The sequence below is a fragment of the Magnolia sinica genome, chromosome 16 (genome assembly GCF_029962835.1).
Source record: "Magnolia sinica isolate HGM2019 chromosome 16, MsV1, whole genome shotgun sequence".
Classification (NCBI taxonomy): Eukaryota; Viridiplantae; Streptophyta; class Magnoliopsida; order Magnoliales; family Magnoliaceae; genus Magnolia; species Magnolia sinica.
In genome coordinates, this window is record NC_080588.1 from 65287874 (window position 1) to 65403219 (window position 115346).

The window sequence follows — 115346 nt, forward strand, 5'->3', positions numbered from 1 at the left end:
GGATTTTTCTTTTTCCAGGAATCCCATCCACAATTCAGAAAATAAGATGGACGCTCCTGATGACCGGACCATCGCCGCAGCTCTGCATCAGGACACTATCCCTCTCTGATGCATTAGAACCTCACAACTCCCGTCTACATACCGAACGGAATCGTCTTCTACGGCTGTTTCACGCATTGTGGAAAAACATCCTGTGGGGGCCACCATGTTGTGCATTTGAAATCCACTCCGTCCATCAGGTGCTCTTCTTGATGCTAGGCTCTTGGGCCAAAAATCAGTCATAACCATACACTCATGTGGACGGCACCACAGGGAGCAATGGGATGCGATGCCAACCATTGGTTTGTGTGTGGGTCCATCATTGCGTGTATATTTCATCAAAACCGTTCATCAGGTACGACTCACTTGATCGGGCCGACGATACGGATGGACCGAGTGGATATAACACAAACATCGAGGCGAGCCCTAGAGAGCTTCGGGTTAAAGGGTCGCTGCTTCGGTGGATCTTCGGATCCATCAAGGTTGGTGAATCCCTGACTGTGAAGCCTACCGTGATGTATTTGACTTAAATCCACTCCGTCCATCAGTTTTGAAAACTCATGATAAGTCATGATCGAAAAAATGAAGCATATTGAAATCCCAAGTGAACCACAGCAGAGGAAATAATGGTGATTGACCGTTAAAAACGTCTTGTGGGCCACGAAAGTTTTTGATCAAGCTGTTATTTGTTTGGCCCTTCACTCAATTCTTTGTGACCTTATCAACAGCTAGAATGGCAAATAAACGTTCCGGTGGCCCCAATAAGTTTTAAATGGCGGGCATTCAATCACTATTGTTTATGTAGTGTGGTCCACCTGATATTTGAATATGCTTATTTTTGGGATCATACCCTAAAATGAGATATCAAAACGGATGACGGAGTGGATCTAAGGCACATAAATCACGGTGGGCCCACAGTCTTGGTGCATCCGGGGCAAAGGGTTTAAGGGGCGGATTGATTAGGTGAGGCACGAGGCCCTCACCGTGGGTCCAACCTGTTGATAAGGTCACAAAGACCTGGATGAAGGGATCACACAAATATCAGCTTGATCCCAAACTTTTGTGGCTCATAAGTAGTTTTTAATGATAATCACCATTGTTTCCTGTGGTGTGGATCACCTGAGATTTGGATCTTCTTAATTTTTGGGTTTCTGATTTAAAATAATCTTTTAAAACGGATAGACGGCGTAGATGTAAAGAAAATACATCAAAGTGGCTCCAAAGTCAGGGATCGACAGATCCACGGAAGCCTCGCCCGTTACACGCAAGTCTGCGTTGGACTCGGATTCGGCGGTGATGCCTCCATCACTCAAATTGGTACTGGAAAAATTCCGTAGGTCTTAATACGTTGTATATGTTTTATCCACACTGTCCATCCATTTTTTCAGCTCATTTTATAACGTGAGGAAAAAAACGAGGAAGATACAAATCTCAATTGGACCACACAAATAGTAAACAATGGTGATTGCACGTCCGCTCTTTCCTCTGGTATGGTCCGTCTTAGATTTGAAGTTGTCTCGGTTTTGAAAACATACCCTAAAATGAGTTGGAAAAATGTATGAACGGCGTGGATAAAACATGTACACCATGGTGGGGCCCGCATATCACCGACTGTATGGGTTACTAGTTGCTACTGGAGTGAGTTGCATGTTGCACCCACTACAGGGGCTACCTCTGTGCGGCCGTTGTGACTTATTTGTTTTATCCACGCCATACATTCATTTTTCCAGATCATTTTAGGGTATTATGTAAAAAATTATGCAGATCCAATGATAAAGTGGACCACACCACAGAAAACAATGGAGTTTGAACGCCACTGATGAAAGCTTCTTGGGGCCACTGAAAGTTTTGGATGAAGCTTATATTTAATTTTCTCCTTCATCCAGGTCTGTTCTGACCTTATGAACAGGTTGGATGGCAAATAAAACATAACAGTAGCCCTACGAAAATTTCAACGGTGGGCGTTCAATCCAAACTATTTTCTGTGGTGTGGTCCACCTGAACTTTGGATATGCGTAATTTTATTTTTTCCCACTAAAAATATATGGAAAAACTAATGGATGGAATGGATAAAACAAATACATCGCAGTGGGCCCCACAGAGCTTGGCCCACGTTATGCCACAGACATCCCCGTGGCGCTGTGCAAGAGGCAATCCGCTTCCGGTCACTACCGAAGACGAGTTCCCTACTTAAGACTCTCTCTCTCTCATCTTGTAGAAAAAACGCCCGAGTCCCTCCAAGCTCCTCTATCTCTCTCTCTCCTTCTTTCTCTTCTCCTCCTCCTCAAAGCTTCTCTATCTCTCTCTCTCCCCTTCTTTCTCTTCTCCTCCTCCTCAAAGCTTCTCTATCTGTCTCTCTCCTCTTCTTTCTCTTCTTCTTCTTCTTCTCTCTCTCCTTCCGCAGTAAAAAGATGCAGATATTCGTGAAAACCCTAACGGGGAAAACCATAACTCTCGAAGTCGAGAGCAGCGACACCATCGACAACGTCAAGGCTAAAATCCAGGTTCCTCTCTCTCTTTCTCTTTCCTCTTCTTCCTCTTCTCCTTCTTCTTCTTCTCTCATTGATATTCTGCAGGACAAGGAAGGAATCCCACCAGATCAGCAGAGGTTGATTTTTGCTGGGAAGCAACTGGAAGATGGCCGAACCCTCGCAGATTACAACATCCAGAAGGAGTCTACTCTTCACCTTGTCTTGAGGCTTAGGGGTGGAACGATGATCAAGGTTAAGACTCTCACTGGGAAGGAGATCGAAATTGACATCGAGCCTACTGACACCATCGATCGGATTAAGGAGCGCGTTGAGGAGAAGGAAGGGATCCCTCCTGTGCAGCAAAGGCATGCCTTTTCTCACACTTGTTGTCGTTTCATGATTCACAATATCGAGTCCTCTCTGATGGATTTTGCTGTCCCTTTCTTGTTTTTCTTTTCCATCCTTATTCGTTGGGCTTGCACAATCGTAGTGACAATTCTCGTTCTTGGCATGGGAATTTCTCATCTGGTTTTCGGATTATGATGTTTTTCTCATGGTAATTATTTTATCGGGAAAATCTCACCGAGAATAAAAGATTAGAAAAGAGGATTAATTTAAATTTAGTAAGTTGTAAAATTTAAGATATAGGTAAAAATGGATTAGTTTAAACTTCTATCTATTTCTTTTGTTGAGACCTTGGTAATTTCTTGCTAAAATCAGGAAAATTAAAATCTGCCTAGATTTTGAGAATCTTGTGATACTATCTTTTGATGAATTTTCTGTGCAAATACAGAGGGATTTTCAATATCTCAGTGACATTGCTCACATGTTCTGAAAATCGAATTGGATCATAAAATTGTAAGAGGGTCTGAATCATAAAACTTAAAATCATAAGATATATGCAATTTTCCATAAAATCATAGAAAAATGTAAATAAATATGCAAGAATTATAAAAAATTGAAAATGATTAAATCTACACTTTTTTTTGATTGTAGGGTGAATTAACTCTTTCCCCTGTGTTCATACGCATAAATTTTTTTATACCATCCCATGTGCGTAGATAAAGTTTGCTATTGCTAGTCTTCTTGATCGCATTGGCTTCAACTTCCCTCTTTATTTTTCCAAATGTTCTAGTATCAAATTGATGTAGTCTGCCATGCATGAGGCCTAAACGTTGCTTTTCTCCTTTCTATTAATAATCTGTTGATCTTCACGTAGGAGCTCATGTTATCTGTGATCGCCTGTATACCATTCTCTTCTCCAACTTAAATTACAACTAAATCTAACATTAACAAAAATTGTCGGCATTCTTAACAATTACCTGATTTGTCAATGCTTGTTAAAAATACTGTGCTACAGTGCTAGATTGACTACTTACTAGAAAATTAGTAATTTAACGGTTCTTTTCATCAATCCAACCATCAAACTCAATGGTGCGTCCCTCCTACCTGTTCTTCTCTAACTGTTTCTATATTTTCAAGTATCTGCTAAAAATTTTGCACCTCTCCATCTTCAAAAAAGTATTTCTTATCTCATGGTAAGACATTAACTTTAGTGCTTGACCAAACGCCACATTCGATTAGCATGCTGGTGCAAGAAAGGTCTTCTTACAAAATTGAAAGGGAGAACATCTGCATGAAAGAATTTTGCAATGTCCAAGCATAATTTTTCTGTACTTCCATCCAGACAACATTTAATGTTGCTTGCTTCCCATCTTGACAATATTTCATCGTATGCTCATCTATGTGGCCCTTTTCCTTTGATTGGCGCTTCTCTCTATTCTCCTCATCCTCTTCTACTAGGGCCTTGTCATGAACCACCACCCACTTTATATAGAGAGCTTCATTCTTTCCCTTTTTGCATCAACTATTCATCTCGAAATAGTTAGAAATTTGACTTGGATTTTGTGTGTTCTGCATGCATGTTGCAACATTTATTCTTGTTCGAGCGAGGTTGTTCTTCATATGGAAGACACCATCATGGTATTGCTGCAATAGATACATTGCAAATGTTGCTTATAATTTGGGTTCACAGTTGTACGATATTCCCATGTTTCATCCTCATCATTGCTTTTACCAGCGCGGTGGTTTAGTTCTACACATTCACTGTCATCACAGACGAAAGCCATCCATCACTCACCAATCACCATTCACCAAATTAATTAACCATCCAGAAAAAAAGTTCACCAGTCACCAACAAATTCAATAAACTCATTCACAATAAAGAAATCCCATCCACTATGTAATCCATCCCATCCACATCCACCATAAAGAAATCATATCCACCATTTAATCCATCCATCCACCATAAGACCACCCATCTACCATAGAAAATTAGAAATACACACATTTCATCACATAGCAACAATGCAAAGAAGAAGAAATGAAATCAATACACATATCAAAGCAATAAAATAAAATACATTAGCTTGGGAGGAAAGGATGTTTTATAGAAACACTCCAGAAAAAAAACAGAAATTGATTTGGATTAGTCATTGAAAAGTGTTGGGGGGGGGGGGGGGTGGGGGTGGTTTGCTGAAAATGGGAGGGCTTACACACAAAAATACATGGGAGGGGTTTTCTTTTCAAAAAATAAAATAAAAAAAAGAAGGAAAAAAAAAAAGAAAAGAAAAAAAAGAAGGAAAAGTAAAGAAGAATTGAATAAAAAAGAAAAAACCACCAGAAGCACTTGCTGTATAAGGGTTTTATTACCATCCAATAGGATCGTAAAATTATGATTTTGTTCACATAATTCAATCCCCAATGCTATTCATTAAGTGATTTTAATTGTTTTTCATATGATTCAAGTCCTGAATTGTATGATTTTAACAACATTGGGCATGTGGTACATGGGATTCTTCTGTATCTAATTTTGACATGCTTCTTTTGTACTATTATTTTCTTTTTGACATTTTTCGTACTCGCAATCATGATTTATATGCTATGGGCTAGTTGAGATTTCTGTGAAAAGCGCCACTTCACTTCCTCTTGTTGAGATACAATAATAGATGATCCTTGTTCTTTATATTTTTGTTGCAATTGATTGGCTTTTTTATGAGGCTATATATATATATCGTCATAGCCTCATAAAAAAAAGAAAAGATAAATACTTTTTTTTAGTGTCTATGAGAACTTATTCATCTATACATACTGTTGCCTAGACGTATAAATACTGGTTTTGCTTTTTTTTGTAAGTCATTGTTGGAACATATTCACCCATACTAACGTTTGAGAGCTGCACTTTTCTTTCGGATAATTTTGATTAGAACTTGTCTATCCATTATGATGTTTACTGTCATATCTTTACTTGTGTAAAGCATTCTTCCATCGGTTTCTGTTAGAGCTGCTTGATTGTCATCTCCTTCTATGTCTTTAAGGAAAAGAACTAAAATGTTTGGATGAGAAAAAAAGAGTTGCAAGAAAATGAAAAATCTCTCTAGTGTATGGAGTAAAATGCTATAAATTAACAAGGCTGTAGGTTTTTCCTCTAGGAGTTAAAAATCAGCAAAATGCACAAAAAAAAAAAAAAAAAAAAAAACCACTTAATGCTTTCCTTGTGGTTGCTATAGGAACATGCATACAAAGATTAGGTGTTTTTGGCTTCTTCTTCTTCTTCTTCTTCTTCTTTTTTAATGAATAGGAACAAAGCAATTTATTTTTCTTTTTATTTTATAAGAGGAGGAATACAAAGTTGCTGAAAATAAAATTAGAAAAAACAGCCCTTGGCAAAATTGTCAGTGTGATTGCCCACCAAACGCCTCCAACTCAAAGACTTCAATGACATCTTCCAAAGAATTTCACCCACTGGGCCCCCGTCTCCTACCTTCCACTTAGTGCAGAGCCCTGAAACCGATGATGGGATCACCCACTAGATTTTTATTTTTTTGAAGGTTAACTGGTATTTCATTAATAAGCGAATACAATCCTAAATTTACATCCCAAAAAGGAACTTGAGCTTACAAGCATCCACTGTTTGTAGACCGGAAGCTCATTCTGCCACTTCCCTCTTGAAAACAACACCTATTCCTCTCCCCCCGTATCTTGCTCTCTCCTCCTTTCTTATCCTTTCTCTGTGCCATGCCCATAGTAGTTCTTTAACGGTCTTTGTCATCACCCAACTGATATTAAAAGTCCTTAGGGATTCCTCCCATACCTTTACAGTGAATAAGAAGATGATTGACCATTCCTTCATCTTTCATGCACATAGCACAGTTATTCGATATAATCCTAGATCTCTTTTGGAGGTTATCTATGGTGAGGATTTTCTCTCTTCCTGCCATCCATAAGAAAACCACTGTCTTGGGAGGAGCCTAATACTGCCAAAATAAATAAGCATGCTCCAAGCCTGTCTCTGATAGTGATTGTCGAATCCTGGAGTAGGAAGACTGCACCAAAAAAATGTCCTGGTGGGTGGACATTCCATACCATTGAGTTTTTTTTTTTTTGTAACACACGCACACTCCCTCACGCCGTAGTGGGATTTCACCACCTATGGATACTCGAACCCTTGACCGGGTGTTGAAACTCCTGAGAGTCTACCACCGCAGCAGGAGTAAGGATCCATTGAGTCTTGTGTTAGACTAGGTGGTAATGCTGCAAATGCTCTAGTAATCTGGTGATGTCATCTACTTCCTCCTCTAGTAAGGCCTTGTGACAAGGACACCATGCTCAACCATCTCCACATTGCGAATAACGGCAAGCCACTGTTATGTTCTTGTCCATAGCCAACCATGCCGCTCTCAATGGTCCATCCATGCACCACACATCCTCCCTGAATCTAATGCGATTTCCATCCCCAAGCTAAAATGATACCCCCTCCTTAAACTTAGGAGCTAAGGAGATTTGCGTTCCACATTCCTGATGCCCTATAACTGACACAATAATCCCCCAACTGTGATAGTCTTGGAAACTCCGCTCTCAATGGTCCATCCCTGCATCATACATCCTCCCTGAATCTAATGCGATTTCCATCCCCAAGCCAAAATTACACCTCCTTAAACTTGGGAACTGAGGAGATGATTGCCTTCCACATACTTGATGCCCTGAGATTTGCGTTCCACATTCCTGATGCCCTATAACTGACACAATAACCCCCCCAACTGTGATAGTCTTGGAAACTCCGCTCTCAATGGTCCATCCCTGCATCATACATCCTCCCTGAATCTAATGCGATTTCCATCCCCAAGTCAAAATTACACCCCACCCCCCCCCCCCCCCCCAAATACGTCCTCCCACTTCAGTAGGTGAAACTAGTGCCTATTCTCAGCTCCTCTCCGTAAGAAATCTTGCCTCAACTTCTCCAATTTATCCAAAACAGATTTCGGACATCCCATATTTTCACAGTGAATGAAGAGGCGAGCAACGTCTTTTGCAGCTACTTGCACATGAAACATCTGTTTGAGATCATCAACCACCTCTGGTACAAGATCCACCATTGAAATATCATGTAAACAAACCAGACAATGAAAGGTTTTTACCTTCATTGGAGCATCATTGTCCCAGATCACCGTAGCCCACCCAATGCAATTTCCAGTACAAAGTTGTCCAAGCCTTCTGAAGTTTTTGGTTGTGAATAAGCCATCCGCCTCAGGAACATAGATGCTACAGTTACCTGTGTGAGCAATGTAGCTCACAAACTGGGGATCTCGTCTTTCAAATTATGTCCAAAGGTTGGAGCCCAAACATCATCCCTACTTGATCTTCGAACGAATCGATCAACCGTACCATCTACGCATGGAGCAATCCGAAACAGTGGCTGAAACATGAACTGGAGAGGGATTTCTGATCACCAAACATCTTTCCAAAAATGAGTCATTGCCCCAGTCCCAGCCCTACATCTGGCATTCTTCCAGAAAACCTGGAAAATGTTAGAGATGGCTTTCTACTGCCCCCTATCCTTGTAGCCTGCCCTGACATCCCGCCCATTTTTATTTATTTTTACTAGGCTATGTTTACATTCCAGGATAACTTTCACCATGGAAGGGTCCCTGCAACTGAACCTCCACCATTTTGCTGGGAGGGCCATGTTAAGATCCCGTGTCGAAATTATCCCTGAACCCCCAAGTTCGATCGGCTTGCAGGCCCTGACGAAGCCACCAAAAGGAATTTGTGATTTCCCCTCCATTTATCATAGGAATCTCCTTTGGATAGCTTCCAACTTGGCTACAACTTTCTGTGAGCATGTAAACAGGGACAGCATGTACACCAGGTGTTATTGGACTTGTAGTCCTCGGTGAATTCAAGCTTTGTTTTCTTTTGGTCAAACAATTTGAACAACATGCCCCTTATTTAGGAATTCATATCCAGGGGTTTTCAGTTGGTTTATCCTTTTCATTATGAGTATTTTTCCAAAGATTAAAAAAAGCCAAGTACATTCTCATTATAAATCTTTCAGTGTGTCTGGATGGATCCCAAACTGCAAGCATTTTGCATAACCCACTCACAACCTCACTTGCATTAAAGATGTGTACCATTAATTCCAGCCATTTGGATAACCCACTCATGACACCACTTGCACAAACTAGCGCATCAGGACAGGTGTTTTGATGCATTAGGTCCTTATAATTTATCAGAATTAGGGTGGAAAAGAAGGTGAATTATTTTTCACAGGATTCAAACTCTTAGATATTTTGCTGCTGCCACTCATGTGGACCAATAATGTTCGATAGCAATGGATAGTTAAATAATTATTTTAACCATTGATTTTTAAGTTATGTTCTCCTGACCATCTGAATTTTAGGCCACCCCATATTACACAAGTATTAGAAGCTCTAGGAAGAATATTATAAATACTGAAAACTAAACTGAAGATTATTATATTTTGGGTTGTTTCAATAGATTTAACTTTGTAATGTTCCAAATGATCAATGATATCAAGATGTTATTCAATATTTTTACGTAAAATTTAAGTCATTATACTGATGCGATGCTTTAAAATTATTGATGTTTATAATTAAATGTATAAAAACGCTATGTTTCCCTTGTATTTGCTTTTTTATAATCAAATTTATAAAAAATTTCGTTACTTCTGAATTTCTGATGCAGAGTCTGCTTTCTCAGCAGATTCTCCTATCCTTTTCCTGTAATTTCTCTTTCATTTAATACAAATTTTGTTACTTCTGAAAAAAAAAAAAGATTTATAAAAAAATTATATTCCTCACACACACACACACACACACACACACACACAAAAGAAGTAAAAAAGAAAAAAGAAGACCAGAAATAAAATTTTAATGGGGTATGCAAATGGGCCCATCTTTATGGGTGCTTGAGCAGATGTCTCCAAATCTTTTAAATGGCACATGGAAAGTCTAATCACCAAACCAGACAGATTCCTTCATAGCATTGGGGGCAAGCCATGGTGAAAAATCATGCCGTTCAGATAATAATAACCCTTTGAATGTGGGCTATTTTGTTACAACTGTATGTTTTGAAAATTTATTTTATTATTAATTTTTGGGCCATAGGTTGGATGGTTAGGATCATAGGCAATCCATGCTCAGGGCTATAGAATAGATGTTTCAATATGATGATTGGACCTCCACTTGATGTTTACTGCTCATTTTTCATGCTATTGATGGGTTTGATTTTTTCACCAGGGCTTGCTATAGAATAGATAGTGGCTTTTATTTCACTTGCGTAAACATCTAAGTTAACCTTCTCTCACCGAGGGTGCGTCATTACCGACTTCTGTCTTTTATGTCGACATATATGCCACTGTTTATAGGGTTAGGACTGTTTAAGCCTTGTCATTTTTGCAGTATGGTCCATTCACATTTTGACCTATCAAATGAATGGTTTCTATCGAGTCCATGCCTGCGGCATGAAGCAATGACATGGAGGCAGGACACCTCCCATGCAATCTAGAGCAAGCTGGATCCAGTCTCGAATGTATATATCTTCGAGGCTGGATCATATTTGCATGGTGTTTGACATTGTTATTTTGCCACTTCCACAGGCTCATTTACGCAGGCAAGCAGCTCGCCGATGACAAAACTGCTCGTGACTACAACATTGAGGGTGGTTCCGTTCTTCATCTTGTCCTTGCACTGAGGGGTGGTTGTTAGTGAAAGGTTCTTTTGTCTGAACTGTCTGGTGTGCAGGAGGCTCCCAGTTCTGGTGAAGTTTCTTGTGCACTTCACATATATAGGAGATAAAAAAGACATGCACATAATATCATTACTTTATTGAATGGTGGAGCTTGCCAACATTGACCAGTGATTGGAAAACACGTTCTGATGACACTCGTTTTAATTTTATCCGGTGTCTTACCATATGCTTTCATCCCTCGTTTCTGTTGTGAGCAGTAGTATGTTTGTGCCAATATGACACAGGTGCAAGATCTGAGCTTTTCATCACATGGGCCATATTAGAAGAGGAGGAGAGTAAAAAAAGAAGAAAGATGAAAAAATAGCGAATAAAGTGAATACATGTATTTGCTCATGTTGACATCGTACACTATGGCCTACCTGATGGAAAGCTTGGCATCTAAAGTTGGATATTGCACAAGTGTTGATAGGTGAAGAAAGAAAGAAACAAACAGCGAATAAAGTAGGTGCACTTGTGCTTACTGTATTTGCACATGCTGTTTTTGTACACTATAGCCCGCCTGATGGAAAGCTTGGATCTAATCAGAGTCGTTCGCCTGATGGACAGCTTGGATCTTGCACAAGTGTGCCATATCTGCGCATGTGCTTGTGTATGGATGGCAGCAAACCTCGTGTTCTCATTGGATGTTTTTAGATTCTGAAAATGCCTCCTCTACTTTCCTACGATAAATGCTAGGCCATTCACACCAGGGTGGATTGATGAGACAGTTTTTTGACACCAAGATGATGGGCCCTTTTGCGGCCCATGTGCAGGATCTGGGCCAGTCATCTGGTGGAGGCCTATGGTCAGCATGCACTGGCCCAGAAAACAGGCTGGTTCACTAATCTGGTGTTGCCTGACATGACGCTGAATATAGAATTGTTCTTCTTTTCCGTGACCATCCGTTGGGCTCATGTCTCTGTTGCCCACTCGATGAGTGGATTAGACTCTTTTTTTAAAATTTTTTTTCCCTTGTTGACCAGGGTGTGTTCAAGTGCCCCCCTCGCCTGATGACTGGTTCAGATCTTACTGTGTCCTGCCCAGTTAGTCAAACTGGATGTGGTTGTGACTTCGCCTTTAAAAAATGCTGAGTTGGTTACTTTGTAGTTGGCCTGGTATTTTAATTGAACTCGTCGTTTGGTTGCATTATTGGATTGATTTCCAAATATTTTTCTGAGAAAGCGGAATTGCAAATGCTTTAAATACCTCTGTTAGCATCTGCATTCCTATTGAGAGAATAGGCCCCGGATGTTGGAAAGAATGCAATTGCAATTTGAGGGTTAGATCCTTGTCTTTGCACCAGTCCCAAAACCCAGAAACTCCACTAGACTGACTCTGTATCTAGAGAGGTTGGTTCTAATTGGCCCGTCTCACGCTTGATGGAGCATGCCCTAAAAGACCATTGCTTTGGAATACCCAACTGTAGGCCCCACTGGTCGGAATTGAATCCTCTCCTGCCAAGGCTCAACGTTTGAAAATTAAGTTTCGTGGGGTGGGGAGTGAATCCACCGAAATTGATTTCATTTTAGATAGGTTTTTAATGTTCTCAAACAATATCTTCTTCTGGGCACACGCGTGAAGGCTCAACTACACGCAACAGGAAATAACGCTGGATTCGTAAGAGGTGTTTATGTTTCGATGGCCTTATTTCTAGATTACCACCACATAATCACCTGGGACACTCCTGTTGAGTGCTTGGACAACACAAGCCAAGCATGCGCGTGTGAGATTTTAATATCTAAAAAGGTTGCGGATACGTGGAGCGCCCAGCTACACCGCCGCCGCTAAAAAGTTACACTATCAGCACGTTGATTGCTCCGGATAAGCATTTGGGCTGGGTCATACTACCTATATGGACAAATCAAAGTGCGTATAGGCTTCCTAAGGGGAGTGGACTAGTTGAGACCCCGGACTCACCCAAGACGGTGCGGCCCTTACCGTGGGGCTCACCTTGATGATGTATTCTATATCCATCCGTTTTTCTCCGGATCATTTTAGGGCATTATCCCCAAAATGAAGCAGATCCAATTATTAGTTCTATACCCACGCAGTCCATCCGTTTTTCCAGATCATTTTAGGGCAATATCCCAAAAATGAAGCAGATCCAATTATCAGGTGGACCATACCATAATACGATAGGAAACAGTGGTGATTATTAATGGGTTACAAAAGTTTTGGATCAAGCTGATATTTGGTTTTTCCCTTCATACAGGCTCATGTGATCTTATCAAGAGATTCGATGGAAAAAATGGATGGACGACATGGATACAGAATACATACATCAAAGTGGCCCCACGATCAGGGCCCCACCATCTCATGAACTTGGAACCACCAATGTCGGTGAGACCGTGACCGCAGCGGCCACCTTAGACTTGGATCTGCCTAATTTTTTGGAACCCGTCCTAAAATGGGATGGATAAACAGGATAAACGGATAGATGGCATAGATATATACAAGGCATCAACAAGGTGGGGCCTACGGAAAGGGTAACACCCACCAAGGTGTTACCCGGGCAACAGCCAATCCGCGCTCTGATGTGAGGGCTCCCATTGGTCCAACGGTTCAAATCAGAACAACTTGCCCATCTCGGTCGGCCACATGTGGCCAAATCAAATCTCACCAAGTCAGGCCTAACGGAACTTTGGTGTTTCCTGGCATCACCGAATCTGTGGAGGAACCGGATTCAGTGAGGCTGAGGAAATACCCAATTCGTCTAGGCCTAAGGGGATTTGATTGGTCCAGCCTAGCGTGTGAGTTAATTGGATTGACTGTGTCGCGCAAGGATGTGGCCATAAGTGAAGCAAGGTAGGGCCCACCATGACATTTGTGAGAAATCCACTCTGTCCATCCATTTTGCCAGCTCATGTTAGGACTTGGGACCAAAAATGAGTAGCATCCAAAACTCAAGTGGGCCACACGAGTGCAAAAAGTGGGGAAAGAAAAGCTTACCATTAAAACCTTCTTGAGTCCACCTTGACGTTTATATGCCATCCAAACCCTTCATAAAGTTACACCCACTAGGATGAGCAGAAAACACAAAAAATTAGCCTGATGCAAAACTTCTGTGGCCCCATGAATGCTGGGCTCGGCACAACAAGCTCTAAGATGCTTATCAAAACAAGATGTTGAATGTGCTGGGCTTTTTGAACATCTGAACCATCCATCATATGTACGCCCCACCCTGTTGATGTAACCTGGCCCAAAAATAAGGCCAGTATATTCATCAGTTCCTAACATCTGTGCAATAGTTTGATGGCCATGATAGCTTCAATTCTTTTCCCCCTCCATTTGTTTTTCTTTAAACCATGGTCCACCATAAGAATAGACCAGCTTGATTCTTGGGCCAGCAGCACTTACAGTCCAGCCCCAAGTGATGTACATATAACTTGGATGGTCAACACGTACCAGCTTGCACCTGAGGGGATGCCTGAAGAGTACAAAGGCAACTTGAATCACAAGCAATAATTGATTAGTTTTGCATATTTTGCATGGCTTGAGTTGGAGCAGGTGCAATATCATCAACATCATATAAGTCTAATTTGAACTAATTGGCATTGGCTACACAATTCCAGTTCTGCCATTCCATTCTAACAAGGACCCAATACTTAATCAACACGTCTTTCAATTCATTCTACCTTCTCCCACTGCTTTTGGGACTTCTTGTCCCTCAAGGTTGCAGCAAGGGCAAAGTTCATAAGTTCACATGCTTTTCTTCACCTTTATTTTCCCCTTCGCTCTCTGCCAGTGGATGCAAATTGAGCATCCAATCTTCATGGGGTACTCTGTTCCATGGACTCCCACCCATCTTTTGAATGCTGTAACTCCACCGAGGGATTTGCAGCAGCAGCACCATCATCAACTAAGCCTTATCCCAAATAATTAGGGTTGGCAACATGAATCCTGTTTCACCATTCCACTCTATCCAGCGCCATACCTTCAGTTAGACATGGAGATTTGCACAGAGGGATTTGCAGCAACATCCCTAAGCCTAATCTTCCGCCAAAAGTATAATTTAATTAAAACTGCTTGAGCCATCAGTAGTATATCAATACAGAACTTTGTAGACCTTTGCCTTTCCTAGCTTTTGAGGGACAATTTCCTGCATATCATGTATGTTAGACTTAGACTTGATGATGAAGATATCCAAGTATTTAAGGCCCTTCAATTGCCGTTATACAGGGCATTGTCTCGTCAAGCATATCTTTCCCATCTTGATCATCCTTGTTTCTATTTGAGAAACCATTCTCCGAATCCAATTCACAGTATGTAACCCCTTTTCCACATTCCACGTCTTCGGCTTGTTGGATTGAATTCCCATTTCTTGATTGATCTACTTGTTGTAGAGCATCAGACAGCTGATTCTCTTCAGATGTCAAGACATAAAGCATCACTGGGAGGTCAGGTTTTTGGGGTGGTTCTTTATCAAGGGAAATTGGAGCCTTACCTGGCCTGTCCCCCGCCAAGTCAGCCACCCTTACCTGGTTCAGTTGTGTAATGTTTTATTAGAGATGCAACGGCTTAACTTTTTCATGCCATCAAATTGAAATAGAGGGCATGCTATGTCACTACCTGTAATGGCTTCATAACCACATAATCTTGCTCTTCAGCTCTATTCATTGAATCTTTGGCCTGAAGCTCCATGGATTCTCTTACAAGCTGGCTCAAGAAATTTACATCGTCGGACATGACACCCAGCCCTTTCAAAAGCTTCGAGCCAAGCTGTAAACTAGTCTGCATTTACACCACGATGACAACAACAACCAAGCAACAATAACAACAACATAAGAGTAATGTGACAATGTAGTATGCTCAGAAATTCCACAAGAAAGAAAGTTTAAGGAAATAGAGAATGACAGACAAAGTTAAAATGACATTTTCGGTTCACATATACAGGGGGAGCCATCATTTCTGTGACTCAGATAGTTAGTCCCATGAGCCCATCATGAACATGAGCCCATCATGAACAGAACATGCCCCAAATGTATCTTCCATAGAAAAATATTTCCCATCTGTTCATATATATATATATATATATATATATATATATATATATATATATATATATATATATCCATTTAATGGCATCCTTGGCTGAACCATCCACTCACAGTTGACTGACTGCATAGTTAACATTGTCCCATGCCAGTGTTTTTTGGCATGGCCCGTCCATAATGAGGCTCGTCATATGACCGGAATGGACCACAGAAGGGTGGGCCCCACACAATTAATGGGCCAAAAAAGTATATCTGTTTGGTTTGGTCAAGCACAACATAATTCCTCAGAGATTTGCCAACAATGAGAAGCAAAAGAAAAAAGGGAAGCCTTTTCCAACGTACCTCTGCATTTTCGAGTATAGCGTCCGTTGCCCCTGCTTTCTTCAGCTCCAAAAGATGCACAATGTCCTGAGCTCTGGCATATATGGGGATCTGCCAAACAGGTTTTGATTCGGCATTTTGGTTGATCAATTGTTCAATAGAAATTCTACAACATCAAAGTGCAATTTGATTGTGTGTTAACGTAAAGCTTACAGCCCACAAATTTGATGTCCACAATACATTGCAGGCTAATTCCTTCAATACCAATCCCATCTGCAGTTCTTTTTACTAAGGCTATTCCAATAGTCTTTTCTGTTCGCGAAATTCATTCAGATGGGACATGGTTAAGATTTATTTGCCATGATCTATATGAACACCACATAGAAGGTGTTTGGTCATCACATGCTTGTACCTGTTAGATGAGGTCCTATGTTGACAGGTCCTCCCTTGGAGTCATCCTGTTTTGTTAAGAAGCTTGACCATCTAGTTCACAAGACTGAAGTTCTACTGATAATCATCATGTCACAGACTTCTAGATTCTGTTCGTGTTTGAAGTTTGGATTTGCATTGGGTATTGTTTTCGCACTACTCTCCTCCATGTTCAATTTTTCGAACTTAAAAAAAGAGAAGTTCACAAAAATGCAATCCTAATTTGTATAGGTAACTCCTGGGATTCTTGAACAGCATCATGAGGAACTCATTGCACCAAAAAAATGGCAAAGCTGTAGCATTAAACTGACTTCAGTTAGGAAGTGTTTGGATTCAAAGAATCCAAACTGCAGATGTGGAAAGCCCCCTAGAAATCCAACAAAGTGAAAAACATTGGAAATGTTGAGAGTTCAATGGTCAATATATGTTATTTGTTTTGCATGGTTGATTTCCATGGAAATGTTGAAAAGTCAATCTTCAATGGTGAAAGGTGTTTCTTGTTACCGTGGAAATGCCCATGGATTAGCAGTTTGGAAGAAATCAATTAACTCATTTTTTGAGGAAAAGTGTAATGATGATAGTCAATTTCCACAATTACTTATTTGATGTAGGTCATGACCTACCTAGGCCCATTGTATGGCCTAAGAAGACATAGGCCATAGCCCATGGTAGGGCCAACATGTGCTAATTTTTGGACGGTTTATTTACAGATTTTTTTATTTTTATTTATTTATTTTTTTGGGAAGGATTAAATCAAAGATTGTAATTTACTATTTTTGGGAGATAAGTGGGGCTGATTTAAAGATGCGATTGAAGATACGAAGGAGATGTGATTGATATGATTGAAGATATGTGGCTGATTTAGAGATATAATTACTTTCTATGTTTGCTTTTTCTTATTAGGCTTTTATCATATTAAGGAAAATTAGATTAGTTTAAAATAAATTATAATTGATTTAAAATCAATATCTTAGTTCGGGGGATTTTAATTAAAAGATTCATTTATTTGGATTTATAAAAGGGGCTGGTGGTGTAGGAGTAACTCAATTTAATATTTTTCCAAGTGTGTGAGTTTTTATTTTTTTAAATTTATTTTTAATTAAATTTTTTGTAAGAGAAGAAGGTTGATATCAATAAAGTTCTTTCCCTCTCTATTCCATTGTTCTTGTGGGTATGCTTTTTTTTTTTTTTTTTTTTCTTTTGCAATTTGGGTATTGAGATCTCATTGACTCAATAATCGGGTTGTGCCGTTATTACAATACAAACGAAAAAAAAAAAACATCATAACTATGGAAATCGGTGTAATTTCCAACCATTTCCAGCTTCCCAAACAGGTTCTTCCCGTAGTTTTATGCAAGGAAGAGAAGGAAGAAAAAGTGGGAGAACAGAGGAGCGGGAGAATGGAAGAGAAGAGATTGGCGTTGGGCATCCCCGCCTCTTTGCTTTATATACTTTTTTAACAAAGCCAAAAAATGACAAAATTGCCAATCACTTAATTACAATGAGACATGTACACATTGAGAGCATACCACATAAGACTAAGGGCTACATAATCAAGGAGGGCTAGGTTGGCGGTACAACTGAGCAACCCTCATCACAAACATTCTAGGTCACAGTCCACATTCATCACCATCAACACTTTCAACTGGGCAGGTGAGGGTCCTGCCCCACCAAACATAGTCGTGAATTTCATAAACTTTGGTTGGCTTGCAATACTTTGCTACCTTTCTAAATTGATTCACTTTCATCTACTTGAGTTTTTTTTTTTTTTTTTTTTTTTTTTTAAACTTTTCTTTTGTTATTTATTTATTGGCAGTCAGAATTATTATTAAATTAAAAAGGGAAAATGGAAGTATTACAGGCACAGGCTCACTGCAAGAGCCAAAAACACACTGAAACCAGCCAAGGCAGCAAAGGAAATGCCAAGGAGACGCAATGGAAATGACAGCTTTCTCACACATTCTGCTCCTTTTGGTGTGTGGCTTTGTTATGTGGCCTCCAAGAAATGAGGTTAGAAAGAACCAAAACAAATACAGTAGCAGAACAATTCACATGAGCGCTATTACCGCAGGGAATGCAAGCCGAATCCTTTGAACTGCCTCGGTTGTCCTTTCTTTCCCTGCATACATGACCATGACAGCTTTTGGAGAAGAAATGCCAGCAGATTGCAGAACGGCTGGACGTGAACCATCTCCATAGAGGATTGGAAAGCCCAGTTTCCGAGCTGCCTGATTCAGTCATGGAAAGCTGATTATGCAGAAAGTCTTGAAACCACCAGCTAAAAGCAAAAAAACTTTTTGACTGCTCATGCTGCATACAAAACGATTCTAAAAATTTGAAGGGCCAATTTGGAAGCTGCCAAGTATGAATTGAGCAGAATCCTACATTGGGTTTTGTGGCAGCATGGAAGATGGTAACTACAAAAGTAGCATCAGCTTTCCTGCTTTTTCCACCTCCCAATTGAGATTTGGGATGGAGTGGTTGCAATTTGCTGCTGAAAGAGGAACTTCCAAACACACCATATGGCTGAGTTGCAGGAAAAAAATTCACTCACCTTTACAACCCCTGGATCAAGATCAAAAGCTGCGTAAGGCCACCCAGCAAAGTCACCATCTAGTCCAGAGGCCAATGGAGTTGATAGGAAATTGGCTAGGACCTGTAACTAGGAACACTTAAACACCTCGAACATATAGATAACTCAATCAAAACTGATATCAAGATTATCACGAGCTAATACCCCACCTGACCCATTTGTCCGAATCCAAGAATGACAACTGGATCAGTTGCATCGAAATTCACAGTATCAGCAACTTTCTGCAAAGACGTCTTAGGATCCACCTACATGCCGTTTTATGTAAATGAAGAGCGGTAAACAACTCAATACTTGTTAACTAATAGATGTAGAGTATAGATACATACGTCCTTCCCCTCAAACTTCTCATCAATGATCTCGGCAGCTTTCCTTCCAACTTCATTGAGGAATGGGGTCAATGCCATTGACAACACAACAACGATTATAAGCAGCTTGTTCAGCTCAAGTGGCAGTACTCCAAGCCTGCGTACAAAAGAGAATCGTGACACAGTATATTTGGAAATGATCAATAACCAGGTACACTGTCATGGAGATATATGGTGACTGACCTGTTTGCTAGTGAAAATACTACAAAACCAAACTCGCCTCCTTGTGATAGAAGTAGTCCAATTCGTACACTTTCTTGAAATGTTAATCCAACACGGGGACCTATCGCAGTTATTATAAGTGTCTTGATGACAATTAGACCTGCCAAGAGCGAAAGTACATTTGGCCATTCTCGGAGAAGGAGCTGCATAGCAAAGAGCATAAGTTGTATAGAGAAAGCCTTGGGAGCAAATTGTAGCAAAATTTCTGCTACACACACATAAAAAGCACTTGATGCTATGCTCGTTATGCTACAAAATGCAAATTTCATTGTTCTTATATAGTATTTCTCCCTATGTGAAAAACATCAATTTTAGAAGCAGGAAGAATCTATCGAGTTGGCTTAATCTTCAGTAAAAATTATTGTTCATTTGGTGGTGACGTCTTACAAAATAAATAAAAATGTAGAGAATGATACCTGAACATGCCTTTTATCTAAACAATCTTTACATGCATCCACAGACTGGTGAACTCTAGAAGCATATGGCTACAAGATCATGCTATATTGACATTCTACTTTCAAGTAGTGTATCATGTACATTTAAATATGCATATTGGCATGCAAACACATACCTATTTACACAAAATGGGGCTGTTCTAAAATGTACCTATATTTGCTTATTTGTACAGTATAAAATATTTGTAATACTGCTTGATTGCAAGAATTAACCATATTAACGATAGAAGAAATTAACTATATTGGCTTTCCAATAAATAACAATATTAGGCGATATTTATTATTGATTTTGCCAAGAGTATTCTATGAAAAAATGTTTAACTTCCGCTTAAAGGTTAGAGGTACTTGCTAAATGCTGGTAGATAGTGGACATCAAGATCATTGAATCACCCATCTAAACCAAATGCTCCAAAATCCCAGACTAACAAATCTTCATGATCAAATTGGTGCAATTGACCCATGATACATTAGAGACTGGAAAAAGTGACCGCACACATGAAAGCATGTACCACGTTCACATTGGAACTCACACATGCAGTTGATGATAGATGCCTATGAGAATAATGTATCATATAACAAGAAAATTGTGAAATATTTTGACCTAGCTTTCCTTTGAAATAGTGGTTTAAATGATCCTAAGATGGCCTGCATTCAGGTGTTCATGATACAGATAGTTAAATTCTGGCTCCTTTGTAGTGCTATCAACAGGTGGTGTTCAAGACTGAGAGTTGGATGCTATCATACCCATAAATGAATCTAAGGAAATTGATTCAGATCCTGTAGGATTCCGTATGGAAAATGTACATGAGGTACCGGATCTGAATCCAATTGACCCTAGATCCAACCTGATTGGTAATGGGCCTGATATCTGGACCCTGATCCAATTAAATTGGACCAGATACTTCGTTATCCACAGAATAGGGTACCCATTGACAGCCCTGCTCCTCTGACTGCAACATTTGAATAGAACAAAAATATGATCACATGCCCATGCATATTTAAAGTCAAATGCATGCAAGGACAGCCTAAAAGGTAGCTTAAATCCAAAATATAGGAATTCGAGTGCAAGCAAACGGTGGAGTGCATGATTAAATTTGTAATATAACCCATGATCTGGAATACAAGAAAAAAGTTTCAGAACTTCTACATATATTGCCCAGTAAGAGTAAAAGCAGCATCTCACATAATAAGAATTGTGAAACTACATTCTTAAAATACCTGCATGTCGATGGATGTTCCTGTAGTTACAAAAAATAACCCAAGAAGCAAGCCTCGAAAGGGCCTTATGTCGGCTTCAATCTGTGTCCGGAAATTGGTTTCTGCTAGAAGTGCCCCAGCCAGAAATGCACCAAGCTATGCAACAATAACAGATTCATTAAATACATTAACTAGGAAAACTCAGGATTTTAGCCGGTTTACAACTTTCAGACAAATTATCAAACCGTGTCACTGAAGCCCAAGTATTGGGTCATAAGTGAAGTCCCTGCAACTGTAAGCAAACAGAGAGCAACAAAAGCTTCTGAGCTCCTTGATTCTGCAACAACCTGCATTTTAATGTAATTGGCCTCAAAAAATCTCTTTTCTCAGGCACCATGAAAACAATAAATATGACAGATGGAGATTTGAGTTATTATTAGGAATCTGATACCAACTTCAAAGATACGCCTGAGTAGGTATTTTCCTCCAAGGGAAAGCAGGCCAAGTCCACCTAGAGCCTTCAAACTTTCTGTAGCTAGCATTGGCCAAATGCTTTCCTCCACTAGGTTCTGCAAGAAGGGACCAAATAAATTATAACCAGATTTGGTTTGAACTGATTGATGGATGCACTTGACAGGCTGAAACATGCACTGTATATAAAGTTATAGTGCCAAACAATATGAACCCCTGTGGAGAGGTCTTGAAAGTTTTTTCCGCAGTAACACAAAAATGGAGTTTGATTAGAAACCTCATGGATGGTATCATCATAATGCAAAATGGACGAAGCTGGATATAGGAGGTTTAGACTTCAAGAAGCATGCTGAATTACTAAACAATTTCATTAAAAAAATGTGCAGAAATTGTCAATGGTAGCAAGGAAACATCAGAGCATCTGAACTAAAGAACACAGGTTTCTTTTATGCCATGGGATTTCAAATTCCGACATGGATTTGAGGAAATGGGATGGATGAATGATGAAAAGCTGTAACAGCAACTAAACTGGATTTCTTGTACAGATCAATTATTGCATAGTTTGCATGTGTGAAAGCTGATAAGATCACAGTAGAAGAAATGAGAAAACAACCAAACTATATCACCAGTTTATGAATGAAGGACATGGACAAAGCTAGTGGGACTGAAAACAGGCCAAAGCACACAGCTGTATGGAAAATCAAAGCTGGGCTACACATACAACATTGTAATTTCATTTCGATGATGAAGTGATTAACCCCAGGTCCTCCGTCTTTATGTTGGACAAGAAAAAGGCATAACCAAACTGTGGAGTACTTTAAGGCGGAAAAAACAAGTTAAATAATATAGACAGGGGAGCCACTATTTGCGCTGATACACTTGCTCTTTTTTATAGATACAACTTTGTACTATTGTATTATCAAGAGAGGCAAAAGGGTGTGTTCAGGCTGAATTGGGCTGGGTTCGGGCTCAGGCCTACTTAGCATCTTGTGTTGGCTGGGCTTAGGCCCCCTTCTCCTGTAACAGGCTGGAGATAGGTCCTTTCATTATAGCCAGTGGCAGGCTTGGGCTGGAGTTAGGCCTATTGTCCTAGTCTTTCAGGCTGGACATGGACAAGCCCTGGCATGGCCCATACTGGCTCAATTAACAAGAGGGGATTTTATTTTTTTTTCCAAAATTAACATCAGAGAAAAGAAGCAAATAACTCCACTTATGTACATCCTAACTGAATGCATGACCTCATTGCAGTAGCCCAAGCATCATGCAATGATAACCAAAACAACCTGTTGCGATTGCATAAGAATGACAACAACTAAATTGGGGAGAACTAAGGTCCCATTTGGTGAGTGGCATGTTGCAACATGGTAGCTCCCTAGGAAGGACTTACCACGGGAAACAAGCGCAAGTTGAAGGAAAAAACACTACTGAGTGCAATGCAGGGGTATTTTCACACCAGGCTTGGGTGGGGTTGCTTGTGGGATGCAAGGGCACACTCGGGGTGGACGGCCCGTGTGAGGTGGGTGGCTCGTGTGAGACGGGCCCCACCCGTGTGAGGCGGTGGCTCGTGTGAGGCGGTACCCATGTGATTTGGGGACCACAAGGGGGTTCGGCCGAGGTCCTAACCCAGGAGATGTGGGGCCTGGGCTATAAGATAAAGGGATTGATTCGCCATGCTCTATCAGTTTGAGCTTTTAGAGCAAGTGGTTAATTGTCCTGCATTAGAAACAATGATGTAATGGTATCGACGCATCCCATTATGCGTGATTAATGCAGGGGCATTTTCACACCGAGCTTGAGTGGGGTTGCTTGTGGGATGCAGGGGCACACTCGGGGTGGACGGCCCGTGCGAGGTGGTACCCATGTGATTTGGGGGCCACAAGGGGGGTTTGGCCGAGGTCCTAATCCATGAGATGTGGGGCCCGGGTTATGAAATAAAGGGATTGATTCGCCATGCTCTATCAATTTGAGCTTTTAGAGCAAGTGGTTAATTATCCTGCATCAGAGTGAAGTTGACAGTGGTAGAAATTAGAGGGTAAAAGTCGAGATGTCCCAAAAGACCATCTCAAGGGAATTCAAATTCACATTGGTTCCCATGCAACACCAGCAGAGCAACAAACAACATCCTTAAACCTAGAGATCCAATCATGTATACATAGAAAAACATGAAAAGTGACAGCATAAGGATATAATTCATGTGACCACACAAGTAATTGAAGTCTGTCTGATTTCCCAACCAAAAATTTCCAAATGGAACAAATATACTTTGCAAAATCAATTTCAAGGCTAGGAAGTACCACAGATGCAATGCAGTATTTCTTCTATGGTAAATTCAGTTGGACAATTTCAGTGCTAGTATACATGTAAACTTTTTGCATACCTGACTCTCTAGCACTGGAAGTATGACTAAGAGGGGGACGACAGCTATGTCCTGCAAATATCAACCAGTGGGGATCAAAGTAGTTATCGACTTGATATTTTTTGTTGTGCATTGTGCATGACTGCACTAATCCAAAATCAAAAGCACAAAATGGAGGCAACAGAGTTGCATCATTCGTAACTGTATAGAAAATAGACAAAGAAATAAAGTGCAAAAAAAATGGTGAGAACCTGTAGCAGAAGAATCCCCAGAGTTGCTGAACCCAATCTTGTCGGGAGCTCTCCCTTCTCTGCAAGAAGCTACAAAGTACACTTGGTAAGCTCTCAATTAGCATATCAGATACTATCATCATTACTTCATATTCCAATGCAGGGGTAGCTGTAATTCATGTACACATTACATCAACCAAAGGATAATGGTCAGTCAGAAGCATACTTGTTTCAGACTTGGATCATCTTTAATGTTAAATAATGAACAAGATTAAAATTACATCCATTTAGATCTATTCCAAGTTTAACCAGGATAGTGGTCAGTCAGAAGCAAGGACCATGGAATTCCACTTCCACCAAAATTTTAGATGAAAACTGTTGAAATATATTGAGCTAGTTGTCCTTAATCCAAAAATTTGGAGGAGCAATGCTGCCCATCTTGTGCCAAAACACAAGGGAAAACAATCAAACCCTTACAGTGCAGGACTATCCATATTGAAGCTTTATATCAAAACTGATGCAAGTAATGCACCACCAAAAATAAAAAGAACACTATTGAATGTAATAAAAAGAAAAATAAAAATACCGATCTATTGTTCACACGATGATAGTTTTAGCAGCATCCCAACTGCATACAAAGCATCACATCTTTGTATGACCATAGCATCATACTATTCTTCTATTGAGCACATACCCAATGGGTTTGGAGGAATCAGTCCATAAAGCAAGAGAACATCTCCACGCATAAAAACTTCAATTCTTCATTTCACTACTCATGAAAAGGGTCTTTGCATGTTCATACACTTTTAGCAAAGCAAAAGAAACCCTATGATAATGCTGATCAATAATAATCCATTACTAGTAATCCCAAACATCTGTTAATAAAAAAACAAACAATGACGACAATATCCCTAAACCCCATCACAAGCATAGAAGCCTTCTGTGGGTATGTACTCACTCACTTCACATTAGAATCACATGATCTTTGGCTTGTATGAATGCTAATTCAAAGGATTTTGAACAGGACCAATTTTATCCATTCAGACAGGTGCCCAAAAGTGGTCTGCAAATAAGTGTTGGAAGTACCTAACTTGAACCTGAAGTAACTAAATTGGGTAGAACTGGATGTTATTTACGAATTAAGACTACCAACTAAGAAACCTCTGAGTAATGTGGACCCACAAAATGATCGGTCAGATTGTGAACCCACAAACTATCAAACAATCTGATCATCAGGTCACCTTGTTCAACAGATAGATTATGGAATGATTTCATGTGTTGAATGGACAGATGATGGGACCTCCTCATCATCGCTGGTTCACCTTTGGATATGCATCACCTTATCATTTAGGAAAAATGCCCCCAAAAGCATGTGTATGCCAAGTGGCTTGACAACTGAGAAGCCCTTTCATGATGACATCCGATTCTTAGATGGGACAAAGGGACCACCAAAAACAATTTCTAAACACAGTAGAATGGTGAATCTACGAACTTTCCAAAATCCAAATAACCAAAACACACTAGCAGAGACCTTAGCATATCTTCCACACAATATGCCCCTACAAGACCAAGGAGAACAACTTAGCCACACGCACTTTGTGCAGGGTTATTTGTTCCATATGAAAGACAGAACTAACAAACAAATCCAGATAGACATTAAATAGAATATCATATAAGTGATGCACCTTATCTGCCTGTGGATATGGATGAAAATATGCATATGCAAAACTATTTATTTTTAATTCATTATAAAATGTGTAAGAAGATATCCCTTTTACTTTTTTCATTTAAGCGAACATATCACCAGTGAAAAATTAATCTTCTGCAGTGAACCATTTATTGGCTAATATCCTTGATGAGGGCTTTGAATCACACATATGAGCCATTAGGAAAAGAAAAGAAAAGCATATCAGTGTAAGGGTTCTCTATTAGATTTCTGGTCGAGTTTCCAATGAAGAATACACAGGAAATCAGATTTATCACATGTGGAGGAAGATTCAAGGGCAGAAAAGTTCAAGAGATGCAGGGTCTGTAAAATGGAGAAAGTATCAGAGACAGGCTTTCTAGTTTGACATTTAGATGTTGAAGATTCTAGGACTTTTAGAAAGCTCATAAAAAAGGAAAAACTCAAGAAAGCGCAAGATAATGATATTCATAAAATTGCTAGCATTTTGGGGGACGTCTCACCATCATTGCAACCCAAAAGGGAAGAGTATACACCTCGTTCACCTATACACCATGTATAATTCTTTTGAAATGCAGAAAGCAAAGTGACAACGCTAAGATCAGATCACTAGATGCTAGGATCCAAATGGAACCTTAATGACATTATCCAAAACCTTCCATGAATAGAAGACAAGCTGGAAGAGTCGAAGTAGGTGGCTGATATTTTGGTTCAGGGTGTTTATAGAGTGTCTCTTTCTATTGAGGATTCTCCCTCTTCCTTGATGTAGCTCACTTAAAAAAAAAAAAAATAAATAAATAAAAAATCTTCAAATAAGAGAAGAAAAAAGAAAGAAACAAAGAAAATAAAACAACAACAACAACAGCAAGAAGCTTTGCCAGCCAAAGAAAGACACTCACTCCTCAAGCTATCAGTACCGTCAACATAGATAGTTGTCTTAGTAGAGTAATGCCAAACTCTCACACACTCTACTTTGACTGCCTTCTCATCCTAGCAACCATCTTCCAACACTTAAACAACCATCTTCCACAAACTTAGACCACCATTTTTCCAATATTTGATCTTTCACACCATAATTGCCAATTTACCATTAGAAGCTCCAACACTTGTGTTAGTTTGGAAAAGATAAATAGGTATATATTTATGGCAATATGCAAGGTTGAGATATTCCAGTTAACAGAGTTTTACATCCAACCACTCGAATAAAAAGAGGGCTTAGGTCCTCTTCATTAGTAAACCTACAACTTGCTGGCAAACAGGACTCCCAGCATGAGAGGCTCGTATCTTGGTGTTCCAAACCATTGATTTGATGGCTAACACTATTGATGAAGGTTGACCGAGAAGCCTCCTAGATTGGATGATCCTAAACCTTCTATTGGTTGTGGACAAATAGATAGTTAAGAGAGTACAGAAATGGTCAACATTCCAAGGAGAAAGGTACCGAAGGGTGGTCATCCAATCTGGGAGATTTCCAAGGCATCTCTCAACCAGAGCGAGGGCCATCGATCAACAGTTGAATCACTAAAACATAGGCCCCATATTCAGGGAACCCTGTGTGTGGGAAACTGTTTGCTGCCGAGTGAGATCCTATGATTCCTCATGAAGAAAACCTTTTCGCAAATTCCAGAATCTAGAACATGACTGCTCAAAATGCCATCCACATCAGTCTTGTTTCCCTTTCACATGTGCACTGTTGAGAAATAAGTTTATAAGGGCCTCTTTGTAATAAAATGAATGAGGGCTTATTTGTAATTTCATTATAAGCTTTTTTTTTATAAAAGAATGAGAATAGGGCAGCCAGCCCTAACTTCTTTCTCGTTTCATTCTTCTTCTCTCTTCTCTCTTCCTCTCTTCTTCCTTCCCTCTTCCAATCTATCAGTCCTATCACTGACCCTCATCTTCTACTTGGTATCAGAGCAAGTCCTTTGGGTGGGACCCATTGCTAACGTCATCACTCCATGCGGGAAGCATCAACAGTGTATCTTTGGTTAGGTCCCTTGATGGAGAACTGTATGGCATTCAAAAGATGGTGGTTTTAGAAGATTTTGGTAATTTTTTCAACATTTATCGGATTATTTTGTGGGAAGATGTCTGTTTCTGAAGACTCAAGTTCCATTTCTACAATAGGTATCTATTGTGACAAACCCAATGAGCCAATCACAACTGTGAAGTTGGATGGTACGAATTTCTTGAATGGTCTTAATCTGTCAAGATGTGTATTGGCAGGTGAGGGAAACTAGGGTATGTGAATAGTCAGATTAGAGAACCAGTTATGGACAATTCCTCATATTACTAAAGGTTTTTTGTTCCAACAGACAACCAAAGAAATATGGAGATAAAGTTAGCAAAACTTCAAGTGACAAAATATTGCTCATGTCTATCAATCGTGTCGGCAGATTGCCACTATCCATTAGGGGGAGAAAAGTTTTGCTACATATTACTCCACTCTACAGGGTCTGTAGGAAGAGTTTGATTATTATCATTTATTACAATGTTATACTAATGTTGATAAGGAGAAACAAACAAACAAGTCGAACATAACCGTATATTTGATTTTTTGGCTGGGTTGAATTTTAAATACGAGTTTATCCATGTGCAAATTTTGGGGAGAGATGGACTTTTGTTATTAGACCAAGTTTATTCTTTAGTACAAAATGAAGAAAGCAGGAAGAAGGCCATGCAACCAATTCCTTCTAACAGTAACCACTTGGCCGTTTGAAACTCTTCCAGTCCCCTTAGAGGTGGAAAATGACTCAATTGGGAGCTCAATGAGAGGAAAGAGAGACATCTTCCTTTAGTTTGTCCTCTTCTTGTTCCTGACCCCGTTCCTTGCAGTTCGTTAACTGATGTCCCAGTTAATCTAGGGCATACTACCACTAATACTGGTACTGATATAGCGAAGGAACTACGAGTATATTCGAGACACTAGAAAGGGATGATCATTGAGACACATCCACTCATTGATTCTAATTCCTTGGAACCAGGTATTGTTTTTCTTTTGTTAGTGTTGTCAGAAGCCTTCAATTTGACTTTGGGTCTCTCAACCGGTCGAGTGAGCCGCTCGACTCAAAGTCCAGCATGCTGTTATTTTTGGTGTTCGGGCTGCTCGACTAGTCGAGGGGGTTCCTCGAGCAGTCGAGGTAACGCAAATCCTGCGCGGACTGCGTAAATTTGAGGCGGTTTCCGGACTTTTCCGGACTAGGTGCATAAGTGGAGTTTCCTAAACTATAAATAGGGGTCCCTAGGGCTATTCTAATGTATTCTAAAGCTTTCTAAAAGTTTTTCAAGGGTTCTTAAAGGGTTCTAGGGTTATCAAAGGGTGTAGCAAGGGTGAGATTCGAGATTGTTCGAATCGGGTAAGTCTTCTCTCTTGTAATTTCTTTTCATAGTGGATTTCTGTCGCTTTGTGCCGTGGTTGTTTCCAGTAAGGGTTTTCCACGCTAAATCTTTGTGTTCTCTTGTGATTGCTTGTTGCTCTTAGATTGCTATCCTAGATCTAGATCTGTGTGATTCCGCACCACATATCCCCAACAAGTGGTATCAGAGCAATCGTTGAGGCACAGATTTGAATCTGCAGGATTAGTAATAATGGGAAACGGCAAGTTTGATATTGAGAAGTACTCAGGCAAAAATAATTTTGAGTTATGAAAGGTTAAGATGATTAGCCTGTTAACCAAGCAATGCGAGATTAAGGCTCTTGAGGAGCGGAAATCTACCATGAAAGATGATGAATGGGAAAACCTTGATAGTAATGCTTTAGCCTCTATCCGTTTATGTCTCATGGATGAGGTTCTCTATAATGTTTTGTGAGAAAAAACTGCGGCTAGTTTGTGGGCAAAGTTAGAGAACATCTATGCAAAGAAGTCCTCCGAAAATCGCCTACACTTGAAGCTACAGTGTTATACCTTCAAGATGGCAGAGGGTGGAGATCTAGAAGCCCATATTAGCAACTTTAATAAATTGATGTGCAAATTGTTGGATATGGAGGAAGTGGTCAAAGATGAGGAATAGGCATGTATATTGTTGAATTCTTTTTCTGCATCATATGAGTCTTTCAGGGACATGATGTGCACCACAAATAAAACCCTAAGTATTGACACCGTTATCTTAGCCCTTCAAAGGAAGGCTATGAGAAAGCTAAACGATGACATGGGGGCATCTTCCGATGCACTGATTACGAGGGGCAGAGATTCTGATTGAGGTACAGGATCTTCTAGACCTAAATCGAAATCCAAGGACAAGGGCAAAGGAAAATTAAAGTGTTGGAATTGTAGTTGTCTGGACACATGAAGAAAGATTGTAGAAATCCTAAAACGAAGAAAGAAAATTTAGCGACTTCTTCCAAGGAGGCCAATGTGGTCACATCTGATGAAGAATCAAGTCCTGGTGATGTTCTGTCTGTTTCCATGATTGGCCACTTACTCGATAATCATAAAGACGAGTGGATACTTGACACAGGAGCATCTTATCACATGATTCATCATCGGAATTGGTTTACCAGTTACAAGGAATGTGATGGTGGATAGGTTTTTATGAGCAATGACAATGCCTGTAATGTTGTGGCTATTGGTACGGTGAGCATCAAGATGTTTGATTGGATGGAGCGTACCTTGACTGACGTCAGGCACGTTCCTGATATGAAGAAAAGTCTGATTTCTCTCAATGCACTCGAGGCTATAGGGTGCAAGTTCACCGGTATTAATGGTGTCCTTAAAGTTTCAAAAGGGGCACTCGTGGTTATGAGAGCGCAAAGGCACGGAAACCTTTACAGGTTGATTGGGAGCACTTCAACAGGTGGAGCGGCAGCAGCTATTGCAGACTCCACGTCTCTATATATGTGGCATGCTCGTCTGTGCCATATGAGCAAGCGAGGCATGGAGGTACTTTCTGATCGATGTTTGATTTTAACTTTTAAAAATTCTGATTTAGATATATGCGAGCATTGTATATATGGTAAACAATCTAGATTGTCTTTTAAATCTAGAAAACATGTTTGTAAGGGAGTGCTTGATTATGTGCACTCTGACATATGGGGGTCATCGCCAGAAGTTTCCATTAGGGGGTCATCATGGTTTGTTTCATTCATTGACGACTACTCCAAGAAAGTTTGGATTTACTTCATGAAACGTAAATCCGAAGTTTTCACCATATTTAAGTAATGGAAGGCAATGGTGGAAAAACAGTCAGGGCGAAAAATAAAGGTTTTGAGGACTGACGATGGTGGAGAATTTACTTCCACTGAATTTAATGATTATTGCAAGGATGAAGGGATCATCAGGTACAAAATAGTGCGCCACACGCCCGAGCAAAACAGTGTGGCTGAGCGAATGAATTAGACTCTCCTGGAGAAGGCCAGATGCATGTTAAGTAATGCTGCGTTGGGTAAGGACTTATGGACTGAGGCCGTTAACATGACTTGTTATTTGATGAACCGGTCTCCTTCAACGGCAATTGAATGTAAAATCCCAGAGGAAGTATGGAGTAGTCAGAAAATTGACTACTCGGATTTACGCATATTTGGTCGTGAGGCTTACTCTCATATACCGTCAGTTGAAAGAGATAAGCTAGACCATAGGGCCAAAAAGTATATCTTTGTTGGCTATGACATTGGTGTGAAAGGTTACAGGTTATTCGACAAGGTCACACGAAGGTCATCACTAGCCGTGACGTTAGATTCGATGAAAGCTCCCTATTTCGCAAGAATGATCAAAAGGAGTAAGAGGAACTACAAAAGGTGATCGTAGACGTCCAGATTGACACAGATAATACTCAGGCAGAGACAGATGCGAAGACAGAGGTACAGGATCAGGTGGAGTATCCACCTGTGAGAACGAATCCACCGCGTGATCGTAGGTTACTGACAAGATACAGGGACGATTCTTATATTGCATATACCCTCATTACAGATGAGGGGGACCCATCTACTATTCAAGAGGCTCTTGATGAGCCTGATGCAGAAAAGTGGAAGGCGGCTATGGACGATGAGATGGACTCGTTGCACAAAAATCACACATGGGAGCTGGTGAAGCTTCCCATGGGCCGGAAAGCAATCGGATGCAAGTGGTTATTCAAAAGGAAACAGGATAGATATAAAGCAAGGTTGGTAATGAAGGGTTATGCTTAGAGAGAAGGAATTGACTTCACAGAGATATTCGCGCCGGTGGTTAAGCAGGTATCTATCAGATTCGTGTTGGCGCTGGTTGCCCAATACGATCTCGAGCTGGAACAGATGGATGTGAAGACTGCATTTCTGCATGGAGAATTGGAAGAGCAGATCTACATGAAGCAACCAGAGGGCTACGACGTTAAACGGGCAGAGAAAAAGGTTTGCAGGTTAATAAGGTCATTGTACGGCTTGAAACAATCACCTAGGCAGTGATATAAAAAATTTGATTCTTTCATAGTGAGTCAGAAATTTACTCGGAGTGAATACGATCACTGTGTTTATTACAAGACACTGAGTGATGGAAAATTCATCATCTTAGTACTGTATGTTAATGATATGTCTGAAATCAACGTACTGAAGACTCAGTTATCAGGGACATTTGAGATGAAAGATCTGGGGGCTGCAAAGAGGGTTCTCGGCACAGATATTCATAGAGACAGGAAGAGGAACAGGTTCTGGTTATCACAGGCAGAATACCTTGAAAAGGTATTGATCAAGTATGGGATGGATCAGGCAAAGCCAATGAGCGTTCCCCAAGCGGCTCACTTTAAGCTTTTCTCAGAACAATGTCCTAAATCCAATGAGGAAAAGCAGGTTATATCTCATGTGCCCTATTCGAATGCGGTTGGCAGTTTAATGTATGTCATGGTCTGTACGAGACCGGATATTTCACAGGCAGTCGGTGTTGTGAGCAGATACATGTCAAACCCTGGTAAGTAACATTGGGAAGCGATGAAATGGCTACTTCGATACATTCGAGTTACGAAAGACTACGTCTTAACTTTTGAAAAGACAGGAACAAAGTTGGTAAGGTATGTGGATTCTAACTACGCAGGCAGTATAGATTCCAGGAAGTCTACTTCAGGATACTCGTTTGTACTAGCGGGTGGAGCAATTAGTTGGATGTCGAAGCTTCAGTCCGTAGTGGTTCTTTCCATGACCAAAGCAGAATATATGGCAATGACGGAAACGTTTAAAGAAGGTGTTTGGCTTGGAGGCATGATAAATCAGTTAGGACTTTAGCAGGAGACCGTGCTGGTTAACTGTGATAGCGAGAGCGTTATCAAGTTGGCTAAAATTTCTGTTTATCACTCACGTACTAAACACATTGATGTTCATCACCACTTTATCCGACAAGTGCTTGAGGAAGGAGGTGTCACACTGGAAAAGATTCACACTAGCATGAATCCAGCAGACATGCTCACCAAGGTCGTTCCTACAGAGAAGTTCAAGTTCTGTGCAACTTCTCTGGGCTTGGCAGTTGTCAGAAGGTTGAAGCTATGATGTAATGCACGAGTGTGCACGAGAAGCATTGATTGAAGCTATGATGTAATGCAGAGATAAGAGAGGAGGTCAAGCAGCTACGCAGTTGAAGGTTGAAGACTTGGTGGAGATTGTTGTCAGAAGCCTTCAATCTGACTTTGGGTCTCTCGACTGGTCGAGGGCCTGGCTCGACCGATCGAGTGAGCCGCTCGACTAGTTGAGCACTGCTCGACTCAAAGTCCAGCGTGCTGTTATTTTTGGTGTCCGGGCTGCTCAACCAGTCGAGGGGATGGCTCGACCGGTCGAGGGGGTTCCTCGACCAGTCTAGGTTACGCAGATCCTGTGTGGACTACGTAAATTTGAGGCAGTTTCCGAAGTTTTCCGGGCTAGGTGCGTAAGTGGAGTTTCCTAAACTATAAATAAGGGTCCCTAGGGTTATTTTAATGTATTGTAAAGCTTTCTAAAAGTTTTCCAAGGGTTCCTAAAGGGTTCTAGGGTTATCAAAGGGTGTAGCAAGGGTGAGATTCGAGATTGTTCGAATCGGGTAAGTCCTCTCTCTTGTAATTTCTTTTTATAGTGGATTTTTGTTGCTTTGTGCCGTGGTTTTTTTTCCCGCAAGGGTTTTCCACGTTAAATCTTTGTGTTCTCTTGTGATTGCTTGTTGCTCTTGGATTGCTATCCTAGATCTAGATCTGTGTGATTCCGCAGCACAAATCCCCAACAGTTAGTTCATAATTTTTTTCTAAAGATAATCCTCCCTTTGCTATACAAAAAGGGAAGCGTCAGTGTACTTCACATCCTATATCTAAGTTTGTCTTATATGACCTTGTCCCCTTCCTATCATACTTTCTTTTCTTTAGCTTCCTTTTGTGTCTTTACCTTCAAGATTTCAAGAGGCAATGATGCAGGACAATTAATCACTTGCTCTAAAAGCTCGAACTGTTAGAGTATGGCGAATTAATCCCTTTATCTCATAGCTTAGGCCCCACATCTCATGGGTAAGGACCTCGGTCGAACCCCCCTCATGGGCCCCAAATCACACGGGCCGCCCACCTCGAGTCCCATAGGCTACCCCACTCGAGCTCGGTGTGAAATGCGCATTAATCACCCCCGATGAGGAGTCTCGAACAAGAGACCTCCCCCGTGGGCCCTGCCCACCCCGAGTGTGCTCCTGCATCCCACAAGCGACCCCTCGAGCCCGGTGTGAAAATGCCCCTGCATTAATCACCCCTGGTGAGGAGTCTCAAACACGAGACCTCCCGCTCTGATACCAATTTGATGGAGGACAATTAACCACTTACTCTAAAAGCTCGAACTGTTAGAGTATGACGAATTAATCCCTTTTATCACATAGCCCAGGCCTCACATCTCATGGGTTAGGACCTCGGCCGAACCCCCTCGTGGGCCCCAAATGACATGGGTCACCTACCCCGAGTGTCCCCGCATCCCACAGGCTACCCCACTCGAGCTGTGTGTGAAATGCGCATTAATCACACCCGGTGAGGAGTCTCGAACACATGGGTCACCCACCCTGAGTGTGTCCTCGCATCCCACAGGCTACCCCACTTGAGCTCGGTGTGAAAAAAAGGCATGTTGAAACTGATAGACTTGCCTAAAGGAGCCAGTAGGTTACAAATGGGTCTTCACCGTGAAAGACAAGGAAGATGAATCCATTGAAAAGTACAAAACTAGACTTGTTGCTAAGGGGTACACTCAAACATAATGGAATTGACTACAAGGAAACATTTGTGCCTATAGTCAAGATGAACTCCATACGGTTCTAGTTGTCACCTGCAACGAATTTTTCTTAGCTATTGTATCAGCTAGATGTATAGAATGCGTTTCTCCATGGAGACTTAAAGGAGAAAGTGTATGTGGCTCTGCCACCTGGTTTCAGGTTCCCCAACAATGAAGGAAATGTTTGCCGGTTAAGGAAGCCTATTTATGGTCTCAAACAATCTCCCAGGCTCAGTTAGAGAGGTTCAACCAGGCAGTGTTCGAATTATCTCCAATATTATCTTTATCTCTAGCTCAACGATACCGATAACACTGGTAGCGATACCGATAACGTTGGTAATATAAAAAATTCCAAGTATTAGCAATGTATCGCTAAGTATCGCTAATGTATCAATATCACTAATATAATCGCCAATATTTTCAACTATGTAAATTCTAGGTGTCACTTGTATTGCCAATGCATCAATATCAACAATGTATTGCCCATATTTTCGACTATGTAAATTTTAGGTAATGCTTGTATCATAAGTGTATTAGATGATATTTCAATAATATCGCCAACGTATTGATATCATCAAAATTTTGTTTATTAGAAAAAAATATATATATTTCAATTTTTTTCATGGGCACATGGTTGTATCGTGTTCAATTTGTCATTGATAATATCTCGATCTTATTGATATCGCAGCATGTGTGATGTTGAGACCACAATCTTTCATTTTCTTTCCAATTGTTGATGGATTTCTTGGTGAAATATCATGTGTTGTTGATATTTTGCAATATCGATGCATGTTTAGATGGAAGGTTGGATGGTTAAATAGGTAGGATGGGATGGTTGGACTGATTTCTTACAAGTGCGCATGCTTTTAAGGCCCCATTAAATGGAAACTTGTTATGAATGTGTTCTTTTTGCAATTTTTTTTAATTTCTAATTATACAAATATGTACATTTTAACATCTCCTGACGTTTCACTGAAAATTCCACCGTTTTCCCCACGTTTTCCTGCATTTCCAGTTATTAGTGATATTATCGGCGATATCAATATTGTTTCTGTATCCTTGGCCAGCGAAACTTGTAGCGATACCGATATTTTGAACACTGCAACCAGGTAGTGAAGAGGATTGTTATTCCCAGAGTCACACCAATTATACTCTCTTTGTAAAGCGACGAGGACTTTGGGAAGAGATATATCAGAGATTGGTTGGCTGATTACTCCATCTATCTATCACTCAACCTAATATAACATATGTAGTAAGTGTGGTAAGTCAGTTTATGTAGGCACCACAAGTTCCTCACTTGGAAGCTATTGAAAGAATCCCAAGGTATTTGAAGACATCACCTGGGAAGGACCTCTTATTTGTGATCATGGTCATCTCGACATAGAAGCCTATATTGATGCAAATTAGGCCATTGATGTAGATGGCCAAAAGTCAACTACAAGATAGTGTACTCTTGTGAGAGGAAACTTGGTTATGTGGATAAGCAAGAAACAAATTGTAGTGGCTAAGTCTAGTGCAAAAGCAGAGACTAGGGCTATATGGCTTATGGTGTAGCAGAGTTACTTTGGTTGAAAATTCTGTTACGTGATTTGAGAATCATCGCATATTCTCCCATGAAGTTGTTTTGTGATAGCAAGGCAACCATCAGCATTGCACAAAACCCAGTTAAGCACGACCGTACCAAGCACATTGAAATTGACAGGAACTTCATTAGTGAGCAAGTTATCTATTAAGAACTTTTCTTACCTTTTGAAACGACTGAGAATTAGCTTATTGTTAAGACAAAGTTAGAATCTATTCTTAGCAAGCGTGGCATGATAGACAATTATGCCTAGCTTGAGAGGGAATGTTGAGATATAAAGTTTATAAGGGCCTCTTTGTAATAAAAGGAATGTGAGGGCCTTATTTGTAAGTTTGTTATAAGCTTTTTATAGAAAAAAAAAAAAATGAGAATAGGAAAGCAGGCCCTAACTTCTATACCCATTTTTCATTCTTCTTCTCTCGTCTTTCTTTTCCTCTCTTGTTCCTTTCCCTCTTTGAATCTTTCAATCCTAGCACCTACCCTCATCTTCCACTTGCACCATATGACAGAATAAGCAAGCATGATAAGTTGATATCATTTATGGTAAACTGTAAATGAGACTAATCAAAATAGCCCCAAAAAGATTGAATTCTTTATATATTTTGCAGAATGCTCTTTCTGTCCCTTCAATTTCATATTTCTGCATGTTATAAGGGCATTATCATGTACCACAAATTGAATTAATGACCTCTTACATATGATGGTTATAAACTTTTGCATCAATGTGGCAGAAAAGCACTTCTGAAACAAAATGTTCTTCAAGTATACGCAGCAACCAAGACATTCAGATTAAGCATATGGCTGGTAATCCACAATGATTATTTCAGTGCGACATTAATTTGTTAGTGTGCAGAACTTTAACGAGTTTATCATATGAATGTATTTCCAAATGCCCATTCTGGTCCACAAGAAAACAACTTCAGTTACTTAAAAATCATTTTTTAATCAAGAATTGTTCAATAAATCATCAATCTCAGTACGCAATATGTGCATACCTGTAAAACAAAAGCTGAAGATGACAATGACAGAGCAGCACCAATCACTACAGCCTCATCAATACTTCTAATGTTGACCTGCATTTCACTTAAACCAGATAGCATTAAAAATACTATAGACAATGTCCAAAAATATGGAAATGGAATTATTAGTTAAATGAATACAAGTAATTTCAAAGTAAAATACATACAAATTAATTTCAAATGTCATAGACAACTTCGAACAACTCACATAAATATAATCTCAGAGAATGGAGGACTTCAAAACAATCCTGTATTGCATTTCAGAAAGAAAAAAGAAAAGAAAAGAAAAGAAAAGAAAAGAATAATCTTTTCACGTGAACACGTGAAATAGGAAACATCAAACACCCCAGACCATAAACATTTAAGCAGGACAAACTGGTTCCTAATCAGATCAGAGCATGGTGGCTCCAAGACAATCCTGCATTGCATTTCATAAGGAAGCAGCAAACAAAAGAAGAAGAAAAAGGAAGCAAACAAAATCCAGACATGACCGTAAAATGAAAGCCTCCAACTTTGATGTCAATAAAGTTAGATTAGTATAGTTCTTACCAGATCAGGCCTTGAGTGGAAAAGGAACTCCAAAATCTTTGTTCCAACGGCCCCATTTGGTGGAAGCTCAAATGCCGTAAAAGCAAGGGTAGACAGAACAACCTTCAAGAATAATAATAAATTAAAAAAACTTAATGAATTCCTCACCCATCTAGCATGCACGGAATAACTAACTACTGTACTAGAAACAGCATAGCAAAACTAGTCATCATAGAACAACTAGCAGCACAGGCTTAAACATGTAAGATCACAATGGAAACATGTTTCAAAATCAAATTTTAAATCCATTCCCCCAGAACTCCTCCAGATGATATCCCTTGCAAGGCCCTTTGTAAAAGGACCACCAAATTTTCTTTTAACTGGACAAAATTAATATTCACTAATCACTACTCCATCTCTGAGTAGCTGTCTAATGTAACTATGCCTCAAACTCATGCGTCTGGGTTTCCCACTTTAAGTTTGGTTATAAGATAGTGACAATGTTTGCCCACTATCATAATGTAAAGATATAACAAGCATTAGCTTTCGATCATAAAGGAATCTCTAATAACAACTCCATTAGCCATTCTGCTTCTTTGCCAGCTGCAATCAATGCAATTAACTTTAATTCCATTGTGGAATGAGTTATGCATTTTAATTCTTGGATGCCCAAGACACAATGGCTCCATCAAGTGTAAAGACCCACCCATCGACTTGTTATAATCTGTTATCCAGCTTGCATTGGTGTACCGCTTCAAGTAAAGTTGGATATCTTGGAAGTCTAATCCATAATCCATCGTCTTTTTTAATTATCTAAAAATCCTACATACAACATTTCAGTGTATATGACTATGATTATTTGTAAACCTACTTAGTACTTCCATAGCAAAGGCTGCATCAGGTCCAGACGTCCAGTACATTGCAACTACCAATCACAGTAGCATATTGTAGTTGAGATATGCATCTATCTTCATTTTTTTTTCTATATTTTATGCTAGAATCTAAAGGTGTAGTGCAGATTTAGATTCTTTACACCCGAAAATTGTGATTATCTTTTCTATATGGTGAGATTAAGTTCAGGTTATACTTAGTCTATCATAAACTTCATTCTTGAGATTACATTTGCACCACTCCTGTCTTTCATATCAAAACATGTTGATAATAACTTCTTTGCTTTTAATACAAATATTAACATATTATTGACTTACAAACATATTATAATACCTCTGGTTTTTGATAATTTTAAGTATACACACTTGCCAACCTTATTTACTCTAAAGCCATGAGAAATTATAACCTGATCACATTTCTCATGCCACTGTTTAGGTTGTTGTTTTAAATCACAGTGATTTAATGAGTCTATAATAAACCCTGTGCTCTTGATTATGCATATAAAACCTTCGGGTTGCACCATGAATTTTTTCTCATTTAAATTAGCATTTAAGATATATATATATTTTTCATTTGACAAATGACAAATCTATGAATAATGCTAGAGCTATTAGTATTATGATTGTTGTTATTTTAGCTACAAGGGCATATGTGTCAAAGTAGCCTACGCCTTTCTTTTGCCTAAATGCTTGGGCTACATGCCTAGCATGAAGCTTTTCTACGAATAGATCTACTTATAGTTTCCTTTTGAATATCAATTTACATCCAATTGGCTTACACCCAAGGGGTAAGTCTCCTAGTTTCCACATGTTATTAGCCCATGATGGAAGGCAAAAGATTATGATAAAAGCACACGTGTCTCTTCAAGACAAAAAGGTGCCTTGGAAAGGCAGTCCCACTTCATAAATAGAAGGTTTGGATCCGTAAAACCCATCCCATACATTCTAGAGACCATCTCCCTCATTCCAGAAAACTATCTCCTCCATATTACTCCCTCATTACAGAGGTTTTCTCCCTCTTATGGACCCATTTGGATTGTGTTAACAGAAAAGAAAAGAAAAGATAACTCAAGAGTTTTCCATTGTTTGGACCAGTGTTCGAAATATCGATACTATTGGCCGATATATTGGCTGATATTATCGTTATCGGCCCCCAACGAGACAATACCCGGGCGATAACGCCTGGAAGATACCAAAAATGCCAAAATCCAGATTTCACAGGATATATCGTCAATATTGCACACTCAGGATGCTTTGCAGGGGACTCACGAGTCCCACTGTAGCCAACAACCCACATCCGTCCATAAATAGCCATGCGTATAGGTGGAGAATTTTTTTTAAAAATGAATTGGAAAAAAAAAGGAGAAATCGGAGAGTACCCGCGAAGATTGGTGATTGGAGTTGGGCCATTCGACAGGTAAGTACGAATTTCTTGAATTTTCTTGCAATTTTCTTCAATTTCCCTCCTCCATCGCTGATTGGAGAGTATCTGTGGGGATTTCTCAGAGATTCCAACGAGAAATCCAGTGAGAAATCAGGCCGGAATGAGAATCGTCGCTGCCACGATTGTCGGAACCTCCTGCGTGTGTGAACAAAAGGGAAAATGAAGAAGAAGAGCGCGGATGGGGTGAAAAGGGGTTTAGATCGCGTGCGGTGGGTTACAGAGTACGCTCTTATCGTACTCAGTAAACTCACTTGGGCCCAACTTTAATGTATGTGGTCTATCCACGCCGTCCATCCATTTTCCCATCTAATTTAAGGGGTTGATCCCTAAATTTAGGAATTTTAAGGGCCCACCTTTAAGGAGTCACTCTCTCCATTGTTTTCTATGGTGGGGTCCACTTGAGCTCTAGATCTGACCCATTTTTTGGCTCATGCCATAAAATAATCTCTTCAAATGTATAGACAGTGTGGATACAAAAAATACATCATGGTGGGACCCACATAAGTTGGTCATGTGGCATTGGGGCCGTCAGTGACGGAAACGGATTGGCTACTCCCCCTGACACCAGCTCTGCGGATGGTGGTCGGTGCTCTGTGGGCCCCACCATAACGTATGTATTTCATCCATTCCGTTCATCCATTTTTAAAGATAATTTTAGGGCTTTATTTCAAAAACGAGAGGGATATAAATCTCAGGTGGACCACACCACAGGAAAACAATAGTGATTGGATATCCATCATTTAAATCCTCCTAAAGCCCACTGTACTGTTTATTTGACATCAAATATGTCGATTAGGTCATCAAGACCCAGATGAAGGGGAAAAACAAATATCAGCTAGATCCAATACTTTTATGGATCCCAAAAAGTTTTTAATGGTCAACATTCATTCCACACCGTTTCTTGTTATGTGGTCCAGTTGATATTGGTATATACTTAATTTTTCTTGTAATACCATAAAATGATCTAGAAAAATATATGGACGGCATGGATGAAACACATACATCATGGTGGGGCCCACAGAGCACCGACCATCAGCCATGGGCTGGTGGAGTAGCCAATCCGTTTCCGTCAATGACGGGCGAGATGGGTATGCTCGTACCGAGTAAACTCTGTTGGGCCCACCGTGATTGCACATGGTTTATCCACGCCGTCCATCCGTTTTTACTGATCATTTTAGGTGTACAGCCCAAAATTGAACCATATCCACAACTCAAGTGGACCATACCACAAGAAACAGTGGAACTGCTAATTTCCACCGTTGAAACCTTTTTAAGGCCCACAGTGATGTTTATTTGTCATCCAACCTGATATTTATTTTTTCCCTTCATCTGGATCTTTATGACCCAATCAACAGATAGGATGTCAAATAAACAGTACAGTGGGCCTTAGGAGGATTTTAATGGTAGATATCCAATTATTATTGTTTTCCTGTGATGTTTATAAATATCATGCATCCAATTTAAATATAGTTGCATTAGTTCAGTTAAACATCGCATAGCTTAGGACCCTACACAAAGGAAACTTATTATGTGCATATTTTTTTGAGATGTTATGATTTAAAAGTGTGTGTTAAGGGTTTTTTTAACAATCCCCAAAGTTTCATTAAAAAATTCAACCATTTTCCCAATGTTTCCTTATGTTTCTCAAAAAGTGCGATAAATTATGCGATACAAATGATATATCTCATGCGATAACCGATACGTATCTATATCCCAAGGGTGCGATATTTGGACCATTGGGTTGTTTGGATAACAAAGGAAATCGTGAGGTTGGAAATAAAAATCATTAGCCTTATCCACAGTCAAATTCTCATGCACAAGACCCCAGAAATGGAATCCATGGGAATCCATCATTGGATAATCACTGAACTTTGCTTTTCTTTTCTCACAATCCAAACAGGCCCTAAGAGTCTACCCTCACTTGGAGAGTATAATTGAATAGAAAAGAAGTGTGGGTAAATGTGGAGAATCCATACATTCCTTACATTTTACATACATTCCAAAAACTATCTCCCTCAGTGTAGAAATAAAAAATAAATAATAAAAAATTATATATATATATATATATATTATAAAATCTATACAGTCCTTACATTCTAAATACATTCCAGAGACAATCTCCTGCATTGTAGAAAGATATATTGATGGCGACATTAGAGGACATACTTGGGTGTACCAGAGACGGAGACGACCACCCACATCAGCATAACTTTCTTTGTGGATGGGAGATGAGTTTCAGGTGGGGCCCGCCAGATCATTTTGAAGACCTCACATGCACTGGACGTGCATCAGTAAGACCCCACCTTGGGATGATGTATGTGGGCTGCTTAGGAGGTAATTTTAGTCATATGATTTTTATTTCGTGTCGATCCGACCGTTGGATCTTATCGATCAGGCCATCAGGCCACTAGATCTTTTAGATTTGGTCCCCTTAGGCTCTGATCATGTTTTCATTATGTTTTTTGTTATTTTTAGGAGTTATTTGATGGCTGAGATTGATAATATATGTTTTAGTTTTCTTATTTTGAATAATGGACCACTTTACTTAAGTGAGTGGCATGGTTGTAATTATGCTGAATTTTAATTCCGAAATTTTTAATTATAAAACCACAAGGGAAGTGGAGTTCCAACCCTAGTGGACATTTGAGAAGAAAAAAAAGAAAGAAGAGAGAAACTCTCTTGTGTGAAGGAATTTTCCTTATTATTTTCTAGGGTTTTTTTAAAAAAAAAACCCTCCCTTCCAATTAACTTGTGGAAGGGTAGAAACTTGTTTGGTGGTGGATTCCCCAAGGTACATCCTTCCTCTTCTTCTTCTTCGAAAGGTAGTCTTCTTCTTACATTCTTCCCCTCTCTTCTTCGAAAGGTATTTTTCTTATTATTATTATTATTATTCTTCTTCTCTTATTTTCCGCTTTTTCTTCCCATTACAACCTTCTAAACCCTAAATCTTCAATTTTCTATTTTTCCCAATTTCTAAAAACCCTAATTCCAAAATTTCCAATTCCCATGAACCCTAATTTTTCAAATTTCAGATTTTCCCCTTCTTAACCCTAATCATAAAACCTACTAGTCATCCCCTTTAGTGTGGAACGTGCCTATGCTAAATTGGAAGTTCTATCCTTCCATCGATCCCAATTTTAATTGATTTATGTGATTTCTTGGCATGCACGCATGTGATTTAGGTTAAATCAGATTTTATTTCCTATTGCTTACTCTTAATTACTTGGTGGATTATCATCTTTTGTTAATTGAATTACTTTATGGACTCTTTTATAATCTTTACGTTGCATGCTAGCATTAAATCATGTGTCCTGCATCATATATCATCCACACTACTCCTTGATTTTAAAGGCTTTCTCCCTCTTAGTACGGAGAGTATACCCTCACTCCATCAGTATAATAGAGTAGGAAAAAAGTGTGAGTAGAATACCAAGAAACATAATTGCATTCCTTTTGGCACATCTGTTCTTTAAGATGTTCAGGGTTGTTCTTCAGTGATGCAAAAATTGTGCAACAATAATCATTGATTGGGCCTGAATTATCTTGGAGGCAAACTTGTTGGAACCTTTTTTTAGCAATTTAGGCTAGCAATGCAGGCAAGCATAATGTGTCCACTCGTCTACTTTCACCAACATTGCATATTATGCCTTCCATGGTGCATAGATGCTAAGGCCCGCAACACATGACAATATTCTTCAATAAGGGTCATCTATGTATCATTCATAATCGTGTAGCTAAGAGGGAGTGACTGTGGTCTATCGGCATGCATGTTTGGTGCCTGAGCAATGTATTCTGTATCGGTAACGATCATAGATATGAATCTTGGCATCGTATCAGCCAAAACGGCCATATCGTATCCGTATCAATATGAGACTATATGCGATACAACCCATATGGGGTTGTATCGACCCGATAAGACAAAAACTAACCCGTATCGGCTAATAAGGGGTGTATTGGCACCGATACGAGGCTAATATAGTCGATACAGAGCAACATGACCATAAAAGCCATTTTTTTTTCTCTTTTTTTCTTTATTCAAAATTTCACTCGTCTCCTCTTTTCTTTTTTTTTCCTTTTCTTTTTTCCATTTAAACCATGGAAGAAGCTTAAAAACTCATTTTAAGCTAGATCTAGACCTATTTTGGGATCAAAACAAATGGTTTGAATGAGATTCAACAAATTAAAGAGAAGTGGGTCATTATGGGGAAAATTGGAAAGAATGGTAAACCTTCACTTTCTTTTTGATATTTTTTTTTTTTTTTTTTATTGTATTTCAATGTAATGGGCCCTAGTTCACCAAATCATGCTTTATTTGTGTTCAATTAGGGCCCATTTAGTTGACCTTCAACAAGTCCAACCAACAAACAACATTCTCATGAATGGTCCGATGCACCATCATATGCATGTCCAAAATACAAAAAAAATACAAAAAGAAAAAAAAAGAAAAAAAAAAAGATTCTTGAGTATCTTATTATTCTATTATTTTCCCTATTATTTTCCTTATTTCTTTGGCGTATTTTTTTTTTTTTTTTTTCCGATTGCTTCAATCGACGATTTTAATCCTAAAAACTATAGTAAGAGTGGTCGAAATCTGTTGTATAATGATCTAGGAAAGTTTTTTGAAATTAGAAAAATGGAAAAATGAGGAGAAAAATATGATTAAATATAAAAAAGTGGTCGTTTTTCGACCGTTATGAGGGTAATGGTCGTTATGCCCCATAACGGCCGATACAGTCCCAAAAAAATCAACTGCCTCGTTAAACCCCCGTATCGTGTAATAGTCAAAGTGTTACCGATACGTATCGGCCTTATCGTAACAGATACGGAACACCTTGTGCCTAAGACTAGAGGCTGATTGGATATGGACTTTGACAACAACACTTAGGGCAACCTGGTTTGGCTGGCTTTGGTGAGAGTATGTTCTCGAAAATCAATTATAATACAGTCATGACGTAAGTACGTAATTGTATCGACCACCCTCATGATGAGACAAGGGATGAACCATCATCATCGTCATCATCATGATCTAAGCCTTATCCCAATTAACTATCGCCAGCTACATGATTCATGTTCCGCCATTCCACTTTATGAAGGACCATACCTTCAATTAGACCGTAAGTCATTAAGGGGGCGTTTGGATTGTAACTCTAGATAAGCTACTTATGCCTCAAGTAGCTTATCTTGGTTTCTACTTATTCGGCAGATAAGCATGTTTGGTAAACAACGTACTTGTAAACTAAAAGGTAGAAAAGCATGTATCGTTTCCAACATAAAATAAGGGCGTGTTTGGGTGGTGGGATTAGAAGGGATTAGGTGGGATGGGATTCAAAAAGCATAATTATTACCCATGGTAGGGATTGTCCCCTGTTGCCATGGGATAAGATTAATGCCATGCTTTGTTGGTAATACGGTGGAACATTGAATGGATATACCCACCATCATTTGAAATTACTGAGAATAACACACATGTTATATCTAAACCGTTCATTTGTTTTGTAACCTCATTTTATGGCATGGGCCTAAAAAAGAGGTAGATCCAAAACTTATGTGGCCCCAAAGAAGTTTTCAACGAATAGTATTCAATCCCCGTTGCTTTCTATGGTGGGGTCCACTTGAGCTTTAGATTTACCTGATTTTTTGGCCCATGCTCTAAAATAATCTCGAAAAATGGGTGGACGGTGTGGATATAGCCCACACATCATGGTGGGACCTACACAACTTGCTAACATTGAGTGAAATTGGCATGGGACCTAATGCAATTCCATCTAATCTAATTCCAAGCTTTTCCATTCTTCCCAAACATGGAGTGGAATTGGCACAGACCAGATGAATCCCATCCCACCTAATCCCTTCTAATCCCACTGCCCAAACACGCCCTAAGTATTTATCCCTCAAGTTTATTTATTCCACCCTCATATTCACCATCTATCATGTGGGGCCAACCTTTGATGTGGGCCATCCATTATGCAGGGCCCACCTTGGATGTGGGCCATTCATCATTAGGGGTCAACCTTTAATGTGCACCGTCCATTATGTAGGGCCCACCTTTCATGTTGGTCATCCATCATGTGGGGCCCACCATCAATGTTATTGTCCATCATGTGGGGCTCAGCTTTAATATCCGCCACCCATCTTGTGGAGTCCACCTTTGATGTGGACCATCCATCATGTAGGCCCCACCTCCAATGTGGGCCGTCCATCATGCGGGGCTCGCCTTGCATGTGGGCCACTCATCATTAGGGCCAACCTTTGATGTGGATCATCCATCATGTAGGGTGGTCCACCTTCATTATCAATTGCCCATCTTGTGAAGCCCACCTTTGATGTGGACCGTCCATCATGTGGGCCCCACCTTCAATGTGGGTCACCTATCATGCGGCCTTGCCTTGGATGTGGGTCATTCATCACTAAGGGCTGACGTTTGATGTAGACTATTCATCATGTGGGGCCCAGCTTCAATGTCCACTACCCATCACGTGGAGCCCACCTTTGATGTGGACCATCCATCGTGTAAGCCCCACCTCTAAAGTGGGTTGTCCATCATATCGGCCTGGTTTGGATGCGGGCTATTTATCATAATGGGCCAACCTTTGATGTGAACCATCCATTATGTGGGTCCACGTTAAAATGGGGTCATCCATCACATGGGGCCTACCTTTGATGTGGACCGTCCATCGTGTGGGCCCCCCTTTGATGTGGACAGTCCATCATGTGGGGCCTCCTTTGATATGGACTGTAAGAGAGAGCATCCTTTGATATGGAGAGAGAGAGAGAGAGAGAGAGAGAGAGAGAGAGAGAGGTAGAAAAGTAATAAGTAAAAAGCTATTAAAAAAAACTTATTGAGAGATAGGTAGCTTTCAACGCATAAGTTACTTTTACAATGATGTTTACCAAACTAACTTAAGTGAAAAAGGTAACTTATTGACTTTACATAAGTTAAAAAGTAAGTTATTTGGTGGTATCCAAACATGCCCTAAGTCTCTTCTTACTACCTCCATTCATGATATGGACCATAGCCCACGATACAGGTTGACACGGTCCATCAAGAAAAATGGGCAATATTGACCTATATTAGTCAATGTAGGCCGATACACCCCATATCCACAACAATATGATACAACCATAAAGGGCCCGTTTGGAGGGGGGTAGAATAAACCTATCTTTGATTTCTTCACCTGTTTCTTAATTTCAGCCAAAAGGGAAGCTTAGAAACTCATTTTATACTAGATCTAAGTTTAATTTTGGGGATCAAAATATATGATTTAAGTGATATTCGATCAATTGAAGTGGAATGAACCATTACGGGAAAAATTAAAAGGGAAACACTATCTTCATTTTTTTTCTCTGTCATATTTCAATGTAATGGGCCCTCATCCATAAAACAATGCTTGATTAGTGTTCAACTAGGGCCTATTTGGATTTGGTTGATTTTTAGCAAATCAAGTTGACATACAACATTCTTATCAAAGAATGAAATGATACACCCAATGTTCCAATATCAGGGATATTGTCGATGATAAGACCCAGTGTTCCAAATATCCACCATATTGTCGATGATATCACCGATATTATGGCCTTATTGGTATTGACGGGCCAATGATACTAAAACCCCAAGTATGGAAAATTCCAAATATCACCAATAATATTATTTGGCAATACCAGAGATATTTTGGCCCCTTGACAATATAAAAGTTCCTTGGTATCGTCGATACCAATGATAGTATCAGCAATGCCCGGGACACTTCCGTAAAATGCTGGAAATTCACGAGAAAAGCCAGAAAATAGAAAAAATGGAAAAAATAAAAAATAAAAAATTGGCTTATCTTGTGGTTATTATTACTATTTTTATTTTTATTTTTTTGAATTTTGCTCATTAGGTGATTTCCACCACTCACTTTGGTTTTCGTTGAATCGAATCTTGGATTTATAGGAGAAATCTCGACTTGAAGCATAGATAGGTGGGAACTCAAAGGTGAGATAAAATCCATGGAGACTTCATTTTTTTCATGCATTGGCATGGATTTGTGGTGAATGAATCAACATTTGAGTTGGTGAATGGGGAAAATGGGGAAATCCTAATTTCCTTCATTTTTACCCCTCAAATTGAGAAGCCATGATTTATTACTTACATTATATGGTATTTGAATGATATGAACTCATTATAGATATAATTGCACTACTTTTTTTGGACAACGCATACTTTAGGCCCCTATAAAATGGAGACTTACTATGTATAGTTGTTTTTTGCAATATTTTGATTCCTCAATGTACGAACACGTGTCTTTTAACATTCCCTAAAGTTTTGTTGAAAAACTCCACCTTTTTTCCCACTGTTTGCGTCAGTCAGCAATGTCAATACATCTTTCCACATCCTCATTCATTTGATACATGTAACATATCAATACTTTAAACACTGGATACATCATTGGATACACGTTTCAAAACATTAAAAATGATAGACTCCAGTGTTTTACAATTTTTCCTATTTTCTTGGTAAATTTTTTTTTAAAAAGGGGCAAATAAATATTTTTGGCTGATAGAAGTCCAACATGTCCAATATCGTATCCTTTTTGGGCCCAACCAATACGCTGACCGATACTATTATGTAAAACCTGGGTGACAATATTTTCCAAATGGGAAGGGGTGCTGCATTTTCCTTTGTTGGGCCAATTGGCACATACATATGTGACTAAGAATGAGATGGTGACATTGTTTTCAAATCCTGAGATTCATGATTCAAATCATACAATTCAATTGACTATCAAAAGATGTCAATCATAGTTTAGCTTCAGTCCGATTGGACAAAAATCGTATGACGCACTAAAAATAGAATGCCATGCTGTTTATTGACAGTTTTGGGTGTGTGGTTAGTTATAGTGTGGATTGAAGGGATATTAAACGGAATCACGGATAACATACTAAGACTTGTACCTTTTGAAGACTGATTGATCAGATGTATTCGCTGCTCGAAAGAAGTGCCAAGAAATGTTATAACTTGACAGAAGTTTGATGTGGAATGTTTGGCCTTGTACTTGTTTAGAACTGTTATAATTTTAATAATTTTCTAAAAGACTAAAGAGAATCTTTCAATTTGTTTAAGAAGTTCAGGTCCAAGTAGCTACAAAATTTAGTAAGACTACAGGTGACTTCTAATCAAACACTCGTAACAGAGAAAGCCTCGCTGAAGATTAGCAGATGGTTTGATGATACTCATCTCCTTTTGATGGCTTTTGCCTTAACATTGGGAAATGAATCAATTGGATAGATTTCTCATAGAAAACTACTGAGAAAGACTTACTGCACACTATTAGATGGTTTGACAATATTCATTTCCTCTTTGGTGGCTTTTACCTTAAGTCCTTAACATCAGGAGTTGATAGACTTCTCGCATTTTGAGGAAGCAAGTGTGTTTTCAGAATAAATTAGCAAATTTGGAGACAAATATCCTAAATTGGATAACATGGGATGCATGCCAAACTTCAACATATGTTTGACTACAGTGAAAGAGAATTCAACAAAGGCCACATGAATAAGCACATCTAGATTTGCATCTGTAACATGCATTTTGTAAGCACAGCTGTTCCCGTAAACTATGAAAAGTGAGTTTCTGTCAACAACAAACCTGGGTCAAACCCATGCCAAAGGCAAACTTCGCAAGAGCTTTCAGTCGAGCCAGTGAGAGCTCTAAACCCATCTCAAACAACTGTGGAAGAGGAGAACTTATTCGATCAGAAATCACTTGCTTTGTTCTAGTACAAGGTACATCAAGATCAAGGACCTTATGTAAGGACATTGTGCATTTAAACTATGAAGTACTGTTACATCATTCATTGTGGGAGGAATAGAAATCATATGTATGACCTGTGCAAAAGGGAATGTCAAGCATATGTATAAATATGCCAGTGGACTAAAACTCAATCTTACCTCTAGTGTACTCACAATATAGGACATTAGTTTTTTTTCTACCTGATACTAACTTTTGAAAGTATAAATAAATAAAAGAAACATACAAAGATGCATGACATACTGTAAAAGAAGCAGAAACAGGAACACATGAAAAATATTACATACTAGTAAACAACTAAGACACTTACATATTAGATGATCCTTACTACAGCTTGAGGACCCTTAGACAATAAACAAGAGGATTGAATCTCCATTACGTAGATAAAAGTCTTAACTTTTAAAAAGTAATAACGTTTAAGTATACCCACATCATAAACATGTATAAATACATAAACAGCCTAAAGTGAAAAATCCTTGATATCTCTAGCAGAGTAAATTATAAGAACAGCTTAAAAGCAGCCTAACTATAGAGTACCTAAAACAAAAGATACCAGGATAACTCAGCAAAAGGCTAAAAGGATAGAATCCCAAATCGATATGGATGATCTTCAGTGACTCCACAATGGAAGGCCATAACTTACACAAAAGGGAGAATCATCTTAGGCCAGCAAATAAATTCATTAACACTTTGATGAGGACATCACTTTATGTACACCTTTGCATACGTATCAGAGGAGGAGGTGGGCCACACCGATTTCCCTATGGCTAGGTGAGTACCCGTAATCATGATGAAGACCCCATGTGCATGTGCGAGTATCTGGAAGACCCCACACTGGGAAGATGCACGTGGGCTGCATATAGGAGCTTGATGGATACATTGGACCATTGGATTGGGTGGACACGATGATCAGACCATTGGACCATCATTGAACATCTTGATCGTGGAACCCATGGGCTACGAAATAGTTTAGTTTTTTAGATTATTTACATGCTTCGTTATTTTCAGTATACCTTATATTTGTGTTGAGATTAGAGAATTAGGAACAACTTTTAATTTATTAAGTGTCTCAATGTTGAAAATCTTATTTGAGAGAGTCTTTTTGTAAAAAGTCTTTTCTGAAACTATAAAAGAGAAAGATGGGTGTGTGAAGCCCTAATGCTATTAGATTTTGAGAAGAAAAAAAGGAGGAGAAGAGAAAGCTCCCTTGCTTTTATTCTTCTTCTATCTTCAAGTGATTTGAAGATATCTTTCATGTGATTGGAAGAGAGATTGGTGTGACACCGATCTTCATCAACGGAGGTGTGAGGTCTCCATCTATCCTCACATCCTCATCCATTCATCCACCATCAAGATATTTTGTTTGAAATTCTTCGATCTTCCCATCCCAAACCTTCACCTTTCTTCTAATCCCCATTACCCATATCCATCCACAAGCTAAACCCTACAAATCTAGCCACACGTGTGACATCTCAGGTTGGCTGTACGAACATCCATTTGTCTCCTTTGGTTTCCCATTACCTTTAAAGCAAAACCCTCTTCTTCCTTTTTCTAAACCCTAACCTAAACCTAGAAATCTCCAACTTTCCTATTTTCCCAAACCCTAACTTCTCCCATTCTTCAATTCACCCAAAATCCTTACACCCCTTCTATCCAAAACCTTAATCCCATATACTAACACCTAAATCCTTTAACCCCTTCTCCCAATTTGATCCCATAGACCCTAATTCCTAGTTTTTCCCAATTTCCCTAACCTTAATTTTACCCTAGGTAGTATTAGATCTCCTACTTTGAAATAAACTTTTCCCTATGCTAATTGGATGTCCCTCCATCCATGAGATCCTAGTTTTCTTTATTTAATGATCTTGTACGACGATGTCTGGTAACCTAGGTTAGGATTATGCATGATATTCTTTTGGTTTTCTTGGTATTTGTGATGATAATGGCAAGTTTTATATTTTTTGTTGATTACCTTAATTTTGCTACTTGATCTCACATCATATTTGGTTCATGCATCAGTCCTACATCACATTTTTAGGCCCTCTAAGAGAGCCTTTGCTTCGACCTCATTTGAATCTTCAATTCCAATAGGCCTATCAAAAATGACTCCCCATCTTCCCAGATATCAAGGCCCAAGAAAGATGAAAAAGTGCAGTAGTGGAATGGCTACAGCATCGCATCCAACCCATTATGAGTCTAAATATGAAGTCAACTCAAGTGCAGACGTAGCTGAATGAAATGGTCGACAGCCAGATGCTCCTTTATCCGAAGGCATGATGAACTGCTGCTATATAGATGACACAGCAACGGCAAACTAGCAATATAAAGTGCAAACACCGAGTCTAGGTAAGTCGTTCATAGTTTTGAATATCAGTTACATTACGGCTGATCAGCCATCACATAACCGCATTGGTCACCCCTGTTATGCATTATGGGGGTGAACTGGTCTGTTAAGGGAAAAAAAAGGACGTATCTGCCCATATCGACTGATAAAGGCTGATACACTCTGTATCGGCACCAATACAGGGCTGTTATGGTCGACGCAGGCTAATACAGCTATAAAGGCCCAGTTTGAAAATTTTATTTTCTAGATTTCTCACATTTTCCTACTTATTCTCCATTTCAACCATAAAGGAAGCTTAGAAACTAATTTTAGACTAGACCTAGGGCTATTTTTAGGATCAAAACATAATATTTGAGTGGGATTTGACAAATCATAGAGAAATGGTCCAAATGGACCATTTTGAGAAATATGGGAAAAAGAGGTAAACCATCACTTCGTTTTTTGTCGTTTTCTTCTTCTTTTTCTTCTTGAATTCACATGTAATGGGCCCTAATCCACCAAAATAAAGCTTTATCGGTGTTCGGTTAGGACTCATTTGGTTGATTTTTGACAGGTCAAGCTGGCAGACAACATTCTTATCAGAGAATGGTCTGATACACCATTGAATACATGTTAAAAACACAAGAAAAAAGGATACATTATGATGTTTTACATTTTTTTTCTTTTTTATAAATCTTTTGGTGTTCGTTCAGTATAGGCCCGTATTGTCCGAGTCAGTCTGATACACCCCATATCACACCATTCTTGGGCCCGACTGACACACCCACTGATACTGTTATTCAAAACATTGGAGTCACCATAAGATCCCAACCAACATTTGGTAAGATGAAGCATCAAAAGAAGGATCTCTCTCATGTGAGGAAAACTTCACATTAAGTTCCAATTGTATGTTTAATACTCAATTATACGCTAACAAAGCCTGAGAAAATCCAGTGCTCAATTAACTGTTAACTAAGTGAGAAACTAATTCCAAAGCATACTTGCTTTGGCTTAAATGTAACAAGTAGAGCTTCTCATAGAGCCTTGATCACCAAGAAATATCATGAGCAAGGTTCAAAATATCATCCAAGATGATATGTGTGCTTGGTATGCATCTGTTTTTGGCTAATCATTATTGCTTCACTCAAGGCAATGAAAACCATTATTGAGATGATGACTATGTTGAGCTCCTCAACTCTCCCATCAAAACTCGAGGCAGGAATATAGCAGTTGAAGTTGAAGTTTTTTATACTTCTGATCACATTTGTAGATGTAGCATGGTAACGTGCTTAATCCATGCTTTACACATAACTTGTGGACAGTCTCTCCGCCACTGTATATCATCGGACCAACAGACTAGTAAGAGTCACTGATGTCAACTCTATCAATTTGTTTGTCAGTTGTGCATAGAAGAGTTGGACAATGTACAGCAGCGAATTCTTAAAACCTAACAGACTGCACACTTTCAGGCTTTCTATTGTATCAGATAGTGGTAGATGACAGCTACATTAGTCAATTTACATAACAGTAACCCATTGTGATAAATTTATGTTACATATAATGAGCAAACATTATATATTTGTATTTTTTACTCCCTTTTCTCATTTTTAGGTTTAGTTTTGGTATTTGGAACTCAAGAGTTACAACAACAACAACAACAACAACAAAAAATAATCATGACTCATTGGAGGAAACATCTTGGTCAGAGATAACTAATACATGCTGCCACACAGATTTTAATTATTTGTTTGACAGGTAAGCCTGGCTCGAACCCGAGAACTCAATGTTGAAACATGCCCTATCTACCATTGTGCTATGGGCTTGAACCCAAACAGATTTTAATACTTAATCTCAAGCCTGCCAAATCTTTTGTTTGAGCAGTTATTTTATTTGATTCTTGACTGGTGATGCCCCAGAGATGCCATCACCATTCACCAGTAATCAGGATATCATCAGTGGATGCTACAGGGATAACAATACCTGATAAAGTACATTAGTTACAATGATTGTCCATGATTTTGTGCATCAACATGCACCATACACCACCAAAATTGGATATGACCACCCAGGTCACAATTTATGACTAGAGAAGTGATTAATGATTAAGCTGAAAGTAGCCTGGATATCTCCTACTGCAACACAGCAATGATATTAAGTTCAACAAACTATAAATTGACACCCACTATTATATTATGAAATCGGCATAAACACTTTTTGACTAATTAGTTTTCACAAAGCTGAGAAAACGTAATGAAAGCCTAGTGGTGGCAATGGGTCGGGCTGGGGTTGGCCCTGCCCTACCCCGAATGTAGTCCCCTAAGCCCTAGCCTGGCCCTAACCATAATCTGGCTGAAAAGGCCCTAGCACTATATGGCTGGGCTATGCCAAGGCTGGCCCCGCAAGGAAAAGATTTAAATGATCAAAGGCTTGGAATAAGTTCAAACTAAGAAATTGTGTGGGTATCCTCCATCTACGATGAGCCCCATCATATCAACGATTTGAATCATTGTAGCATGTCCTAGATCCAATGAGTGTCTTAAAACTATACATGTATGGCAAATTGGAACACTCACAAGTGTCTTTAAACTGTCAATTCTTTTTGTATAATGATGGACCACGTAATGTTTGGATCGAGCCAACGCACCAGGCTGGGCCATCCATCACTGGTCCTGGCCCGGTCCTCATGCCTAGATCTCAAGCTGGACTTAGCCCCTGGGACAAGTTTAGGGGCCCAAGCCCTGGACCTTGAAGGTCGGGCTGCATAGCCCGTTGCCACCCTATGGAAGCCCAACCATTTTTTCAACGATAATGGAAGTCCTCTAAAACTTTTTTGGAGCTTCTTACAAGAAGAAGAGGAGGAAGAAGAAGAAGAAGAAGAAGAAGAAGAAAAAGAAAACAGAAATCAGGTCAAATTTGTCCAAAGCATATCATATTGTAGCTGAGCAAGGTCATTGAAATCCATGCCTCCTCAGGAAGTAGGAGACAAATATGAACCAAGCAATTTTGATGACTGAATGGCGATAATCCAAGTCACAAGTAAATTAGGTTCTTTGTGCAGCAAAACCAAGCTGATTGATGCCCCCAGCAAAAACCTTAAGTTTCATGATGAGGGAACAAATGGTCTTCCTTTATGAACTTTCCCTGATATACTCCAAGCTTAAATCTTCAACCAATTCGTAAATATGCATGTCACAGGATAGAAAATGTCTAGAGATCCTTCACAACACAATCCTTATCAAATGCACTAGCATAAAATAAAACTGTTGACATTATCTATTTGGCATTCACAAAAGGTTGCAAAAGTATAAAATGTGGAGATTCTGTTGGCAGATACGGTTGGTCACAAGAAATTAATAAAAATGAAAATGAAAAACAAACACCAAACACCAAACAAAGAACAAAGCAAAAGGCAACAGAGAATTGAACTCACCAAGAAAAGGATTCCCCATTCTGAGAGAATTTTAACATCTGTGATGTTTCTAATCAGGCCAAACTGGTTTAGTACAACTCCACCGAAAAAGAAACCCAGTATCTGCAACCAAGTGGGGGATCTCAATTATCACCGTAATAGAATGAGAGTGAAATCAATAGGACACATCAAGCTACTTAGTTCGCAGATAAACCATCTAAGGTTACATTTTTTGCAAACGATTCATAGAGTAACAAAGAGAAATAAAACTAAAATATTAGGACCAAGACACACTCAAACTAAATATGATGGCCATTAGACATATATGCTAAAGAATCACAGACAACTTAAAGAGAACTATTAAAAGGTAGGTAAGGCAGTTCCATCAGAATTTTAAATAATTGTTAAACAATGGGGCTAAGTAAAATGGTAATGGTAAGAATCATCAAAAAGAAGGCAATGGTGAGATGTTCATTGCAATTTTTTTTTTAAGAAACCTTTCACAAGAACATGGAATCAAGCAGGATCTGAAAAATATTAGCAACAATTTTATTGTAGTGAAGACTAAAGTAAAATTCTGTGCCTCAACACTGTTTTCAAACTGTTTAGAACCCAGTCTACATAGCCTTGCAAAATGTCAGCCTATTGCAAATTAATAATTCAGAAACCCTGTTCGATATTTTGTTTATTATTATAAATGAAATATGCTTTAAGAATCCTTGGTATGAGCTAGCCAAACTAAAATGTAAAATAAAAGGCAGGATGCAAGAACAATGATCAATCTTGACAAATTGGAGGTATCAGTCTAACAAAATCAATAAACTTTGAACTAGCCAGAAAAGGAGCGTGCAGTTACAAGAAGCATCTTCCCCACCACTAATTTCTCCCTTGACATGGCAACATTCACCTGATCCTCATCAAATTGCGTAGTTTTCTGCACATACAAAAGACAAGCTCCACACCTCTTGTTCCTATTAATTCGCACCACACAATAGTGTCATCATAAATCCAACTCTCATTACTCAGGCTTCTCGCATCAGATTTAGGGTAAGCATGACAGATTACATGCAATCAAGATGCAGGCAAGGGAATAGAACAAGGAGGGGCCTCAGATCCTAAGAGGTGGGAGTGTATGTGTATCATTATTGAATTTGGGTAGGGGAACAAAAGATATTTTTAACAAGGATGAGGAAAGGAAAGGCTGTGGATCTTTACTCTCTACTTTCTCCCCTTTCAATAATGCATCTTTACTCTCTCTTCCTTTGTTCTCATATAGTTTCCAATGAAAGCTTTCCTCTCTATCTTTGTAAACAGGAGTCGTATACATTACCTTGATGGATCTTGCCTCCTTTGTCTCCTCCCTACTGGATCATTTTAATAAATTTTTTGTCATTGATAAAATATCTTCCTCTCTATTTCGCATCTCTATCCTCTCTTCCTTCTCGCTCGACTTCTTTTTTGTCCATTCTTCACCTCTTCTTTTTGTTGTCACAGCCTTCTTTCACATCACCTTCACAACTACACCTGCACCTCATTCACAATCAATCTCCCATGCATGTCCATGTCACCATTTTCTCTGCCCTAGCCGTAAAACTGATAAAGGATGAAATTGTTTACCCCATTCCTTATTGAGATGGTAGCATTAAGAATACTTGTTCCCCCATTGTCTAGAGCTTGCTAGTTCCAACACATTCACCACATTCATACCAAACCTTAATCTTTCTATGCTTTTCCTTATTCGTTACCTATTTTCTTCTCTTCTGAAAATGGCATTAAATTATAGTAACTACTTCAACCTTCAAACTGGGATCCTAAATGTTGCAGCAATGAGCATTTCCAATTGAGGTATGGGGTTAATGATGCACGATTCTCGGATCATCCACAGTGGACCCCACTGCTAGTGGTGGAAGATCAGGACAAGATCTATTATATGCTTGGACTATGAGACCTACAAATCTGATCAGATGGTTATAACAGTGAACAGATACGAATGTGGAACTGACAAATTCAGTTAATTGTTTTATAATGCCTATATACAAGCCGAATAAGAGGAAGGGGTTTGTACGAACTTAGAGCCCCTGGGGCCATATGGTTTTTATAGAGAAGTACTTCAGAGTGGTATTTGGAATCTCTAAGGTAGTTTCCTTTCCTTCCTTCTATTATAATTTATAGATGAGGAAATTTAGGTAACAATTGGAGCCAATGGGCTTTAAGCCTTGGATTCTTTTATTTTAAGGAACATTTTTGTATCTACATACATAACCATATGTATGGATGAATATAGTTTATTTGATATTTTTGACTAAATGAAATTCTTTCTTTTTGTTTCTTGAGGCTAGAAACATCTATATAGAAGTAAGTGTCTTCTAACCCAGGACTAGGAGTGAGATTCATCTAGATTCTCTTTGCAATGAGATTCCACATACCTTATTTTCTAATTCTTTTATTCATTTACTCCCGCCATTAGAGTGATTAAGGAGTGGATGAAAGTTTTGAGGCATCCAAGTTGGAAAATTTTCTTCAAATTTGTATGTCCTATTGTTCTTCAAGTAGATATGATGCAGGACAATTAACCACTAACTCTAAAAGCTCGAACTGATAGAACGTGGCGAATTAATCCCTTTATCTCATAGCCCAGGCCCCAAATCCATGGGTTAGGTCCTTGGCCGACCTTCCTCGTGGGCCGCCCACCCCGAGTGTACCCCTGCATCCCACAAGCCACCCCACTCAAGCCCGGTGTGAAGATGCCCCCACATTAAGATACAATTCCATCTTGATTGCTTCTTCACTTAAACCCCTTGCAACAATCAAATTTGATGGCTCTAACTGTGTTGAAACAAAAATTTGTGTTACTGACTCAAGATCTAATGGGTCATTTCGATCCATTGATGGAAAGAAATCCCACACTTCATGGAAACAAATTGCAGCTTCAGGAAAATTATAAACACCTGCCTACATGGGAAGAAAAAAAAAAACCTAGGAGATAATGACATTTATTTCTCTATGTCCAAAGAGATCCCCATTGCCTCAATAAATTCAACGTTGCAGAAAAAAATCTCCATTACCTAAAGAAAAAGTCAGAAAGTCATGGAGTCCTTTTTTTTTAATGTGCAAACCATTTTCATTTTGTTGACAACGCAGCAACCCATCAATGAAAAACATAAGTATGTGGAAGTTCTGGTATCGCTGGACTGGGTGCTCCACAGGCAAATCACAAGTGTGATAAGAATGGCCATTTTCTTCTCCAACAAAATCTCAGATGGGATAGAATGGCCATTCTTGTCCCACTTGAGATTTGGAGCAGAAAAATTGGGGAAGCAGGAGCCCACCTTGAACGGTTCCAGGTTTCCTCTCTGCCAATTCAAGGTGGATTGGTTCGGTCGGAAAGGGGGTACTGATCCCAATTTGGCCAGACTTCTAAACCATCCCTAAAGTAATTCATTTGCTCGAATGACTTGGAAATGATTGCGAACCATTCCCAAATCATTATGGCCAGTAAATCTCTTCAAAAGTTCATCATGCTAGATTGCTTCCAATGTTTCAAGATGAATTCTGAGTTTAAAAATACTTCTATGCACATACCCAAAAATATTCACCTACAAGGTGAAAATAGAATTTCAGTCTTCATTGAATGTTTTAATGGAAGATGACTTGCAACTTAAAAATACTTTAGCACTGAGAAGACCAACAAATTACCAGATGCAGCTATCTTTATTTAACACACACACACACCCCACAAAAAAGAAGAAGAAGAAGAAGAAGAAAGAAAGAAAGACCAAGATGAATATAGAAATTAAACAGTACCAAAAATAAAATAAAAACTCAAAGCTTGCCAATGGTCCTCTGCATTAAACAAGGAAGAATTCGAATTCCCCAAAAAGACTACAAAAGACAAAGAAAAGCTGAGAATGCTGAGCTAACTAGAAGATGATCAGTATCTATCACAAGGAAATTGAAACATAGAAGGCTTACAGGGCTAGCTTTGAAGATTCTGAATGCAGGAACAACCACAACGGTCACAGCTAAGAATGTCAGAGTATCAAATCCTAAATCATTGATGACATCAACTGCTGTGGCAACATCAATCTGGGCACATGTCTGAAATCTTCCGGTGTGAGACTTTTCACGCCCACAAACATGATTCCCTTTCCATCCAAATTTTGTAGGAGTAAACAAAGGCATGTGGAAGCCTTTGAAGCTACTCCTTGCAACAAGTGAACAGTGACTTATTCTACGGCATGCAGAGCCTGATATTAAATCCACTTGCTCATTATGGAAAGAGGATATGTGAAAATAATGCTTCTTCGGACCTGAATATGCGCAAGGATAGGCCTTTATAGGGCTTCTCTGATATATGATGGTATGTCCCTGCAAAGTAACCATATGTTGTTGCTCAGCTGTCCAGAACGTGACCTTTAATACAAAACTGAGCAACAATACACTCAAAGCACATGAAAGTTCCACTACTTGAAAAACACAACAAATCAGAGAACAATGAGCATTACCTCAGTAGTATTACAAGAAAAAAGATATCAAAAACTGCAAGCTGTTTGTTAGCAACTGAGAATTATGAACGGTTAATTACAGACTAGGCCCCAACTAAATTTCCAGGAAGCATTGACAAATAAAATGTTTTCTTTTTTCTAGATAAATAAAAGTATGCATAGAATATTGTGGGCAATGGTCACTGCCAGGTTACTACAAGAATCCTTTGGAGAAACCAAATGAAATAGGATAAGCAAAATGCTGTTTAGATTGCCACCAAGGACTTGGCAAATAGATTAGACAAATGCAAAACCATATCCAGACTAATCAAGAATCCGCCAACTCCTTCTGTATGTTGTTTTCGGTTTTCACAACATCAAACTCAAATTGCATACTACAGAGTTTATGAATTGAAAGCAGCAATATCCTAACCATAGCCAAGTTATTGCTCGGATGTGCCTGCTTATAGCTATAAAATCCATGATAAGGCTACTGGCACGTTTGCATGCCATCACAGTATGTGTTGTGATTCCAAGCATCAGGCAGATGGTCCAAAAGCATAGCTAAAAAGGACTTGAAAAAAAAAAACAAAAAAAAAAAAAGAAAAGAAGAAGACTGATGGTAAGCATTCAATCTACAGGCTTCACCGGCCTGATTATTTGGGCCACCACACATAAGTGGCGCATGCTAGCCGACGAATGGCCCTGTTCTCACACACGTGTGCCACCTCGGCAATTTCACACGCATGCACATCAGTACCCCCGGCATCCCTTTTGTAGTCAAGATATCGTTAAGTGGCACCCACGATATAAGTATTTGGTGCCGCCAAATGCCGTTTGCAATTCCATCACAATAATAATATAAGAATCCATCTAAACTCACAATTTTTGAAAATTCAAGGACCAGCAGAATTCAGAGTGGATACTATCATCCAGCCTTTCAGCTAATAAAAACAGAATCAAAACCTCTCACTTCAAACAACATAAAAATAACTAAATAAAACCATCTTTTCCCGTCATTTGAAGCAGAATCAAGCAACCAAAATGCATATATACCTTGAAACTGTGGCAATTCGCCATCGGTTAGGACACAAAACGAGCTCCGGAGAAATGAGAAAATATCCAGTCCAAATGCCAAGGTTGGAAGTGTAACGAGAGAGGAAATGCTGATTCAGATGCGTGGAATCGACATTTCATGTTCTTGGAAGAAATTCCGCAGCATCTGCTCTCTTCTCTCTTCAAAGAAGAAGAAAAACCCTAGAAGAAAAGAGAGAGAGAGAGAGAGAGAGAGAGAGAGAGAGAGAGATTTTAAATGAATAAAATGAATTTATTTTGATTGGATTCGAATTTTATAGAAGTTATTTTCGTTATTATTTCTGAATGTGGAAGAATACACGTTTTGATTTTTCTTTTCTTTTTATGCATTGGGTGGAAAGGAAGGAGACGTATGGGAGAGGAGTTTCCTTTTGGATATGGCGCGAGTCAGATGCGGTACGGAAGAAGATTGCCTGCGACCTGCGACCACAGAAGTTCTGCGGTCGGAAGCTGAGTGGGGCCCACTGTGATGTTTGGGAGAAATCTACTCCGTCCATCCGTTTTCGAGAGCGGATTAGGTGAGGCCGGGAAACACCGGGCCCGACTCTATATATTTGTTGTATATCCACGCAGACCATTTGTTTGTCGAGATCATTTTATGGTTTGAACCAAAAAAATGAAGGAGATTCAATTCTCAGGTGGACCACACCATAGGAAACAGTTGTGATTTAATGGCTACCGTTAAAACCTCTTGCGTGCCACAGGTTTTGGTCCTTTTGGATATATTTGGGAGTGGATTAGGTGTTGCCCGGGTAACACCGTGTGGGTGTTACCATTAGTGTGGGGCCCACCTTGATGATGTGTTGTATATCCACTCCGTAGATCTGTTTTACCATCCTATTTAAGTGCATAATTTCAGAGATTAAGCATATCTATATCTAAGTTGTACCACACAAAAGGAAACAGTGGTGATTGATTGCCTCACCATTATAAATTCCAAAGGGCCCATCTTAAGGTTTTCATAATGTTTGTTTTAAATCCAACCTGTTAGTAATGCCAAGAAGACATGGGTTAAGTAAAATACAAATATCAGCTTCATCAAAAACTTTTGTAGCCCACAAAAAGTTTTTAATGATCATTTATCATAGTTTCAAGTGGTGTGGTCCACTAAGTTTTATATATTCCTAGTATTTGGGATATCTCTCTAAAATGAGATGAAAAAATGGATTCACGGCGAGGATATAAATTAAATACATCAATGTGGGTCCCACATGGTTAGGGTAGCACCAACCAAGGTCTTACCCGGGCAATAACAAATCCGCTACCGATATATTTGAATCTTCCCCTCATCAGGTCTGCGTAACCTTATCAGCAGGTGGAGTCATTGTGGTGAATTCGAGCGAGTACGGACTTTGGTATTTAGACTCTTGCACGTGAGAAATTTGCATAGGTGTGGAAGATCCTATACATATGGGCCTTGTCTGATGAACCGTTTGGATTGTTCATTTGTGCCAAATATATGCATTTTCCACGTCTGAGAGGCTAGTGCTAAGTAAGTGCACTCGCTCTAGTTCCCTCACCTCGGAAGATTCTGTAAGCATGTTGCTCACGTGCAGAGAGGGTGGGTGGGTTTTGACCACGTGGGTCGAATTTTCAGGAGATCCCATGCGTTCATCAGGGGAGCGGATTCAGTAAGGCCGTTGAACAGGGAGTTCCGTGAAGCCCTGACGTGGCGAGATTTGATTGTTTCAGGTAAGTGGCGGGGAACGGATTGGCTACTCCCCTTGCCACCCCCGTGGCTGATGGTTGGTGCTCTGCGAGCCCCACCATGATGTATGTGATTCATCCATGCCGTTCATCCATTTTTATAGATCATTTTAGGGCTTTATACCAAAATTAATAGTAATATAAATCTCAGGTTGACCACACTACAGGAAAACAATAGTAATTGGATATCCACCATTAAAATCCTCTTGAGGACCACTGTACTGTTTATTTGACATCCAATCTATTGATTAGGTCATACAGACCCAGATGAAGGGAAAAAACAAAGATAAGCTTGATCCAAAACTTTTATGGCCCTCAAAAAGTTTCTAATGGTTAAAGCTCATTCAACACTGTTTCCTGTAATGTGGTCCACTTGAGACTGGGATATACCTCAGTTTTGGTATCATAAAATAAAATGATCTAAATCAATAGATGGACGGCATGGATGAAACACATACATCATTGTGGGCCCACATAGCACCGACCACCAGCCATTGGCTGGTGGCAGGGGGAGTAGCCAATCCGTTTCCGTGGCGGTGTGATGTGGGCCGATCGTGATGTGATGTATGTTTTTTGATATCCCTGCAGTCCCTCCTTTTGCAGCTGAATGAGCTCAAAATTGGCGTAGATTGGAAGCTGAGGTGGACTACACAATAAACAACGGAGATAAGACGAAACCGTTGAAATCTTCCTGAGCCGCACAGTAATATTTATTTTCCATCCAACCTTTTGATAAAGTTAGGTAGGCTCGATGAAGGGAAATCAATAATACCAGCTTGATTCAAAACTTTTGTGTTCTCCATTAAGTTTTTAATGATGGGCATTCAATTGCCCTGTTTCCTGTGATGTGGTCCAATTTAGCTTTTGACCTGCTTCTTTTTTGGGGACTCCTGCTCTGAAATGAACTAGTACAACGGAAGGATAGTGTTGATAAAACACATACCCTCACAGCATTAAATGGTGTTTGGGTCACCTAATCCGCTTCCCACTCAAACTCAGCCGATTAGATGGGCCTGACTTATGGGAATGTTTGGATGCTAGCTCATTCTCAACCTCCTAGCAAAGGGTGGCAATTGGGCTTGCCTGAGTTTTGGATTGCGTACTGAGTTACTCAGTAAGCTTTTATGGTACTGAGTAAACTCAGTTGGGCCTACTGTAAATGAATGTCTTATTTACTTCGTCTATCTGTTTTTTCAGATCATTTTATTGGTTGAACCCAAAATTGAGGTATATCTAAAGCTCAAGTGGATCATAACACAGAAAACCGTGGGAATAATGATTTCTACCGTTGAAACCTTTCTATGGCCCGCAGTGATGTTTATTTGTCATCCAAGCCGTTCATAATATCACAAAGATACGGATGAAGTAAAAACACAAAGATCAGATTGATCTAAAACTTCGTTGGCCCCCATGAAATTTTTAATGATAGATGTTCAATTCACACTGTTTCTAGTGGTGTGGTTCATTTGAGGCTTCAATATGCTTTGTGTTTGGGCCAACAACCTAAACTTATCTGCTGGAATGTATGGGCGGAGTTGATAAAATGCATGTATAACTGTGAAATTCATAGAGTTTACTCGGTAAGCTAAGCGTACTGAGTTACTCGGTACGCAATCCTTCCTGATATGAAGTGGGCATTGCTTGGAATAGCTAAAACGACCTGAGCCCAAGTCCAACCCAAAGACTAAGCAAATAGGTCCAAGCCCAATCAAAGCCGCCTAGGGCTCATTAGGCTGGGCGAGCTGCCCACCCCTACGAGGCAGTTTGGCTAGTGACCCCAACAATAGCCAACTAGTTAGTGTCAAAGCTATGTGGGCCCCATTATGATTTATGTGTTCTACCTAGGCCATGCATCCATTTTGACATCACCTTTTAGGGCATTGACTCAAAAACGAGGCAAATCCAAATCTCAGGTGAACCACACCACATGAAACGGTGGACATCTAATGCTCTCCAAAGATGTTTTTGGGTTGACAGAAGGTTTCGATCAAGCCAAGATTTGTGTTTTCCCTTCATCCAGGGCTCCTTGACATTATCAATAAGTTGGATGGCAAGTGAGGGGGTGGTTGGATCTTAAGTTATAAGTTACTTATACCACAAGTGGTTTATCTTAGTTTCTACTTACTAAGAAGAAAAATGTTTAGTAAAGAACGTACTTTTCAGATCTCTCTCCCTCTCTCTCATCTCTCCTATGCCTCTCATTAAGAACTTATGAAAAGTATAAAGTTAAAAAAATTAACCAAAGTGATTAAGTACTTTAAGTAAAGAAAAAGTTACTTATAACTAATCATAAACCAAACCTATTTATCTAAAATAAGTTACTTATCAACTATTATAAGTGGAAAGAGTAGCTAATTTGGGAGAGGGAAATTCTCGCACTGGGTTGCTAGGTGTGGCTCACAGTAATGTTTGTGAGAAATCCACTCTGTCCCATCCATCTTTCCGGATCATTTTAGCATAAGACACCAAAAATCAGGTGGATCCACAACTCAAGGCGGCCACGCTAGAGGAAACAATGGGCATTTAGTAACCATCATTAAAACATTTGTATGACTACAAAAGTTTCGTATTAAGCTAAGTATTTGGTGTTTTCACTTCCTCCAAGATCAAATAACCTTATAAACAGTTTGGATGGCATATAAACATCAAGGTGGAGCTAGGAATATTTCAACAGTAGGCAACTCTTTCCCTAGCTTTTCCTTTGAAAGGCTGCCTTGAGTTTTGAATCCACCTGATTTTTTGTCTCATGTCCTAAAATGATCCAGAAAAATAAATGTACAGAGTGAATTTCTCACAACATCATGGTGGGCCCCACCTAGCATCCCAGAGCAGAAAATCCACGTTCAACCACTTGTTTGGCAGTATCCAAACGGGCTCTAATCATTACAGTGGGACCTGCGAAGTTTTTTTTAAATTGTGGACATCAATCAACACTGTTTTTCTGTGGTGTGGTCCACCTGAAATTTGAATTTGCCTTATTTTTTGGATCATGCAATAAATGATGAACGAACAGCATCCATAAAACACATACATCATGGTGGTACCCACAGATCTTTGACACCATCTAGCTGGCTGGTGTTGGGATCACTAAGCCATGCAACGTCCCCACCCTAATTTTGGCCATTTATCCCATTTTTTATATTCTGCCCACCATCACGTATCCCTAAGAGTGCAACTCAGGTAGATTGGGTTAGGTTAGGTTGGGTTGGGGTTCAATCCACCCAACCTCAAGAGGAGTTGGTTGGCTTGACGTCTGACTCAACCCAACCCAACCCAACGTTAACCTAACTTGAGCTGGTTTGTCTGGTTAGATTGGGTTAGCTAAGCACTCTTGTGGGAGTAGTTGGTGGTTATTTTTACTCCTGGCTGCTTGTGTTACATAAATAGATACACGTTATGTATAATAAAGGCACAGGGCTGCGACTTCCAAGAACTCAACCCAAGCTCAGCCCAATTAGAGTTAGATCGGGGGATTTCTAGCTCGAGCCCAATCTGCCCTTGACCCAACCCAAGTTGCACCCTTAAGCGTGCCAAATGGGCAAACTTTTGAAAGATCTCATGTTCAGGTGGGCCATAACAGGACGATTAATCCCAATCGTTCATCTCGAATGGAACAAGCACTAACAGTTGCAATAGTCACCTTGTGGACTAGAAAAATGAGTTCAATGCATTTTTAAGTGGCACCCAAACATGCCCAAAAGATCATTCTTCATGTAAAATTGGTAAATTAACTTGCACAAACAGATGTTATAAAATGATTGAGAACCAGTTAAATCTACATAATAACAAGCTTCTCTCTCTCTCTCTCTCTCTCTCTCTCTCTCTCTCTCTCTCTCTCTCAGAAGACAGGACCAGCTGCAAGAATTTCCTCAGTGAGCTTGTTGTCCTTGCCAATCTTGTAATTCACAAAGCCTTCGAAATTCTTCTTGAACAGTCCACCCAACTTCAACAGAGTGTCCTTGTAAGCCTTCTTGTCTGCCCACTGCCCACATCAACCATCATTAATTCATTACATGTCTTATTATCATATGAGAAAAATAAATACTAATGGGCCACCGCCATTGGACAGTATTAGGCTGCCACCGTCGTGCTGCCTGAAATGATGGGACCCACCATGTTCATACTTGTATGGAAGTGGGTCCCACTTTATTCTAACTAGCCCTGTGCTTTTGTGGGTTTCTAAATTAGCTATCAAACATTGTGTCCATACATGTATCACTGATGATTGAGCCAGTGATGAATCATCCGAGTTGATATTTTCAATGCTGACTCATGGGCTGAATTGGATTAGACTTGGTTGAGTCCGAGTCGACTCAGACAGTTGACAATCCATGGATGGCACCCACATTGCTCACAAAACTAACAACTGGGTCCCACCAATTCCACCAATGGGACAATGTGGGCCATTCATGTGCTGGCAGCTTCATCTCCAACTAATCAATGTGATATAATCCCCATTGAGATATCATTACATGACTTAATTATAGAAGAGAGAAGAAGAAATGAAGGAAGAATCAACTAACAGTGTTCATTGGATCTAAGATCTCCGAAGGCACGCCCTCGACTTCCCTTGGGATATCCAGGCCGAACACTTCTGTCTTGGTGTAATTTGCATTCAAAAGACTACCAGAGTGTATGGCATCGATGATTCGCCGCGTGAATGGCAACTTAATTCGTTTGCCTGAACCATACCTATAAAACATAACATATATACCGATATTAATTTACTTCTCCATTGAGGTGTTTTGGACCTGAACAGAACAAGAATGTCCTGACATTGTAGAGAGAAAGGGTCTACTGGCCCACTGAGAAATGCCCACAATGAATTATCACCATGTGATTTTCAAAGCCCTTCAATGGATTCTCCCCATAAGGGACAGCCATCCAATCAAAGATGGAATGGCTATGAAAATATCTCACATCGTTGCTAGTGTTAGCACATTGTGACCATTTGTATCAGGAGGGTAAGGGCCTGTTTGGATGCCACTTCAGATTAAAGATATCTTGTTTTAGTTAATCATAATTATGTATTAGAGAGTATCTTTTTGAAAACGAACACCTACAGGCACCTTTACCGCGATTTGCAATACAGAGCATTTTCAATGAAATTGCAAAAACACCCTGTACTGCAAGTAGTTCAAGCGCCTGCAGGAGATTAGTTCAAAAAAGAAAACAAGAAAGAAGATCTCTAATACATAATTACAGTCAACTAAAACGAGTGAACTCATTTTTTAAGTGGCACCCAAACAGGCTCTGATGCAATTTCAGAAAATGTATTTTTTGCTTGTTTACCTTCCGCCAGACCATCCAGTGTTGACTAGCCACCCGGTGGCCCCGTGCTTCTGCATCTTCTCAGCCAGCATTGCTGCGTACTTGGTGGGGTGAAGCATTATAAAGGCAGCCCCAAAGCAGGCCGAGAACGTCGCCTGTGGCTCCTTAATGCCTTCTTCCGTTCCAGCAACCTGGTTCGTCAATAACAATCCATCACCAAATTACTGATATTCACTTACATGTAATAGGTGCACATGATCTTATCATGTCCACAATATTTAACAAAAAATGCCATAGACGTATTTATATACCAGAGCAGTGTAGCCACTAATGAAGTGGTACATGGTCTGTGCCAGGCTCAGCTTGCTCACAGGCGGAAGGACGCCGAACGCATCACAAGCTAGAAGGATGACATTCTTCGGGTGTGGTCCAACGCATGGCATCTTCGCATTTGGGATGTACTCGATTGGGTAAGAAGCCCGTGTGTTTTCTGCAACAACAATAACATAGACTCAACCATCTAAATAATCCAAGAAATTACAGGTGTGTTAGCCTCAAGACTACCAGAAAAATAATTCACAATTTCTGGGATTTCTACTCTCAGTATAATTTTCAAAGAAATTCTACTAAGAGTACAATACCAAAATTTTAAAAATTTTAAAAAATCTGCTGCTGAATGTATTTTAATGGATTCGACGGAATCAAAGCAGATAATTCCACTAAATGAGAATTGGGTAAAATTAAATCAAATACAAAACTTTGTTGTATGTACAAGGAGCATATAAGTCTGCTTAAGTGCCTGAAACTAAGTACAGTCTTAAGTGCATTTTAAGTATAATGCATTTAGATAAACACACTTAAAGACTGCTTAAATGCATTTAGATGCACTTAGCTTTACTTACATGCACTTGGACACACTTGTACTGTAAGCTTAATTTACAAACATTTGCATTGGATCCAGATTCTTTTTTTTTTTTTTTTTTTTTTTAGTTTTATAGCCTCTATTATAGTTCAATCATGGGTATCCAATGTGGGCCTGTCTTGACTGAGTGTGACTGTCGTAAATTTAGAGGAATGATTAAGTGCAATCACTCATGCCGAATTATTTGGATCGGCAATTATCAAGACCTCCCATGTGAGGACCGCCAAACTGATCAGGCACAGACGTGTTGGCCCCGTCGCAATGGGCCCCACATTTGCCAATTGTTTGATGTTCAAATCACTTGTCCAATCAAGAAATTGCATCGAAGTGGTTGGTTGTACCTGTTACAGACTTGTCTGAATAATCCACCTCTCGAGTGTGCTCATCAAACACCACATTTTCAAGCACTACACCCATTAAAATCATTCATAAAATGTTAGAAGATAATATTAATTTGGATTAAATATTTTAATTAAAGAGATAATCAGATGAGATTATTACCTGTGCCGAATTTGATGGCATTCCAAATATCAGGCTCTTTCTCCCTCGATAGATCGATGCACTTTGCATAGCAACCCCCTTCAATGTTCGACACGCCATTCTCACTCCAGCAGTGCTCATCGTCACCGATCAGAAGCCGGTTGTGATCAGTGGACAGAGTCGTCTTCCCCGTGCCTAAATAAACATAATTAAAATCCATTAATGAAATATCTATTAAGCAGTAAAATAAAAACACCTTCGCACATTTGTAGCATCTGATCCATTCATTGGGTGGGCCCAGAAATGAATGTGGTCCACATTCAGTGTCAATGTGTGGCTCACCAAGTGCCATGATAGACTTTTTCCATAGTGGGTCATTCCTGATGAGCAGCTTGGATCTCTCACACGCTTGCCAAATTAGCATGTATGATCAACATTTCGCCTAAAATGGCCCGCCTTTTCCAAATGGTAGGCAGTGAAACGGATCGCGGCCGTACAACAGTACCTGATAATCCAAAAAATAGTGCGACGTCACCATCTTTCCCCATGTTGCAGCCTGAATGTAAGGATAGGATTTGTCGCTTCGGCATGAGGTAGTGCATTACACTGAAAAGGCCCTTCTTCATCTCCCCAGCATACTGCGTGCCGAGAATGACCATTTCCCTTCTAGCAAGGTTAAGATCTATGCTTGTCGACGACGTCATGTAATGTGTGTAACGGTTGCATGGGAACCGCCCGGCATTGTATATGGTGAAATCTGGCGTACCAAAATCCTCCAGCTCTTCAGGTGTAGGACGGATGCACCTGCCACGAAAGCAGATATTGTATGTTCTTGAGCAAATAATATCTTATGGTGCGTTTGGGTGCTCAATTGAGATAGATTGCAATAATTCTGTCGCATACAAAGGAAATGACCAAAATACAATCCAATTGAACTCGCCAGAGTCTGTTAACTCGGACTAAGTGGCATCTGACTCAGCCAAGTCATCAATCCATCATGGGAGAGAGTTTTATTTATTTATTCTAAAATCATATACTTACATGTTGTGCATGAACAAGGAATGGTAAGCTCTGGCGGATACGATTCGGACTTTGATCCGATGTTGTGGATCCCAGTTCAAGAACTGATCGTTCACGAAGACCTGTGCAGTCGCCCACCATAAAACAGATCAATCTGAGATTTATATATTTTTTTTTTCTCTGAAAATGCAAGAAAATAGAAATGAAAACCTAGAGGCTAGAGCTATGCATGGGACCACTCGACTCGTTCGGACCCAACTCGACCCGAATCGAGAGGGTGAGTTGATCCGAACCAAATAGACTTCGGTCAATCCGAATCCGAACTCAAATGGAGTCGAGTTCGGGTCACCCAGTAACTCGACATGATTCATCCCAAAATCCAACACAGACTCGACTCAATCCAAAACTCAACTCATACATATATAAAAATCCAGATTGGACGTTTCAGATCTGAGATGCCATGTAGCTAATGGATAGGCTGCAATTCCAGCAGTTGCAATTTCAGCCATGGATACCTGCCACACCTGACCCGACTTGGTGCTGACTCGACCCGACTCAGTACCTGTGACCAGGACTTGGTCCGGGTTAGTCCAGGCCAGACCCGGACTCGGATCGGGCCAGGCATGCTGGACTCAGTACCAAGTCGGGTCGAGCTCGGGTAAGGTCTATTTCAAAATCGAGTAGAGTCAGGTCAGCCCTAACTCGGTCCAACTCGACTCAATGCTCAGGTCTATGAAAACCTACTATTTGGGTGGGCCCACAGCTTGCATCATGTGGTATCCCGCTCATCACCAGCCCTGATTGTCATGAGATGGAGGAAGATAGGAAGTACTCATCCTGAGTATCATAAGCTGGGTGGGCCCACAACTTGCGTCATGTAGTAGCCCACCCATCTCCCACTTGAATTTTGCATCTGGCTGTTTTTTTAATCGTATTCTAGTATGGCTGGCGTAATAGATGCACGCAGTGCATATAACACATGCACCACGGTTGGATACCATGAGCTTAGAATATTTAGAGATTTGAATTATTGGGAAGATGCTTTCTTCTTAACCGTCCACATTTGTAGGGAGTGAAATGAAAGGTTAGGATTATCCTACAGATGGATATATTTAGGGCATGGCCCATCTATGGTGAGGCCCAGCTCACTAATAATCTGAATTATACTGAAACATGGGCCATGTATGCTTATTTAAATTTAATTTATTGGAGAGAGATTAAGACGCGTGACAGCTTTTACACGCGTGATTAAATTAGGTGGTCGGCGCAGTCAAAGAGCCACCGACACGTAAGATTAAAATTCCTCACATGGACGAGTGGTCACCTGCAACCGGTTTGCATCTGCATGGGGTGAACATGTGAAAATCACGTGCAAGGCATCCCTAAGGTGGTCGCGACCATGAAGGTCACACGGGGCAAGAGCCAGGAGGGGAGTGGACCGGCCTGATTCTCAAGGTGGTCTTCTTGCGGGGCCTACTTTAATGCATCTCCCTATGTCCTACTCACGTGCCACGCGTTGGCACGTGAGAGGAGTTGCGGCGAACTGGAATCACGTGGCACAAAAGGAATAGCTGGTGCAGTGGACTACCAATTTACTGTGGCCTGTTGCTCTTGGCCACAGGTGGGTCCCACTGAATTGAGGAGAGGGAGGAAAGTCGCTGGGGGGAAGGACGTTCAACGAAATCGGTGGTCGATGACTCGATAAAATGACAAGATATTGAGGTTAATAAGGTCATTTCCGAAAAAAAGAAGGAACAAACTATCCCCAAACACCGGAAACAAGAAAGCTTAGGACCCAATACAAGCAACTACCCAAACGGATTTTACGAAAACGCTAGCTTAAACTCCACGTAGGTATACGGGACGTGCCTAACGCTGACGTGTGGGGATGGCTTTACGTGCATGAGATCCACCCCATCCATTAGATGGGGCACCTCTTGTTTGACATAGATCCAAATATTCAGTCCGATCTGAAACTTAGGTGGGCCAAACCGTAAGAAACAGTGTAAAATCATGTCTAAAACCTCCAAATTCACTTGATTGGGGCCCACCTGAGATTTTGGATATCGGGATTTTTGGGGAGTCTCTTCATCCTGGAGAGGCGCTTAAGATGAATGGATTAGATGAAATATAAACACCAAGTGGGCTCCACACACAAATAAACACCGCAGTGGGCCCCATCCCAAGTGTTCAGGCTATCTGAGCCTTCTATCGGCCTGATTTTTGGATTACACGGTGATAATGAGGAACCTCACCTGATGGACAGTGTGGATCTCATGCACGTTCCTATGACACTCGGTTAGCGGTTGGCAATCTCTCCTGTACCTACACGAGCTACGCTAGCGCGATTCCTACGTTTGGGAGCAGCGTGATATAAAAGATCCTCACCTTCCGTAAAATTACAAAAGGATGTAAGGCCTTAGCCCAAAGAAAGGAAAACGCATTTTAGAGAAACAAATGCATTCTAAAAATGCAGATTAGGAAGCAGAAACACTCGCTGAAGATTTACTAAAAAACCCAGGTGGTGGGACATTTCTAATAAATGACAGCTGACGTTCATAGTACAAATACACTACCCATGGAATATAAACAGGATCTTATTTTAAATAACCATTTTCATAATAACAGGCTAGGTTCCAAGAACCCAAGGACCCTAGGGTGACCCACCATCAAAACATGCATCCTCTAAGGTGATACACCATTTGATATATGTGGACCACTCGTCATATTCTGATAAACATATTAGAGACCACCCTTTAGATTTCTTTCTCGTGGTAAAAGATTAGCATTGCCATCAAATAAAGGAAATGTTACATATATTTTTTAATAGAAGAAAATTTTTTGAGTTATTTATATCATGAAAATTTAATTTTCTATTTTTCTATGTTTATACAAAAATTTTGAGTATTAGAAAAGACAGGGTGATGTGGAAGTGGCCGGTATTGACTTGTTTAGTTGACTGTTGTAATTACAACTACCATCTAAGGCCTCTCCTAACACACACACACACACACAAATATATATATATATATATATATATATATATATATGATTTGGGGAGAATCAAAAGAAATACGTTTCTTCTGTTAATACTGTCTCTCCGATTCTCTTTCCTTTAATTTTCAAGGTTGCTTTAAAAAAGGTGTTCAAATCATGCAATTGTTTTATATCCATAGTGTAATAATAATTTCAAAGTTCTAAACTTTGATAGATTTGATTTGGTCAAAGTTCTTGTGTGATTAAACAATTATATTGTGAATGTTGCTTAAAGTTAAATAATGTATGAGGATTTTCTTTTAAAAGTCTCTCTGTGATAAAAAAAAGCTTAGTGTCAAATGTTTACAAGCCTATAAATATACAAGAATAGTTTAGAAAGCATTATAGAGTTCTACAATCAGGAACATTTCATGCACATGGAATAGAAACTCTAAGGTGGTCCATTTAAAAAAAGAGTGAGAAAAGAGAGAGTGGGTTGCCAATTGTCTTTCACCTTCCATAAAATAAACAATTCCACAAAGCATCCATGATTGGTCCTTATAACCAGATGATTGAAATATTAATTGAACCTTTTTTTTTTTACGCACTCACACCACAATGGACACTCGAACCTAAGACCTTGTGTTGAGACTCTTATGAGTCTACCACCGACCCATGAATATCTAATTGGACTTCAAAAGAAAAAATAAACTTTAACCCCCATTTTACAAGCTATTGATTGGATTGTTAGAATGTGGCAATTGGTGTGATGGATTGTAGCTATGAAAAAAGGATGATAAATGTAATGCATGGTCTAATTTGGTTGATTAGACAGTGCAAATATTTCGATGCAACTGAGTGTATTATAACTTACATTACTCTAGGAGAACCATATCATTTTCCTTTCCAAGAGTTACAGACGTCCAGGCAAAGAAAAAAAAGAAGGTTACCTTGTCCAATGAATTCAAATAATCGACTGCCCTTTCTCTATTCACCAAAAAAGTGTGCTCATCCATTTCAATGTTGGGTGAGCCCCTGAATGTTTTTCCAAAAAATAAAAATTAATTTAAAAAATTATGCAATCAAGATTAAAAGGATTTATTTTGAAAGGGAATGAAAGACTTACTTTCCCCACCAAAGATCGTCTTCCGTGGTCTCATCTCTAACAACACGTTTATCCCTAGGAGAACGGCCTGTCTTAGCTCCCGATAGCGTGGCTAATGCACCACTCGATGTTATAAATGAGCCGTGCTCGTATTTTATAGCTTGCTCATACAGCTCTGCAAAAAAAAAAATATTTAACCAAAGGCAAGGATCACAAAGAAGTTCTTGCAGAGACTCCTGCTATGAGCACTATATATAATTACAATCAATATGTAATCACCATTGGGATGTGAATGGTTCTTTCAGGACTAGTTATCCAAAGTGGACTCTCAAATGGTCCATTTATAGGGAACTTTGTTTAGTCTAAACTATCATTTTTCATGTATAGAAAAGTTGCTTTCGTTAGTGTAGGTTTTTGTTGTGGAAAGTAGGTAAAACCCCAGGACTTTCTTTCTCAGCCCAACCCTTTGTGTTATTGCTTCAATAATCATAGTCGATCAGACATCTATCCATTACGAAAACTCGTTCTGATGGCATCTCCGATTCGATCATCCAGCTAGGAGTGAAATCGGAGCAATCATGGCAAACAATGCATGCAACATGTCAACAAAATAATATTCCATTAAGTTAAACATTTTATGGGGATTGAGTGGCGTCGACAATGCTCAAATATGAATACAAGATATTGTTTTTTCAATTTCAAGTAAAATATAAAGTAAATGAACTATTATTATCATCTTGAGGTGTTTGTTTAATAAGAAATCATGGCTCATAAATTAATATTGAAATATACTTGTGAATGGTGGAAATAAAGTAAAATGTAATTATTACATATTTATTTTAAATTTTTTTTATTTTAAGAATGATTTTAAGGTGAAATGAATAATATAATAAAATTATTATTATAATAAAATATATAATATGACAACCAAATTACAAAAGTAAATAGTTATGATTCATTTACAATCATTTACCAGATCATTCACTATTGTAATTGAAAAAATAAAAAGATTGTAATTAGCCATCCAGATCATTGATTTGATCATCACTGAATATTCAATTGTGAAATGCTTACACATTCCACGTTCCTATAACTTCGTTTATATATAATGTATTAAATTGCGTGCAGCTAGTTTTCAATAGATTTCAATTTACCAGACCTATACTCCATGTAAGATAGAAGCTGCCACGACAGGTACACGTGAATGACCAAAATACCCTCAGCCTTTTCTAGAAATCCAAAAGGCCGAGCGGACGGGGATCTCACCAGCAGGAGAGAGGTTGTAGAGGATGTGGGTGAACTTTAAGGCGCTGTCGCTTATGTTGAGAGTCGGAGTGAAGTGATGATGGCTAACGTGCGCGACCTTGGACGGTTCGGATTTCTTTGCTGGGTCCCCCTTCACTACCTTTGGGCCCGTCTCCCTCGTTAGCGATGCCAAAGACGCACTGCCAAAAAAGCCACCAGAAGCAGAACGCAAGTTTCTATAAATACCCACGAGTGATGGACTTGTATGGGAATAAACAAAGGGACAATTTTGTAAATAGCTACTTGAAATGATGATAAATGGTGGTCCACGCCAATTCCAGCGATCTAAACCGTTGGATCATACGGTTCTGCATCTAAATGGACCAACTTGGCCGGTGGTTCATCACCCGCTGGTGTAATCGCCTTTACTGCGTATGGAAAATGGCTGAAAAGTATACATGGATCCGATGATCCTAGCCATCTGATCTTTAGCCTTCAAAGCAATGGTAGAGAGAGAAGGCCAACGGTAGAGAATGCAGATTGAGGCCATAACCGTGGGGCCCATCTTGATATATGTGTTGTATATCCACACCGTCCATCCATTTTAGAGCGTGGGCTCAAAAATGAAACTGATCCAAATCCCAGGTGGACCACACCACATGAAAAAGTGGTTATTGAATGCCCGAATGAGATTTGGAACTGCTTTATTTTATCTTTCATCACGTGTGACTCACCACGATGAAGGGCAGATATGAAATCCAGCCGCAAGGCTTTAACCTGAGTGTTTTAGTCCTAATTTTACATTGCTGCCATTGGTGTAGCCCGTAAAAGTTTTTTTTAACGGTTCAGATCTTTTGAATGTGCCGGGTCAATGTCAAATGAACGGAACGAAGATGGTGGGCCCCAAAGAGCTTGTAGAGACTATGCCCGTCCGTCCCAACTGATACATCTCAGAATGTCCCAAGTTCAGAGAGGGCTACCAATTCAGGTAGTCCTTCAGGCTACCAAAGCTAATTTCGGTTTTGTGAGTTTGTCCCTTTGGTCGAAATGTGGTATTTTGCTTCAAGTATGGGCATTTCAGTAATTTCCACTTTTTTAAATCTTCGTTACATATACCTGATGGACTGCAGCTGCTGCTTTTGGCGATCCTCTTCAGAAATGGAAGCGAAAGCCCCTTGCGCTCCGTTAATTGGCGTAGTCGGTGCCGATTTCTTCTTCTGCAGCGAATGCAGCTCGTCGATTGTCTGGGCCTTCACGGGCGGAGCGCTGTCGTCGTGACAAATCCCGTTCTGTTTCTTATGCGTCTGGATCTTCGCCAGACCGTTGCTTCCAACGCTCCCATTCGAGAAACTGAATCCGTTCCCGTTTCCCGCCATTTTCCTCTCTCTATCTCTTTCCTTTAAAAAAAGAGAGAAAGGGCATATCCGTAAATATAGAGACAGGTGAAGGGTATAAAAGTCTCTGTGATCTTAAAAACAAACACTTGTGGAATCGAAGCGATCCAAAAAAAGGGAGTGCTTCCACCGACTTTCATTCAACAATGTCGTAACAGAAACTCTCATCTCCGAAACTTATCCAAATGTTTACTAAACGAATCAAATGAAGGCTAATTCGTAAATAAGTAGAAATTAAAGGGTAGAAGTTAATAAAGCCGAAGCTCAGAGAAAGAAAAGTGCCCGAAGCTTATCCGAAATCTACTAAAATGACGGATATTAGAATCTCCATCAAAACAGATTTTATAGAATGCCTTCCAAAACTACCGAAATCCCTCCATCCAATCCAAAAATTCAAAACACACACGAAAATCCTCAATTCCAATAAAATGAAGTTAGAAAATTCAATAAAATCTCTCCAAGCATAAAAACATAAAAAAAAAAAAAACTTCCATTAAAAGAGCAAAAATCTCAAAACTCCAAGCGAAATCCACCCATACAAGAGATTCATCGAAACTATACAAGAACAGAGCGTGGAAGAAAGAGAAAAAAACAGAGCATGAAAGAAGATAGAAGAATATAGAAATGAACCACACCAGATATCGAAATCTCGAAATGATCAAGAAATAAAGAGGATTGAAAAATCAGAAGACTCTACAATACGATTTTTTTCCCTTTTTTTTTTTTTTTTTCAATGAAAGCTTGTAAAAGAAAGATGCGAGAAACGGAGCCCCCGACCCGCCCTTTTTAAAGGCTCTGTCTTAACCCGAGTTCAACCCAAGTGGGTTAACCATGGTTAAAACTCTACCGACGTGGTTAAGCCCGGGAAGGAGAAAAATCCAAGAGAGATAGATAAAGACATTTTATGCAAATTCGCGCGAGTATTTATGAAAGAGGGTATTCACTCTGCAAAAGTGATCCTGGCCACTCAATAAATTGGACTCAAAATTTCCAGGCAGAAAAAACATCCATCGGCGTTGGTATTTTCAAATGTTCTTATCTGTCATAAATTTTTTGGCCACCTGATTTATATATTGGACTGAATTTTCATCCATGAGATATACATAACATGATACTCATGATGAATGGTCCAGATTTTTCATATGTATAAAATTTTGGCACGTATTCCGTGAATCTACCTTTCTTTTTTTTCTCGCGCGAATCTACACTTTTCAAATACGTGAAGAGATCGATTTTAGTTCCACCTGTCGCGTCTTCAAGCGCTAGAAACAAAATTACACACGTGCTGAGGCGTCACATGTGTGAGGGATCCGGGACATTCATGTAGAGTCATGATGCTGAATATTAGCTAGTAACCACATCTGCCCATCCATTTACAACATGGGAGATGCATGAACAAAGAACTTGACTAATAGAATAATCACAACCAACGGTTTATATTAATAATTCATCTGCTGCTTGATTTATATGTAGGCAGCCCTAATTCTAAGGTAGAATACAAGCACCTTGGGCTCGTCCGATGAACGTCTCGGATCACTCACACATATGATAATAAGGTACTTTTCGTATATTTATATCCGGCGCTTGAACATTTAGAATATGGAATTGGAATCTATTTTCAGTTCCAGTTTTATGGCCTGCCAGCTATAGTGCAATACACGGCCCATCTCCATGCCACAGCGTGTTCAAGTGGCACACGTGTGATATATTCAAACAGCGCATCAGTGGCTTCCACCGTTTGGATACCGTTGCCCAAAAATCTGCGAGTCCCACCACCAACATGTGAAGCACAGTTCTACGCGCACGTAGAAGAGCTAAAGAAATCTGCCAGCTTTTTTCAGCCATCCATTGATTTTATAAACCGTAGCTAGCATCCGTGTCATCCATCTGTCAGAGTGGACCAAGTGATTTGTTTGACAGAGTCATTTGCATGTATGCAGTACCCAATCAACGGTTTGATGCCGCACCGTCTGCTGTGTTCGCATATGTTGGGCGCTTCTACACTGGGGCACACGTGGGAGTGTGATTGACATTGACCGGTGTATCAGGTAATGCCAGTAATTTCTTTCTAACCGTCAATTAGTTCTCTGCAAATCTTAGTGCAGGGCCTGTTTAGCACTGAACCGGATTGCCACGGAAAATCGACCTAAAAAGTGTGTTGACGCCACTAAATTCTGTGGGCCCATCATGTTTTAGTGTGTTATATCTAAACTGTTCATCTATTTTGCAAGATCATTTTATAGTATGGGCCAAAAAAATGAGGCAGATCCATATCTCAAGTGGACTACACCGTGGAAAGCAACGGGGACAATGATGGCCACCATTGAAACCTTCGTGGGCCATGATGTTTATTTTCCATCCAAACTGTTCATAAGGTCATGAAGACCTGGACAAAGGGAAAACAAAAATATCAACGTGATCCAAAACTTCTATGGCCCATATTATGTTTTCAATAGTAAAAGTTCAATGTCCACTGCTTTCAGTGGTGTGGTCCACTTGAGATTTGAATATGCTTCAATTTTAGGCCCATGTTCAAAAATGATCTCACAAAATGGATAAATGGTGTGGATATAATACATACATCATGGTGGGCCCACATAAGTTGGTGATGTCAACACACCACCAGGGTGGGTGGTGTGTGTCACACCACACAATCCGCTTCCCTTTAGCACTGCTTCTATTATAAATGCAAAATTCATTCTCTCTAAACAATTTAAAATTATTTCTTGATAATGATTTTTGCATAATTAATTACCACTAAATAATTTAAAATTATTTCCTGAAAAATATTTTCATGATTTTTGAACATATATAAGAGAAACAAATCCTACTTCCTCAAGTCTTGGATCTATCTCATTTAAAGCTTAGAAAAGCAATTTTTAAAATTAAATTCAAAAAAAAAAAAAAAAAAAACACTTCTTTTAGTGAAGCCAAACGGGCCTGAGTGCTTGCCCATTAATGGCAAAAGTTCTGGGATGAAAGCGGTTGGTAAGGTTTAACCCTGGTAAAAATGATTCTGCAATAAATCTGAGCCGTTAAATCGGTGGGTCCTGTCAGTGGATGGTTCTCCTTTGAAAATCAATCCAAATAGAACATCCTACCTGTAGTACAGTCAGTGGCCTTGAAACGAGCGGTGGGAATAACAAAATCTGACGGTGGATTTCCAAGCTGGAAAACTGGCAGAGAGCGTGTTAGCTTTCGAGTTGTTTTCTATAATTGAGCATGGCAAGGAACAATATGAGTGGTTTGGCCCACATTGCACGTGTCAACATTAGGCGATGAATGGTCCACCGAGTCCAGCTCGCTGGATTAGAATTGACTTTTTAACACGGTTAGGTAGACTGGGGTGTATCAAATGTGTATTTTTTCCGTAGTCTCCAAATCGTAGCCCTTCATCCACTATACACGTGGCACATATATACATCGATCCAAAGGGTCAAATGATGGACGGAACGTAGACTCAAATTCAGCTTATAGGAGCAGACAAAATTGCCTGAGTTTTCCTGTCCAAGGCTCCAGGATATCATATTTTAACCGTCCTGATGATCTCCAATTGGACGGTTGGCATCATCTGATCTGAGTTATTTTCAGGCCATGATCCATCTAGAGTGGGCCCCGCACGTGGATTGGATGAGCTGCCACATTTGTATTCTGGAAAAAAGTAAGGTAATGGGATGGATTGTGGTATGAGATTTATTTAATAAATGGAGCCGCATCGCATACATGTACATCAATACCAACCATACAAACTGGCTGGCCCACTTTAAAATGCAGCACGACCGGAAATCACAGTGGTTAGATGATCCTAACCATCCAAGTAGTGCCAGTCTCAAGGATGGTCTACAAGGGACGCAGATTGCATGGTGACCCCAAAATCACGTAGCTACGTGGTGTCAGAACTCTGTGGAGCCTACCGTGATGTATGTGCTTTATCCAAACCGTCCGTCCGTTTTTCCAGATCATTTTAGCGCTTTAGCTTAAAATTGAAGAAAATCCAAATATCAACAGGAGCACACCACAGCAAATAATGAGGACAGTGATGTCATCCAACCTTTTGGTGCGGTCACACAGATATAGATGAAGGAAAAATACTAATATTAGCTTGATCTAAAACTTCCGTGGTCCCAAAGAAGTTTTCAACTCTAGCCGTTCAATCCTCACTATCTCCCGTGGCGTGGTCCACCTGAGCTTTAGATATGCTTCAATTTTGAGTTATTGCTAAAATGACTTGTTTAAACGGATGGACGGCATGGATAAAACACATACATCACGATGGACCCGAAAGAATCCAGACCTCATGTAGCTATATGGTGTTTGGGGTCAGCACGCCATCCGCGTCCAAATAAAAGTAAACACCGGCTATCCGAATTGGACGGAATCAGACGCTTAAAATAATCTGATCAACGGATCGACAAAACTAGTCAGTCCATAAGGTCTTAGGAAAATCTGGCAGTCAGACGATCCTAATCGTCCAATTGGTGACGATCCCCAGCTATCCAAATTCCACAAAATAATCAGATGTTTAAGATCTTCTGATTGGTGTAATTACTGGGCCTATTCACGTTCCACAGTGTGGATCCTGATTTTACCATTCACGAGGTGTTGAATCATGTGGCCCACCATTCACCGTACCTAGTCATAGAACAAAAGACAGTATCTATAGAGTTAGGTCGGGCCCAACAGAAGGACGGTTTAGATCAACAGATGTGGACCTCATGTGTTATTAGAGGTCCAGCAAACGGACGCGGTTTGGCTGGTTAAACCAACACCGTCCAGCTAGTTGGTGTCAAAGCTCTGTGGGCCCAGCATGATGTAAGTGTTTTATCCACGCCGTCCATTCACTTTTCCAGCTCATTTTAAGGCTATGATTCCAAAATTGAACCATATCCAATCTTCAAGTGGACCACACCACAGAAAACAGAGGAGATAATGACGTCCACTGTTAAAACCTTCCTAGGGCCCACGGTGATGTTTATTTGTCATCCAACCTGTTAATAAGGTCACACAGACCTGGATTAAGGGGGAAAATCAGCTTGATCCAAAGTTTCTATGGCCCCAAAGAAGTTTTCAAGTCTAAGCGCTCATTTCTCACTATTTCCAATGGTGTGGTCCACTTGAGATGTGGATCTGTCTTATACTTGGTATCATGCCCTAAAATGATCTTTTAAAACGTATGGACGGCGTGGATAAAACACACATATCATGGTGTGTCCCAAAAATATTTGACACCAGTCAAACCGTAGAATCGAGTACCGGTCATGACGCCGTGTCCACAACCCGAAAATAGGGTCCAAAATACGGGAGCGGATAAACGAGAAATTAAAATTTCCGTTTCCAGTGCAGCTGTTGGCCTCTATCAACGTAGCCATATCTGTACAATGCCAAAACAAAAGCGCCTTACACGTGCAAAATAGTTACACATGTCAAAGATCCTGAATGTTCATATCTGGGGCCCAAGCGTAAATGTGATGTACCACCAAAAATATTGTACATCCAATATCTGAAGGTCACATATATGCATCGAATCTGATCAATGGATCATTTACAACTATCTATTCAATAGTATATTTACTCAGAACGAGATTTCTTTATAGTATACAAAGAGGATCACACATGATGAACGGTTTAGATCATTCACATATCATCCTTCTGGTAAACTTGGGGCTCTTATCTTTGGATGTGAAGATGCGCGGGTGTAAGAAGCATTCGCTTTTCGTCCAGATTGGCGCCGTTGGGCTAGCTCAGGGCCACGTCAGCGTTTATCGCGTGGACGGCACAATATGTACGGCTGCCTCCACACAGAGCCACGTCAACCATCGTTTCCAGGAAGGTTTCCGAGGTTTAAGCACCATGTGCATGCCGCAGATAACGGGAGTAATGTCATCACCGCTACATGCCCTACAAAAGATAACGGCCACGATACATTGCGGTCATACGACACCACTTCCATCCTAATGGATGGTCCAAATGGGACAATATACCCAGTGAATCGATGGGTCGATGATCAAGACCGTCTATCGGATCAGATTAGAAGAACTGATCTTTCAGTCGGGGGACTAAAAAATGAACGGTTCGAAAATCAATAAAAATTCTAATCTGGAAAGGTTTTAAATAATCCCCTGATCATGAAGTTTCACATCGGATCAACGCCTGGATCAAGTAAAGATAGGCCCACTTGTACGGAATACGCTCATCAGGATTTTTCACGTCCTCATGAATCTAGACCCTAGAAAAAGGGAGCGGATTATGTGCGGCCATGGCATCACCCAAGGCGGTGCGGCCCTTGGTGTGGGGCCTACCTTGATGTATATATTACATATCCACGCCGTCCATCCTTTTTTCGGATCATTTTATGGCAGGAGCCCAAAAATAAAGTAGATCCAATTCTCAGGTGGACCATACCGTAGGAAACAGTGGTGATTGACCATTAATGGGTCAGAAAGTTTTGGACAGCTGATATTTGTTTTATCACTCCATCCAGGTTAATGTCAATTATCACTCCATCCAGGTTTATGTGACATTATCAACAGGTTGGATGGAAAGAAAAAAATAAATTAAAGAAGCCTTACGGTGGCCCTAGTTTTAATGGTAGGACGTCCAATCACCGTTGTTTCCAATAGTATGGTCCATCTGCCATTTGTAGCTTCTTATCTTTTTGAGATCAATCCCTAAAATGATCCGAAAAACCAGATGGACGGCGTGGATATATATATATATATATATATATATATATATATATATATATATATATATATATATATATATATAGCATGCTCACCTACGCACCTACGCACGTGTGCACCTTTGCACACGTGTCATGGGTGTAAAATCCGAACTGTCCATAAGATGTGGAATCCAATGAAACCTTAGTGGGTGAATTTTCACCCTGATCTAAGATTTTGGTGGGCCAGAGCAAAGAGAAATTCAAATCAAGGGAAAAAACTGTTTGCATTTTTCATGGCCCACCAAAGTTTCGGATCAAAGTAAAACTTCGTAGTAGGAGGTTTCATGAGGTTCTGCTTCATGTGGACCGTTCAGATTTGCAAGATTCATCAGATATGATGAGTTCTCAAAAAAGTTCATATGTACTACGTACGATCTGGTTCGCAGGTGAGCGTTTCCGTGTGTGTGTGTATATATATATAAAGGTGGGCCCAACGGTAAAGGCCGCATCTATTCCGCTCTCCTAGAAAGAGGGATTCTAGACACGTGGTAGGAATGTATTTACTCTAGCAAATCCTGCGGGCACACCACCCAACGCTGACGGTATTTCGTGAATAACACGGTTCTCGTTTCCGAGAAACTTGTTGTGGGGAATTTCTCGTTAGCAATGCCAATCACAAAAAGTCGGGTCCAGCCTCCAAATGCATACGGGGGACTCTTGGCCTTGGTTCATGAATATGGGATTCATGAATCGGCAATCCAGACCGTTGATACAATGGATCGAGTGAATACGGATTATACAGTTGGGGAGATGAGTAATGTGTGATCCACCCAAACGAATTCATTAGATCATTGGTCTGGATCTTCCTCCATGGACACATTTTTACATGCACAAGGTTGAGTTTTACCATCCAGTATCTGACAGACGGTGAGAATGACTCCTCAAATTGAATTAATATTATGAAATTATTGGCTGAGATGAGAATTTAAAGGGTATTCTCCAGCAATTTTCGCCATCCAATTATGAGAATGGACAGTTACAAGTGGCCAGTACAACCACTGTTTCGCAGCCCCTGTAGAAATGCTCCAGTGCTCTCATCGCACCAAGTTACAGTGCTCCAACTTGGATTGGACACTTGGACAGTCCAATCAATTCATCCGGACTGTTCACCAAGCTCCTGCGCACATTTCACGGGCTACCGTGCAAGAATCAGACTAATCTTACGAAATTAACCATTTCATCAACGTCCTTTAATATGAATGGTCAAAATTGTCTCGGCACTTGGCTTTTCGTCAAGTGTGGTGCGGGGCAGGTATGACAGGAATGACTGTGCGATACAATTCAAACCGAACAACTTTAATACTAAGCATCGAGACAAGCAAATACGTAGAATGTAATCGTATATGATCAAGACTGAGAAGATTGGTCGCTTGTTCAGCCACTCGCAGAAGATTGTTATAAGATGATTAGGCGATTGTTAGAGAGTGAGATTCTTCCTCCAATGATGAGTTACACATTGCTCTTCATATGATAGGAATTTAATACACTGGTGTAATCGAAAAAAAAAAATTAAATAAAAATAAATACTTATAGTCGATCATTGATCACAACAATAAAAAAGCCTTTTCGAAATAATTGCTTTTAATGGAAATGGAAATAGTCCAACATAATAGCATAGACTTGGATTACAGTTAAAGATTACTGCTATTCTTAGGATAGAGTTAATATAGTGTAATGTTCTGAATTTTTGCTATTTGAATTTTAAAAATTATTGAAATTTTTTCGCTATAATTAGCTTATGTAATTATTTATTGACTTTTAACACTTGATGTTAGTCTATACGCAGGTGTTACTTGTAAAGAGCCACATAAATCTAGTTAATTAACCATATGAAGCTAACGAATCCGACCGATCATTTAAACATCTAGTCTAACATCGTAATTTATTCATATGGAGCCTCAAATCGAGTCAATCTATCATTGACTAATCGAGATAATCGGAATTATATAAAGACCTACATAAAGCCAAGATGTAACACCCCGAACTTTTCAATACCTAAGTATTGAAAGTCCTCGGGTGTTACCATAAATTTAGTCTACCATATATATGAGTACAATACCAATTTAACTATTCTCACCTTGCATCTATCCTCAAACCTGAATCTGACCACTGAGAATGACCTTCATCCATAAATCAAGTCATCCAACCGTTGATCATGTGGTGGGATACATGTACCTTCCCTCGACTAAATCGGTGAATAACTGTTTAACCATAATAATTTAGATGCAAGTTATTTTGTAAGAATTGTTTAGAAATAGACATAGAACCAAGTAGAACTGTTAGATTTCACAAAACTCTTAGATTAACAATAATTACAAAAATGCCATCAACCTATACCTTGAATTCAAATTCACATGGTTCTCATGATCCGTTTTATGTGAAATTTTATACCGGGTCTAATTATCATAAATCAACCGTACAAATAAAATTTCAGCCCTTAGATCCCATTAATTTAGCTACTTGATCTCTACATCTGTCCGTACACTTATCAGATCAAGATTCTGATCCGTTCACCTTGTTCACACCATATAAATATGCTTAACCCACCATTAGAATTATAATCTGAGAAACCTACATGTGTGAATAAGACACCCTAATCTGACGATACACATGCTTTACCCCTAATCCTCCTGAAACCCGCTTTACATATTATCCGTTTACAAAACTGACCGTATACCCACCTACATACATAGTAAGAGTGTTAACCATTAAGTTCTCTTATTTTTAGCTAGTCATCTGACCCCCGGTCATATTTGGATCTGCCAAACGGGCCACAAGAACATTACGGTAAACCGATCATCATGAAGATCTTAAGTTCTAAGTCCAAACTGCCCGGTAACTTGTCGATTAGAGGTGTACAAATATTATTTTGAAAATTTGAAGTATATTAGCCATTAAAAGAATATTTTATTCATCCTCGGGAGATCGGGACCCAAACTGGATCACATGAAAGAGCACGAAAAATGATGCATGTTCGTCAAATTTCAAGACATTCGGACGGCACATTTCGACATAACGGTCGTCGGATGCCGGTTAAAAAATGGACGGCGAGTTCGTAAATACTGAATGCCATTACATGCCACCATTGATGCTTGAATCGGATAGTATGGCCCACCCGATCAACAGATCTGCCCCATTTTTGGACCTTAATCCTAGCAGATATGGGGAACACAATGAACAGAGCGGATCGTACAACTATTAGTAGTAAAGTGAACTTCTCACAAAATATCAATTCACTTAAATTTCTACGTGCATGGGGTTTGACGTTAAATACCATTTAATATATTAACAGATCATGTGGCCCACCTGGAAAGCGGATCTGACTCAAACTTGGGGCTGTGGGCTACAACGACATGCAAATAGTGGTGAATGGCATGGATTCTCCGAAAGATCATCACAAGTGGACCCCACCTAATCAAACAGAATTGGCATTCTTTCCGCACAAGCTAGCTGTTGTTACAGCGACTAAACCGAGCGGAATGACGGGTTTCACCTCACTTCCCTACCCCGCGTGTGGGTCACCTGATCAATGGATTCCCACCATATTTTGGCCCATGGCCTAAAACAACCCTACAAAACTAATGAGCGGATTAGATCCCTGGGAATGCCATCAAAGTGGACCCCACTCAATGCTACAGTAAGTCTCAACTCTCCAAAATAGAAATCCTTTCGAAATATGTATTCAAATTCAAAAAGAACTACCTCCGTTTCTTCCTCCTAAAACAATCACGTTCCAACTAGGATTAGCATCAATAAATCAATCACGTTCCAACTAGGATTAGCATCAATAGATCTCACCACTCCATATGGGATGATCCCCACCCTCAGTGGACCCTGCTAACTGAAGGACCGATTTGGAAAAGGAACTCTCTCGCATGCTACACCAATGCCCATGAAAATCGTCATTGTAACGATATGTAGTTTAGATTTAGGGTGTGCCCCATTAGCATGGGCCACTTGAGTTTTGATCTTGCACCACCCATAGTCAGATGGCCTAAATAGGACCCATAAAACATGACAGACGGTATGGATCTCACTAATCCTCACTAAAGGCCCCACACATTGGTGGTGCATGTACACATAATGTGTACACTCCTGAGGATCACCAAAACCAAGGCTAGCCAAGATTTCACGTGAAGGATATGCACGAGTCCTCATGTTTACAAAAGACTTCCCGTCCCACCAGTATAAGTCACGACAGAAAGAAAAGAAGAAACGTGGGAGGAAGAGAAAGCTGAAAGATTCAGGTAAAACCCCAGATCTGAACTCCAATTCTCACCATTATTAGAATTTAACCGTTCTCCCGTTTAGTTGGATTTAAATTCTCCTGTTTTGATCACCTCATGTAGTTTTTGTTTTAAAATTTCGATTTCAATTCTAGTGCGGATCTCTTGAAACCGGTTGCATTTCAGCCACATTAAAAGGTCTGGCTCTCACCTCTTGATTTTAATATATAAATATCTATCTTTTCATCCATTGCTATAAAACCCCTCTCTTATTGGTATTATTACTAAATAAATCTTAATCGTGCATGCCAGTTGGCCGAAGTTTTCCATCCCACCTGCCGACTTGGACGGGGTACTACTTCTCTAGTAATCTGAGGGGCCCACATGATCTTTGGTTTGATCACTATACATATATTCCATGTGGAGTGTGGTCAACATTACCTGGATCTTACCTATATCAATGTTCGACCCGGCTAGGTAATCTAAACCTTAAGTTGAGACCTTAACCCTAAATAGTTTGTAAGCTTGAACATAACTGTATAAATTTATAACTCATGATAGGGTTTGATTCTAAGGAAACACGCACTCCCTAGCAACACTAGTAGGTGATTCAAAGTATAAGGTGATAGTTTTTCCCTTAAGCTTTCCATTTCCAAATTGGTTTAAGTTATAGTCTTTATCAATTGTTAAAATTGTTAATTCATAGCATGTGATCTCTTATATGATTTATATATGATTTACGATTGATAATTGTGAAACCTAATTGCATGCGATAGTTACTACATGATAGCTCTCATTTAAATTTATAGTTCACATCATGACCTGTCGTGATTATTATGCTTAACATATACCTGTCGTGCTATGGTGGTGTATTTTCACATGAATTGTTGTAAGTCATCATGAACCTATATTCACTACACTTATTAGTGGGTAAACCCTCTAGTGTATGTGAACCCATACTCAGGATATAACATGATAGAGTGTGGAGTCGAATGAACCCTCGATTAGAGGTTATGTAGGACATGAGATTCCCTACTCAATTAATTTGATTGACCACTGATCAATGGGTTTCATTAAGCATCCTAAGGTGGGAGAAATCTCATGAGCCAGGGATGGTGGTAATGGGACACTATGCCCGAGCTGTCGGCCTACGCTGGGTGACGAGCCCCCCGTAGTGACCATTGAGTAACTTAAAATGGCTGATTGTAATTGGAATAATAATGGGTTGGCTGATCATGCATCCATAGCATATTGGCGATGACGGGTGGCTAATTCTGGATGTTGTAGCATGTTCCCTTAGGAGCATTAAGGGATTACTTTGCTAGCTCTCAGACCACCGACTATCGACCTATTTGTCCGACTGGAAGAGCATTTCCAGGTTGATGATTGCATGGGTGACGAGCCCAAATTCGACTAGATACATCCCCAGGTCGATGATCGCATGGGTGACGAGCCCAAGTCCGACTGGATAAACATCCCCAGGTCGATGTGCATTCATGCATCCATGCATATAAAAAGACTGCATCATGTACTATTTTGAATGTTTGTTGTTTTTAACTATGCTTAGCTAAGGCGGCGGTGTGTAATCTTGAGGGAAATTCACACTGAGTTGGCCACTCATCCATCAAATATATAACCGTACAGGTAGTACAGGTGACTTAAGTGATATGCAGGTTCAGACTGATGAGGAGCTGTATAATAGTCAAGGATGCATAGTTGTACCTACCAAGGAAGCTGCGCGAACTTACGGCTTTCGTTTATATGTTTTTATATATTCAGTATGTAAATCTTGTAATGTTAACGTGGAGGCATTGGTTTGTATAAGTCATTATGGGCAAACTCTTGTATACTCTAAATGTAAATGAAAATATTCCTTTATGCTGACTTGTCCATTTTACGCTTATCTGCTAAGTCTGATAAAAGAAAAAGATTATATATGGAATTTGGCTCTTTTTAAGTTAATAGCAGTAGTGCTCTTATGTTTAATTTGATACATTGATAATTTTTATTTTAAAAAAAAAGTGTAATAAGGCCCCCAGCTGAGTGGGCTAAATAATTGAGCTTATATGATATTAATCCATGCTTGCTTACGCTATCATACTCTGATTTTAATCTTCCGCTAGATCTCTGATTTATTAACTCTCGGGTTTCCAGAACAAGTCTCGTACTTGGGTTCTGGAAACACGGGGTGTTACACAAGACAACTAGGAGTCATCCTAAATAACAAACCAAACTAACTCAGTTACTCATTTAGCCTAAGAATCAATGGTTTATAGTGATTATCATTAGATCATTATTTCCGTTAGTTGCGAATAGACTACACTATCAACTTAGCTAATCCAAATCCTAATCATCACATACAATAAATTTCGCTATCCAATTCATTACAGAAATGTCCCAATTTTTTTTAACAAGCTCTATACCATTTGATAGTGGGCCACTAAATCCGATACTATAGAAAGATGTTCGACTTAGTAAGCTTGACGTTCATCACGGGATATCGAGTCAAGATAACGCCTTGAATTGTTCGACTTGGACTCATAATGTCGGTGCATAAAATGTGTGAATATTCCTGAAATTAATCATGAACTTAAATTAATTGTCTGCGTTCGGTTTTTGCCTAAGTTGTGGCTTTCAGGTTGTTAGATCGCTATCAAATTTAAGGCAATAACGGAGAGTAATGTCATATACAAATTCGTATAGTCGTGGGCCCGATCGATGGTCGATAACCGTCAAACTAACTTTTTATCATACCCATCGATCAACAAATCCAAATGGTGGGCCGATCATGTCCATGCGTGGATCATCACTAGGGCCAATTATCCTATGATTGGTGTCGACCTCTATGCCTCATAGTGGCCGCTAAAGGTTGGAAACACCCTCTCATGTGGCTAGTATAATAAATACTCAGCCCTTAAGGCTATTTACACTAAATATGGTGCTAAAAATAAGGATTTTGGGGGCATTCCTTGCCCCTTACGATTTTTTTCCTAGAAGAAGAGAAAATGAGAGAAAGAGGAGAGAAAGAGGAGAAAGGAGGAGAGAGAGAGGGTGGGGTATGAGGATGGGTGTACCCCTACCCTCTCATCCCCTCTATAGGCGCTTCACCATAATCGGAACCATCGTTGTAGCTTTCTCGACAATGATTCGAGATAAATATTGAATCTCACTTGTAATTTAGGGTTTCAATAGTTGTTTGTTCCTAATTTCACAAGTTTGTATATTTATTTAGGTATTTCAACGATTTTCTTTAAAACCCTAACCCTATGAGCGTTGTAAATCAAGCGAATCATCATAAGGTGTGGACTATTCTTTTAGGTTTCATTTTTTTAACTCTTGATAATGATAGATAATGATTTTGGTTGCCTATAATATACATGTGTTATTTATGCTTGCATTACTTAATTGTTGTAACTTTAATGTTACATGTTATTTGTAATCAACATGTTCGATAAAATGCCTTAATAATATGAAATTCCTACTGTTATAATTTTTTATGTTATTTGATAAATATTATTAATATATGTAGTTTTGCATCAATATTTATTCGTAAGTCTCAATTCACACATTTGTTTAATTGATACACCTTGTTGTAGTATTAAGTACTGCTTGCACGATTTGTTTATGTATTTAATAATCTGATTTGTAGTCGTGTGGATCATGACATGCAGAATGTTAAGTCAATGATCCATTTTGTGTTGGCTATCCCGAACTTATACAATCGATCGAGGTTGAACACGGACGACCGACAGTAGTTGGAGTTACATAGGATGCTTCACACCCAATACCAGTTTTGCCCGGGGTCCTCCATTGTCAATCGCACAAGTCTAATGCAGGGCTTAATCATTCTTATGCTTGTTGATTGTTAGGGCTTAATCATTCTTATGCTTGTTGATTGTATAACATTCGATGGAATTTGAGACACCACTATTACTGTTGATTTAAGTCTAGTCATAACTATCAGTGCGTTACGATCCTACAAAGACTTGTGAGTCGGGCATAGTGGTAAGTGACATCATGTCCGAGCCGTTGGCTTACACGGGGTGACATGCATGCTACATAGGCAAAACATTGGGTGATGAGCCCACCATGTTAGTGAAATATTGGGTGGCGAGCCTCCCTATAATAATCACCGAGCATCAATGGATGTCGCGACTCTACCATATTTTTAATGGTTTGGGTGGCGTTCCTTCTCACATTCGAGGTATGGGTGAGGACCTTCACCCTAGATGCGATTGCCCTTGGGTAATAAGCCATAACAATAACCCGATTGAGATGTATATACTATTGGGTAATGAACCCAAATTTGGATCAATGAACACTGGTGAGGGGCCGCCACGAGTTAAATGAATCCGTTTAGCGACAATTAATAAAATGGAGGTATCCTAGCTTCGTCAACTTACTGTTTGAACATGAAATAATAACTACTTGGTTAATCATGCATATCATTACATTGTTGGGTTGTGCTGCAAGCCAACCATTGCACATATATTGACGTCCTCGCTAATAATAGTGTTGATATAATTATAGATTGGTATTGTTGATCCTGGGCATTTATCATGTTAAATACTGTTAGGTTGTGTTGTGGGTCAATCATTGCGCATATCATCAAATTATCAATGCATTTAAATAATTAACTTAGCATTTGTTTGTCTACTACGGCGACACATGAGGACTATACAAGCCAAAATAAGCCTTCTACAAAATGACTAACGGAGTACACCCAGCTGGGGACTCCAAATATGCAGATCATCAAAATGTATAAAAATGATAAAGGTGAGGCACTTCGCTCAAGCATGCCCATCCGTCAATTGAAAGTATAGGCGCCATCAATGGGGTCTACTATATCTCATCTAATGTATTGGTATCGATGGTACCTGCAACAATAGATTATTTATTTGATGTTTTAAAACACCGTACCAAGTAAGAGAGAATTATTTAAATGCATTTAAATAATTAGATTATCAATTACATCGACACACTTCCACAATAGACCACACCTAATGAATGGACTAGATCTGGCACATGTATACCACAGTGACACATCTGCTCCTAACCTTCCTCCTTTTTAATAACAATGTGGCCCATTGGACCATCTTGATTATTGTGCCAAGACGCATGCAAGGTTGGCCCCACTTGATGGATTGTAAAGTAGGGTCTCTCCCATGTGCACCCTTGCATGCACACACCGACGTCAAAATCCAATGAGCAATGCATATGATGGCGGAAAATAATAGCACCTGAGTAATCCTAACCATCCAATAAACGAATATTTGCTAGCCCAAATTGAACGGTCAGAATTTTTTTCCTTGACTGTCGAAGTGGTAGCCACCAATCAGACGGTTAGGATTGTCAGATTAGTATAATATCCATTCACGATGGGCCCACAGTTTGGATTGTTGGAACTGACGTACATATAAACCACGTGGACGGTGGTGTATAGATGGACCTTCTATGATTCCTTTACATAATGCTGAAAGTGAGTTCTAAAGTGTTTGATTGGTGGGGCCCAGTGCTGCAATCTGTCAATATCCTCCATGTGTCGGCCGATATTTTAAGATCTCCTAACCGGACAAGTCATCTCATAGAATTATATGGCTCTCGAGAAGAACACTGATATTCAAGTTATACTCGGGTTTCACTACGAATAAATAGGGTCCTGGTAAGTGATCTAGACCGTTAGTTTGATAAGGCGTTCACTAAAAGTTCTAGAAACCGAAATTGGTACCTTTTAGGTTGAATGTGGACCGTTGCTTTATTTATCTTCTCAACGATTTAATTCCAGGCAACATATTGGACAGCCACAGAAGTCCTATCCAGAAGATTTTTGGCGCATAGACCATCCACAGTGGTTAATACCTAACCAACGGTTCGATCATTAAACAATGAGATCCGGTTGTAGAAACCAATACCCGAGTGTACTGTTAATATCCTATGAGATGGTCAAGATCATGTAGTTCGTCTCTTTTTCGCTATTGCGATTCATCTCACAAGCTCTCACACCTATTTATCATGCATCTCGTGAGAAATTCCAAAAGAGCAGGGAATGATCTGCTCACGAGCTCCTTTTCTCCATGAGACTCCATTTTACTGGAAACAGTGAAATAGAGTGCACTGACAAATGAGTGGAGCAATGATCTGGACGGTACACTTGGAAGGGTGATGTTCCTATCGTTTCTCTTCCTATGCTGGATAATTATATGGATGATTTATATTTCATGTATTAAATATATATAATTCTATCGGTTACTTTTCCTCAATGAACTCCAATGAAGATTTGATTGTCTAATAATTATATTTCTATCAGATTTGAAACCCACATAATAGACGGTCAGGATTATAAAATATATTTTATTTTTAATAAATTAACCATCCATACTGGTCCCGAGTATATGGATAGACCTGATTGATACATCACTCTGCCACGTGTACTGCACAGAAATGGTTCTACTACATTCATGTATGCAGGATATACTGCATTACTTCCCAAGGTGATTCCATTTTCTTTTAGTATATATACAACGTAGTATTTATCTTTTTTCATTCAATTTAAAAAAATTCTTAAATTATTAAATTAGATTATTGATCGTACAAACAAACATGGAAAGATAAAAATACTTTCTTTTTTTATGGGCCTTACTTTAACAAGTAGAGAAATTTTCATCAAAAGTCAATCTTCATATTCTAAAAATTTACTTTGATGTGATAGTTTTTAAGCAACAAAAAAAAAAGAAAAAAAAAAAGAAAAGCTTTAGATTGATCCACATAGCTAATTTAATAACACTCTTACCAAGGCACTCTGAGATTTACTCAAATTAAACTGACTAAACTATAGAGGCCACTGTTGATAAGTGGAAGGACCAAAATCAGATTGTTTGAGCAATCCTAAGGTCTGATTTATGGATAATTGTTTGTTAAAGTAGGTCCGTTGAGTTTTTGTCTTCACTGTCCAAAAGATGTCCACCAACCTGCTATTAGATGATGAAATAAGTGTAATTTTTGATAGTGAAGCGTCCAAATTGGTGCCCATGATTTGGACTGTTTAATTCCAATATATATATATATATATATATATATATATGCGAAAATTGCATTTTGTAATTAATTTTAGGTGCCTGTGTATCATCTATCACACTCTAAGGAGTACGAAAGGTTTTTCTCTGTGGATGTAGGGACAGGAGGCGCAGTATCTGTATTCATACTCGACTCGTATGTCAGTCTCGCACCACTTAGAGAGTGGAGAATTTTCAACCGTTCAGATGGCATGGTTGTATGGCAATCTCGACTGTCCAAATCGTTGATCAACTGTAAATCGTAACCTAGAAATTGCAGTGTGAACATAATATTAACCATCCGATTTTTTTCTCTTGGAATTTGGACCGCTCTCCATTTTCGTATTAACCATCCATTTTATAGTAATTAATTGGATAGTTAAGATTTCTTGATGGTGTAATTTTAGATATATGCCCCTTCCAGAAATGGACCCACAATGTGGATGTTCTGGATAGCCGTACATCAGTACCACGTGTTAGGAGGATGAGTCACCACCATTTTTTAAAATTGTGCAAAACTAACACCTGACTCTATGAAGATGCAAACCAGGGAGGCTACATGTGGTAGAGGTTAGGGCCAGCCATTAGGAATGCTCCTCAAGCTGGCATCCCCAGCAGCCCACATGCGGCGAAGCTGCACACGTGTATAAAATCGTGACCGTTAATCAGCCCTGTCCAGCGGTGAATATTCCTATCCCAAAGATTCAGCATTCCCACTCACTAGGTAATCACACGCCACATACCGTCCATAAAGAAGTAACCAACGGTCCACATTCAACACGAGCTTATGGCGCAACTGAAGAGTGGAAACATCCTGATTTTATTCTAGACTACATTCTATAATGGGCCCACTGGATGAACTCACCAGATCTTCAACACATGCGCCGACTGGCACACGTGGGGCTTAGCCATTTGCACCATCTGCATGCGCGGGTTCAAGTAGCATTCGTGACGCGCCTATTGAAGGTGACGTTGGTCGAATGAGGAGGACGTTGGAGGGAAGTGGACCATGGCATGCATGGATTGGGTATGGTCTGGATTTGTATGATTGGGAGGTGGAGATGTCCAGATAATGAGCTGATTGGTGGGGTCAGTTCCAAGCTTGGAGGACAGTTGTCCACTTCCCAAAGGCCATGTGGGAAAACGATACCTAGACAATGACATTAGGGTTTGTCTCTTTTGAGGTGGTGGGATGAATGATCACAACCAACCGTTCCATACGTTTGAGTTGCTTTGGCCATATCATTTTGTGGGTGTCGAATCTAAACCGTGCATCAGGTGCATCGTCTCATATTCACCGTACATGATGAAAAGTAGAATGATCCAAAACTCGGTGGGCCACAACAAAGAGAATCATGTAATGGGTTGATTTTCGTGATGCACTTTGTTCTCATTTTGGATTATGCTGATTTTGGGGAATTAGATCTAACATGGTGAGGCTCATCTAACGGACGGTTTGGATGAAACATACACATTCATGTGGGCCCACACAGCTCGAACGTATGGGAACTCACATTGTTTGAACACATGTGATGCGTGTCTGTGCGTGAATTATGAAGAATTTAAAAAATAATAATAATAAAAAGAATGAATTATGGGGCTCTCAATGGAGATGGACGTGTATAGTCCTAATCTGGCTGATCCGTACAAGTGGGGCTGGTAAATCTGCTATCGGGACCATCGATCTGATCGGTCCCACCATGGATGGGGGGCTGACCCAAAAACCTTCCAGATTGGAAGATATGAACCATCACATCGGCCACCTTGGATTAGATGGTTAAAAAATTATGACAAAGATTGGACGGCTATGATCCTTCAGTTTGGGATATTTTTGAACAATGAGACAGCCCACTTGATGAAGCGGTCATCAGAGCTATTGTTTGGATGGCTATCATGGACCGCAGGTTCTTGGATTGAACGCCTCAGGACAGTATACTCAGGGGCCAGGAGTTGTGCTTGCATGTTTTTCTTTTTTAAATAAACACACCTTTTTATTATTGTTTTGGTAAGTTAGAACGTCTGTAGAGCATACAGGGTGGATTTTGTAATGATGGGAGTGAAAACGAAGAATCGGTTGAGACTATTGATGACGAAGTTTTTTTCAAATGATCTTTTTGGCTTCCTGGGCCCATGATTCAACATAATGCAGAGAACGAGAGGGAAGAGATGGAGATATGCATTAGAAGTTTTTATGTGATTCCATTGCACGACTAGAGATAAGAAGGAAAATTTTACAGAATGGTTATAAGATTAGCCATATTTTGCTGAGTAGATTTATGGGTAATTATCCAACAACATATTTATATGATAAGTACAAGTAAAATGAGGAAGATGGATGGGCGGCGCAACAAGAAAGAATAAAATAAAAATGAATGCATTTGTCAGAACTTTAAAAAAATTAAAAAAGTAGTAATAATAGGTAATAGGGTGGGGGAAAGTAGATTTTGATGATTTAGTCATGCTCACCGGCACCCGTGCACACCTTTACATGTGTCATGGGCGTCTAATCCAAATGGTCCACGTGATGTGGAATCCCATCAAACCTCAAGGGACAAATTTTCATCATGATCTAAAATTCTAGTGGACCATAGCAAAGAGAAATACAAATCAAGAGAGGAAACTGTTTTCATTTTTCACGGCCCACCAGAGTTTTGGATCAAATTAAAAATTGGGCCCGAGGTGTTTCATGAGGTGCTTCTTCACGTGGACCGTTTAGATTTTGGAGTCAAATCACATATGATGAGTTCTAAAAAATGTTCACACAAGCTCCGTGCGAACTGGTGCGCAGCTGAGCTATAATAACGGAGGCCAATTACTGTGCTGATCAAAAGGGGAGAGTTGGTATGAGTTGAAGGCTTTAAAAATGTAAGGGATAAGGCCTAAATAGATGCGAGTGAAGGTAATAAGTGTAACTGCAGGGTGGATCATGCAAGTAGGGCTGTCCATGAACCGAGTTAGCTCGGTTAGCTCGCTCGACTCAACTAAAAAAAGCTTGATTCCACTCGGTTTGAAATTGAGTTCAAGCCAAGTCGAGCTGATTTTTTGAGCTCGAAAAAATTTCAAATTGAGTTCGAGCCTGCCCGAGCCCGATTTGACTCGGATCAAACCCAACTCGAATCAAACTCGGATCAAACCAGTTAGATGATTCGGTTATTTTAATACTGATGTTACTCACCAAGTGTTTGATGAAATGACTCAACGAAGTGTGGCCGGTGGCAGGGAAGATATGCATATGAAATAAATACTTTTTTTTTTCTTGATTTTTATGTTGCTTAGAAGGTGTTTGATGAAATACCTGTGAAACCATTGCTGTTGTTTTACATATAGTGAGATTTTGAAGGTGCAATCCGTGTGTTTATGAAAATGTTGCATAGGCGAACTCGGCTCGAACTTAGCTCGAATTGGCCCGAGCTGCTGACCGAACTGAGCCGAGCTAGCCAGTCAAGCTCGAGGACCGAGCCAAGCAGAGTTTGAACTGGGGTTAGCAAGTGGCCGAGGCGAGTTGAGTTGTGCCCAGCTTGACTCGGTTTGACTCATGTATACCTCTGCATGCAAGTGAGCCCCACTCACTAGGAGATAAAGAAATAGGATGTGGCAGTTACAGGGTAACCAACTGCCCATTACTCTTATAGTTTCCAAACTATAGAAGCAGTTTTCTCTGGCGATTTTAGTAACCGTTGTGGTTTCATTGTTATAAAATGCGTCAAGGATTCATGACTAAATAAGAGGTTAAGAAAAGAGATTTCGAGCGCCAATTTGGGTTGCAGAGAGATCACATGCGAAGGAGAAGAAGTTGGGTTCTATCACTGCCACATGATTTAAAGTGCGGACCTTACACGAAGAAGGGAGTTCCTTTAAACCTCTTTTTTATGCTAGCGAAAGCGATGTGACCTTCTTCTTGCAATGTGAGACGCATCTGAGAAGATTCAACATTCTAGCCTCCATCTTCCATTGTCATTGGATCCAAGGAATCTCTTTAAGGTAGAGGATTTCTAACATTAGTATCGAAGCATCAGAGAGGTGAGATTTCGTCGCCTTCTATTTGATTTTCATAATATATGGATTCCATTTTTCTCTCTTTCTACTTATATTGGGGCTCGATCAAGAAGTGATTGAGATCCCTAACCAGATATGAGTAGAGCTGGGCATGTTTGACTCGATCCGATCTGACCCGATTCAGAGCTGGGCATGTTTGACTCGATCCGATCCGACCCGATCTGAATCGAACCGACGACCTAGATCGGTGCGGATCGAGTTGGCCCATTCGGATCTGAATGTTTTTTGGATCGAGTTCGGATCGTGGTCAATCTGGACCGACCCGATCCAGAGTGGATAAATCACATGCATTCATAGTGGGCCCCAACAGAGTTTACTCGGTAAGTTCGTGAGATTCTTCCATAGTAACCGTACACAATAGGAGTTTCTAGATTAACGATGTGGATCATCACATGGTTCTACCAATTGGGCCAGCAGAGATTGCACGAGCCTTGCTAGCAAACCTTTTTTATTGGGAAGCACATTGGCTAGTGTATTTATTATACCTACACACTAGCTATATAGCTGTTGTAGGTACGTGTCGTGCGAAGACGTGTACTGACGCTCCTCGAGCTCCAAGTTGTACGAATGGTTCAAAGGAGATCAAAGTTATATGGGCCCCACAGTGACGTATTTATTATATCTACATCGTTCATATATTTTCAGAGATTATTATAGAGCATTATCCAAAAAATGAATAATATCCAAAAATCATTTGGACCACACCACAAATAGCAGCAGAGATAATAATTTTCACCGTTAAACAATTCGTGTGGTCCACTTGATAGTTAGATCTATCTTATTTTTCGTCTCAAGCCTTAAGACGAGCTTGCTGATTGGATGGACGGTTTGGATATAACACATACCCCATGATCAGACCCATAGAACTTGCTAACGTCAATACAGCAATGCACTCACGTCATTGCACTTTCGTGCATAGCACGCAACACTATACAGCTGTGTAGATACGTGTCGTGCAAAGGCAAGTAGAGACGCGCCTCGAGCTATGAGTTGTATGAACGGCTCAAATGAGATCAAAATTACATGGGCCCCACAATGATGTATTTATTATATCATACTGTTTATCCATTTTTCGTGATCATTTTAGAGCATTTGAAAAAAAAATTGAATCATATCTAAAGCTCAAATGGACTACACCGAAAATAGCAGCGAGGATAATGATTTTCACTGTTAAAAAATTTGATCCAAATCGTACCCAACTAGATCTGACTCGGTTCGGGTCAGGCCAACGGTGCATCGAATCGATTTAAGTCAGATGTCTTAGACTCGATCCTGGATCGAATCAAGTTCGGGTCAGCCTATGTAGATTTTGGACCGAATCGAGTTGGACCCAAGCCGATCCGACTCGGTCCAATGCCTAGCTCTAGATATGAGGATTGAATTTTTACTATCGCGGGTTGCGACCAATGGCCATGACTGCCGACTGCGGTGTTGACAATGGTTGATTGTCGAATTGCAATTAGATTGAGAAAGATAGATAGAAATAGAGATAGAGGGAGATAGAAAGAGAAACAGAGAAGTGAGTATACCACTAAATGCGATTTCTGCCTCTCCTTCTCTCTCTATATTAATTTGAAATGCATAACATGTAATTCTAACCATCTATGTAGTAAAACTTTTTAATTTTTTGGAAGGATTTTTTAATGGATTCAGAGAACTAGATTCACAGGACAAAATAGTTGATTTTCCCTCTCATGATAGATGGACCAGATCGATATTTTAGAATTTTTTGATTTGTTGGGAAGGATATCTCATTATACAATCAATTTAATCGACGAACCATCTCATGACAAAATCGTGTTGCTGTCATGTCGTCAATTTTGACCAAAGAGGTTGATTTTCGACTAAAGTGTGTGATTTTGGTTAAGTGGCTGATTTTGACCAAAGTAGCCAGCCAAGAGGACATTTTCGACAAAAGATGTCCGATTTCGACCAAAGATGCTCGATTTTGAACAAAATGATTGTTTTCGACCAAATTGTTGATTTTGGCCAAAGCAGCCGTTTTTCGACCAAAGTGACTGGTTCCACCCGTATTGCTTTTTTTAGTTAAAAATGCCATTATTGGGAGATGGGTGGAAGCTTTAAGGCTCCCATATATATAATACATATATGACATTTGATGTACAATACATGATGATATTAGTGTGCAAATTAAGGATGAGGAATCCTCAATTTTGAGTGTGTCTAAGGAGATGATTGCAAGCTTTTGTCATATCTTTCGATCCAACAATACAAAAGGGATTTAGGTGACATCATCTTACGATGTTGTGAGCCGCGAATGTATAGTGCTAAGATCTTATAGATCTTAAATGTAATAAGTTATGTCTCTGTAGTGACAATGGCATCCAAGAATATCGTAGTCAACTTGAACAAGGGGGAGAAACTAGATGGGAATAATTATGATATTTGGAATCCTAAAACATAATATCTTTTGGATGAGCATGGGGTTTTGAAAACCTTAACTATGAGCATGGACCTGTCTGAAGAGGGAAATAATGCTCATTATCGGTGCCATCAAGAAGAATTCTAAAACTAACTTAAGAGGGATCGATGCACACACTTTACTATGCTAAACAACATGCACAATGATTTAATAGGCAAGTTCAAAGGATATTCTACTACCTGAGAAATGTGGAACGCTTTGACTCTTGCATGCACTGGTACTACCACTACTAGATACCACTACTAGATTGGGAGCTTTGACTCTCAAATTTGACAGCTATAAGATGGCTTCCAATGTATTAATAGTTAAGCATCTTAGAAAGATGTCGGTGATGATACGTGACCTGAGAGCAATGGAAAATATGCTTAACGATGAGCAGCAAATCCTAGAATTATTACGCTAGCTCTCTTCTAAATTCTTGTGAACAGATGAAGTTTACAATAACACATAATGATAGCATAAAAATATTCTCCCAATTGTCACACTATCTGCAATTGGAAGCTGAACAATAGTCTACGCGTAAGTATGACATCACATTCTTGGCAGAACCTACCATGCATGGGAAAAAAAGACCCCAATGCAAATGTAAAGGGAAGAACTCTCAAAAAACTACCAGAAAGGAGAAGTACATACTGAAAAATAAAATTGTGGCAAGCATAAAGCAAGGAAAAAGAGGCGAAAAGAAAAATACATCGAAAGTGCTACAATTGTGAAAATCTCGGTCACTTCGTTCAAGAATGCTCTAAGCTGAAGAAGGTACGAACTGATGTTGAGCATCTTAGAAGGATGTCGGTGATGATACGTGACCTGAGAGGAATGGAAAATATGCTTAACGATGAGCAGCAAATCCTAGAATTATTATGCTAGCTCTCTTCTAAATTCTTGTGGACAGATGGAGTTTACAATAACACATAATGATAGCATAAAAATATTCTCCCAATTGTCACACTATCTGCAATTGGAAGCTGAACAATAGTCTACGCGTAAGTATGAAATCACATTCTTGGCAGAACCTATCATGCATGGGGAAAAAAGACCCCAATGCAAATGTAAAGGGAAGAACTCTCAAAAAACTACCACGAAGGAGAAGTGCATACTGAAAAATAAAATTGTTGCAAGTGTAAAATGAGGAAAAAGAGGCGAAAAGAAAAATACATCGAAAGTGCTACAATTGTGAAAATCTTGGTCACTTCGCTCAAGAATGCTCTGAGCTGAAGAAGGTACGAACTGATGTTGATCCCCTCACTCGTGCTTTAGTATGCACCGAGGCTCTAGTTGCTTATGTAACTGATCATAACTGGGTTGTGGATTCAGTAGCAACACAAGACATAGTTCGGGATTGAGCGGAGTTCATGGAGTACTAAAAGTGCCCAATCGGAAGCCAGAGAATGTATATAGAAAATAGTTTCTCAAAGGACGTATTGAGAGTTAACTCCATTTAGCTCCACTTGTGGACAGGACACACTTTACTCCTCCATGATGTACTATGTGCACCCACTATTAGGAACAATTTACTTCTTGTGCTTTTGTTAACAGGACTTGGTTTTTCTTTTATTTTTCGATTAGTTTTTTGTGGACATGTTGTAACTCCCGGGATTTCGAGGGTCGAGTAGATACTCGACTCCTGAAATCTCGAGTGCCACTTATGCCTTGCGGAAGTGAGAAAATTTGAGTTTATTTGGTTAGTGTATGAGCATTCAAAGAATTTAATAGACCATGTCAGTATATGGAAGTAAACATAACTTAACCTTAAGATTTAACTAGCCAAATGATGTGTATTCGATCAACATACGAGACTGCATCCCGACAAAAATACATATAGTCCAAAAATGTACAAAATGTCCCTGCCGTACGGCCCTATCGTTGGCCCTAGGGTAATTATAGTGACTCACCCAGGAGCTAAAAATATGAGAACTCCTCCGATGAGTCTATAGATGCCTCGTCCAGCACATCAAATTCTATGATACCTGCATGTAAGATAGGGTCCGGTTGGTGTTTTAAAACATCGTCTCAAAGTGAGAGTGAATGATCAACTCAATGGTTCCATTAATATCAAGTTACTTAAGTTATCAAATCCATAAGCGCAATTAATGAAAACAATTTAAGCATGTAATTCTTAGACACTCTTATTAATGCACATACATGCCATTATGATATGATGCATACTCTCGCCATCCAACACTCCCTCATAGCAACTTCATCTTACGTTTGCAAATGACCAACACTCCCTCATCACGCGATCTCAGCTGCCTAGTCGCCACACCTAGCTAATGCAATGCACAATGGTCATGTTGGCCGAGTGTTTAGTTAAGTCCGTTCGTCCAACAAAGTTGGGGAAACTAACACACTTCCACAAAATCAAAAGCCCTAACCCAATTGCAAGGCCCAAAGCAGCCGTGGCGGCCCCGTGCCTGCGACCCTTGATCTGTCTGGGTTCGTCACTCGCAGCTGAACTCATATAAAAGGCGAGATTATAGACTGAATTGCTTGCAATCACTACGAAGAGGCTCGTCACCCCAGCGTACACTAACAGCTCGAATACAATGTCTCATACCACCATACCCGGCTCTCAAGACTTATGGATTGTATCATTAGCGGTTGTAAGTGGGTGTTCCAGGGACGTGGGGTGTCCCAGGTTCAGAAAGGCATAAACATACATGGTGAACACACATGGGTGGCTAGCTAGTGGACTAATTCGACTGACTTAGGCGAACTACGACGCAACCAACACTGGGTGCAAGTGTCCCATGTAGTCCAACTACTGCCGGTTGTCCGTCTTTGACATGGATCGATCAGATTTTTCGAAGGTAGCTGATCCAATAAGGCTGTCCTCGTGAGTTTTTTCGATTTGCTGGCCAACCCAATTGACCGATAGGCTAAAATTTTATAGCATGCTACAAACACATTTTATTTCAGGAATAGGCGAACATACTTGTCAGAAATTTAAGATATTCCAGTTAATATGGGCAATCAAATGGATATGGGGGTACAATACACAATCATCGCAGAATTTATAACATTAAAATAAAAATGCATATATCAGGGGACAATGTAGAATAAATAAGCAAGCATTTCAGTAAGCTCTATCTATTCAGGCATTGGTTCAAAGTTCAGCTACACCAGACATGATTCACAATTCATAGAGGACAATCAATCAAGGGGTGTTCACTGATTTGCATGCGATCACAAATTCACTACATAATCATTATTTGTGGTGGAACTTCGATAATTGGTAGCCTAAAGGTAATGGTCCATACCTAAAAGTGATTCGTTAATTTTCTAGCACCGCTCCTAGGATTTGGGTCCTTAGATCGACGTGTTAGTGTCTTGCACCAGTGAGGTTAGCTTGCAAGGGCACATACAATCAGCCTCTAAGGCTCAAAACACAAGGAGAGTCTGATATTTACCTCTTTCTTGCCATGATGTGGTCAGGAGCTATGCTGTGGCAAATAAAGGTGAAGAAATCTCCCAAATTACCTTCCCTAAAATTCGTTTCTCTCCCTCTTCTCACTCCCTCTCCCTGTTTACAATTGAAATTTCATATGGGAGTGAGAGGGGGTGAGAAATATGGCCTTTTATAGTGTTAGGGTTTGCACAATATAGCCCCAAGACTCCCTTTTCTCTTAGACTTGCCTTGGGGGAGGGTGTTTCGGGCCTTAATGGAGGCCCACAGGCTTATCTGTACCAGAGGGTAGGTGTCCCACCATGAGATCTATGTTACATAACAATTTAATCTCAAATGGACACTTCGATAAACCGTGGGGACCCCACTTACAATAGACGGTCGTCAGTGATCGATCGGGCCTGCAGCTATACGAATATGAGTAGGGAAATATCCTTAACTCATACCTCGACTTTGGCTGCGATTTAACGGTTGAAAAGCCACAACTTCGTGAAAGAGTAGAATATTTATTTCACTTAAGTTTTAGGCTTTGCGCATTTCAAGTTGTGTAGTTGTAGGTACTATCTTGATTCGCCACTTGCGATGGACGTCAAGCCCAGTGAGACGGACATTATTCTATAGTTTCAGAACTAGTGACCCACTAACGAGCGGTTTAGAGTTTGTTCAGATAATCGAGGCATTTTTGGAATAAATTAGGTATCAAGATTTCTTGTGTACAATTATTAGGGTTTAGGTTAATTATGTTCATAGTGTGGCCTATTCGTAATTAGCGAAAATGGTGATTCGGTCATAATTACTTTAAACTGTTGGTTCGTAGGTTAAATGAATAATCGGGTTGATTTGGTCTACCAATTATGATCCGACCCATAGTCGTCTCGGCCTTAGGTAGGTCTTTATTTGGTTATGGTTGTCTCAATTGGTCAGTGATAAGTTGACTAGATTTGGGCCCTATGTGAAACAAATCACAGGGCTAAACTCAATGTTTAAGAGATTGGTCGGATTCGTTGGCTTTATACGATTGATCAATCTTATTTGTAAGGTTCTTTATCGGTACCACATACGTATAAGCTCACTTCGAGCATCAAAGGTCAGTAAGTGCCGATGTGGGCTAGTTATATAATTTAAAAAAAAAAAAAATTGGCAATCTAAAATAGCAAAAATTTAGGACGTTACACATGTATTTAAATACTTTTTTTTAAAAAACGCGGTGTAGTTTATGATAGTTTATTTGTGCTTGATTATGATTATTTATATGATTATATTGCACATGCCTTTTTAACTTCAACAAACACTGACCTGACCTGTGCATTTGACATGCAAGATTATGTCATATAAATTAGGCTAAATGCGTAAACTTGCTTGAGAAGGCCCTTTTGTCCACTTACAAACGTAGTTCTTCTTACCTATAAGCATTGTCTAATTAGAAAGTCAATTGTGAAACCATTCGGAAAAGCAGTACGCACTTTAGCTCCCTTAAAGCTAATCCATTCTGACATCTGTAGACCCCTTAATGTGAGAATCCACTACGAACAATCCTATTCCATCACACTTATAGATGATTACACGCGGTATGGTCATGTGTACTTAATATCGCATAAATTTGAGGCATTACAATGCTTCAAAAAGTACATGTTTGAAGTCAAGAGCCAATCCAATAAAAGGATTAAGAGCTGATGAACAGACCATGAACATGAATATTTGTCTGAGCATCTTTCAATGCTCAACGAAGAAAAAGGTATCCGTAGGCACCCAACTATTCTTTACACTTTAATAAAATAGTGTTACGGAGAGAAGGGATAAAATATTGTTCGACATGCTTAGATCGATTATGGCGCAAGCCAATCTTTTCCTTAAATTTTGGGGGGATGCATTGTTAACTGCTGCTTACATCTTTAATCGAGTACCATCTAAGTCGGTTCCAATGACCCCCTATGAGTTGTGGTGGCAAAATCGAGTACCTTCTAAGCCAATCTCATAGTTTTCTGAGATGGGATGTGAACACAATCAATTGATTGATTACGTTCACATCCCTTCTCATAATTAAACTATGAGATTATATCATGGATAGATCTCGAAAGTTCATTTTCATCCAATGCCTTGAGTACTCTAAGGGTTATGTTATAATCCATGAACGAGATAATGACGGAATGATTAAAACGGAGTCATGAGATGTCAACTTCATCAAGGGCGATTTTCCAAGCAAGAATAAATCTCAAAACACTCATGAGTTCTTCGAGATGATAGACTCTGACTCTAACTCAGTTCCAATTACCCAGTCATCGCTTGGTGAAGGCAGGGATATTGATCACCCACTCGTCGGTGTAGTTATTGATCTTCTAATCACCGAGGACAGTGGGAGGGATTTTTTACCTAGTGGGAGTATACCATATGAGACAGAATGACTCAGATTATAAGCCTGAATTGAGGAGAAGTATTCATGGACCAAAACCCCGTCGTCATTTATGATTGAAAGGGAATCATTCATGTTTGCCTCCCTGGATGATGATAAGCGTGGCTCACATAGCAGGCATTGTCATCTCTTATCGTGAACCCAAACGCGCTCTTATGAATGCTATGAGTAATATCAGCTTGGGAAATCACAATCCAAATGCATTGGCCCACCTAAGAAAGGGTGATCTTACACACCCAATTGTTGGCCTTCAAATGGGCCCCTCGAAGGATCATTTTCCTTATAAGGGTCTTACACAAATAGATGATCTTGCACATTCAATTATTGGCCTTCAAATCAACAGTGACGAAGAAAGTTGATTGATTGTTGACTAGGTGGACAGTCGAGACCCAAAATCTCCCTGTCAACTCAACCCACTAATACGGGTGTCAATGGGCCGAGCTCGGGCCTGCAAAATCAAAATTTTGAATATAGCCAGCCCGAAACAATTCAAAATCTGGGCTGACCAACCCCAGGGTCGGTTCGTTAACAACCCTACCTATTAGGGTTGAAAGTTAGGTGGGTTCAACCCAAACGATCAGACATTGAGTTGGGCTTGGGCAAGATGTATTGGGAGCCTCAGGCTTGGGCTATACAAACACCAACCGAATAAAATTTGGGTCGGGCCCGGTTTGAGGTCTTGGGTTGCCCGGCGCAACTCGAACTCGATCCATATATAAGTTACTTATAAATTATAATTAAGTGTGGATCGTATGTGTTGAAGGCATATGAAATTCCTATGCCATCAGGTCTCATTAGTTCACGTTATTTTCATTTTCGATGAATCAAGCTAAAAAGAAATACCGAATTTCTCTCTCCCAAATAGATTGCGTAATACACAACACGACTTTTAAAAGAGTAGTTGTCCTATTTTTTAACTTGTTTATTTAGAAAAAAATAAAATTATTTACAATAAATAATTAAAAAAAATTATATGTACACAAAATAAGATGCTAATTTAAATATAATATATTAATGTAATAACAAAATTATTAGCATGTATCCATCTGACCAACCCGCTTGGGTTGTGTTAGGGGCCTTGCACAAAACCTTAGGACCTAGCCTCCCAAAACAAACCAGAATTATGAAATAATAAAGCAATGAAATAAATCAAAGCACAAACCACACAATACAAGGGATTCTTACGTGGACAACCCTCAAAGAGGTAAAAACCACGGGACCTCGTCTAGATCAACAATCCACTATGAAGTAAAACGTTATAACCTTCTTCACTCATGCAGGAGTGGATAAACAATAAGAGAATAAAAGAAAAACGGAGAGATCGCACCGATTACGAGGACGTGGAAGCGCTGAGATATAGTAGATCACCTCTACGAGCATAACCTCCCTTCCACAAGCTTCCCCTCTTTCTTTCTCTCTCTCTTACACCTTTGATAGCCCTAAACCCTTAGGCAAACCCTTGCAAAGCTTTAGGAAACCTTCTTCCATTGCCTCTTGCATGCCCTAGAAAACCCTAGGGACCTCCTATTTATAGTTTAGGAAACTCTCTTTCGCACCCTTGTGAAAGCTGCCTCAAAATTTCGCATCCCGCACAAAGTCGGACTCAAACCTGCGTAACCAAGACGGATCGAGTAGGCTGCAGGACTAGTCGAACACTGTTCACTCGACTGGTCAAGCCGGCCCTCGACTGGTCGAGTACTGTTCATTAAGCTCGCTGGACTTTGAGTCGAGTGACCCTCGATTAATCGAGCATTATTCACTCGACTGGTCGAGCAGTGCTCTCGACTCGTCGAGCAGCGCGGTGATTTCACTGTTTGTGGCATCCAAACTACACCTCATCTCCTCTGACCTGAGGAGAAAAACTCCATTAGATTGGGCCTAGGTTGAGAATTCCCAACCCGAGGTTGGGTTACAGTGGGTTAGGATTGAGACATAAAAAACTCCCAACTACCAGCTGACCGAAAGCCTCCTCCAACTTATGCAGGTCTATGCTCCTCAAAAAAATAGTACGAGAATAGGTCTCACACACGTGCCAATATGGGCATGATCGTGCGGGATCCAGTCCGATCATCATGTGGGTCTCACCGCACATACTCTGCACCGCTAAGGTAAGTCAGCTAAGGTCATCATATGGGCCTCACGTGCAACGTTATGCGTGCGCCATTGGTATTCGTTGTTTACGGTAGACACCGTACAAGTGCGGCCTGATGACAGGTAGCATGCCAACTTTGGAACACGATCCACTTTGTTTGGTGAGAATCATATCAATGGTCTGGATAACAGAACCATGGGCCCCACTCCTATGGTTTGAAGGCCAGAGAATATCGTATATATCCTCAGCCGTACCAGAGAATACCGTACACATCCTCAGGCCGTGATCTTTCGCCTCGCTCCCGTCCACACCTTTTATAAGAAGAAGCCATTTAAAAGGTGCGGTTGAAAGAGCCTGTGAAATCCAGCGGATTAGGTGTTGCCCGGGGAATACCTGTGGGTGTTAACCTTACCGAGGGGCTCACCTTGATAATTTATTGTATATCCACGCCGTCCATCCATTTTTTCAGACTATTTTAGTATGTGTACCTAAAAATTAATCATATCTGAGTATTATGTGGACCACACCACAGGAAAAAGTAGTGATTGAAATTCCACCATTAAAAACTTCCCAGGGCCCACCGTAAGAGATTCTTAATGTTTATTTTCCATCCAACCTGTTGATAAGGTCAACCAGACCTGGATGAAGGGAAAATACAAATGTCACCTTGATTCGAACCTTTTGTGTTCTAAAAAATGCTTTTAATAGTCGTTTACCACGTTTTCGATTGGCGTGGTCCAAAATAGGTTTATATGTGGTTACTTTTTGGAATTACATTCTAATATAATCTAGAAAAACGGATGGACGGCGTGGATATAAAAAAAATCATCAAAAGTGGGCCCCACACGGTAAGGGTAACACCCACTAAGGTGGTACCCGGGTAACACCTAATCCACTCCCGAAGAGATGTTCATCACAAGCAACGAATCAACGGATTGGATTGACTAAACACATTTATCTCTCTTTTCTCTTTCCAAAAAAGAAGAAAGAAAACGAAACCTTTTCTTTTCTCTTTTCCTATTACCTGTGTGGGCCCCACGTGATTTGTATGAAGAATCCAAACCGTCCATTTGGTGCGCCTCCTACCGTTGATCCCAAGAATCATTCCTATAGAAGAACTCAGGTGGGATACACCACAGAGCAATGTACAACCACGCCTATAACCTATATATTCACTTCTCGTGGCCCACATAAATTTTGGAATAGCTTGATTTTAGGTTCGTTCCTCCATCTCGGTGGGCCGCACCTAAAATATAAACAACACTGTCAACCCCACATTCCGTCAGAAAGTTTCTGTAGTGGGTCTTCCCCTCCTCAATGTCCAACCTATGGTGTGGCCCACCTGAGCTATAGATCAGGTGGAACTTTAGGATCTAGCTTAAAATTGGGAGTGCACATCTGATGGACGGGTTGGATGGGACTCACAGATCATGGTAGACCCACATGGCTCATAAGTACGAACGCATATGATCATTCCCCTATGTTTGCTCCTGAAAGAAAGGGACCCACTTGCAGGCCGATAGGGTATCCCAAGAGCCAGTGCACACGCATCTCCCATAGTTGGAAGACGGGCCTTGAGTTCATTCGACTAGCGGGGTCCATCTTCCGGTGATCGTGACCATTGATGTGATCGAGCCCACTGTGGATGGACCATCCAAATTCACGGATTGCGAGATCAATATGTGGACTTCGGCAATAAAATACATCAATTGTAGGGGAAGGATACCGTGGCTAAACACTCAATCAAGGTACAGGTGGACTGGACCATTCATATTAGGGCTGTCAATGGTCCGGGCCTTGGGTTGGTCTTAGCCGGGATTTTGAACTGTTTCGGGCCAGGCCATCCAGTTGGCTCTGTTCAAAATTCTGATTTTGCAGGCCCGAACCCGGCCCTTTGACACTCCTAATTCATAGGCCTCTACCTCAGGACGGGCCATCTGGCAAATCTAGCCTCTTATTGGAAGACTTCGGCGGCTTCTCCCATCACCCTTTGGCTGGCAGTAGTAAGATCTCGGCACATGCCGGGCCTCTGAGGGGCCGCCGTGATGTATGGGTTTTATCCACACCGTCCATCCATTTTGCCACATCATTTTAGTATATAAGCCCGAAAAAGAGGCAAATCCAATGCTCAAGTGGACCACACCAAGGGAGGCAGAGGGGATAATGACATACACGGTTCAAACATTCCTAGGGTGCACCGCTATGTTTATTTGCCTCCAACCTTTATATAATGTCGCATGGAATTATATGAAGTCAGAGCACAAATATCAGCTTCATCAAAAACTTCTGTGCCCAAAGGAAGTTTTCAATGGTAAGCATTTAATCTCCAATGTAGGGTTTAATTGAACATTTGATCTGCTTCATTTTAAGGCTTGTACCCCTAAAATGATATGAAAATACGTATGGATGATGGATGGTGTAGATAAAGCCTGTACATTACAGTGGCACCTTAAAAGCCCTTGCCTGTCATACCCCGAATACACAAAGCATGTTTTAAAGTTGTAAGAAGTCTTGTATCTGACTGGAACTTGTTTCTAAGGCGGCCTGCCATCCAATCAAAAACCACCCTATCATGTTTATATTATGAGATAGCTTGATATTAGAGCAATGCACCTGGCCTGATTCTGGCCAAGTATCATCTCTACCACCCTTGCTCAATTCCGTCTCTACCACATCTCCATTAGGATTTATTTCCAGCAATCAAATCCAAGCCTGGCTACTGTGGCCATCCATGCCGTCATCTTCAACACTTGATTGAATGGATTTATCTTTGGCTAACCACCTAGCACTGTTGAAGCTGGATTGCTACTTAATTTCATCACCTAAATCAATGGTTGTTACCAAAAACAATGTAGCTCAAGTCTGAAACCATCGCCACCATTAATTATTTATTTGCAAAACCCTTTTTACCTACAGCCATCACTTTGTTTTCTTTTGCATCATCCCCTTTCTTAACCATTTATATACATATCAACTATCAACTGTGGTATTTGCATTGGAATGTCTTCTCTATACAACATAAATGTCCCTCTGAACCCTTTTTCGGTTGCAATAACACTTTGTTGCCTATAGAAGGTTTATATCTCCTTCCGGAAGGAAAGGGCGCTTTTGATCCGTTTATTTTGGTGCTATGCAAATGTATTGTGACATTTAATTAGAGCCAATATTAATATTAGCAATTTATTGTGAATATTTTAGAGTTGCTAAAATAATAATAAATAAAATTTAAAAAACTCAAAAGTGTTGTATTTACCAGAAAAGCAATAATTGAAATTCTATCTACCAAAAATGTCAATATATCACTTGTTGATATAAGAATATGGATCACCCTCTTTTGACCTCCGAGCACCTGGACAAGAAGAAGATAAAGGAGACCCCGGTTAAAGCATAGAACCCTCCGATGCCAAAGTTAGGCTAGAAATCTGGGTGTTAGTCATGTCAGAGGGTTTAGAGCGAGAGATTCTACGTACTTTCCATGTCGATGGCTCCCCTTACTTATAGTGTTGTGGGATGAGGTGGCCCGCCATCTCATGCACGATCTTAGTTGTCTAGGCGAAATATGTGTGAGTGATGGATGTTGACAGTTACCCTATAATTGCGTGGTGGACGGTTATGTGTGAGTGATGAGTGCCAGCAGTTACCCTGAATTTGTGCCCATTTGAAGATGATCATTCGCCGAGTCGAGGAAAGAGGTCGGCACGACCTCCTTTACACTGAGGAGGGGGGATTGTCATGAAGCTCGGTATGGGTCGAGGTGTTTCCTTGCATTTTCGGACATCATCCGGCACACCATCGCTGCTCTCCTCAATTCGACCTCTGAGAGCCCTTAGTGTCGAGCCGAACTGAACCCTCATTAGAGGTGGGCATCGAGTATGTTTGGATTGGATTGGGTCCAACTTGACTCGGTCCGAAATTTTCACGAACTGACCCAAACTTGATCTGATCTGGGACCGAGTCCGGGTCATCTGACTCGATCTGATCCGGTGCACTGCTGGCCTGATCCGATTTGAGTCTGACTCGATTAGGGAAACAGAGTCGGATTGGATTGGATCTGGTTCAGATTGGTCCCGTTGAAATTGATATTTGTGTTTTTCCTTCATCAGGTCTCGTGACCTTGTGAATAAGTTAGACACAAGCAAACAACATCCTTTGAAAAGTTTTAATGGAATCTCTTTTATTGGGATACAACCCTTTAATCAGCAGACTGATAGGAAGAACATTACAATCAACAATCATTGGCATCTCTAACTCAACCCACCAATTTTTATTTTTATTTTTAAAAAACCTAATTGATGAAAATCCTGATCGTTTTGGGGATTGATTACTATACAAGTTCTATTTACAAGCCCTAAAATCAGATCGAATAAAAGAAAATTCTAAAAAAAATCACAATCTGCTTTCAACAATTTCACAAACGTAGATCAAAACAAATCATGGAGTGTATTTGGTATTACTTGCAGCTGACCTGAGCTGAATTGAGAGAGAGAGAGAGAGAGAGAGAGAGAGAGAGAGATTACCAGCGTTGATTTGATTGTGGCCCAGATGAAGGGAAGACTCGTCGACAACCCTAACCGTTGGTTTGAGTTCTAGGGCTTAGAGAGCTTGGGTGAGGCAATTCACGACGGTCAATTTGCTGCTGCAAGGTTGACCGCAGATTACGACAAGCGCCATGTCTATTTCTATATTTGCCCCTTATCATGTTGAAGTTATCCTTATCTAAGCATTGGATGGCTGTCCCCTTATCAGCTGAACAGTGTTGCCGGATGTGGAGAAGGTCGGGATGGCCGGACGGGTTGCCAAGCTGAGCGGTGGTGGTGGGTGGGTTCGAATCGAGCTCTAGTACAAAAGAGGGGCTAGGGCTTCTGGATTCGTTCGGTTTTGGACGGGTAGAGCAGTAAAAGGTAAATAGTAAAAGTTAAAAAACTATATATAGGACCTGACCAGATCAAGTCGGATCAGATCAGATCAAATCCATTCGGATCGAATTTTGGATCAGATCGGTCTGGATTGACCACTGATCCGAACTCGATTCGATATACGATCGGATCTGAGTGGGCCTACTCGATCCGCATGGATCTCCTCCTTTGGTTCGGTTTGGTTTAGATCAGGTCGAATCCGTCAAATCGGATCGGATTTTGCCTAGCTCTAACCCTCATCCATCTGTGTCAAAACCGAGCTAGT

The 115346-nt window shown here is 39.9% G+C and overlaps 3 protein-coding genes across 4 annotated transcripts; 1 reads left to right on the forward strand and 2 right to left on the reverse strand.

The window, feature by feature from the left end:
* The first annotated feature begins 2376 nt into the window (after positions 1 to 2376).
* Positions 2377 to 10763, forward strand: LOC131228651 (ubiquitin-NEDD8-like protein RUB2). Its single transcript, XM_058224466.1, has 3 exons — positions 2377 to 2543; positions 2616 to 2875; positions 10468 to 10763. Exons 1-3 carry the CDS (start codon positions 2451 to 2453, stop codon positions 10574 to 10576), a joined length of 462 nt encoding a protein of 153 aa, XP_058080449.1. The 5' UTR covers positions 2377 to 2450; the 3' UTR covers positions 10577 to 10763.
* A 3359-nt stretch (positions 10764 to 14122) lies between these two features.
* Positions 14123 to 61980, reverse strand: LOC131229449 (K(+) efflux antiporter 3, chloroplastic-like). 2 transcript variants are annotated; one of them, XM_058225409.1, is made up of 19 exons: positions 61601 to 61978; positions 60033 to 60428; positions 56082 to 56183; positions 50167 to 50247; positions 38232 to 38333; positions 37659 to 37736; positions 24253 to 24321; positions 24023 to 24073; positions 21630 to 21743; positions 21420 to 21521; positions 21196 to 21330; positions 19484 to 19665; positions 19262 to 19397; positions 19085 to 19180; positions 18897 to 18998; positions 18409 to 18570; positions 15935 to 16024; positions 15168 to 15329; positions 14123 to 15076 (listed from the first exon to the last, which is right to left on the reverse strand). In XM_058225409.1, the coding sequence occupies exons 1-19, from the start codon at positions 61622 to 61624 to the stop codon at positions 14750 to 14752; spliced, it is 2511 nt and encodes an 836-aa protein (XP_058081392.1). In that variant the 5' UTR covers positions 61625 to 61978; the 3' UTR covers positions 14123 to 14749. The 2 variants fall into 2 exon arrangements, with proteins under 2 accessions (XP_058081392.1, XP_058081393.1); XM_058225410.1 differs by lacking the exon at positions 15935 to 16024 and having other exon boundaries at positions 61601 to 61980.
* Positions 61981 to 66973: 4993 nt separating this feature from the next.
* On the reverse strand, positions 66974 to 78536 carry LOC131229218 (phosphoenolpyruvate carboxykinase (ATP) 1-like). The gene is made up of 14 exons (XM_058225111.1): positions 78395 to 78536; positions 77482 to 77762; positions 76387 to 76565; positions 75142 to 75295; positions 74966 to 75050; positions 71061 to 71161; positions 70525 to 70823; positions 70041 to 70214; positions 69881 to 69946; positions 68929 to 69107; positions 68639 to 68808; positions 67870 to 68038; positions 67153 to 67328; positions 66974 to 67120 (listed from the first exon to the last, which is right to left on the reverse strand). Exons 2-13 carry the CDS (start codon positions 77739 to 77741, stop codon positions 67185 to 67187), a joined length of 1980 nt encoding a protein of 659 aa, XP_058081094.1. The 5' UTR covers positions 77742 to 77762; positions 78395 to 78536; the 3' UTR covers positions 66974 to 67120; positions 67153 to 67184.
* Positions 78537 to 115346: the final 36810 nt, after the last annotated feature.

What these genes read in the sequence shown, in the direction of transcription:
- LOC131229218 (XM_058225111.1), bottom strand. Translation starts at nt 77,741, where the DNA reads ATGGCGGGAAACGGGAACGGATTCAGTTTCTCGAATGGGAGCGTTGGA. An exon ending in ATTTGAATTCATTGGACAAG is followed by an intron (nt 71,162 to 74,965) that starts GTAACCTTCTTT and finishes GCGACTGCACAG; the next exon opens with GTCTTCGTGAACGATCAGTT. An exon ending in TGCCATCAAATTCGGCACAG is followed by an intron (nt 69,947 to 70,040) that starts GTAATAATCTCA and finishes TAATGGGTGTAG; the next exon opens with TGCTTGAAAATGTGGTGTTT.
- LOC131228651 (XM_058224466.1), top strand. Translation starts at nt 2,451, where the DNA reads ATGCAGATATTCGTGAAAACCCTAACGGGGAAAACCATAACTCTCGAA. An exon ending in ACGTCAAGGCTAAAATCCAG is followed by an intron (nt 2,544 to 2,615) that starts GTTCCTCTCTCT and finishes GATATTCTGCAG; the next exon opens with GACAAGGAAGGAATCCCACC. An exon ending in ATCCCTCCTGTGCAGCAAAG is followed by an intron (nt 2,876 to 10,467) that starts GCATGCCTTTTC and finishes CCACTTCCACAG; the next exon opens with GCTCATTTACGCAGGCAAGC.
- LOC131229449 (XM_058225409.1), bottom strand. Translation starts at nt 61,624, where the DNA reads ATGGCGAATTGCCACAGTTTCAAG. An exon ending in TTGATCCAGGGGTTGTAAAG is followed by an intron (nt 18,571 to 18,896) that starts GTGAGTGAATTT and finishes TGACTGAATCAG; the next exon opens with GCAGCTCGGAAACTGGGCTT. An exon ending in CTATACTCGAAAATGCAGAG is followed by an intron (nt 15,330 to 15,934) that starts GTACGTTGGAAA and finishes GTGTAAATGCAG; the next exon opens with ACTAGTTTACAGCTTGGCTC.